General features: G+C 44.4%; 1 protein-coding gene across 2 annotated transcripts; it reads right to left on the bottom strand.

Moving 5' to 3' along the window:
• Positions 1 to 39681: 39681 nt before the first annotated feature.
• epha7 (eph receptor A7) lies at positions 39682 to 124805 on the bottom strand. Of its 2 annotated transcripts, none has more exons than XM_079291222.1 (17): positions 124645 to 124805; positions 122808 to 122872; positions 121659 to 122328; positions 103282 to 103437; positions 92999 to 93334; positions 60169 to 60293; positions 59207 to 59375; positions 56017 to 56125; positions 54232 to 54287; positions 51484 to 51609; positions 50846 to 51031; positions 49875 to 49936; positions 49415 to 49624; positions 48213 to 48428; positions 43065 to 43258; positions 42277 to 42432; positions 39682 to 40359 (listed from the first exon to the last, which is right to left on the bottom strand). In XM_079291222.1, exons 1-17 carry the CDS (start codon positions 124739 to 124741, stop codon positions 40245 to 40247), a joined length of 3048 nt encoding a protein of 1015 aa, XP_079147348.1. In that variant the 5' UTR covers positions 124742 to 124805; the 3' UTR covers positions 39682 to 40244. The 2 variants fall into 2 exon arrangements, with proteins under 2 accessions (XP_079147348.1, XP_079147349.1); XM_079291223.1 differs by having other exon boundaries at positions 48213 to 48362.
• Positions 124806 to 144179: the final 19374 nt, after the last annotated feature.

The following is a 144179-nucleotide window of genomic DNA, read 5'->3' as shown; positions in this document are numbered from 1 at the left end:
AAGGTCAGGATATAAAAAGCATATAATCAGAAATCAATAGTTAAAGTGTAATCTAAAGATAAAGTGTATGATCGTTACATAACAAATGTTTAATACATAGAGTGATTTAACAAATGTAGACCTGATAATAATAATATGTGTATCTGAGTATAGTGCAGTCTGAGTGTAGAAAGTACGGAGAAAGAGGAAGTAAGCAGGGTGTTGGCTTCAAGGGATGGGGAAATAATGATGGTTGAGAAGAAAAGACACAAAGCACAATAATGATGAAGGATGAGATCAATAATCATTTTATAAGCAAATGTGTACTAACCAAACCGATTTAACAAATGTAAAAACTGATTAACAAATGTTCTGTGTGACCGGAGCTGCGATGTAAGAAAAGTGCTTGTCAGGATGACTTGCAGAAATTAGGAGAAGACTGTTGCAAGAGATGAGTCAGAGGCAGGAAGCCTGGACTTATATGGACATGTTCGAGTCAGAGGCAGGAAGCCTGGACTTATATGGACATGTTCGAACCCAACATCCTTTCCAGAGGGTGGGGGGGATGAGAGCATGTATTGAGCAGGAGGGGGGCTAACAGCCCAAATGATGAATAAAAGAAGTGGTTTGCTTGCTGCAAGCTGGGATTTCAACACGCGTGCTGTCCAAATGCACCAGATGAGAAGATACGGACGATTGCAACTGATGTATTGAGGACTTCGTCTCTGTTCACGGAAAGAAGACCGCTGTTCGTGGACAAGAAGATTTAAAGACTGAGGTTTTCCTCTCCCCACTGCTCGACTCTTAACATCTGGACAACAGAGAAGATGCAGCAGCCCGAGAAAGACGTTGTACTGAGTTTTGTGGACTGTTGGCCGAACTCCGTTGCAGAGCAGGAGGACCGAGGGTCTGGCCGGACCTTCGCTCCTAACAACTCCAAAAGAACCTTTTCATCGCACCATTGAACATCCAGCTCCAACCGAGCCGTCTCGGCATCTAAAACTAATGAGTATAATCGAAGAAGAAATTTAAAGTAACGAATCAAGTGTAGTAACATTTTATGTGAGCTGTAGCTTTAACCCTTGCAAACTAACTAAATATAACCTGCAATAAATATCTAATCTGCATTTAAAGTAAATTTCTCAAGTGCATTCATTTGCTCAAGTAGTAAAAAGTTCCTCGTGGTAGTAAAAAGTTAAAGCCATTGTATGTCTAACAACTGAGTTCTGAAAGGTTATCCTAATGACAGAATCCACTTAACAATCCCTTACGGTTTTAGCAAGAATTAATCCTAGCCGTTAAAACCTAACCTGGCATTTACCAAGAGCACGGATCCATAAGAGGGAAGCTGCCATAACCGACGCGACTGGTAGGAGCGCCCGGGGTCAGGGTGGCCCCTCGACCGAGTGCACTCAGACCGGAGGAAGCAGGGTAGACGTCGGGAGTAACGGCAGTTAGAAGAGCCAGGCGAGTTCCCTCGCAAGAACACCAGCTCGACAATCTTTTAATAGAGAGCTGAGTCAGTAAGTAGCCCCGTATCGGGCCAGAAGTATACCCAGGATCTAACAGGAGCAAGCTTAGATACCCATCTCTGCTCGCAGGCATCAAGCTTTGGCTGAGTGAGAATGTAGGTCAGTGGGTTGTTGTCAGTCCATGCAGTGAATGTGTGACCTTTCAACCAGTGACTGAACTTATCACAAACAGCCCATTTGAGCGCTAGAAACTCTAGCCTGTGAGCTGGATAGCGTGACTGGGCGTAGTTGAGAGATTTGCTGGTGAATGCCACTGGTCGTGCAACGTCATCGCCCTCAGCCAGTTGAGACAACACAGCGCCAAGGCCATTGGATGAGGCATCAACAGACAGCAGGAAAGGCATACTGAAGTCATGACGAGCTAAGGTAGCATTATCCAGCAGAGCCTGTTTCAGCTTATTGAAAGCGTCACTGCATTCGGGGGTCCAGTCATCCAAAGCTAGCTTCCTAGCCACAGGTGATTTCTTTTTACCCTTGGAATATCGTGGCTTCTTCACACCAGATGTCAAGGCAAAGAGAGGCTTGCTGATACTCGAGTATCCTTCGAAGAACTTCTGGTAAAAACCAACCATACCAAGGAACGATCTTATTTTGGATGGAGAGTGAATGTTGGTGCTCTCATCCATCAACTCCTTCTCACTCAGATCCACGATGGCCTTGACCTTCTCTGGGTCAGTGGAGATCCCATCCTTACTCACAATATGCCCCAGGAACTTCACAGATGGTCGCATGAAGTGACACTTCTTTGGAGCCAGCTTCAGGTTGTGTGCCTTCAGTTTCTCAAACACCATTTCCAGCCTCTGCAAAGCTAATTGTTCGTTGGGAGCAAAGACAAGGATGTCATCAAGGTAACACAACAGGCTCAAGAAGTTTTGATCACCGAAGATGGCCATCATCATCCTCATGAACGTGGCTGGGCTGTTGCATAGTCCCTGCGGAAGCCTGTTGTACTTGTAGTCCAAAAGGAGACGTGAATGCGGTGAACTTCTTATCATCCTCATGGACTTCCACATTATAGTAGCCAGAGGTCAAGTCCATGGTTGAGAAGAAAGCGTTCCCCCCCCCCCCCCCCCCCAAGCGCAGCCAAAGCATCTGCCTGGTGTGGAAAGGGATGCGCATCCTACACAGTGCGTGCGTTCAGCCAGCGAAAGTCTGTGCAAAGCTGCAGATCTCCGTTCTTTTTCCAAACAAGAACAAGCGGTGATGCGTACTCACTTGCAGACTTCCTTATGATCTCTTGTTCCTCCATTTCATTCAAAGCCATTCTCAATTTCTCATAGTGTGAAGGAGACAGACGACGATAAGGCAGTCTGAAGGGTTTGCTATCACTCAGTCGAATCCGATGGACAAAGTATTTGGCCTTTCCACAGTCCAAGCTGTAGCGGGAAAAGATGGATTCATACTTTGCCAACAGATCAACCAGCTTCACCTTCCAGAATGGGGACAGGTCACTTGAGTCAACGTCAATGTCCTGCAGTCCTAAGTCGTGGAGCACAGAGCTGCCAGGTCTGTGTGTAGAATGCTCTGAGTCAACAGTCAGACTCTTCTCACTGCCGGTGTCAGCTTGGTCAACAGTCTTCGTCACATTGTATTTCACATTGTCAGTTTGGTCTTTTTCATACAGGTAGTCAGTGTCAAAGTCCTCAAGCGCCACACAGGGGAACACGTCAGCAATCTTGCAGTTGCGTCTCAAAGTCACTGGCTTATTGGAAGGGTTAATGACTCTCACTGGAATCCATCCATCTCCCCACAATGGCGTCACAATGCATCCCACCATAACTGTCTTTGGCACTGTACGTGAATCACTTGGCTCCACAATGACTGTGCTGCCAGCCGAGAAGCACTTATGGCTAGGCAGACGACCCCACACCAAATGTTCTTTAAAGGGCTCCAGGGTCACAGCATGTTTAAGTTTAACTGTGCCCACCTTGTCTGGAATCTCATCGCCCCTCCATTTCTCCACAGTGGCCAACATCTGCATCAGGGTCTCCTCATCACTTGACGCTTGATCTGAAAGTGAAACTTTCTCCCAGAAATCTCCAGAAGTCTGCAGCGCCCGAATGAGATGTTTTATGATGTTGCTTCCAAGAATCAAGTCATCGCTTTGACCATCCACAATGAGTGTAGGAACCGAGATGAGACAGTCAAACACTTTCATCTGAAGCTCACACACTCCGACGGGGGACGTCCTCAACCCTCCAGTTCCAATCAGAACAACCGATGTGGGAGCGATAGAATCAGGAGAAACAATGTGGCCAATGTGGCCAACAATGGCCTTTTCCAGTAAAGGAAGCACACGTGAACTCAGAACAGGCCATCGAGCCGCTGTCTAGCATGGCACGCAGCTCCAGAGCATCTTGGATGGTCACACCAGTGTAGAAAAGGTCATCTGTTGCAGCCAGTCTCTGTGTGTTTTGAAATACCATTGTGGATTTGCAATCTGTTGAGGCACAGAACAGAGAGTAAACAGATTCACGGTCAACATCATCAATTGGGGACTTTTTGTCTGGCCCTCCAAGTCCCCTCCTTGCATGGGCCAGCTAGCTTTCCTGCTGTGTAGGGGCGCCAGATCGAACAGCAGGTGAGTCAGGACCAGGGGTAACAGAACAAGTCACTGCTTGATGTCCAGGAGCATGACAGCGAAAGCACAGACGTTCAGTCCGACAGTGGGACACAGTGTCATGGTCGTTGCTGCCACAAATGACACACGGACCCCTAAACCTGGTGCGATTGTCATTTCTGGGTCTCGGCGGCCTGGAACGCTGAGAGGACTCTTGCTTTAACAAGCGCTCCAGGAGAGTGATAACATGCTCAAGAGACTGACCATCACTTGGAAAGGGCCTACCAGCTGCAGTTGGTTGAGGAGCAGGACGGCTCTCTGCTGTTTGAACATGGCTGTGCAGAACATCCACTGCCTGGACGGATTGTAAGCCACTGACTGGGCGTGATGACTGACGCTGCTGGAGACGCTTCTTACGGTGATGTTCATCCAGCCGGACTTGAACATCAGTGGTTGTCCAGGTCCTCAAGCGGCTTGCAGCTGAAGACTAGCAACAGTTCAGGATCAGGACAGTGAGTGATGAACATGACCGTTACTTCACGGGAGGGGTTGCCAAGTGTCTTGTCTTGTCTTCTCAGTCACTCAACAGCAGTGTCAATGGCTATGTTAAGCCGAATCCAGTAGTCGACAGCAGTCTCAGTGGGGAATGGCTTGGTGTCATAAAAGTCAGCAAGGGGCATAAAAGAAGTCACACTATCACTAAAGTGTTGTTTAAGTCTGTCAAAAATGGGTCGAGGGCCTGACCTTTAAGTTTAAAGATGGTTTGCTACGTAGCCCAACTTTCACAACATCACTTGCCCTCCCTCGCAGCTTGTTCAATACTTCCTCTGCCTGTTCAGATACCTCAATGCCCCGCCTAACCAGATACACTTTGACGGATTCCTCCCACTCAGAAAATGAAATTTTGTCAGTACCGTCCCCCCTGAAAGGATGTGGTTCATAACTGTGGCTGCTCACTGTTAGGTTAACCTTGGAGAGATCAGCAATGGTGGAACGAGCCACACTGACATCATTAGCTGAAATTGACTTTAGACATGATACAATATTCTCTCCAATGCTGGTCCCTATCTGCTTCACTAAGTCACTGAGAACATCCACTAGGACATGCTCCACATCTTGACCCACAGACAGTGCAGACTGCTCACTCGATCCGACATCAGCAGCCACATATGTGTCATCACATGTACTCTGAATCACCATCGGATGATGAGGGGTAGATGTTACAGGCTTTCTCTCCCTAAGCCCACCCACGGTCGGTAATGGTGAGTCAAACCACAAACCACAAACCCCGACCCCTACCAATGCCAAACAAATCAGGCCTGTCCATTGGTAGTGAAAAGCATAAAACTCAAAATCAAAGAATGTGTAAATTGAGAAAGAGGAGAAAAAAATATATACACTCTTGGCTCACAAACACAAATAAATATCTCTTTAAGATTTTAAAACTTCTAAACATGTCCAGGAAAAAAAAACGAGTGGAAAAATCAAAAGCCACATCAAAAGCCACATCCATTTTACACCTCGTTTTGGAAAAAAAAAGTTTTTTACACACAACCCACTTGTCTCCATGGGGAACTAATGATATGTTGTAAATGGTATTTAAACAAGGAAATAATTTGAAAATGATAAGGATTAGCAATAACTTAAATAATATAGTCATACTAGCAACCAATGGCCAGTGATGGCAAGTGGAATCATTGACTCTGTTACACATGAATCAACATTAGTTTTCGTCATCGAGTGACACTACGAATGGCGTGCTTTGAGTGGGTCCACTTGCCCTCTTCCTTCACTGCGTACTTGGATGTCAAGGCACTGCAGTGGTACATTTCCCTGGGTGGCTTCTGACAGCACCCACAGGCGCTCTCTTTGATCCAGCGGAGACAAAAGCATCGTAAGTTTTACCGGTTCAACAAAGTCAGAGAGGAGACAATAATGCCTGGAAGTTTTGTTCAAAAAAAAAAGAAAAAATACATCAAGCGGGGTTAGCTGTTTGTAAGAACAGCACAATGTTCGGGGCTGGGATTTCCCTTTCACTGCAGCAGTGTGCAGGTGCCTGTGTAAAATAGAAGTTGGATGTCAGATTAGCGTTAATTCCATTTCAGCCCCCGCCAAACAGGCGCTGCATGACGAATCACTCAACAGTTGCATGACAGGGTTACTTTGACACGGCACAAGAGCAATGTGAGTTTTCAGCGGAAAAAGTTTCTCTTGCCCAGATGATAATCAGTTTGGAATTTATTTAATCCCCAGTTCATAGGGCGAATAGTAACATGTCTTTTTCTTAATCATTGTGTCTCCCGCAGAGTTCAATAGCAGCTACATTCCTCCTCCCGACGACTCGGCCTGTGTGCACAGAAAAGCCTTTCATTCCCCGTCACATCACTCTGACAACAGTATAAAATGCATGGAACATCTAAGCGCAGCCCGGCAATCCCACACAGTGTTTGTTCAGCCCCAACAATAATCCACCTCAGATCCTCCTAATTCTGTTAAAACAACAGATCAGGGCAGCCACGTCTGACGGGAAGATATCAGCAGCTTATCTTCCACCTTTCCAGTGATAGATGGAATATATTCTTCCCTTTTCTGGATTATTTGATTATGTATGTCTGTATGTGGCCGTGCATGCTCATGTATAGATTCTGTAAATCCCGCATACGTTCTGTTCAAGTCAGAGTGGTGATCCGTCATGTTCTTGTTTTTATTTTGGTAATGTCTTTTAGGCAGTCACTGCATGACTTTCTGCACAACGGTGTGCCAGTTGACCATTCGCTAAACCCCGCCCCTCGCTGCCAGAGCTACCACGGAGCCCACACTGTCACTAATGGCATGAAGTTACTAAAAATTATTGGAATTAAACAAAATATCACAGAAAGCGGGTTGAGTGACAAGTAATCGTATCTTTTTCAGAAGCTTTAAAATCCAACCCTTTGACTGCTGTTTCTTTTTGGAGACTGTAAAATAAATGACCTCATGTTCAAAACTGTTATTGTTGTCAGCTCTCCATGCAATTCTTGATGCTTTGGGTCAAGTCTGTTAGCCAATCAGAGACTGTGTTCCTGGCGTGGAGGGCTGGCGGATGGGTCACAACACTGGGTTTTCACCCAGGAGACAGATGTTCGTGTCCCGTGTGAAACCAACAATTCGGTGTTTGTCTGTGTTCACAATGTTAAGTTTCACTGTCACTTTACAAATGTATTAGTTTTAACTCGAACACAGTCGTTTTTGCTAAACCTAACTAAGTGCTTTTTTATTTTATTTATTTTTGCCTCAATCTAAGCACGTTTTTTTTGAATTGGCAATGTATGAATGCTTCCATAGGACCTTAACAAGTAAACAAAACCATTAGTGAGATTATTGGCTAATTCTATAAAGTTATTGTTTGAGTGGGATCTGCAGCTTTCTCTGACACTCTGAAATTGTAGCGGACCACGTCAACTTCTGTGAAACTCCACTAAACACATGTACACACACACACACACACACATTTACGCGTGCCTGTGTTGCAGTTATGAAATCAGCTCGGCTTAACCTGCATGTGCCCTGTTGGTTTAACAGATTGCATTCATATTTTGAGTCAAAGCTGCTGGCATCCAGGCCCGTCTCCCCCCTGGTGGAAGCATTACCATTGTCTGCATTCATTCACGGAGGATCCTGGATCCTGTCCATGCTGTTTCCATCAGGCTCTGGCTTCGTAAGCTGGGCCTCGACACCCCAGTGAAAACAACTGTGGTCAGACAGGAAAGCTGGCCATTTATCTGTTTGCCCTGAAATCCAGCACTGCTCAGAACACTCTGAAAGTGGGATTATTTCTCCTAAGGGGCATCTAAGTCTCTAAACCCCAATTACTTTGCTACCATTTGATTCATGGGTTTATATTTAATGACATTAAAATGCAATTAGCATCTGTATCCAGAACAAACTGTGTGCAGCCAATGCAGGACTTTCAGGGAACAAAAACGACATGGATTCCCTTTCGCATCTACAACAGACTCTTTGGCACACTAGCCTGGCAGTATTTTAGCACTTACTTCAGATAAAACAGCTCTAACTTTAATGGCAGTCTATTAAAGCCACATATATTTACTTCTTTAGCAGAATAGAGAAAGTTCTTCAGGACTGCAACCTTAAAAAAAAGAGAAATCAAGTCTGGCCAACTTGGCCAACATTCCTCAGTTTCTTTATTTGTCTCTTGCTTTACTTTCCTCATTAAAACACCCACATCCAAAACCTCTGGATAGGAAATTAACCCTGTGCACACTTTGTAGACAAGTTAAAGTAGTGGAACTGTTCTGGCAAATAAATAGATTTGTTTTCAAAAACATGCTGTGATCTAGTCCAACATGGACACAGCGACTTCTCCAAACCCCCCTGACCTCAGGAACTGTCACTGGATTTAATATGCCTGAAAACACTCTGTCAATACCGCGACTGACCCACACAGCACAGCAGAAGATAGTGTGCTCTCGAAAGTCAGCTTTAGACACGGCGGAAGGCAGAAATAGCAGCGAGATCAGCAGCTTGCATTCCTGCATGCTGTGCTGTATGCTGATTGAGCTGCCAGTATTGTATTCTCATAAAAAATGGAATGGCTTTACACCGGCCAGCAGACAGTATCTTTGATAATCTCCCTCCTCTCTGGTTGAAGAGCAGTTGTTATGGGCCTGTCGGTAGCGCTTTGATATCCGGGCTAGTTAAAGGAATACTTCACCCAAAAAAAAAGACTATTTGTGTCTCCCTCAATCAATGACTGCCTTGCATTTCTAAGGTCCAAATTATAATTGCGAAGTCTCTCTTTATAGATGTCACAGTGAACCTGGAGATTAGTTTTTCGCCACCTGCGCTCAGCTTTCCGACACTCTCGTTTCTCCATTTTGACCAGCGTAGCATTTCTCCAAGGAGATCTTTGCTTACCCGAGACAACCTTCACTTTAGTGGGTGCAATGGCATATAATAATAATATTTTTTACTTAAAAATTGAAGCCATCTACAAGCTCATTGACAGAGAGGCAAGAGAGGGCTGGTGTGGAGGAGAACTTCTGAATAAATAGTTCACTGGTGTTTTCAGAGATGTAACGCTTTGTCACAACCTTGGTTTGGACATTTGTGTGCAAGGAGATTGCACTCTCAAAGAAAACACAGAAATGATCAGAGAGTGCAACATCAGTCACAGTAACCTTGGAAATGTTTTCACCTTTGGTGATGATTAGGTCCAGAGTGTACCCCCTGTTGTGGGTGGGTCCTGTCACATGCTGAGTCAGATCATAGTTATCAAGGACACCACATAGTTATATAGACTCTCTGTCCTGGAGATTATCAACATGGATATTAAAATCACCAACAATAACAACACAGTCAAAATCAATACAGATTACAGACAGCAGTTCAGTAAACTCATCAAAGAAGGTTTCACAGTATTTAGGCGGTCTGTAAATGTTTAGGAATAAAGCTTAAGTGGAATTTAGAGCCACATATTCAAAATAACTAAAATGACCAAAGGACATCTGCTTGCATTGAAGAGAATCATTAAATAAAATAGCAACTCCACCTCCTTTCTTATGCGCTCTTGTTTCGCTCATGAAACTGAAGTTGTGAGGTGTTGATTCAATAAGAACAGCTGCACTGTTATCTTGATTTAACCAAGTTTCAGTTAAAAACAAAATGTCCAGTTTGTGCCCAACAATAAAATCATTGATTAAAAATGTTTTTCCTGACAGAGACCTGACATTTAATAAAGCTAAGTTTAATGTGGTTAAAACTTTCTTTGCCCAATTTATTTGGACAGGCTGACGAGGAATGTATGCTAAGTTTGATAAGTTTGCATGTTTACTATTGTTTCTTCGCAGCCTCACCTTTCTTTTTCTATGAACTTGCAGGACAGGAATTGAAACGGCTAACTGCATACAGGGCCCCGAATTTTCCTGGAGAGAGTCATTGGTGTCATTAGCCTTGTAGCCTGGACCCAGAAGATATCAATTATTTCCGTTATCATGTAGGGGAGACAGAGGATGGTTGTGGAACCGTCGAGGTGTGTTTGGTGTGTTTGGTTCCAGCAATGACCAGCTCTTTCATGCGGTCAGTGAACTCCAGGTGGGGGGAGGATGGGGAGAGTGTGAGAGAGGAAAGGGACCTGGATGGAATTTGGGGGGTGGAAGTAGGTGCTGGGGAGGGAGGTAAAGACTCCTCGTCTAGGAAGGGTGGGGAAAGTGGGAGATCGGAGGCGGTCTCTGATGATGAGGTTGGAGACTCCTCCTTTTGGCTGTCGTTAGGCGGGGGCATCCTTCCCCTAAGGTCTCCATGGCGATGCTGTGTGGTTATCTCTTGTTTAGACTCCTCTTGTGTCTTGTCCTTGGCAGTAGGGACAGATGGGTGATGCAGGGAGAAAAATAGGTTCGATAGGTAAACAGTTTTACCCCTGACTTATTCAAGCAAACTCCATGCGCTGTAAAAAGATGTCTACGTTCCCAGAAAAGGTAGAAATTGTTGATAAAATGTACTGAATGGTCAGTACATTGACATTGACGTTGACAGCCATTTGTTCAGTGCAAACAGCCTGCTGAATCCTTCATCTCCTCCTCTGACTGGTGGAAGAGGGCCACTGATGAACACCTCAGCCTTGACAGAGCTGACTGTGTTTAACAGATCAATAAAGTCTCGCTTCAGAACTTCAGACTGTTGTTTCACAATATCACAGCTTCCTGTATGCACGATGATGTTTTTCGCTGTGGGATAGTCAGCCCCGATGTCCAGGATTTTGTCTCTCATGTCAGAGACCATATCTTTCGGAAAGCAGAGTATTTTGGTATTCTTGCTGCACAGTTTTCTGACCTCTTTTACAGCATAGTCACCAACAATCAGTCTCAGGCCCAGTCATTAGCTTTGCCTGCGGCCTTTTACTCTCACATTGACTCTCAGTTCTTACCCTGCTTTGAGGAGATAGCTGCTTATCCAGGTCATCAGATGGAGATTTAGGATCCTGCGACAATGGAGCAAATCTGTTTTGAAGTTGTAGGCTTGGTTGTTGTGGAGGTATTTTGCAGGTTTTACTTTCCTCAGCTGTCCTTGGCTTTGTCCATCTGGGTGCAGGGGTTGAGGAGGAGTTCTGCCTGTGTGCTAGTGCAGGCCAGCCAGTCGCATCACAAATCTCAGGGCACTGGGCTCTGCCTGTTTGTCGTCCTCCCACACATTCTCTCTTCGGCTTTGCACCGAGAGAGTTCCAGGGAGGACTACCATCCGAAGATTCATTATCTGCTCTCTCCTCCTGTTTCTTGGTAGGCCTGGTTGTGCTAGTTAGCTGTGTCTTGGCTAGCGTTTGTCCAGTGTTTTGAGTCCATGGTAGAGTGGTATCATTCCCACACAGTCCATTTACCTCCACGTTTACTTCTAGTCGGTGGATTTTTGTTTCCAGGACTGCAATCTTCTGTAGGACTTTGTAGTAGTCATCCGTGGAGAAGGGAGGCATCTTGCTGCTACTTAGCTTTAACTTAGCTGCTAATTAGCATTAGCTAACAATCCAAATAGCTCGACGACTTTCTGGATTTGTCTTCACTCAAACATTGAAGAGTGATATGTGTGATATATCTGGCAAGATATATGTGATATATCTGGAAAATTGAAGCAAGAAAATGCAAGCAGAGGTAAGCGCAAGCAGCAAAGCGACTGCACTCTCTCATCAAGGTCAACACTTTACGTTAACACCAGGTGGCAGTAATTCCCACAAATAAAATACAAGTCATTACAACGCTCGTGTCATTCCCACTGTTGATCATGTAAAATTGCTGCTTGATTCTAAGGTGCAGTTCGTTCTTTGTCTCCCCAATGTATAGCTTGTGGCAGGCCCCACACCTGACATCGTAAACTACATTGGAAGCTGTGGGTGGCGGGGCCTGCCCCAAGTTAAAACAGAGTCTACTCTGGGGGTTAATAATGTGGGGAGATGACCCAGGAGGGTGCAGATCATGTGGAACCGGATCAGCTGAGACTTGAGACCTCTGTAGGTGTGCTTGGGGTGGTAACTGGATTTGTGGAGGAGGCCGTGGCGGTCGGTTTCTTTAAAATGGACTTTCATGGCCAGGGTTTTGTTCTGGTCGCCGGCTTCTTGGAAGACGACTCTGGTGTCCAGGAACTCGACCGAAAGATGTTGGAGGTTATGTTTGAGTTTTATTTTAGGGTGATGTGTATTTAAGGTGTCCAAAAATGTGTGAAGCCGAAGATGTCACCTGTCATCCAGGTACCGGAAGTAGAGCAGGGGTTTGTGCTGCAGATTATGGAGTGCCGTTCTCTCCCAATGGGCCAGGTAGATGTTAGCATACACCGGAGAGTATTTCTGGCCCATTGCACACCTGGAGATAGTGTTTATTGTTGAATGTGAAGTCGTTCCGAGTCAAAGTGATGTTGGAAGTTGGATTATTTCCTTGTCTGGTCTGTCGGGGTATTTATTAAAGATATCTTGAATGGCAATGAGGCCGAGTGGGGTTTCAACATTGGTGTACAGTGATTCTATGGTGAAAGGTATGACCGGGTACCTGGAGGTTTTTCATTTTATTGACGAAATGATAAGTGTCCTGAAGATAACCGGGGTGAAGTTGGGAAAGCGGATTAATAAAATGGTCAATGTATTCTGTGATGTTATAGGACTCTGAGGCACAATCGCTGACTTTCGGGCGGCCGACCGGAACAGCAGAAGGGACCGTCCATGTCTCAGGGGGCTTGTGTATTTTGGGGAGCAGGTAGAAGAGGCAAGGCCTGGGCTCATCTGGGCCGTCCAGGTTTTGTTTTGAGTTGATGTATTGATTGTCATGTAGGCTGTGTAATGTCTCGAATGAGTTGTTGGGTTTCTAACTGTAATGATTGCGTGAGTGGTGCATAATGTGTTATTTAACTGTCTGTCAGCTTCTAATATGTAGTTATGTCTGTCCTGTAAAACAATCTGGCCCCCTTTGTCGGCTGGTTTAATGACTATGTTTGCTGTTACCCAATGTTTTAAGAATATGTTTGTGTTGCTGGCTGATGTTGGGCTGCGTGTGTGCAAGGGGGCGCCATCGTGTCGGTGCTTCTAGATTTTTCTGCATGAGTTGAGTAATCTGAGGTGAAAGGGTGTTTGGGTGTGGTTCCCAAGAGGACGGTCCAGTGAACGGGACAGGCTCTCGCCTCGGTGCTCCCCAGAAGTGGTGTAACAACTTCAGCCTCCTGTGAAAGGTGTGGAGATCCCCCTCTGAGCTCCGGTCAGGTGGGGGGTTTCGGTGTGGGGATGAAGGTGAAACCTTTTTCCAGTATCTCCAGCTGTGTAGGCGTGAGGGAGAAGATGGAACAGAGGTTGGTGATGTTGGAGGTATGGGGAGATGTATGGTTACATTCCTCCCCAATTACATGTTTAAATGCTGTTTCCAGTACCTGAGCAACATCCTGGCCGTCTCTGCTATCCAGTGAATGCCGTCTTTGGGGTTAACGTGAAATAGAAGTGGATTGATTTCTGGAATGAAGTTGTACTTGTCAGCAATGAAGGTGTTAAATTGGGTGAGAAATGCTTGTTTTCTGGGTGCCAGTGTGTCAGAAAAGTTGATGATGTGGATGGTGGCGTTGGGGAAAGTGAGTTGGCTGGTCCGCCACAGTTGTCAGTTGTTTATGAATGGTGGTGATGTGGTTTTCTGCCAACAGTTGTTGAGGCCTATTGAAAGAATGATGTATGCTGGGTCTAACTGAGGAGGGAGTTTCTTAAGTATTGCTGTGATATGGTAAAGGGTGGCTCCGGGGTAACTGTCTACCTGTATGTGTGGATGTCTGAATGTTGGGATGCGTGCGAGGTTAGAGTCCCCAACAATCAGGGTCATCTTCCGTACGTCCAGCGACAAGTCTTGTATCTTTCTGTAGGTGCGGGGGTGTTTGTGTGGTTCTGGCCGTCCTGGGGAGCCAGGTGGCACCGTCGAGCCCCTGCTGGGGTTTGAGGTTGACAACTCAGATGTTGGGGATGAAGTCAGCTTTTCGCTTTCGCTGCTGAATTAATGTTGTCAGGGTATATTGTGGCCCAGGGCCTAGTCTGGTGATGGTATATTCTGTTTTCAAGTTAAAAACACTTGAAAGGGAGGTGTGAGATCCAAAAAGGTAGTTTGTTGCCTGAGGGCAACAATATGCCATCAAGGGTTTTAAGGTGATTCTGGATATATTCTGCAGCCTGTTATTTAGGTGCCTGTTTTTCAGGCCTGGTCTTTGAAATGCTCGCACGTAATCAAGAATTGTATGGTGGCGTTGTAGTCGTAACACAAATCGATCTCTCTCTGGCTCACTCACTGAGTAGTTGCATGGGTTTGGGAACCAAAATGTAAGGTACTGTAGCCTATAAGCGGGCCGGCGGTTCTTGTGCGTACTATGGAATAGAATCCTGCCGGGGCCAGTTACCACCAACAGTTACCACCAACTCTCTGAAGACGTTAATAATTTCAGTGTACCTGCGTGTGGCTATTAGTGCTGATGTTTGTGAATTGGACTGTTCTTGCAAATGATGATCATTCGCAAAGAAAAAGGTACATTTAGCATATTTTCTGCATCCAACCTTTATTCAATCCGTGCAAATAGCGCAGAGACCCGATTTTGCTTGGTTGCAAAGTTAGAGGTACGTTTTCTTTTATTTTCTTTTACGTTTTGTTTTATTTGCACATTTTGGTGCATTCACACCTGAGTTTTACCAAAGGACACCAAGGAGACAGCTTGAACCCATGACTTTTAAGTTGCAATCTCACTTTTTTGGGATTAGGTCAGAACAAAAGAAGCTGCAATGTCATGAAGAGATTTCTTTCACAATTACTTCAAATGTGTGGTTTCAGTGGAGGCTTGTTATACAATGAAGCTCAGAAGCTGCTGTCAAAAGAGACTTATCGTGATTTGTTTCTGTGTAAACAGGAAAATTACACCAATGTTAAACAAATGAGGCGCAACAAGGAGAAAGGACCTGGTCGAAAGTGCAGGAGATCAAGAGGATCCTCCGCCCGGCTGTGTGTGGCGACCGCTCGAGTGAGTTGACTGGCCCGCTACAAGGCAGCAGCGTCAGCGGAAATGACATGAATACAATTGATCTTGGCTCTTCCGTTGGAGCGACCTTGTATAAAAAGTCTGATAAAGGGTCAACAGCTTTCGTCGGCGCCTCTGCTCTCAGCTGCAGACGTTAAGGAGAAAGAAAATGCCACGTGAGATTGGAGACGACACCGCTATCGACGTACACATTTCCTCTACAAAGAAAGGAAGTCCCAAATCCCCCCCCCCCGTGCTGCCATTAAGCAATTAACGCAGGTGGAATATATGGGTGCTGCAGACTAACATAATCACTTATGCAAATGTACAAAATACAATTAATTGCGGAGCGAACACGTGCTGTGAGAGATGTCACAATTATCTCATGTTCATCTAGCGTGCTTGTCTCACAGTTTACATGGCAGATGTGCCTTTTAAATAACTTGCTGGCTTTACCTATGAGATCACTGATCAGATGACTAGAACCAAGATTAATCTAGTCATAAAAAAATGTATTCTCTCTTTTCAAAATAATGTTACAGAACAGAAGGTAATGAAACATTTAGGTAAAACTAATACCAGTAATACCAGTATGCAAATCACTTATATTTTTATATATATTTATATATATATATGTCACGATAGATATATATAGATATATATAGATAGATATATAGATATATAGATATATATATAGATATACCCCCCGCACAGAAAAATACCATCGCCTTTGAGGCTAATAGCTCTATAGTTACAGCACCCACTACCCCCTGGTGTGTTCTCCTGGGCTGTGGATTTTTGTTATAGACTGCGGGTGGTAGAATGGTGGTATGATTCCCGAAGTGTCCTTGAGTGAGACACTAAATCCTAAGTGGACCCTGATGGGTAGGCTGGCGCCTTGCATAGAAGCTCTGCCGCCATTCATTCATGAATGCATCTGTCAATGAGGCAAATTGTCATTGCACCCAAAAAAAGACATACAAAAGTACCAGCTTGGGAGCAGAGCAATGTACTGCAGACCTGGAACTAGAGATCGAGACCATAAAATCATGCTACGGTCCCAACGGCTGGTTTCAAGTCTTCATTCCAGCATGATTTTCATTGAGTAAATTATGGTCCCATTTAGAGTGAAGTGGACAACAAAGCAAGGTATGTTTTAGGGCGTGGCTACCTTGTGATTTACAGATCGCTACCCTACCAGAGCTGTATACAGGGTCTCCACTACGGCATCACTCCTCCGCAGTCCAAATATTGTCACTTCCGTTCCCAATTTGCATAAAACATGGCTACGGCCGAACTCGAGGTTTTTAAAACCGCAGTCCACAAACCAATGGGTGGCGTAACAGTGACACTGTCCACTCTATGATACAACTCCACGTCAAAAAATCTAAACTATCCTTCTATAACCGTATTTTTCTTCATACATGACCCCCCAGATTGAATTAGTAAGAGTCTAGTTTGAGTGCATTCTTTCAAAGTGTGTATTCAGATTGAGTATTTTCAAACCATTGTAAATATGTTGAACTCCTACGAGCCTGTTATCAGGATGGTCCTTTCGGAGGAAAGGTGAATAAATTAATGTTATGTGGGAGTTCACAGGTAGGACCCAAACGCAAGACCACAGGAGACAGAGGTTACTATGAACAGGTTTTATTTCGAATGTGTGGAGCCCGTGGTCCGACACCAGAGTGGCAGAGCGACGGTGTGAGGCCCGTGTGAGGCCCGACCCCAGAGGGTCAAAAACTCTCATCAGAGCCGCCACAAAGTCCACATAACCCACAGTATTAGGCCGATCAAAACATAATGTTCTCGCAGCCCAGTCCAAAGCCCTTCCCCGCAGTAATCCAACCATGTAGGCGACCTTGGACCCGTCCGAGGCAAACGTCTGAGGCCGACGGTCAAACACTCGTCGGCAAAGCAACAGGAAGCCCTGGCACTTCCCCAGTGTTCCATCATAGGGAATTGGAGCCGGCACAGGGGATTCCCAGACCGGCGGAGCAAGGACTGGAGGGAATAGTGCAGGTGCTGGAACTGGTGGAGACCTGACTGTCCGGGTAGTTCCTGCACGAAACAGCCAATCCGAGAAATCTCAGCAGTAACACTTCTCACCTCCTCCAGCAGACTGTTAGGGCCGTACAGTGTAGCTGCTCCTGTGGTTGCTGGGTCCATTATGGTCAGGTCGTTCTGTTATGTGGGAGTTCACAGGTAGGACCCAAACGCAAGACCACAGGAGACAGAGGTTACTATGAACAGGTTTTATTTCGAATGTGTGAAGGTGTGGAGCCCGTGGTCCGACACCAGAGTGGCAGAGCGACGGTGTGAGGCCCGTGGCTCGACACCGGAGGGCTGGCAGCTTGACGGCGAGAGTAGTCCGTGTCACACAAGGAGGGCAGAGCGGCGGAGTGTAATCCGTACACACAAGGAGGGCAGAGGACGCCACGGGGTTGACGCGGGTGAAAGACGGTACGACCTGACAACCCCAGACTGCAGGGCCAGAGCTTATGTAGTGCCAGCAGTCTCATTAGTGGGCCCTGAGTCTGGTGTGTCAGGCAGCAGGAGGTGATCAGCTGGAGTGTCCTCAGCTGTGCACACTCAAGGGTGTGGCCATGGGAGGCGTCAGGTCAGACAGGGATCCTGGATCCTGACAGTACCCCCCCCTTAAGGTACGGATTCCAGACGTACCACCAGACACAAAAAAGGGCGGCCGGAGGGGGTCCGGAGGAGGGATGGCCCCACAGCTAGAAGGCCGGCCAGGGTGGGCGGAGGGGGTCCGGAGGAGGGGTGACTGGTCCTGACCGGCCACGGGGCTGCAGAAGAGCCTCGGCCACAGGTGCTCCGGCGGACGGCCGGGCGGGCGAAGGGCTCCGGACACGGGTGCTCCGGCGGACGGCCGGGTGGGCGGAAGGGCTCCGGACACGGGTGCTCCGGCGGACGGCCGGGCGGGCGGAAGGGCTCTGGAGAATAGGATGCTGGTGCAGCAGTGGCAGGTACTGGAGGTCTCTGCTGCCCCGCGACGGCAGCGGGCACGGGAGGTCTCTGCTGCTCAGAGACGGCAGCGGGCACTGCGGCGGCAGGTACTGGAGCTGGCGCTGCGGCGGCAGGAACTGGAGCTGGCGCTGCGGCGGCAGGAACTGGAGCGGGCTGCGGCGCTGCGGCGGCAGGAACTGGAGCGGGCTGCGGCGGCAGGAACTGAAGCGGGCTGCGGCGCTGCGGCGGCAGAAACTGGAGCGGGCTGCGGCGTAGAGGCGGCAGCGGCAGGAACTGGACCGGGCTGCGGCGTAGAGGCGGCAGCGGCAGGAACTGGAGCTGGCGTAGAGGCGGCAGCGGCCGGGACTGGGAGCGGCGCTGGCTCTGAGACCGCGAGGTCCGGGGATAGCTGCTGCTCCGGGACGGCAGCGGCGGGAACTGGAGGTCGCTGCTGCTCTGGGACGGCAGCGGCCGGACCTGGAGGTCGCTGCTGCTCCGGGACGGCAGCGGCGGGACCTGGAGGTCACTGCTGCTCCGGGACGGCAGCGGCGGGACCTGGAGGTCGCTGCTGCTCCGGGACGGCAGCGGCGGGACCTGGAGGTTGCTGCTGCTCCGGGACGGCAGCGGCGGGAACTGGAGGTCGCCGCGGTACGGAGACGGCGGCGGCCGGGACTGGAGGTCGCCGCGGTACGGAGACGGCGGCGGCCGGGACTGGAGGTCGCTGCTGCACTGCGACTGCGGCGGCCGGGACTGGAGGTCGCCGCGGTACGGAGATGGCGGCGGCTGGGACTGGGGAAAGCTGTGCCGCAGAGGCGGTAGGAACCGGAGCTGGCTGCGGCGAAGAGGCGGCAGGAACAGGAGCTGGCTGCAATGCCGTCCGAATACGGGGAGCCGGAGTCGGCCGGGCCACAGCGTGTTCCGCTACACTTGCTTGGCTCCCTCTCCGGCTGAGAAGGTGCTTGGCCATATAATCCGAGTCCCCCAGAGGGTCAAAAACTCTCATCAGAGCCGCCACAAAGTCCACATAACCCACAGTATTAGGCCGATCAAAACATAATGTTCTCGCAGCCCAGTCCAAAGCCCTTCCCCGCAGTAATCCAACCACGTAGGCGACCTTGGACCCGTCCGAGGCAAACCTCTGAGGCCGACGGTCAAACACTCGTCGGCAAAGCAACAGGAAGCCCTGGCACTTCCCCAGTGTTCCATCATAGGGAATTGGAGCCGGCACAGGGGATTCCCAGACCGGCGGAGCAAGGACTGGAGGGAATAGTGCAGGTGCTGGAACTGGTGGAGACCTGACTGTCCGGGCTAGTTCCTGCACGAAACAGCCAATCCGAGAAATCTCAGCAGTGACACTTCTCACCTCCTCCAGCAGACTGTTAGGGCCGTACAGTGTAGCTGCTCCTGTGGTTGCTGGGTCCATTATGGTCAGGTCGTTCTGTTATGTGGGAGTTCACAGGTAGGACCCAAACGCAAGACCACAGGAGACAGAGGTTACTATGAACAGGTTTTATTTCGAATGTGTGAAGGTGTGGAGCCCGTGGTCCGACACCAGAGTGGCAGAGCGACGGTGTGAGGCCCGTGGCTCGACACCGGAGGGCTGGCAGCTTGACGGCGAGAGTAGTCCGTGTCACACAAGGAGGGCAGAGCGGCGGAGTGTAATCCGTACACACAAGGAGGGCAGAGGACGCCACGGGGTTGACGCGGGTGAAAGACGGTACGACCTGACAACCCCAGACTGCAGGGCCAGAGCTTATGTAGTGCCAGCAGTCTCATTAGTGGGCCCTGAGTCTGGTGTGTCAGGCAGCAGGAGGTGATCAGCTGGAGTGTCCTCAGCTGTGCACACTCAAGGGTGTGGCCATGGGAGGCGTCAGGTCAGACAGGGATCCTGGATCCTGACAATTAATTATTACAATAGATTTCCAAGTCAACATATGAGAGACAATTCTTGAGATATTTTCTACCTAATTAGTTTTTGTTTGTCTCCCATTAGCCCTCAACTGCAAAGCCTTGTGGGAAGTAATATTTGGAGTCTGTGGTCAGAGACTCCGATCAATCACACAAATTACCCCTCACCTTGCAGTATTCATGATAATGCAACCAATGACACAGCGTTAATTGCATCCATTTCTCACCTCTTCTGATGCTCTGACACACAGATAAGGAAGAGGCCAGATTGTGCTGCTGCTGCTGCTCACGCTCAGTCCATCATACCTCATCCTTTGTGTGATAGATGCTACATTCATTGGGCATTATTTCAGCCATTTGTACCCCCCTCTGCCATTCCCAGTTCAGCTGTTCATTATGGATTTTGAATTTTGTTTTGCTAAACAGACGCGAACTGCACAAATACAATTCTTTTGCACCAGCCAAATCAGTTATTATTTATTTTTTGGTTGATGCATTGTCTTGCTGGATTCGCCGTGATTTCGCAAGACCGTACAAGATCACAAGGAAATCCAAGTTTAGGCGTTTGTTTGTGTGTGAGACGACAATGACGGCTCCTGAAGAGGTTAGCTGCAATGTAATCGCTCAGGGCAACTCCTCACCGCCAATGTACGTCCACGAAAAGTGCTTGTTTTGTTTGCCAAGGACAGGCTCAGCTTGCTGTTACAAGTGTCTTCATGAAAAGGACCTTACGGAGAAATAAAACCTTTCTTAACTTTCGCTTCATCCGGTCTGTTTGTCATTGTGTCATGTGACCTGTTGCCTGAGGACATAACAGAGGAAACCTTTGTGAGAGTTGGACAGAGCAGTGGAACTCCAGTCATGAAGACGAACACAGAAATAATACCCAACTTACCACACTGACGTCTTTAAACTGCACATGATGTCACTTCCTGCATTGGCACGGTGTTTGAGGAGAGATTTCATATTTCGGTAGGTTTATACAACAAGATTGAGAGACAAATGAAAGAGATCCTAGAACTTTTTTCAAATAGGTGTTATTAAAAATTAGAAAAATAAATTTTACTCATTAAAAAATATTCAATATTTCCCTGTAAAACAAACATCCCTTTTTCAAAAGTCGAGGAAGCCTTCCTCTCACAAAAACACTTTGCGAGAGATAGCAGGTGGAAAAGATCATTGGTCAAACTGGGGTGGGAGTTGCTGGAAGACGGCCACTAATTCAGTTATTTCATGCTTCAAAATCACTCCACATGGGTATAACAGTGAAATGAGTCATTGCCTGTCCTGCGGTAATGTCGACTGAGACTTTATGTCGGAAAGAATGCGGCAAAACGTCTGTTTCCCGAGTTCTGCTCACTAAAACAGCAGAACAGCACTTTAATCATTCGATCATGCGTTTGCGTTGACCTTTCCCCCGTAAATCACAGCGGAACGATCCGATGGAACTCTGCAGGATGTTTGGGAGGGGGAAAAAGTTCGCAGCACGAAGCGGAGTATCCCTTTATTTTTGTGTAGAGCTCTGTGAAGCGTCTCCGGGCCGGCTGCTGCGTGTTCTGCAGATGTGCACTGCAGCTGACAGCTGCACCAGTGGCTGGAAATAGAACGAGCGATTGCAGGCAAACATTTTCTCGTTAACAATTAGAGTTGAATGGTGATCCGAAGGTTAATTTGGTAATCAGTGCATCTGCAGTAGCTGCAATGAGAGATGCCGTTCGTCGTAAATCAAACGATAAGGATGTTGCCCAGCTGAAGAGTTGAAAAGGACACAAAAGTGAGTTCTTTGAACAGTAATTAAAGAAAAACTATCTAACTCTGCTTTCTTTGTGTTTTATCTGGATGTAGTACTGTTACACGTCTGCCAAGTTTTCCATTTAGTGTGGAGTGAGATTTGGGGACCTATCGGTGAAGTCGGTGCATTTGATGAGCCGTCCTTCTTCGACGCCACAGGAGTCAGGGTCATCGCTCCTCAACCCCAGGGCAAAACAGTTCAGCAGCCAAATTCACAACTTTAAAGCACTTATAGATGGTCAATGAAGATGGTTGTTGGTTTATCAGAACACTTGCCAACTTCCAGACATCATAGCCTAAATGATGCTTATTAATCACCTAATCACCTAACACACTTTTTTTTTTAAAGTGTGGAAAATTTAGCATCCTGCTAAATGGGCATCTGGGGAAAATTGTTAATCAGCAAAGTTCTCTTTTTTTTGTCAAACATGTCATCTATGCTAACTCACTGACTTGTGTTTGGTGGTTCATGATGCTTTCCCATCATTTCTTTTTGACAACTTCTACTTGATGAAATGGATTCCTGAGTGACACGCTGTATTAGCTGCATGGACAGAAATCAATTAGCAAACATGAATTCGTTTGGAAAGATCTATAATTTAGTTCATTTTTGTGACGGTCTTCTATAGCGCTATATGTAGCTCTGTATAGCGCTACAATGCAAGCCCGCCCACTCTTTAGCGGTCCAATTGAATGCAAAGGATTTGATTTAAATCCTTCTTGTAACTGTACACCTCAAGTACAAGAGATAAAGACTTTCGGGTCGGTAAAAGATTGTGGTTATGGTTTTAAAAACAAAAATGCTAAGTGGATCCAAGTGGTTGACCTTACGCTAATTCCTGCATTGACACGGCATGTTGGCACTGGATGTAAATTAGTCCACTGAATGTACAGAATGGTCCAACACGAGCATCATTTACAGAGCTACTGCACCACATATCGCCAGAGACGCTTTGCCACACAAGCGGCCTGATCCAAATCAAAGCAGAGGTCGTGGTTTATCTGGCCTCCGAGGCTGACGGTGGCCCTTTAGCACCGTGCGCAAACACACTATGCAACCTAGTGTACATTCAATGTACCCCATCAAGGTTGTTAGGGGACATGTAGGCTATACATCATAGCAGGTCTCTGTAAGCACTCAACGGGGCTTTTGTTTTCCCCCAGCACGAGCCTCCTCAGCTGCTCTTTTTACGATATCAGCTCACCTCGTAGCCGCTCGAACAAACACCCTTCCAGGCCAGTTTTGTCTGACAAAGTGAACACTTCTGCCCCAATGTGTGATCCAAATTCTGAAAGTGGAGAGCTTTTTTTTTTTTTTTTTTTTTCTGCAGCCTTTTCCATTAGACCCATGGGGTGAACACCATGCTAGGATCAATACAGGCCCCATTAGGGACCCCTATAGGGTCCTGGCTTTTGAGCATCGACCCGCCCACCCCCGGTCCGTAAAGAGACCCTGCAGGCCCCATCGGCTCCTAAAGGTCGCATCCCCGACCTCTCGCGCATTCTATCTGAGCGGCGTCATCATTAGTCATTACTGGGACACTGTGCGGGGCGCGTTTATCAGCTGTGTTTATTCGAAATCAAGCTTCCTGCAAAGGAGGGGACAGCCGAGCAGCTGTTCGCCGGTAGCACCGGACTATTATGCATTCAGTGTGAGAGTCGCAATGAATTGTGACTGATTTTCAGAGGCTTTCCAACGCGATCTGCAAATGTGCTTGTGCAGAAATAAAGCAGGGGAAAAGGGACAGCTGTTAACGATTGCTGTTCGTTTTTTTATGAAAATCTGCAGAATCTGCGCAGCCTAATCATTCCTAAAGGGATGGCATGTCACGCACGTTATATATCAGTTTGTAAGTAATCTCCTGGCAGCGCTTCCACTTCAGCAACTGCATAAATACTCATCTATTATTTTGTTGGCCCGTCTCCATTCACCCGGGCCTTTGGGATCCTCCATCTATTCATACCGCCATGAATAATGCGGCACATCTAATGTCAGATGGAAAGATAATAGTGTCACAATGCTGGCCCACACATCTCCCGCTCAGCACAATTCACAATAGGCCATTCTGTGATTTTCCCCGCCACTTCATGCCTCACATTGCTGCCCGGTGAGAAGGTGATTTGCAGCGAAGCACGTCCTGACGTTACACGGGCACACACCCACTCAAATCACTCTTGTTGACTTCGGACTGCTGGGATGCTACTGATCAGTCCTGATTGGACCGGTTTTGCTCGCTCACTGCAGCTCTGCTGGCAACACGCCGGCATTACCTTAAGGGAGAATGAACTTTGCTCGTGATGAACCAGTCGTTCAAATTGATATGCAGTGAAAGCTTTCAAGCGGAGGGGAAATACACAGGAAATTTGACCAATTCGAACAATTAACCCATCCTATGCATTTAGGTGGCGGAGGGCTGATGTGAAGCGCCAGGTTGAGCAACATGGGGTGTCACGCGGAGAGGAGGAGCCGGGGATCAAACCACATGTATGTATCATGTTGTAATATGTTAAATAGTACATGGTTCTAACACTGAAAGTTTCTATTTTATCGTGAAAATATGTTGTTATAACGTGAACATCTTGTTATAACAATGACTTATCATGCAACATACGCTATAAGAAGATACATAGCATATTGTTATAATGAGAAAAGTGTATTACCATGACATGTTTGTATGTAGTAAAAACGTGAAAGTATCTTTTTATAACGTGAAAACCATCTTGTTATAACAATAAGTTATAATTTGACATACGCTATACCAAGATTAATAGCATAGTGTTATAATAGGAAATGTTTCTGATCATAACGTGACATGTTTGTATGTCGTAATAACTATAGTAAAATACCTTGATATAACGTTACAATACCTCTTGGTATAACATGTTCAATAGTATATGGTTATAACAAGAAAAGTGTGTTATAACAGGGAAAATATATTGTTAGTGTGAAAACCATCTTTTTATGGCAATAACTTATGATATACACTCTTTATCAAGATAAATAGCATATTGTTGTAATAAGAGACGTTGTTATCATAACCTGAAATGTTTGTATGTTTGTATGTCTTTTTATAACAATAACGTACTGTGATTCATACTCTATAACAAGATTAATAGCATATTATGATAAGAAATGTTTCTGATCATGAAGTGAGAAGTGTGTATATCGTAATAAAAAATTACCTTGATATAACGTTACAATACCTTGTTATAGTTAGAAAATTTGTCAAAGTGTTTTCACAATCAACTTTTCACATTACAACGTCATATTGATCCGTTTTACTTTTCATGGCTTGGCAGCAATACGCTCACCTGGAAGTCACTTCTGCATGAATCATCCTGGACTTGGCATCCGTCCCTTATTGTTTGTTTTGGGTGAAGGAGGTTCTGCAGGCTTTTGTCTGATTTTGCACAGAATTATGTTAATGTGAGTTATTAGGAGTGTTTATCAATACCAATAACACAGCACTTACTTGACCAGGTTTGGAAACATTGAAGTTCCAACGGTATTATCCCCTGGCATGTAACACTGTGGGGACATCTACTAAACGTAAGTTTGAATCATTGAATTCTTCTTTTGGGGCCCAAACCTTATTTGATGTCTGAAATATTGTCCTTATTATCTCTGTTAAAACAATGCTTTTCTGCATGATGCATTATGCGTCTGAATAGTTTTACACATCTTTACATCGGTACTTTATGCCGTTACTCTTGTAATATTTGTTACAGGTTGGGCCAAAAAACTCGAGGCAGAGTCTACGTCTAAGATTCAGAAATATTGTCAAATAACACCGAATGATTCTCAGAGAACTGAGAATGGAAAGCCGACTGAAACCGTGAAGACAAACCGGCACAGGCAGAGGGAGGAAGGGTAATGAGGGACGGGTGAAATGAATCAGGTCAGGGTAAGTTATCACACAGGAGGGAAACGCACGAGGGCAGGAAGTGGTTTTAATAGATTGTGTTTCTTTAAAATAGTGGAACTAAGTAGAAAGGGTAGAATGCATGAGCAGCAGAGAGCTAAAACAACCAATGCATCAATATCACAGCCACCCACCATCAAAGCTGTTCAAACTCAGTGTGTGCAGTGCTGAAGATGATGAGGTGCTTTCTGATTCTCAGAACAGCAGAACTTTAATCTTGTGTGTAATCCTGAGTATGAAGCGACTCAGGCTCAATGTGTCAGATGTCAACAAAATAATCTGACAATCAAACATTGTCTCTCGGCTTAATCTTCTCTCTGGTTTCATCATTAGGAGGGTAAACATCATACTTTCGGTACAAAGCACTCGCGTTTCCTCTGAAGGCGCTCACAATCGACAAATCAGCATAAACAATTACTGCGGATGTAATTAAGAACCCTGAGTGACAAGGGCATCTGAACGGCAGCTCAAGAAAAACGCGAGTGAATAATGAGCAGTGGTGTTAAATCTTCTGAGAGGAGGTTGGTGATCACCACACTGGTCCGGCTCATATTCTGTATGAATTCCCATGGGCCAATTTGGCAACATTTTACGCTTAAAAAATCTTTCAAACTCGGCAATGTATGCATTTGCTATGTTTTACGAAAGGGTTTAACCTGAGCCAGTTCATACAACAATGATAGCAATCATATCGGACCCATACAGGGTGATACAGCTGTTAAAAGTAACGTACATATATTTGTTTTTAATGCACGCATGTGGTGTCGGGTTGGCACTTTACATCAAACGATACTCATGTTCAGGTATCTAAATGGGTATCGGGAAGGAAAATACGGAACATCTCTAGAAATGAGTGTTGGATAATAAATAAAACAGACAACTTTTCCAAGGGAGGATCTTGCCGACAGTAGATATTGCTGTTCAAAAAGAGTGGTATAGATAAGTACACCCCAAGTTGACTACAATCATTTGTTCCTGGCAAATCGGACCGCCCTACCTTGAAGACACATTTGCCGTTCTGCTTTTCTTCCCGGAACCAAATTTCATCCCGATGAAGTGTTGCAGCTACAGTCCGATTCAGCACATGTCTGTGTTCAGAGTGTCTCAGGATGCTGCGGGCTGAGTGAGAGCAGCCCTGGCTTGCCTTGGATTCATGGGGTCCTCTTCATGCCCGGGGGGGCCTGTGGTACCTTCCTGGGGTAAGTATTCAAAGGAGGCAGTAGCACATCGCTGCCCCACCCACACACACACGACAGCCGCTACGGTCCGCAATCCCCAAGGTGTATGATCAGTTTCACAGGCTGGCAAATGCCTGTGTAGGAAAGGTTGATGGATTTGGCAGATACGATGGTTTCTTCAAAGGCACAGTGGAGCAGAGTGAGTGATGGTGCTGCTGCCATTAGCTCGCTTCCTCGCTGAGAGCAGCTCAGCTCTGCTTCCAGCCCCGGCAGATCGCTCATTAAAATATAACCCATCGTATAAACTAATGCACTACATGGAAATCTTATTGCCGTATGTTGATGCCACGATAATCATGACCACAACCGCTATGTAAATGGTTCAGTGGTTGCATCCTGTCATGCTGTAATTACATGCGTAGCATCTTGTTTGTGTTATAGCCATTTTTTGGTCTCATTGTTCAGTGTATTTCAGACCAAAACCAATCATCACTGTGATACTTTTTCCAGACCAGAGATGGAATGTAGAATTGTCACGGTTTTGAATGTATGTTTTAATGTACTGGTAGTTTATATAGTATTCAGGCATGCTCTTAAATCTCTCACAATAATAGTGTAAAATTGATGATTTATGATTCAATGAGATAGGATTAATGTTATTGATCCAACGTGGGGGTGACTGAAGTGGAAAGGAGCGAGAGCAGATATTGTATTTAGTGTAATACTCTCACAGCTTCATTCTCGACTCAGGTAGACATTAGTCCACTACATTTTTACATAAATAATAGCTGTTTGCTGCTATATTAATGCTCTGAATGTTGTACATAGAACCTAATAATAATAATATAATTTGGTGGAGAATAATGTCAAGGCTGAATTACCAAAAGTGGGCAGCTGCCACAGAACCCTTAAAACCGAGGCCTATTTAGTAATTCTATTAAAAATGTGTTTCGGAATATGCAGCACCTAGAAGCATAACAACAAACCTGATTAGTGTCTTAAGATGGATTCTATTTCATTACCTCATCTTAGCGGCATGACCTTACGCAGTTCCCTGTGTCAAAATCTATTTTAAGAATATAATTCGTTCAGTTTTATGCAAAGAATGTCAACACGTTCTCACTCCCAAATTGTCAAATACCGACAGTTGGTCAGTGGCCTTGCGCTGTAAGCTATGTTTCTGTTGGATTTTGACGTCAAATTGCTTTCTCATTTCTAACTACAACTCAACGAAGATGATGTCAACCCAATGTTGGGTTTTGATGTCACCCAAAGCCCAAGTATCAGTATTGTGTTGGGACTGAAAAGTCTGGGACTGATTGGTGCATCCCTTATTAAAAAAAGGAGCCCCACAGTCCATTTTGACCAAGGGTCCTCAGATATTTGACCCTGCCCGTGCAGGTACCAATGTGAACAGGCTGAGACAGTTATTGCACTTGAAAGATTTGTTTTGTGTGATTCCTGTTTGAAATGGTGATGGTCCTGCTGTATTATCAGCAGGTACAAATAAACAGCAGTCTTCAGCAATTGCCGCCATCTTTACCGACCTCAACAGCTCGCAGAGGAGCCTTTGTTGATGATCGGACTGAATGGCTTTTGTAATACCACGGAGTGATTTTTGGAAAAGTTCAACTGCTTCACTTGGGTGGGAATAATGCAGTGACATTTGGAAAAAAACGAAATAGTTTGTGATGTATTCACTCTAATTACAAGTGCTGCGTGTTTGGTTTGATTGGAACTAAAAGTGGACTGAATGAGTTTTGTGAAAACCCGTCTTCATCCGCAACAGCACTGTTAGATCTCTATGTGCTACCGGCTACTGGAACAAACCTTTTTGCCACACAGGAGAAGTTCAGATGGTTTTTCCTCTAATTACCCTGCAGGTTATTAAAAGTGACCCTTGATTTAGGTGCAGAGACAGCAGTGTCATCCAGGACTGCACTTTTCTGACCTCGCAGTCAGTCACACTCAAGACACTGAATATCTGGGATCCCTCACACACACGCACCATGTGTTTTCTGTACTCGTAATGTTATTTGAGACTACAGTTTAATGTAGTACTTACTGAACTAGTACAAGTTAATAAACAATAAGAAATAATAATGAAAAAAAGAACACAGTAGCAGTCAAAACAGCACCGAAAACACCAGTCGTGGAATGTAATTAACGATGCAACAAACCAAACCTGCAATCCCGAGTAATCACACCACCTCATCTCTGGCACTGCCATGATATACTGTCATTGTTTTTACAAATCTGCTACTTTTGTGATGTATTTATATATTGTATTGTGCTGTATGACGTTTGCTCTCTAGCTAACTGGCACATTTACAATGAAGTGTAAATTGAAATGTTGATAAATGTTAACATTCCCTGCTGAGTAATAAATACAATGAATAAAAAGAATAATTCAGGTGGTTTGGGGCATGGCAGTTCGGAGCAGGCTGCTTGCTTGCATCGTTCTTGAGAACCAATCATCACACGTTTTACACACCGGGGTTGTAACGACACAAAACCTGGAAAATCTTCCACAACTTGCCTGCAAATATTATATTGTGAAAGGTAAGAATGGAAGGAGTGGATCCGGAGTAATGAGGTTTGTAGAGTTGTTTTTATTAGCCTCAAAACAACAGGGGCAACTCAACCAGTTCCGCTCACCATGATTGGTTGATGCCTTTTAATTGCGGCGCAAAAGCTCAGAAAAATCGACTTTGTTCCAAGAAAGAACACACTTCATCTGCGAAACATTCGCGTTCTGTGTGAAATTACTAATGGCAAAAACAACAGTTTGAAAAAATATGACATGCAAATGAATAGCACGACTCACAGGGTTGTAACGTTGGTGTTAAAGGCTCGCTGCGGACGACATGCTTGACTGTATGAACAGGGCGGCCTTGCATCCACCCTACGTTTAGCGTCAATGTCCTGCATGGCTGCAATGTCCAGGAACTCGGGGAAAGTATGTTTTCTCCAATTTTGCAAACATGCAAAAAGAACTGTATTTACAACTTGGTCTGATGAGCAAACACCACTTTGGGATCAGAAACTTTTAACAATAACCGCACCATAATGAGAACGGATCGATGCTCTCCCTCCTACAAGCAAGTCGATGGCTAAACTTTTGATGGAGCACCGAACCCTTTCCCCAGAAATCACCTCTATTTTTCTTCAAGACAAGAGCAGCAGATTAGGCGTGAAAAGTCTACTTTGTTGTATCTATAAATACATTATGTTTCTCCAAAGGACTCACCTGAACTGTGAAAAGCAAAGCCTTTGTTTTCTAAATGGCTCATGATCTGTTTTCCCTGTCGAGTCCAACAGGTAAACCATTAGTCAGGCCCGCACGTTCCTCCTAATCAATTTACACCGTTTAAAACCATTCATCTCCATATCCCTGGTTGACTTCTAAATTCGATGCAAAATGTCAGATGCTGTAATAATGCCGAAGCGGGGCTCAGGATTATTGCAGAATTGCCAGACACAAATGATTTCTTTCCCTGTTATCTTCCTCTGGCTGTCTGCCAGGTTCCACTGTTTTTCTGTGGCAGTGCATCCGTTTATGGTGGAGATGAAGACATTTTGATGTATAAAGATCCAATATGGGATCCATTACAGGGTGGCGATAAGCCAACGATGGTATCGTAAAGGACTGCAATGTTTATCTGGAATAAACGAAAGCTTTATTTATACTTTTCAATGAAGGGGTGATGCCATACCTGCAATGGTTGCGTAGGCACCTCGTGCCCGTTGTGCCTCACCGGCGAGATGGATGTTTACGACTCCTGCTTCGAGTGCCACCGGCCTGCCGATCGCTTCCCAAGATTCCATGGCAGCAGCGGTGTGGGGGGGGGGGGGGTCACTTCCTTCGCTTCAATGTGATGCCTCACTCCGAAGAGTGAGCCAGAAGCTGAAGTTGTTTTGTTTTAAATCACAAGCCTTCTTCGTCAGGTTTAGGAAAATATAGTTGTTTCGGTTAAGATAAGTATGTTAGTTACATAACTTCCGTAGGTTACGTACATAAGTTGGGTGACAAAAGTTTGGTAAATGAAGTGACTTTTGGTTTCGCACCGGATAGAATGTCCTGGGGGAAATTGCTGTGTTTTGATCAACCCACCCTCGGGTACATCCCAAGTCTCTTAATTGCATCCCCGTTTCCCTCACTTGCGTCCTTTCCTTGCGTCTTAGTCTCTCCCACCAGGGATGCACGGAGGAAACCATGCGAGGAGAGAGGACACGAGGAAATATATTTTAACAGACATGAGACGTCCTTTCTTCAGTTGCGTCACGTGAAGCGACGTCTGTTTCCGATGACTGACAGCTGATCCAGCTGTAATCAGCTGATCCTCAGTTGGCTTTAACCGCTGGAGAGACTTTTGATGAGTTTGTCTGTTCACATGATCACTGTACTTAATAATATTAACTAATAAATACACAATTATCTTCACTGCCAGAGCAGAGGTGTTTTCTCTCTGTAGCCTGTTACCTCTTGAACAAACTGTGTCCTGTTTATAAACGCAGGATCGATTTCTACCAGCGGAATGCGTTCGTCTTATTTATGAATTATGTGCGTCTGTACGTTTTGAAATTCAGATTGTCACATTATTATTAATGAACCCAGAATATGATTATTGTTTCTCTTGACTACTGGAATTCATTTATTAGGCTCCATGTTTCAGGTTCAACTTAAATGATATAACTCATCAAACCAGACACTCAGGAATGATCAGCCTCACGTGACTGGATGAAATGATGACACATGATGTAAAAAGCTCTCTGACTTGCATTGTATCCATCATGAAAACACAAATCTTTCTAATGAATAAATAAAGTTGTTTGTGGTCCTTTTGTTGTTCAGCCTACAATGAACATTTATTAAACCAGACGGTGAATCAGAAAACGAATCAAATATAAAGCTTCAGTTTAATCTGCGATCCGTCTTATCAGTCCTATCGGCTGCGGCGGCCAATCACATAACTGATGAACATTGAGGGGGCGTGTCGGCCGTTAAAACACTTCCTGGAAGGCTGTTGTTGTGTGTCCTCACTCATGGCTCCTCGGAGGTCTCCACTCGCTTCTCAGAGCAGAAATAAGAGCTTTGGGACGGCCGTCAATATGGCGGCGCAGAACATGGCCGGACTCTTCTAACCCATGTCTATGAGACTGGTAACACCCATTCAATCGGCCGGTAACATTCACAGCCAGACTCAAAGCATTAATTGTAATTGTCAATGGCAGGACTTGCACCAACCATATGTATGGACTCACACAAAAATGATCTCTCTCAATCAGAACTTCTGACCCACCAAAGGTGCGTGGTGTTGTCTCTATTTCCTCTTTTCTTTTCACTTTGCTGTGTTCCAGGGCCCTCTCCCCCGAGGCTCTGAATGTTGTGTTTCCGAAACCGCAAACGCACAAATCACACCCTTTATGCCTTTAATATCAGCCAACATGTCAGGCTGATTCATCAGTCAGGCTTCATCAAGTGCTCAAAAGTTATTGGTGAAAAAATTGGAAATCTCCAAATGAAGAGTGAAGCATTTTTAGGAATGGTGCATCTCTGGTAGCCAGGCCGTACCATACTATACTACCAAATATACTGTAGGATGACTGCCTAGAATGAAAGGATATGTTTTTGCACCTGTTGTAATATTTAAAAGTAAAACAAATTGGATTGGTAAATCAATAATAAGTCATTATTAATGATAATTAACAGATGGAAGATCATTTCATATGGGTTTTCTCACCAAATCCAAATGTAGTCACACTGACATTGAGGGAGCATGACTCTTTAGGTTGCATGTTCTGACACGCTCAATAAAGGGAAGGACCAACACTTTCAAGCAGTACAAGTCTAGAGAAGACACATTTCTGTCATTCATTCCCGACAGTGGAGAGATAAAAACAACACAGAACCCTCTTTGTTTTGTACTCGCTCTGCATATCGCTAACAAAAAAATCTATGATCAACATAGCTTTGTGTAGCTTTCTCACTCCAGCAGGCCAATACTTGCAGGTGTTCAGACGTCAGAGATAACATTGAACACACACGGCCTTGGATGAATAGTAGGCTTTTGTCTGTGATGATCGGCTCAGACAAGTTCTCTAAAAATGCCTTTAACACAATTAAGTCAACCATCTCATGGGAAATGCATTACAGAAAATAAATTGAGTGTTTCCATTCAGCTGTTTTTATGCGCTTGTTAAATTTGTCAAAAACGCAAACATGAAATAAACATGCCCATCACGCTATTAAGATGATTTTTCATCGTGTGAGGTTTTACTGGAGCGCTGCCTTCATCTGGAATGGTTCAACGGCACCGACTGGAGAATTAGCACCACCAACTGAAGTCGATGAAAACTTTTTCTTTTGTAGATTTTGGACAAAATGTGCAAAGAATTTGTCTTGAAACTTGACCGTACACACAGAGTTGAGTAAACAACGGCCATTATAGCTGCTCTGGAGGTTCTGAGAACATGACATGATCCTCAACAGAAGGAGTCATTGTCATGAAATTGAATAAATGCCGTTGCTTACACTTTTACCAAAGACATAGTCCTTTTGAAAAGTGTTGACAGCGTTTGTTTCGGTGGATTTTCCAGATTGAGGGTTCCTGTTACACTGGATAGAGATGTTGCTGTCCACTATTTTCATAAAATGTCATTGGACATTTGGGTGAACCATCCCTTTAAGGTTTTGGCAACATTTACTAATTGTGGCACTTTCACTGTTTTAAATAAATGATTTGCTGTCCATGATTTTTTACAACAGAAGGGCATTAAAAAATGTAACACGGACCCCAGCACACGGTGAAAGTCCAACTTTGGCTTAAGGGATTGCTTTGACAGTAACAATAAAACAGAAGGAACAGCGTAAAGTGAGTCATTTTTGGTCACAGATTAAGACTAGGTTACCGTTTTACGATAAGGATCCAGTTTGGTGATTTGTCTTTAAAATCTAAGAGCGCTACTAGACTTTCAGACAGCAATACTTCTGCAGATGATCTATTACGCAGGATAAGACTGTGCAGTTTAAGCTAATGGAGAGCGAGTCATAGCCACAGAGAAATACATGGATGGAAGCCAGATTCATGTGTAATCCAAACTCACAGAGAGAGTGGAGCAGAATTGGAGACGGCATATGTTGAGCCACTCTTGGACTTACTAAAATAAATACTAAAACTGCTGAAAGACATGATCAGGAGAGATCCATTCAAGCTCCTTCAAAGAACTGGAATTTCTGGAAGATTAAAGAAGAAAACAGGACAGTTTGGGGGACTGTTTGGACAGCCTTATCGTGCATGCATGTGCAAACAAGCTCGCGAGCATGTCCAAACCTCCATGGCAGCTGCAGGGAGAAGATAAATAATCGAAAATATGTGTTGAATAGATTTCCTTCCTCATGCAACATTTGTAGAGCACATGTTTTGAAGACTTTAAATCCTGCATTGTTTACACATTTGATGGCGTGCAGTTCTTCTTCCCTGCCTTTGTTGGCGCAATGCTTGGCTTTTTTTTGTTTTTGCACGTTAGCCCTGCCAACTGTCAATCAGTGGAATAATGTGAAACCAGGCGGAGGAAGAGTCATCGCATGGCCAATGTGTGCGTGCCATCCTCTTGCACGCTCGCAATACAAACAAAATGGTCATCCATTGATGTAAACGTTTCTCCATATTCCTACCAGTGGTCAAAAACGACTAAAGGTAACTTTAACAAGATAAGGGTTTGGGATTACGTAGGGTCGCTCTTATTTTGAAAAGAAAATGATTTGCCCTTTTGTGAGGTAGGTTGTGTAGGGAACCCTTCCCAGCATGCACTGGGGCAACAGACTCATGGACATATGCCCTATTTTATTTCTTGGGTTTCACATTGTGCTCCACAATGTTTTGATGTTGTGTCTAGAATAAATCAAGTTTTTCCTGATCGTCATTCATTGAGTTGATTTGAAGTTAAGTGTTACAAATACATCTGACCTCTGCCAGGGTTCTTCATAATTTGAAGCTTTTGCGATACAAATATGTCAATTAAACAGGATACCTTTTCTTATAGTACATTTAACTGTGTGGACAACTCCCAGTGAAGTTATCATTGTATATGCGGTCTAGCAAGAACATTTCATGAATAGGCTTTTCCCACTGCATATTTTAAGCTATCCTTAACCGAGAGTAGACCCTGGGCTAACTTAGCCCCTTAACCCACACACATTGCTAACCCAGGGCTATACCATTCAAACTGCACTTCTAATAGTCGTGGGTTATGTAAATGTCCGTGAACACGTGACTTTTTACCTTTTGAGCATATCAAACAATTCCTTTGCTACTTTAGCCCTGTTCCACACCGTCACTTTTTAGCCTTGTGTTTATTTTCAAGGGATCAGTCCACAAACTCAGTGCTTACCCACTTCAGAATGTGTCAGGACTGTGCCACTGTGAAAGTTGTCTCAGCCCGGGGCCAACAGCTCCCTTTAGCCTGGGGCTAAGCGCAGTGTGAGAAGCCTACAATGGAAGCATTCAAACGAATAATGTCAATTGCCATGTGTTCTGTTTCCATTGACAACAACACATATTGTTGAGTTGGGTTAAAGGAGTTCCTGTCTTGTGCAGTTCACTCGAAAAAGCCTTGGTCCATGACTCAACAAATTAAGACCGAGCTGAAGTTTTAAATATTTGGGTTAAGGGACAAAAACAGAAGAGAGATTTTGAGCTGGCTTTAAAAAACTGAAAAGTCCAGAAATCCTCAACAATGAAATCAGTCTTACTCTATGTACAGCATGTTTTCTTAATAATAGCTTAGAACAGATGTATAAGTACGTCATTGGTAACATTGTGTCTTTAGACTATAAATAGAAAATGGTGGCATCAGACCAGACATCCTCACCAACTCCTCGTATTCAAAATGTATTACAAAAACAAAAGATGTACTCGCATGGATGTCTGATCTCAACAATATTAACCGAAACAAATAGCGGGAACATATCGGGTATGAAAATGAGTTAGAACACTGCAAAGGACACCCAAAACTTCTATAGAGATTGTATTATATTTCCAAAAATATATGTACAGTCTATTACAAAGGTTACAAAGCAAAAAGAATTGTCTATGTAACAGGAAATTGTCTAATTCAATGATCGTACAGTTCTGCTGTTGGGGAAAATACTTTTGACCAGTGGATATTCTCAATACTTTCGTCACAGAAAAATAAATAATAAATTGACAATTTGTATTACTGTACAACAAACTAAAAACGCAAAAAATCAGAAACAAAGTAAAGATGGAAATCCTATCAGCTGTCTTTGGTCCTAAATGAAAACAAAAAAAAAATATGTACAACTGAAATCTTGGTGGTTGACAATAATTCATCTGCGAGATAGAAAAATATAGTGCATTTTCAATGTATTCAGAGCTCTCTACTGAGTAATATGTGTAAAAAACAATATAAATAAAATGTACAAGTTTTACAATTAGTACATATACAAAGATCCCCTCAAATCTCGTCTCTCTCCGACACAATCAACAGCGCTGCACTCTTTGGAATTATCCACCGCCTCGACCCAAAGCGGTGAAACTAACTTCCAACTGCTGAACCACAAGATTTGAAAAATAACTTCATACTCTATCTGCTATTCCTGATTCCAACCAAACCCCCTCTACATCCTGTAGGTATTTATTTTTTGTCATTTCTTTTTACATTTTGTATTCTTTTTTTTGTGTTTTTTTTTTTGCTGAAATAGAGCCACAACAAAACTTTTCTCGTCCAGAGTTGAGCGACCTGAAGTTTAAAAATGCGGATGAAACGAGCTGAAACAGACAATAAAGTGACTTCTGGCGGTGAAGGTTACAGGTGAGTGGGACGTCGAATCTATTGCATCCCGGCCTTAATCTCAATTTGGCTCAAGTTTCCCCAGCACAGGAAAAAAAGAATTAGGACAGAGGCATTCTACCCTGGGGTGTAAAAGGGCCTCCAGAGGCCCGGTTTTAAAATCAGAGCGGAGTGTGTGTGTGTGTGGATGGGGGTGTGTGTGAGAGAGAGAGAGTGCCGCCTGCGAACCGGGGAGTTTTGTGCTGACTGAATGACTTCATGCCGGTATTCAATTCAAAGGTCTGGCCAAGGCCCAATTGCTGAGCTCTGCTGTATGGATAAAGGGAGGGTGTGTTTGACACAGAGGAGGGGGGGGGCTCAGAGCCGGTCAGGGCTAATTCCTGGTGTGGAAATTGTTCTAACTGTACAGCCACACACTAAGCTGGATCATTCTGAAAAAAAAAGTTTACATGCGAAGGAATCCACACTCGCTTTTTCAGGGGAAATTTACGTTCACTTCTTAAAGGCAGTGAAAGTGAAGGTGGTAAAAGGTTTTATAGTCATCAAAAATGCTTCAGAAGGAAGAAAAAGCAATTGGCAGACGCTGCATTTGGTGACTAAAAGAGATTAAGATGTCTGTCCTCACCCAGCAGCAGCACAACAGGAAAACAGGACATTTTGTCTCCTTTTGGGGTCAGTGAAAGTACAATCACAGCCAACATATCTGGTTCAACAGTGGCACAGGCAGAGCCCGGTTAAACCTCCTGGTTTCTGTCATCATTGAGTCTTTTCACACAGCCAAACTCAACAGCTTGTAGTCATCATTCACTGTTTTTTCTTTTCTCTGTTGTCGGACAATAGAAGAAGTACGGTTATTGAATTGCAGCTCATTCTGTAGTCCTTTACGCGAGCTAATTGGATATCTGTTTGGATTTCGGAAAGTTAGCTGGACAAAACACGGCATTTGAAGATAAGGGTCCGGGTTAAGGTATGGTCGACTGGGCGTTGAGAAAACGTGATGATCAGTTTTTCACTGTTTTATAGATCAATGGATTAACCGTGAAAATAATTGGCATCATGTCAGCATGTTTCTGTTGACGTTGGCTGTAAGGGGGTCTACACTTTAGCCATTGGCATCCAGCCCAAGAAGTACGAGAGTATGTGCTGACAAATGTACGTGAACATAGTCTTTGCCGTCGTGCATGTCTGGTGTCCATATGCGTTTTAAGATTTGAGTAACCTCTTTATAGGAGACAAACCTTACTCCGTGTCTATAGGCAGGCTTACATCAATCTTTCAAAGGTACCCGGCTTAATGTGTGGATGCAGTTTTAGAGAAGGCCGGGAGAATGAAGAAAGCTAGTAATGGTTTTACTCTTCCGTCAGTAAGGGATAATGCTTTTTCTATGCATTCGAGATGAAAGAAATGAGTGGATCCACAGATGTATCTCAGGTTACAGCAGCAGTAGAAGACATGGTCGTAATGGTTTTTCTCCATCAACACCACTCCTGTTTACGTGACAGCTGAATGAATGCATTTCCTCATGAAAGAATACTGCACTGAAAACACACTCAACATGGGAACGTTCTTTTTTTTCGCATTTGAAGTGGAGACAGATGGCACAGAATAGGTTGATTGGCTTTCAGCACATCTTCTACAAAGAACCCCCCGCCCCCGTATGGGAGAAAAGAGGAGCAATCTTAGACACTTTAATGCATGTTCCGTCACATCTACTTCGCCTGTGAGGGGTGAGCGGCAGAGACGCAGGAATAAATAAGGGAGCCACCATGGCGTGTCGGGGGGGGGGGGGGGGGGGGGGGTTTACCGGCTCTATCCGCGTCCGACTGGAGCTCCGTCGTTTGGTCCTGATTTCCAGACCCGGAACCTTGAAGGGGCTCTTTTGATTTATGGACAACGGCGTAGGTGTCGGAGGATGATGTCAGCATGGCTAAGTGGCACCTTTCTAGAGTTTCAAACGGGGGCCTCTTTCATCTCTCCAGCCAACCAATTGAACATTTCCATGCCTCCATGATTTCCACCAAACGTTTTAGCGTATCGTAGCGGCCAAATACGACATGATTATTTCTTTTGGTGAGTTGGCACGGCCGATTTCCCGAGCACTTCTTTTTCAAACCGTTTTCAGGTCGAAGACGTACATTCCTTTCGTTTCCGATGGCGACTGAATCTTTTCCAAAGGGTTTGTCTCAGCACAGCACACGCATGCGATAAAACCTAGCACCTTTAAAAAAAATAAAACATTTTAAAAGAAATTTTCAGGCGAGGACCATTTCTACCTGGTAATTATTGCTCTGTTTAGTCCGTCTCGTCACTGACCGTGTCGCTCGTGGCATTAAACCGTGTCCGTGCGCTCGATTTCACCAGTTCAAGTTCCAGATAAAGACATCAACACTACAAGAAAATAATACAAATAGGGAGCTTGTCCACCCTTTAAAATTAATGCAGAAAGCATTGCCAGTGAAGTGCCTAAAATAGCGGCAATACTTAATCTAACGCATTTTTTAAGGCAGTATTACGTCTACAACGTTCTTGGATCCACCCTTTTAAAAATTGTACTTGCAGCTCGACAATGCACCCAAAACGAACACTGTGTGCAACATGATGGCAAAACAATTTGTGGTGGCTTCAATTTCGATCAAATCTCTCAACAGTGCTGCAAGAGCCTATACTCAATAACCATGTAACCGTTCTGCGTTTCCCGTAGTGAACACTAAGACAAAGGATATTGCTACTCTGATATAAAAGTATTTTGATTTAGAAGAACAATTCGCCTCCTCAGTGTTGCACTCTTCAGGAAATTCCTTAATAAAAAAAAAAACTGGTTGAAACCATGTCGAAACCCCCCCCCACAAGCACGAGAGGTTACCGTTTTCACTTCAACAGCACATGAAGGGAAACACGAGTCACTGCAAACAGTTCAAACAGTCCAGCATGTGTCAGCAGCACAAAAAAGTACCTTTTGAATCTGCGCCTAAAAAGTTCCCTCTGCGTTTGGATAAAAGAGAGTTTACCCTGTTGTCAAGTCCAAATAGAAGAGAGAGAGAAAAAAAGAAGAAAAAAAACTGCTGAGTGGGCGACATGTCACTGTGGCAGACAGATGCAAAATAAACAAATTAGAAAGAGAAATAAGTAAAAGCACCGCAAGTAGACATTGTTTTTTTTGTTCTTTTTAAAGGTAATCCATAGCCATGGTGTGCACTTAAGTCATTTATTAAATTAAAGAAACGGAAGCGTCAAACTCCTTTCCAATGCGCCATTTGATATATGGTTGAGTTCATAAACGCTTCTATAAAAAAAATAATAAAAGTGAATGGAAAGGTCCAGGTAGTTTTTTTTTGTTGCAGTTTTTCCCCCCACCGCCCTTTTCCTCTCTTTAGCGCCCTTTTTGAAGAGGCGGACCGCAATCCTTCACTGAGGAACAAAGGAATGATTTCACTCCAGACACAAGCCGGAAGAGTCAGACGTAACAGATGTCCGTTTACTTTGACGATTATCCCGCTTTACGTCCCAGGCACTGCTCCAGATAATAAGTTCTGTTTTTTTAGTTGTTGTTTTTTCTTTTGTTTCTTGCCCCGTCCGTGGTTCGTCACACCTGGACACCCGTGCCGTGGAGGTGGAGCATCTGGGCTCTCATAGTCTGTATGCTGCTCATGATCTTTTTCTGATGGCCCACCAGCGTGATCCCCAAGCTCATCACGTCCCTGGGAAGACAAGACAACACATCAATCAATGCACTGGAGCACAGTCAGGGGCCAAACAAGTGCTATTTACAGCCTCAGCTTTGTCATTATTGTGAGTAAAAGGTACATGAAGGCAGCTAAAACGCAGCAGGCTTGTTTATGTAACTCAATGCTACATTTTTGACATTGATATCAAGGCTGATGTTGAAAAAGAACAAAAGAATGATGTGAACTTTTGTTTTATCTTGGGAAGTATGTGCGGAAGTTCATTAGAACCCTTGAGCATTTTATGGGAATGTGGAGATGAATGTTGACATCTGATGGTCAATGGGAGTTCTGAGTAACAACTCAAGAGCAAGCCACAGTCTGGGCTGGCGCTCACATTCAGCCGCTGTCAACTAGTAAGAATGCAATAAAAAAAAGCAAAGAGTTCACACGAGTTCATGAGGATGAGGACACACAACATGTGAATGCTTGACGAGGAACTGTGAAACACCATAAATAAGGCATTGTTTCACTTGTAAAGTTCTTAAATCCCACACAGGACATGAACATTGGTGTTCCAGATGACCACAGAGCATCAAACTTGCTTTACACTGAGATGTTGGATCATTCATAAAGCTAAACTTACATGCACGGGTGCACAGAGGCTCTCAACTAACTGTAGTTACGTACTGGCGTTATGGCTGAAAAATATATCTCTGTTTTTAGGCTAAGCTGTGATTTATGATTTACATCTTTTTTTTTTTTACATTTTCTCCAACAAAACATAACTTTCTGATTGAACCCTTTGACGCGTATGATCATACCAGCCTGATCATTCTGGAAAACTCAATTGAATTCAGAGGGAACACAGCTCGCATATGGCATTTTTGATGGCCATAAGAATGTCCTGATGTTGTCTGAGGAGGTGGTCTGCTCTTATTTTGAAGTGAAATTGGTCTGTGGAAACCGGAAGCTTCTCAATGACACTCAATGTATTCTTGACTAATTATTCTCACAATTGAAATTTAATTTTTCTCTGAAATAGTTGTCAGGCAGTAGTTATTTTTCAATTTTCAATACTTATTATGTTTAATTCCTTTGTGTACTTTTCATTTATTTACTACTGACTTGATTTATTGAATGAATTTGAAGTTGCATGTAAAATCACGTTCACCGAATTGTCGCTGTTATTTTGAAGTCAACGTTGCGTAAAGATTTATAGTACACTGTGTTACGGCAATCTTTAAGAGAAACACTGTTCTCACTAATCAATTCCAATAACTTCTAATTAGCTGTTTTCCATCCGTTTTAAATTAAGCCACAATAAACACAACTCAATTGTTTGTGTGGATTTTTGCCTTAAAAGCCAACCAGCATAGGGAGGAACTACGCTCTTTGAGCCCCTAGAAGGCTGTTAATGTGAAGCATCTGTGCACGTGTTTCATCGAGGGAAACAATGGAAAAAAAACCGCAAACTAGAAAAGATTGAAAGTACTCTCTCTGATATAAAGACAAACTCTGAACAATAGAGCAGTGTGTATAAGATGCCTCTGTTGTTGAAGTGTACATTACATTGAATTTGTCAAGACAGATGAACATGGAGGTGTTGAGTTTGCATTGTTCATTTATTGGCTGTCAGAGAGGCGCCTTCCTAAAGAGTGTACAGTGTTAAATCATGGAAGAAATAAAGGCCTGGTTATCTCTCAAGTTTGGGTGAATAAAGGCCCAGGCCAGTAATTGAAGATGTATGATAACGTGCAGAAACTCATGAACCTCATGGGATGGCAATATGACAAAACTCTGCTTGGAGGCAAAATGCCACAAAGTAAATTAGTTTCCTCATGTTGGGATAGAAGGAAGTGAAGTGTAGGTGAGATCACAATCTCGAGTGCGGCTGGTATTAATGTTCTCTGCTGATGCTTAAAGCGCGTGAGGGGCTTCACATCTACTTACTCGATTGACATCCTGGCCACAGATTCCAGGGAACTGTAGCCAGCCGCTGTGAAGTTGTCTCGGTATCGCTCCATCTTGATGGCTTCCAGCCACTCTCCCACTGAGCGGAAAGCGGTGAAGTCTGGCGTGCTCTGATCCAACAGTGGACTAATTGGTCTGCGGGATGAGCACAGAATGATGTTTATGTCTCGCGTGAAAAAGGAAACGTTCCGCTGAAAACACAATCAAGCAGGAGACGAGACAAAGTGACGACCAAAAGGCATCCAGCGGTGCAGCAAATTGCGAGAGGGGGGAGGGAAAACTGATTGGAGGCTTCAATCAATCAGGAATTCACAAAGACATGCCACGTGTCAGCTCGCTTCAGAAACATATTTCTGTCAATATCTTTTCAATCTGATTACATTCCCGACATATGGTCTCCATATAATGAAGCGCTTTTTAACCAGCTGTAACCTCTCGATCTCACCTCAGGGAAAGTATGTTCTGACTGCAAATAGAATTCATCTGACAAACGTCAGTGTGAGGTCTGGAGTTCCCGCTGCACTTTAAAAGTACCAAGAACTCATTACAGAGATTGATTTAAAAGCCCTGCTATTGACCATAAAGCCATGGAAGCTGCTTTGTGGTATCGATCCCCCGGGATTTATCTTTCATCTGTGAACTACAGAGGCTAAATCATCTGTTGGACACTTTCGATCATCCACTAACGTAAAAGTTCAAATTTCTTATTGTATGAAGCCACATTTAAAAATGATTCATTTAGAAGGGGGGGGGGGGGGGTTCCTTACCTTATACATGTTCCCACTGGGGTTTTCAATGTGTTAGGGTTGCGAATCATCTTGTCAAGGATGCCAACTATCTGATCGAATTTGGGACGTTCGGCTCTGTCTTTCTGCCAGCAGTCCAGCATTAGCTGATGCAGGCCTGGTGGACAGTCCATTGGGGCTGGAAGACGGTAGCCTTCCTCTATTGCCTTTATGACCTGGGAAAAGCAAAACGGAGGGAGTCAGTACCAGCACTTAGTATCATTCTAAACCTAACCCCAAACCCTTTGATATCAGCTTATACTATCACCCTAACCCCTTTTGGTATCAGCCTTTAGTAGCTCCCTAACCCCAACCCCTTTGGTATCAGCCTTTAGTAGCTCCCTAACCCCAACCCCTTTGGTATCAGCCTTTAGTAGCTCCCTAACCCCAAACCATTTGGTATCAGCCTTTAGTAGCACCCTGACCCCAAACCATTTGGTATCAGCCTTTAGTAGCTCCCTAACCCCAAACCATTTGGTATCAGCCTTTAGTAGCTCCCTAACCCCAAACCCTTTGGTATCAGCCTTTAGTAGCTCCCTAACCCCAAACCATTTGGTATCAGCCTTTAGTAGCTCCCTAACCCCAAACCCTTTGGTATCAGCCTTTAGTAGCACCCTGACCCCAAACCCTTTGGTATCAGCCTTTAGTAGCTCCCTAACCCCAAACCCTTTGGTATCAGCCTTTAGTAGCTCCCTAACCCCAAACCCTTTGGTATCAGCCTTTAGTAGCTCCCTAACCCTAAACCCCTTTGGTATCAGCCTTTAGTAGCTCCCTAACCCTAAACCCCTTTGGTATCAGCCTTTAGTAGCTCCCTAACCCTAAACCCCTTTGGTATCAGCCTTTAGTAGCTCCCTAACCCTAAACCCCTTTGGTATCAGCCTTTAGTAGCTCCCTAACCCTAAACCCCTTTGGTATCAGCCTTTAGTAGCTCCCTAACCCTAAACCCCCTTGGTATCAGCCTTTAGTAGCTCCCTAACCCTAAACCCCTTTGGTATCAGCCTTTAGTAGCTCCCTAACCCCAAACACTTAAGAAAGAGCCTTTAGTACCACCTTCATTAAACCCTTTATAATTAGCCTTTAGCAGTGGTGTATAAAGTAATCAAAAGCCATACTTGAGTAAAAGTAAAGATACCTTACTGGAAAACTACTCAAGTAAAAGTAAAAAATCACCTATTAGAATACTACTTGAGTAAAAGTCTTAAAGTATCTGATATTTATTGTACTTAAGTATCAAAAGTAATTTTCTGATATTAAATGTACATCATAACCTGTTCATTGAAAGCAAAAGTACAAGTAAATGCTGTTAATAAAAAAGCAAAGGGTCAGAATTGTGAGAATTATGAAGTTTATTCTTTTAAGTGCTGTGGCACCATGACCAAGGACATGAGCTGTGTTGAACATAATTGGGTTGGCTGTAATCCATCCAGGAGCAACAATGTTCAACATAATATATTGTACATAACTATACTTTTGCATCTACTATGAACTTATCGTCATAATTATCCGAAAAGCAATATGACACTATGAAGGAGTTGTAACAGTGCGTTTATAAGTCTGCTCATTAGACTAGAGGATGTAGAGGGCAAATGCATAATATTATGTTCAGCAAAAAATATCCACTTGATGCATCAGGTCAGTGTTGTGAGAAAGGACACCTGCCTTGTAAACTCCTATGGGCCTGATTTGAACACAATAGACAAAGGTTTTGCTCAAGCTGAATCTGCAATTGGGCGACTGCTGCCATCATAACTCCATCTGATCATCCACAACATGACTCAAATATCAAAACATGATCAATACTAAAGCAACAACCCAGCAACCCAGTCATTACTTGAAACTGAAAAATGTCCTGTTCATCTTCAAAAGAAGTTGGTTTTCAAAATTGTGAGAATTCAGTCTCGCTCTTCTTGGGCTGAAGACGAGTCCTGCGATGCTAACTAGTCTTTCACAGGCCGCTGAGGCAGGTAGAGGTGTGTTCAGCGTGATTAACCAATGATTTAACTTGCTGCTAGGACCACTGATTCACCAAACCTGCTTGCTTGCAGTCTGTGTTCCACCGCAGTCCCTGACGCTGCTCTCATGATTCATTTTGTTTCTAAAGATAGATTTGATTTTGTAGCGAGTAACGAAGGTTTCAGGGGAAATGTATCGGAGTAAAAGTATCAGTTTTCTTTGCAAAATGTAGTGAAGTAAAAGTAAAAGTAAACAGAAATATAAGTAGTAAAGTAAAGTACACATACCCAAAAAAACTACTTAAGTACAGTAACGAAGTATTTCTACTTCGTTACTATACACCACTGGCCTTTAGTAGTACCAGAAGCATATAATTCAGATATTCAGTTTTAAACAATAAAGGTGTGGTGGGCGAGGGTTAGCAAAGCCATATGATACTGACAGGCCCCTCTGATGGAGTATATTGTCAGTTTAGCTTAATTTTTGTATTCATCTTTATGTTCATGTAAATGGTTAACTTGGCTGTTGGCTTGTGTTTTTGTCGATTGCGCTCTGTTGTAAACCTTTGTTGAAGTACTCGCCATGCCCCTACATCTCATTGGAGAAGTTGATGAGATGAATGTTATCATAAGTCATATCTCATAATAGCCAAAACAAAGGATGTGACATCCAGCATGATATAAATAAACAGACTTTCATTTGATGGTCATGTTAAAAAAAGGTTGTGAGATCTATTCAGACCGTGCACTTTCCCAAAATCAGCCTTTTTTTCTCACTACCCTAACCCTAACCCTTTCTAACCCTAACCCTAACCCTTTACTGATCCTGAAAAGACGATGTATGCTTTTAGTTTGCCTTTGCTTGAGTATTGAAGCTCTCCTCTTGCTGGGCCCAGTTAAAAAACAATTCAGTTAGTGCAAAACCCTGCAGTGAAGCTTTTACGCAACTCTTTAGGAGATATGATTCTATTACACCCATCTTTATTGGCTGATATTTTACTTATAACCGTTAAGGTTCCACAATGTCAAAGTTACATTTTAAGTATTAAATTCCTTATATGCCTTGTGAGTAAACAGGAGACTATATTTGTACAGCTCTGTGAATAATAGAAACAATCTTTTCACAGTGCCTTTTAAACCTAATCTATTGTCACTCTGCATCATGCCTGCAGTTTAGCTCTGAGTTCATTAAAAGTCAATGACTGGAGAGCAGTAGGTGCAGCGGGCACTTTGATTTGATTGGCTCCCCTTTATTTATTGTGTGGATAAGCAGCGGTGTACATTTTTGCATATTTTCATCAGCCATTTCAGTCAGGACCACTCAGACGAGAATGACTCACGGTGGGAAAAAGGTGTCAAAACACCGAAACTGTTGGGGGGAAATGCAAATAACGTTCTTCCCGCAGCACCCGGAGGATGTTTGCTGACATCTTGACGAAGTGCGAAAAATTTCTGATATTGATGTCTGGCAAGCAGCACCACATACGGCTCGTTAATGCCCCGGCCATCTTGTTTAGCATTTCTAACATCTGATTGTTCAAATCAGCAAGCCTCTGCTTTGGAGCGCCGCAGAATCTTAATAATGTTTGGGCCTGACGCTGTGGGTGCTAAACACCATGCACCGTATAGAAATCTTGAGGCCCGCACAAACTCGCCATCTGCCATCGATCAAAATGTGCCAAATGTCCGACGATAAGGGACAGCTTCGAGTGGTCCGCCGCAGTTGGACTCCCTTAGTGGGAGTTGGCAGGAAGGCTGGCGACAGCACTCAGGGAACTGCGGGTGAGTTAATCATTAAAGCAATTTGTGACATTTGTAAAAAAAAAAGAATTGTGGGACTGTGTTCTCTGAGGAAGAATAGTCTGGGCAATGTCAGGAGTCAGCTCTTCCTATTTACTTGATGCGAAGGCACTTTAAAGATACAGTTTCTGATTCAATTAAAGCACATAAAAGAACCCCTGACATCAGATGTTTCACCACATCAGCAGTCAGGTGGGAGAAGATTCTGGGACTTTGAAACTGTGTATTAATAGTGTTTAAGAGCTGTAATATCTTAATTTGATTGAGTTGTGCTTGACTGAGGTTTGACATCATTAAAATACTTACTGCTTTTGTAAATATCCAACATAAATCTAGTTATGCTTTATGTACAAGAGGGCTGTGAATTAATTCCTTCTCTTGCAGTAAGTGACTGTACTGAGGTCTTTACACGTTTCATTCATCTTGTCAAAACACCTATAAAAGGGATAATTAAAGAAGTACTCTATAAACTTGTGTACTGCACTCCATAAAGTTTGGGGGGTGGTTGCGAAAGACGGATTGAAAAAAAAAAGAAAAGTCAAAGCAGCAGATTTCCTGACATTTACAAACGAGCGTGGGTCCAGCTCGGAAAACACTGGATCCTACACTTCCGGCAATGCAACACAGAACGTATTGTGATCAAACCCTCCCTGACTGGTAAAGGACCAAGGGCACCTGTGACATATGAAAGAGGTGTGACAATGGCCAGCTGATGCAGCTGCTTGGAAAGTTTTTTCACACGTCGACGTGTAAAATCAGTGAAGTGCCGCTTTAAATTCAGAGCGTATCCATGTCTTTGCATCCTCGTATCCAATACCTGCAACAAAGCAACAAATAAAATGCAAACTGCAAAATATGCTCGAGTTGCCGCCTGTTTAATTGGTTCACCACTGCTACTCACACTGGTTTAACATTAGCATAAGTAATTATAAACTTTTAAGGGCATTTGAATCAAAAGCCTTCTGCATGACAAGTTCGGCTTGTTTTTCGTGAGGGTCCCGCAAGAAAACGTCTCTAAGCAGAACTGCAAAGTGTGAGTTTTGTTCGGGATGTTTATGTTTTAGTGGAATGACTTCGTGAGGATTAATTATGGGCTGAATCTCGGGGAAAATCCCTGCCCCGTTTCAGATGGAGTTCTTTTCCCAGACCGTACTGACGCTCTCTTTTTATGAGCTTGTTATTTGTGAGCAACACATGATTTATGCTTTAGAAACTCAAAAGAAATGATAGAAAATAGCAAAAAAAGCTCATATTTTCTTCAAATCACTCTTTAAAATCAGCACATATCCGTCTCTTTTTTTATGGTCTTTGGTTATGAGGTAGTCCATCAGCAGAATGTCAAAGTAACTCAATGGCTTCACACCAGGTAGTAACTTACATCTTGATTGGACATATCCCAGTAGGGCCGTTCCCCATAGGACATGACCTCCCACATGACAATGCCATAACTCCACACGTCACTGGCAGAGGTGAATTTACGATACTGTATGGCTTCTGGCGCGGTCCATCGGATGGGTATTTTGCCACCCTGTTCAGTAAAATGCAGGTCAGTGGCTGGAGTAAAGATCAAATGCATTATATCCTGCATCTTCCCCTAAAAACATCAATTAGAGAGAGTTTCACAGTTACACACAGGGTCAAAACACAAAGAAATAACAACTTTCCCACAAACTTGAGCAAAAAATACTGCCACCACTTTCTAATAAGGCATGCATTTGTATGACGGGCTCTGTGGCTTTAGTACTGGTTAGTAAATCATTTATTAATGTGTAATAGATGAATCATTAACAAGAACAACAAGGTTGCGTAGCATCCCATTGGTGGTTGTTGCTGCAGGGCATCTACACTCATGTCTACAGTGTTAATAACTAAACTTGACTTATGAATGCAGACTTAATGGATCATTGTAAAGTGAGAATCTCATGACCCGTTTTATGTATTGCTGTTTCACATTCATCTTCATTAGAAGTGCATTGACATGTTGACCTGACATATACATTTGAGTGAAAAATGCCTTCCCTGCCTCAGGAGACAGTTCTGCTTCTTTCTTTTTTTGCCAGCAGTATAAAAAACACAACATGACTTGATTTACAAGCCCGGAAAAATGGCTTACAATGAATCGATTGTGAAAGTGTTGACTCAACCCCTCCCATATTTCATGTTCTTGGGGTGTTTTGCTTGCGATTGGTTGTTGCAGCATGGCTCTCGTACAAGTATGCTGTAGTTCTATATTGTGAATTTGATGCATGACCCATAATGTTGCATTTATAATGAACTCAGTTTACACATAAACTAGCAAAGACATTTCCCAACCCTAAAGTTGTTCTTATGAATGGCTTAGGACGGATTTATAAAGCATTAGTAAATGATTAACTAACCCTAAATAAGACATTTGTTACAACCTGTGAATAGTCAGAAAGTTGCACTGAGACATATTTTGTTTTGCAAATAAAAAATGGTGCAGACCACTTGGGCGTGCACCAGCGCCTCTGCTCTATTTTCATGCACCGGCTGTGACTCGATTAGAGGATTCAGACAGGGCTCTGGCTAGAGAGGGAGCAAGCACTTTAATTGACTCACAGTTGTTGTGTAGACAGCCTCGGGATCGTCGTCGATCACCCTTGACAGGCCGAAGTCAGACACTTTACATACGAGATTGCTGTTGACAAGGATGTTTCGCGCAGCCAGATCTCGGTGGACGTATCCCATGTCGGCGAGGTATCTCATTCCCGCCGCTATGCCCCGCAGCATCCCCACCAACTGGATGACTGTGAACTGACCATCGTGTTTCTGCGCGGGGCAGAGAGAGAGAGACAGAGAGGGAGGGAGAGAAAAGAAAACAGGCGGGTCAGCCGTCTCCGCTGACCATGTGGGAAATGTAGGTCACAGCACTGCAGCAGCTCCAGCACAAGATTTATGATATTTATGCGACGCACAGATCCGACTGCAGACCGCCTGCTCTCTGGGACACTCTCTGGCAGATGCAAAAAAAAAGGAAAGTTACAGAAGATGCTCCGGCACTTTCCAAGGTGACACTCACCCTGAGGAAACCGTCTAATGAGCCGTTCTCCATGTACTCGAGGACGATCATCACGGGCTTCCCTAGTGACCAGAAGAGACGGACAATGGAGAGGGTGATCAATTCGGAGCAGAATTTGTTTTACTCACAAAATGCTTCACAATAAACAACCATGCCGGATCTGCTTTGGAGTTATTTTTAGCCGTGTGTATTGGCTTTTAATTAAAAGTTGCCATCTGCTCCTTTTATTACAGTGTCTAAATGAGAAAATGTTAAACAAGGACGGTGGCAAATTTAATCAGATATCATATCACTCGAACTACGACGCTTTTACCTCCCAAAGCTAAATGTGCTTTGATGAAAGTTATCTTGCAGGATGTTTAAGGGGTGACACCCCAAGTGAATAGGGAAATGATTATAATTAATATATACCACCATGAAACTTCCCCAGTTCATCACTAACATTAGACCAATTCTGTTTTGCCAAAGCTTTTTACAGAAGGGATTTTGGATATCTCTTATGACTCCACAAATCAGAAAATACAGCAAAACTATTTTTTGTAGGTATACAATGTTCTATAAATCAGGCTACGAATGAAAAATAACCTCAGTAAAAACCTTCAGATTACAGATAGGAATGAAAATGTAAGGGCAACTGAAATAGAGATTGCTGTTGAATTGGATAAATAAATTGAAAATATAATTAAGTTTTCTGAAATGTGTTTAAATATGCAAATGAGGCATGATCTAACAGTGAGATTTGGTGAATTTAGGAGAAACTAACAAACGCAAAAAGACAAAGTAGTAAAATAAACACCTGAATGTGTACTTTGGATGTTTTCTTTCCACTGCTCTGAAATTGGACATGTTATGGAGGCAAAAAAGCACCAGTGCATGAAAACAATGTTTTTTGCCCCGTGGTGTCTCGCCTTCAAAACCGACTCATCTGAGCTCACGCTTCACATATTCATTTCCCCTTCGAGTGCGATTACCTCTCGTTACGACTCCCTCCAGGTGAACCACGTTGGGATGGTCGAACTGGCCCATGATGCTGGCTTCGCACAGGAATTCCCGCCTCTGCTTCTCCGTGTAGCCCACTTTCAGCGTCTTGATGGCGACCGACACCTCCCGCTTCCCGGGCAGCTTGAGCCGGCCGCTGCACACCTCCCCGAACTCTCCTGTGTTGGGACGAAGCCGTTCGTGAGCGAGTTGAGAAAAAAAGCACTTCGTAATGACAAATTTATTGGTGTACTTTGAGACAAAGCAGCTGTGCAGCGGTGGGTTACAAATTGGGAGTGCGACATCTTGTTATACTCGGGGGGGAGTGTAACCAAGACCTATAATAAGACACGCTAGTGTAGCATAGACACTGTCATTGACCGCCTCTGTAAAAATCCATGTGGCAGCAATTTCTCAGCTGTGGAAAAGATCTCGGTGACTGCCTCCACCAGATGCAGCCCACACGCTAATTGCAATGAACCCCCCCCCCCCTGCCTCTCTTTGCAATGGCACTATCAATATACAATGCACAAAGCTGTGCCACGGTGTAAATATCTGGCTGTCAGTGTGATATATGAGAGCACGGAGTGACTAAACAGCAAGGGCTGAGAGAAATTGGGATGGTGCTCACCTGCGCCGATAACCCGCTCAATTTTAATGCAGGACGCGTCCAGCTCCTTGGCAAACTGATGGACGGCCCTGTTGGGGTCCTCGTAGGTCTCGGGGTCAATGTAGGTCTTGGTGCCTGGAAATTTAACTGTAGAAAGGTAAGAGGATTACTGTTGTGAATAAATATGCACGCTACGCACCGGCGGGCACTTGACAGGCAAAACGGTTGCTAAGACCAGTGATTCAGAGGGAATTGCTGAGCAGTCAGCGAGCGGTGTGAAAAAAAAGAAAAGGGTTTTCCTCAAGAAAAAAATCGATCACAAATATGGGAAGCAAAGATTTAAGTAACCCGTAAACCTGAAAGTTCCTCACTGAAGAATAATCTGTCTCACCGGCTATGTCGGTTCATCATGCTTGGTCGTTTATTGACACATGATGTCGTATGGATGAGTCGGGTTGTTTCCCAAGTAGACATTTTCCTCTGGAACCAAAGAGAGGCTCTGCTAATTCGAATTTTACAAACAGCTGAAAACTCTATTGCTTAACCAAATATGAAATGTTGAAGGGGACATATCATAAACAACTGTTTTTTTTCAGTGCTCATTAGAATACACCACCCACGACTTGAGAACCATCTTTTCAGAGGTGCACCTTATTTTTCAACGCAAGCCAAACGGGGAGAGAGGCTTAAAGAGACAGGCGCTAAAACTCAGCCTTTCTGACATGGATGAAGACTGGCTTACTCAGATGGACAGCGTGAGAGTTATTTTTATTATTATTAAAGCATACAAAGTATGCATCTAATAATAAGCAAGACATGTCTCCTTTAATGTTAAAATCTTCCATTTTACAGCTTTCACTTTGAAAACCATCAATTTGTATTTGTGTGACTTTATTTTGAAGGAAAAAAGTATGTGAATCTCCAGCTCCAAATGAATGTGAGCAGCTGAGTTCAATCTAGAAAACAATGTTGACAAAAGTCGAAATGACAAGAAAGCTTTAGCCACGGCCATTCATATGGTAGAAGATTGCATCGCTGCAGTATTCTGCTGTCCAGTAACACCGGCATGAGAAGAGTTCATGAAGTGATAGTGGAAGCAGTTTGTAACCAATAAGGAAAACAAACAAGGTTAGAGTGAGGTTAGAGATGGGGGTAGGGGGGGGGGGGAGTTCCTGTTTTCACAAATTAACTGCAAATTACAGTATTATGCACTATTAAGCAAAACACATCCACTCACGGGGGGCGATTCCGCTGTGCATTTTAAATTCCGCTGATAACAATACGACCTGTCAACTTTAAAATTGAATGAGCTCCGGCCGTAATGCACTGGATAAACGCTGGAGCAAAACAACAGAGCACAACTGCAAGCTCACCCGGATGGAGGGACCCATAACTCTCTTTACGGAGGGAGAGGCGGTGCGGCCGATCCCAACGCCCCGCAAACACAACAAACGCATTGTTTCTCCGGCGAGGGGGAACTCCGGCGGCTCAGATTTCCCTCCACTTGCTCCCGTAATTGCTTCGTCCATCCGAGATGTCAGCGGATCTGATAGGAGATGTCTTATCGTGGCCGTCCGCCCCGTTACACCGCAGACAAATTGGGTCCACATGTTGGATTGGCAGTATCTGGCTTCTGTCGCCCTGGCAGCCTCTCGCCGTCTGATATTGCGTGGCGGATCACTCCATTAGGGCCAGACGCCGGCGCTTGAGTTGTCTCCCAGTTTGTTTTTCTTTCTCTTCCTCTACTGCTGCTGAGGATGGATCCGTCAGATACTTAGCGTCGGCCAACCCGGACTCGCCGGCGCTGCCTCCGCTTTATCCGTACCCATTGTGACACCCCCCTGACCCTTTTTGTTTCCAAATCAGCAGTTTGCCTACAGCGTGGATCATTACGGCTCCACTTTGGGGAAGCAGTCTGCAGCTGCATCTCCAGGGGCATCATTAGGGGTGGTGTTAAAATAAAAGAAAAACTAAAAAAACACTCTTACTGATCGAAGGGGCCTAGAAGGAGGCCCTTCGACAGAACTAACTGTGTGTGCACCAGAAGCTCCGGTAGCTCGCCAGGGGTGAAAGTAGATGGAAGTTCCTGACCGACCTTTATCACTTCATATTGTGATGATCCCATCCCCAGCTTCATGCATCCTTTAACACACACATCATACTTTTTGACGCCTGCATGGTGAAGAAAAAATGACTTGACATCATTGAAAGCAAACTAACAATTTAAATGCCAAAAGTGCCACGGAAAACTTTCAACAATTCGTTCCGTTTTTAATTACAGCTAAGTTTATCCGCAACCCGACAACGCCATGAGAAAGATGCGTTGTGTTCTATTGCTTTAACAACATGTTTTTGCTGTTCACGTCATGTCATTTTTCCAAATATCCCGACACCACTTTCCCGGTACTGCCGGACCACCGGCCTCCTCTCACCCTTGTCGCTCACTAAAACCACCTGAGTTATGCCTCCTTTGTTTTTGAAGAGAATACAACCTCAACCTCTCCTCCCTCCCTGACAGCTGTTCCCATTCGCGCGTTTGTAGTTCCCCAACACCTTCATCTCCACAGACTGCGTCCAGCCCATCAGCAGCAGATGTTCGCCTGATTGTTCCCCGGCTTTGACTCGAATCAAATGAACTGGGATCAAACGCTCATGCCTGTGGGTGCTAATGTGTTTTTTCCATTTTTTTATAGCACCCCTTCCTGTTCAGCATGCAGTGATTGAGATGTCCCTGTCTACATGTATGTGTGTGTGAACTTGGACACTCACACTGGAAGTAGAGCTCCTCGTCTCCTTCCTGATCTGCTTTGCTGTACCCGCAGTGCCTGCACGGGGGGAGGGAGGGAGAGGGGGGGAGGAAGAGGGCGGCAGAATCAACTGATTGTGCAGAGGAAACGAACGCCCTAAATTACAAGTATTATAATGCGGCAGCGAACGCCACGCATGACAAATCCTCCGAGGAAAGCCAGCTGAGGAAGCGGGAGCTGTGAACCCCCCCGACAGCCTACATAGCCTGGCTCCAAACATCTTATCACGTCACATATCACACAATGCATGCGCTGTAGAGGACGCTTCAACACATCTCGGAATATTCTTCTTTTTTTTTTTTTGCAATATTAACGTGTTGAAGGTTCCCTCGAGCGAGCGTTTTGCTGCACAAAGTTGGTCTTTGAGCACAAACTGAGAAAAAAAAGAGCAAATGATGGGTGACGTGTGACAGGTGGAATAAGCCACGAGTGATGGACATGCACTTACTGTTGTTGAAGTGACTCGTGCGCAGCCTTGTCTCCACCGTTCATTCTGTTCAACCACAACTCTGACGTCTCACTACATTTGCAGCTCTTTTGAACTATTTTGGGATCAACGGAGAGCCAGTAAGCGGACCTTGAGTGAAGATGTTCGTGGCAAATCACTGTTTTGAGGATCAAGAATAAAATCTCTATCATCGTAATTATTTTCAGAATAAATTAAGCTGAGCTATCAATTGACACATGGATAGAACACTGTAGATTTATCAAAGAATAAAGAAAAGTTTACATTTTGGGGATTTTTTTGCCTGTGTGACCACAGTTTTCTTTTTTTACCAGATCGTGATTCTTTGTATATAACTAGATAGAGTGTGCCAGTGTTTCAGAAACATAAGAACAGTGCTGACCATGTGGCCTTCTATGTCTCATCGTTTTTCAAACAAAACAAGCCAATTTTCACAGATGTTGTGATATTCCGTCACTCATATGTTTTTCTTCTTCTCGCGGAGTATATTATATTAGATGTATACATTTTTTTTTATATACAAAATAAAAAAACAAAATGAAAACCGAATTGATTGGCATTGTGTTTTGCATGGTCTGCATCAGCTGATTTTGGCAATTGTGCATCATTTCTTTGATACGCTTTCAAGTCAGACGTATGGATCTTTATCTTCAACTGAGGTCGGAGATCCTGCCATCACTGGAGAGTGAAGATCACCCCAAACAGGGAGGGGGGGGGGGCACAGGGAAGGCTAATTCTGACGAAGCCCAGCATTAAAAAGCAAGTTCCGACGAAATGTCATCCGTGCAGTTGAAAACACTGATGAAGTGTGTGATGGAATGATGCTAATGACAATGGGCCGGGGGCTTTGTGAGAAAAACAAACAAATGCAAACACAGAAAAATCTGTGCCATCCTGGATCTCACACTCTCTCTCTCTCTCACACACACACACACACAGGAATGCAGAGCCAAAGCTTTCTCTTGCTCTGGAGTACTTGTCTCATAATGGCTCTGCAAAGAAATTGCTTAAAAATGTCGTCAGGGCTGGAAAGAGAGGGGGAGGGGGGTGCTGAGGATGAAAAAAAATTAATAAAAGATGCATCACAACCCATTAGCACAGCATGCCACGAGATGATGGGTGTGTGCGGGCGTGCCTGCGTGCTGGTGTGTGTGTGTGTGTGTGCGCGTGTGAGAAGACAGCCGTGGGAGGGCGCGGAGGCCCGTGAGTGACAAGAGAGGGCTAATTTGACAAGCGCAGACTCACAGGAGCGGAGAGTCAATGGGGCCCGCGAGAGCGTACCTTCTCCCGATGATGAAGCCGAACACCATGAACACCAGGATGATGGTCCCCGCCACGGCCACCACCGCTATGATGATGACGGGGTTCTGCTCGCTGGAGACGATCGCCGCTGACGAGACGGACACACGAAACACACACACACACGGACATGCAAAGAAAAAGACTCAGTCAGAACTTTGGCACATCAAAGAACTACAATCGGCGGGACGTAACTGAGCCCGACGGGAGGCGTGGGGATTGATGACCCCTCCCCTCCCCTCTGTGGGAGCCGAGGAGGAGGAGGAGGAGGAGGGGTGGGGGGGCTGCTTCTATATTTGAGCCGTCCTCATACACTCGGCTCCACTGTTTCAGAAAGTGGGCTTAATAGTCCCAGACGGCGGCGGCGATGCCCTTCATCTCAAACAAAGACACATTCAGGTTGGATTGTTTCCACGTTGGGAGCTCCCACAGTCCTCGAGCGACAAAACCGCAGATCGCAAACGAAGAGAGGCAATGCATGAAGTCAACGCCAGTTGTGTTTGTGTGAGGGATGGGGGGGGGGGGGGGATTCATGCATTTTATATCAAGTGGCTGTGCACTGTATGAACATTTTTATTTTTTGTTGATGTGGCCTGTCTGAGGAGGAAGGGCGGGGGCAACGTTCGATCAGTTGTTCCGAGCATTGATGGCGCACCAATTGTCTGTTGTGGTGGGGGGGATTAGGAACATACAGCTGTTATATTGCAAGCAGGTTTCCCCTATAGAGTGGTCTCACCTACGTGACGATCTCCTTAGTTACGAGGTCTGTCCGCCATGTTGGAGTACATACAGATCCTACATGGCGGCGAGTAAACAAGGAAGTGCGGCGAAAATACCATACTTTGAATCACTGGATAGTGCATCAAAGGTTCGCTACCTGGCCAAATTGAAGGTTATTGGTAACTTGGATCCCTATATGATGAGTGCAGATGGTTTCAGTGCCGATCCTACTTATCTTCCATCGGTAAACTACGCCAACATCTACGCGTATCTCGTGAACACCCCCAGTCCTTACACAAAAGACGAGCTGGAGTGCTACAAAGGGCTCGACGCTTATAATCAGTTTGTCAGTGGATGGGTCCGAGACATCAAAGCAACGGTCGTCGAGAATTCTCATCTCGTCATTGGAAGAGTAAATATATACAGATCTGGTCCGATATTTAGCAATATTCAATGTTTACTCAGCGCAAACAGACACGTGTGTTTGTTTACATTGTACGTGCATGTCATTGTGTGCGTGTGTGTAGGAATTAACTTTCAACTAACCCCTAACTTCATTCCCCCCCACACACACACACACATATATATATATATATATATATCTGATCTGATCTGACGTTAAACTCATATCAAGCAATGCTGAGGCTGCATCTATGTGTTTCGCCTGTTGTACACGCTCGACACGTCTCTGGTACGACTGCTGTCACGGGCCGATGAAGCTTCGGTAACCTTCTCATGTCCAAGTTTAATTTATATTTCCTTTATTAAATACTGTTCACAAACGAATTTGTAAATAAAATCACTGACCACTTATAAAGTGATCCGCACATACTCTAGTGTACGCCAAATTCCATTCCTTTATATCTCGAGAGATGCGTGACAGCCATTTCTCGCGACGTCGCTTGGATAGCTCCTTCGTGTCATTTCCTTGATGTGTAATGACCGCTGGCAAACGAAAGAATGATTTCTTGTCTATCAGCTCTGCTGCCACAACCAAAGACAGCACAAAAGTTCACCACCGATAGGTTATGCGACTCAGCCGTGCATGCCAGTGGCTTTGTGTGTACTCCAACATGGCCGACAGCTAAAACTGTGACGTCACACGAGACCACTCTATTGAGGCTACACTGCGCTGGTCAAGGACACTGTGACCGGACTGGAAAACTTCTAACCGTGTCACGGGGGGGGGCGCTCAGAACGAATGGGAAATTAATGAAACGGCGACTCTAGGAGGTTTTTCGTCTCACTCTGGCAAACAAAAGCTAACAAGTGCGTTTTTCCCCAAAATGTCGATATTCCTTTTGTGCCATTGCACATACACCGGTTCTTTTTCCTGTTTCCGCTTCATTTACCGAGATTTGAATCATCGTTGCCTCGTACCTCATGTGAATCCACGCCTCAACGATCTATTACAATGCCAGTCATTATGATCCCGAACACCTCGGAGCAGCGTCTCTCACCTAAACTCCCCGGTAACACGCTGCGGCACTCGGGGCAGAGCTAATGCAGCTGATTAGATTTAAATGACTTCATCCTCATGACGCTACAGGAGCTTGTCCTCGCGCTCGGTGATTTCTCCCACGACGTGTTGTCAGCACAAAGTCAAACGCAATTTGTGTTTGCTTTGCTTGGAAGCAAATTATTTCCCCGGGCTATTACTACAGGGTCTACGGTCTACTACAGATCTTACAAACAGCTCAGCGACTCCGCACCCAAGGATTTACGGCAGCCCGCGTACGGACACAACACTTCTCTTTATCCTCTTAAAACATGTCGCCTGTCAGCGACGAGCCTATTTGGCCAAACCGAAAAGGAAAATAGGGTGACAACTCAACAGAGAAAGATGAGGACACTTTTATATTTCTAGCCAGCAAGGTAACAAAAACAAGCACACCCAGCAACACGGCGCAGGAAGAAGAGGAAATGTGACATCAAGCAATGGTCTTGAAATTACAATATTCATAACTTGGATTAGTTAATTAAAATTAATTAATTAAAAATTAATTTCTGTTAAAAAAAAAGATTTTTCTTTATCGGTGGACCGTTATTGACTGTATATAATCGAGGAATGGGCGCATATTCAAACTTTCACCGCTTCAAAGTCACCTTTTTTTTTATCTGAATGAATACTTATACTCTGGTGCTCATGGTTTCTGGGAATGATTTTCTAAATTTCTGAATTCTTAAACTATTGACAAAAATTTGAATCTCTCTCATCATTTTACGTGGACTTTTGAGACTGCCCCTTGCAACTTCAGCTCGTCATTTTCCTGTCTACAGTCGAGTCTTTGTCTGATATTCCACAACAAATCTTGTGAAAACTGATTTTCTTTTGGGTTCATTTCTGAGAATACATTTGTCTGTATCCCTACTATACAAGAAGCATAATTAATGCACAAGTAAAGCAGTAGTATTTGAAAAAGGTGCGTGGTGGTGGTGCATTAAATCCTACCTGTTTCCTCCTCCTTGGTGGTTATCTCCAGTCTGGGGCCGAAGGTACCGTACCCTGCCTCCGTGAAGGCTCTGATCTGGAACACGTAGGCTGTGCTGGGCCTCAGGTTGTTCACTGTGGCTGATGTGGACTTGGACCTCACCGTGGAGTAGACCCGGTCCTTCTGATCCTGCGCAAGGAAAAAAAAACATGTTTTTTTCAAAAGTGAGATTGTCACCACGTGGCGAATGGCATCTCTGATCATCATCCTACCATTAGTGGCCGCCTGCCACCTAGACCACATAAACACACATGACGTAATGTTCTTCATCAAAGGAAATCCATTTGGATGCACAGGCTGCACGCGTTGTGCACGTGCCTGTCGACGTTTTTTTTGTGTAGTTGTTTCCAATTTCCCACTTTTACAGCTGGGCAGACCACAGCCACAGTACGTGACATAGGAGACTGATTCGCCAGTGTTTTTTTTGCGAGAGGCTGCGGCCCGGCACAGGACTGGCGTCGGATGCTCTGCTACACCCTTTGCCTTTGATTGTCGCTGGGCTAAACTCGCTCCATTAAATCTGTGCTGTAAAGAGCTGATGTGTTCAGACTTGAAACGCGGGGACGTTGGCGGTGTAGTCTACGAGGAAGGGGAAAGGAGATAACGGTGGCAGATTACTAATTCTGGCAGTGCGGCAGCCGCGGCCTGTGTGTGTGCTAACATGTGTATGGGGGGGGGGGGGGGGGCAGCGGCAGCAGCGGCAGCAGCGGCCTGATTAAAATCTTATGAGCATCTTCATTCATTATTGCAATTATAAGACAAAGGATGCACTGGCAGGATTCTTGTGAATTCCACTCACAGCGGCATCGCAGATAGAATACAAAATGAAGAGTCGCCGGAAGTGGCCGAGAGATGGAAGTGTGTGTGTGTGTGGGGGGGGGGGCTGTGGGAGGACGCAAACGAATCTACTGAGGAAACTCACCTTTTCGTAGTATTTGATTTCATATTCCGTGATGACGCCGTTGGGCTGCTGGGGCTCCTGCCAGGACAGCTGGATGCTGCGCTGCTGTACTTTCTCCTTGATGACCTCGCTGACCTGGGATGGGGCTGTTTGGACAAGAACAGTTCAATAAGCGGAGGGCTTTAAAAAAAAAACACTCTACACCCACATGCCTTTCCAGCTGACTAATATTGACGATGGTGCTTTTTATGCCTTGCGATCAAAATTTAAAAAAAAATCACAGCAGAGGAGAGTTGTTAACGCAGCCAGCGGGGAAAAAGGTGGAAAATGTGGATTGTGAATGATAATTCACTTCAAGTCATTTTAACATTTCAAGCAGACGCTTACTCTCCCTGATGACAGATCTATTGAGAAATCCTCTCAGTGGGAGCCGGGTGCACCTGTAACCTTCCGACATCAGTCTTATGCACACCGATTGTCTCTGGCTCATTTGAAGTGTCTGGCTGCCTGGAACTGCTGCCACATTTACATTTGCTAAACAGTGGACACACACACACATGATTACATGATTTGATGTTAAAAAAGTCAATTTATTTTTCTCATACCGTCTGCCTGAATTCACCCTGTGGTCTGAAATGCTCTGTTTTGGAGCCTGTCTCTTTAAGACCCCCTCCCGAAAACGCCAAGTCTGCTCTGATTGGCTTCCGGGAAAAAATGTTCCGGTACTTCTGAGCAAAAATAAACAGTGAAACTGATCCTTTGCTCGTATATTGATATCATACCAGCAAGAATACTACAGTTTTAATGTGTGCATCTGTAGAATATGTCACAGACAAAATAATAATTCTTAACTCAATTCTTCCTGTTTTTGTTTCAAAATAAAAGTCCTCGAACCTCTTCCGGTGGACAGAATCCCTTCAAAATAAAGTGACTTGCACGGCAGTATACATTATTCGGCTTTTTAAATGTGGATTGTTATTTACAAATGAGCACACGCCTCTAAACCTTTTTTTGTCTGAAATAAATAGAAATGATAACATTTGAGTAATTTACAACAGGAAAACTCTTATGTGGAAGGAAGTCATACTAGAAGCAGTGATACTTCTCTTACTCACTGCTCATAGTTCTGCAGCTGTGTCTTTCGGCTGCTGGTTCAACTTCCATTACCTTTACATCGTCACCATCATTTATACAGCACTTTTCTTAAAGACCCCAGTGAGAAAAAAATGAAAAGAGGGAAAGCTTTTTGGCTTCCTAAATCTCACCCCAAGGAGATGATGCTTTCAAAAAAAAATGTAAGCTGCACTTTTAACAGCCTCAAAATCCATTCTGTAAACACACTGAACTCGTGATGAGTCATGCTGCTCTCGGGGCAAAAACATATTAATTAACGCGTCTTAGCGAGTTTGAAGAGGCGTCCTGGGGACGACGTGGACTCCGAAGTGGAAGCCACTCGTCAGAAGCTGTACTTTGATTTCCGTTTCCCCGGGTCTCTCACGGATCAGAGACGTGCAACCTCGTGAAATGACGGATTCACACCATAGGAGATGTGAATTCTTGTACATTGATCGATTTTTTAAAGCAATTTACAAATGATGAAACAGAACAAGCTTAGGTTTCCCCAGTGGCATACCATATGGCTGTGAAGTATGATTCAAAATCTGCAACTTATAGTCTCAACCGTGACTCTGAACAACATCCAACGGGAGACAAAACCTCTGGTGCCCATGCCCAGTGACCCGGACCTCTAATGCAGCTTGACCTTAGATTGTTTTAAGATGACCCTGCCACTAATGACTCCGGCTGGATTAAAACCTCATTAGGCCTCATCGACATTCCTGGCGGCAACTCGGATGACAGCGGAGACCGTAGACCTTGTCCAAAAAAAAAAAAAAACTGCTGTTGTGACATGTTCCCTCATAATCCACCCTAAACACAGGAACAATGCTTCCTTTCTTAGCGCAGAGCGAACGGTCAAAGGGGACGATTGAGTTTTCCCTCCCCGAGTCACAACAAGCAGTTAGTGCAGCTTAACCTCGTCCAATTTGGCTGCTTTCCTCTGCCTCCATCCAGACGGTGTCCTTGACATATGGACCTTTCCTGAAATCGGGTTTTCGAGGTTTATGGGCACTAAATGATGCTTCTTGTCTGTTTACTGCTTTAGTCTGACATTTCCTTTCATCCCCTGCAGACGTCCTTTTTTAATGTTTGCTGCAAAGAGAATCTTCTTCTTCAGTCGGGATATATATTTACACTGTTAGATACTCTTGGACTTGAGCAGTCGTTGAACAAATGGATACATTTATTCGAGTACTGGTGCAGTGTGCTGTGGGAGTGCTTTGAACTTTTATAATTCTTCGTTTGGGACTGAAATCATCGCAACGTTCATATCAAGTTACTGACTGAATGGCGATTCAGGCTAGAGGCTACACAACATTCGGGACTATAAAGTGTATATCTTCTTAGACCTTTTTTTTCTACGTCTCTTCTGATAATCAATTGGTAAGAAAGAGAAAAATGGAGCATTGATGCTGTTTTCAGGAGGTAAGTACAAAAACAAACGCATTGATTCACCCCAAAGCTGCTGATGATAGTATCCAAACCCAACTCTGTGCTTTTATCTGTGCTGCTTCCCACCATAGACAAAACATAGTGTCCACATGTTCCTGTGGCCAAGTCGCACACTTGTCTTTGGTGTTGTTTGCCGCCAGCTTTGGCCTTTAAAGTTAATTTACAACAATGCAAAACTATGAAGTTAAAGGCTCACTCACAAGAGACTTTAAGTCCGTAGTATGAAGTAAGCTTAAAAAGCACTGGATTCGGCACTTCCCATGACACAATTTAGACCATGGATGCACAAATAGAACGTGGGCTCCCGTTCATTCCTATGAAAGTTGCTCAGTGGCGTATGAATGGGAAAAATAATTTTTTTAGGGCCCAATGGCATCAAGTGAAGTTATAATTTTACCGTTTGACCACTATGTCAAAGTTGCCTCTTCCTTCCTGGGGGTTTGGTTTCGATCAGGGGGGATCAGGTCTACCGATCAAACACCATTTATTTTATATGTCCCTGAATGACACCTAGTATATATGCGTAATGCACCATTTGAGGTTGTCGCAACAGCGATATTGTTGTGCTTGCAAAATGACAAAGTTCTAGATTGATCAATAAATGAAGACTTGGACTTCGTATTGATCTTTTCTGCCTCCAACTTTGGCCTTTTACTTCCTCAAATCAATAATTGAAATGTCGCACATGTGCATATGAGAAATGTGTACCCTTGTGCGAATTAAAAAAAATATATATATAATGAGCATAGATGCATTGTTTTCAAGCAGCAGCAGGTTTATTGCCAGCATGCTGCATGATGAGCCACTTTCCCCACACAGCTTCATCTCCCTCCAGAGTGTGACTCAGGCTCAGGCAGCAGATCTGCCCCCATTTACCCCCCTTTGGCCCGCGGCTGTATAGCGACGATGACTCAGCTCAGCCCCGTCCTAGGGCTGGGCGATATGGCCTAAAAAAAAAATCTCCGATTTTTTTACAAAAAATCCGATTCACGATTTAAATCGATTTTTTTCCCCCAAAATTTTTTGCAGATGACAGAAGCTGTTGAAAACAATTTTTTCTTTTATTTTGTGATGATTTTCCCAAGTAGGTTGATAAAAATAAAGTGCAAACAAAACCTGAACATTGTAGAAAGGTGCCTGTAGTATACAAAAAGTATTTGGTCACTCTTTTGTTTGCCTGAATCATTTAAATATAAAATTAAATTAAACATAACATTAAATGGCATTAAATAGTAGCCTTCCATTGTAAACAACTGTGCAAATGTAACTTTTTACAGTAAGCTTTTCTAACTGAATACACTGATACAAACACAGCATGAAATAAAATGTATATGACCCTTTAACATTCACATTTTCAAAAGTGCAACATCTGATCTAACATCAACATAACATATTTTGCACAGTAAATAAGTGCATGTAAACAAAATCAAGTGCATTCACAACATAACCAACAGTATTAAACAGTAGTGCATGTTTTTTCTAAATATTTTTTGCCAGGAAGACAAGCCTGTCTACTACCTCTGGCTTCAGGCATGCACGGTGGCATGTAACAATGCCCCCCCACACACTGAAAAGCCTCTCAGAGGGGGCACTTGTAGCTGGCACAGAGAGGTATTTCTTTGCTAAAGTACTTAGCCTTGGAAAGTTAAGTTGGTGACGCTTCCACCAGTCAAGTGGATCGGTGTCTGGGTCAACCTGCTGGACCACAGGTCAGTTGTTGCGGAGTAGAATGACATCCCCTCCAGCTCCGCAGAGATCCTTTGGCGTGTACTATTGTACAGCCGAGGCAAGGCAACGTCAGAAAAATGTTTACGGCTTGGTAGCACGTACCTGGGGTCCAAAGCTTTGAGACGGTGAATAAACCCCGGCTTTTCCACGGTGTATATGGGCACCATATCTTTTGCGATATACATCGCGACTGCATCCGTGATGGCTTTCCACCGGGCACTCTTCTTCTCATGCAGTGAAGCTGCTGGCCGCCATTGTTTTAGTTTGTAAACAATGCGCGCGCACTCTACTACGGGAAAAAGGGGTGGGGGCGATTTTCTCGATTTTCAATAAAACACATCGCCTTAAAGCACACATTCGAATTAATCGATTAAATCGATTTATCGCCCAGCCCTACCCCGTCCCAACCTTCACTCCCTTTACCCACCTCCGCCACGGGGCCCCGCGTCTTTCCAGAGATCATGAGATCAGTGAGCGGTATTAGCGGACGCGGCGTACCACGCGGGGCTTAAGAGGGCGATCATGACTTCTTTTTTTTTTGTCAGAAGTTAACACCAGATATGAGCATTAACTTAAAAGTAAAACCTGCTCCTCCCGTCCCCTGTCCCCCCACCTTTACTCACTCAGGTGGTCCATTAATGAATAACTGGATATCAAGGAGACCGGAACCAGTCAGCCACTCGCCGACGCTCGACATACCTGTGGGGCTTAGGGCGGCGGAACATTCTATAATTGTCATGCTGGTCTCAAAGAGACTGTTTGGGGAATGGCATTTGTGCCTTCATTTTGCAATATTATAAAATGTGTCAGTGACCCCGAACACCTCCTCCTGTAAAGCCAACTGATCCCGAAGCTCACTCGCCACCGTGCTCTGCATCTGAGCGTCTTATGAATACATTAGACGGCGCGTCGTTTTAATATCCTACTCTTTCATTCAGCACGTCTTGATTTTTGGACTCCAAGGCGAGGAGCGGAAGGTAGTTCATTACATGAGCGTCTTTCTCCGCCTGCGCGCCAGCCTCACGGACCGCACCCACGCTATGAACTCATATGAATTACTGCTGTTGTCGTGACGCATCTTAACGCGCGGAAGATTGTTGGCGTTTGATGGTGTTTAAGGTTTTTTTTAACAGGTTTTTAATTTGAAAACAGGAGATTATGTCTCCTAGAGAAAATAATTATGATAGAAAAAGAATCCTTTGGGCCCAATATGGGCACATAATTGGGACTACAGATGAAAAATAGCCTTTTGGCTAACTCTGGCACCTTTGCAGAAATGTTTTTTATTAATGTGCACTGTCCCGTTCAAATAAACCAATAAATAAAACGGCATCCTTTCAATTCAAACAATTGCAATGGGACGTGTTTGGCAAAGGAAACCGACTGCACTGTTCTGTGCAACGGCTAACGCTAAGTGCTGCATAAAAACAAGTTTGACACATAATAACAATAAAAGTCCTTTCAATCATTCAAAGGCTGTATAGTTCAGGAAATTATGTCAATACACTTAAAAAGTCCTGCTTTGCCAGCTGACTCTGCTCTCCATCACATCAAGTATTTCACACATTGACAGCCATTGATTCCTTTAGCATGCTGCATAGGTACCATTCAGTTTCCTCCGTCACCACTGGAGAGCTGAATATTTACAGTGCAGCGGAGTATGCTTGTTAGACTGAAGCCTTTTTTTTCTTTTTTTCCCAGCACATCATCTCCAGCAGCCCGTGAAACAAAAAGCCCGGCGACAGTTTGGTTTGGCTAGCTTGACACTAACGAGGTATGACATCATCAAGATGACTTCTACTCTGTGTTGTGACTCCCATAACTGCAGCACGAGACTGCTCTTAAATGTTGGCATCTTTGGGGGGGAAGAAATTGACATTCAGGAAGGTGTCGCAGCATGATTGTTACGGATACAAATAGTTCTCTTTGATGGTGGAACAAACTACATGAAGTTAAAGGTGCACTCAAGCAATTTAATGTTAGACTTCCGTCAGGTTGGCAGACTCACGAGAGAAAGGTTAAAAGACGAATGGTCAAAATTGAAGCAGCAGGAGCTGAGATATGTCGACTTTTAGGCCCCAGCACGATGTAAGCACCGAAAGTACTGGATCCTACATTTCCCATGATGCAAATTGGTCGCGTCTCAAATTACAATCAAGGGGCGTAATACCTTTTAGGTATCCAGATATATTTTAGATGTCCTGCTTTTAAGTCCCTAGCATGGGGCCGGCTCCTCCATTTCCCATAATGCCACCAATAGCATTGTTTTGGGCATGGTAAAACGCAGTGCTTGTAACCCAGGCTTTCTGTAGACTGTGAGGCGAGATAACCCTTGATGTCATCATAAGGGGTACTTTCCTCACACATGAAAAGACCCGAAAAAAAAGCTCCTCCAGAGCCACAGAAGACTGGTAACCTGACTTTCATGTGTAAAATTGGTGGGATTGCCCTTTAAGGTTAATGCCAGGCAGTTTGGCTCACGGTTAAATGAAAACCACTTCAGCTGAAAATAAAGACTTCGCTCAGGCTGAGATGAAAAAAAAAATATACTTGCATGAGTTGAGAATTGTACGTGGGTCGCTGGATTTGAAAGCAAATGCATCTGAGCAGTCACAGACCCGAACTCCACATTTTCTCACTATCAACCACTGTCTCAGAGTCAAACTGCTGTCTGCTCCTCTCAGTGTAATGCTCTCCTGGTGGGGGTCGTTTGTCTGAGGATGCAATTTGCATTTTAAGACAGCAAGATCATTTCACCAAATTTCATGCGACCCCCAGCTGGTTTTTACAGCTGGAATGCCTGCAGATGTTGGTGCGTGGGTGTGCGGCGGTTTACTTATCGATGTGAACCCCCATAGAAAGTGTGTGTGTGTGTCTGTGTGTGGGGGTGGATGTTTATCTGCATCCAGCTACTCTCCACCTGTCTTTGGAACTGGCCAGACTGAAAGTAGCTTGCAGCTAAGCTCTGAAGGCCATTCATCCAGCGACTGGATAAAAAACAAATCCGCCGGTGAGTCAGAGAGTGAAGGATGAAGGACAATAATAGACCGGGGCTCTGGTGAATGTGAGGGGAACTGTCAGAATTGGTTTGACAAGCTTCTTGCTCTTGGGCTACCGAGCCGGTGTCTGGCCGGTGGCATTGGGACTCGACACAGCGTTGCGTTTCAGCCAGCCGCTGCCGGCCTGTAACATGTCACCTCCGCTTGGTCAGCAGCGCTGTCCGGTTTGTCATGGTCATTGCTTAACAGTGGAGTTTCTCAAAGAATGTCGAGGCCTTTTCAGGAACTTTCCTCGCAGTTCTCAGGGGATTGTTCTTATTTCAGAGTAGGTGCTCTGCCAGCACGACAGGAACCGTTGCTGACGTAAGTGCACAAAGAAGAACACATGAGCCAATGCAGCACCGCCAGCCACCATTTTTAAATGGTTAGCCGTGTAAAGAACAGACGCTTCTAAGTAAAAAGAAAGGAAGGAAATATTGACAAATGAACCGACAGTCAAGTCTAGAAGTCAACCCACTGAGACAACCAGTGAGAGCGGAAGCTCAGCAGACTTACCCTGTAGCACAAAGGCTAAGAGTTATCTACGGCAACTATTTATGTAAGTTATGACGAGCAACCAGAAAAGTATTTGGCTGAAAGTCACCAGTTAACACCGTCACTCATTAAACCAAAACACCTGTTGCTGATGATACTCTCTGAATTCTGTAGAACTCCACTGTTGGAATATCGATTCTGACTACGGAATTTGCAACAACCAGACATTTTGATGCCGCTAACAGTTCTAATTAAATATTTAAAGCTCACTAACTCGTCTACATGGCTGGGGCAAAACGCCACTTCCATTGCCAACATGCAAACGCACACTCTTGATGACGTCGGCTGTAAAAGGGTCTACTATTTCGGTTTAACGGCCCACTAACTCTGCTCTCATCGAGCTCTTTCCACTACCGGCAGGCAGCTGTTTTCAGAGAGAGAGGTCATTGTGTCCCCCTCACTTCTAAAACCAAACCTACACCCTTGTATATTGCCCGATACGATCAATCTAATTCCTTTACAAGCTCACCATTACAAAGATCATGTGGATTGAGGCCAAACAACAGGTAAAGCGGCGGCATGTCCTCCCATCAGAAGCTAATGGTACCATCTCTGGAACATTTTGATGGCCTGACAATTCCTATTCACCGCCAACACTTCTGGTGGAGGCGCACGAAATACCCTTGAACCAAGTGTGTTTGAAAATAGAGTTTTTAAAGAGCCCGGCAGAGGACGGAGTGCTCGCTGCATAACAATGTCGGTCGAGGCGGGGACACCTTTGGTGACCATGTGGGAGGGTCAAAGGCGGCTCCGTTTGAAAGCAATTAGCCGGGCCTGATGTGAAGGAGGCCTAGGCTGGGTCTTTCATGTTCCATAGGGCTGTCAGCTCCAGAGGTGATGGGATGATTATTAATACATTTCTGACACTTTCACCACTGACAGCTCAACACAGCCATCAAGTTCCCCCTCATTATTTCCCAGTTGAAGGACCCCACTATCGTATATTCCCATCAATTCTCTCTATCAACAACAGAGAAGTATCAAATCCAATTGTCTTTGCCGCATATTTGTTTCCTTAAGCGCGATAGCCATGAAATGATGGCTGGATGTGTTTGGCCATGAAGTAAACGCATTAGATGTCAATGAGAATTCCTTCTCCGGGCTAATAGAATCTCTCCTTGAATTCTCCCTGCGCTCAAGCAAGTAACTGTTTCTCGGTGTGTGATTTGCTGAGTGCATCGCCCACACCTAACAGCTTAAGTATAGCCCCGTGTGCCGCCGCGAAGCCATGAATCAGAATCACAGTGGAAGGTCAGTGGGGGGAATTGCATTCATGCTAAACAGACATGCGCACTGTGCATGATTGCCCCTCCAATGCCTCCTGACAGGGAGTTCATTTTAACCCACGGTGGTAGCTCCGCGTGCCCCTCATACAATATCAAAATGCCATACGCCGGTGTAACAGATGCAGACATCACGGGTCAGCTTTGTTACATAATTGTCAAGCCAGCATGGACTCCACTTACTGACGAAGCACTCAGCTTTCTTGTGTCAGTGTCCAAATTAGGGAGCAGGGCTGGCAGCCTATCATCAGCCACTCTTAGCACACTCCCTGATTTCTGCAGCTAGAATGTGGGGGACTGCAATCGGCATATCTTTTTTTCCCTCACGTAGGGCAAGAATAGAGTCGTCTCGACTCCATTGTAGCATGGCCGGCATTTACATAATCATACCCCAGTAATGGTGAAATGATGGCCCTGTTCACACAGGGCACTGAAATGCATCTCGGGGGGAACCTTTCATAAAATAGACAGGTTAACACGGTGGTGCGAGTGCACCAAAAATACACTGTAATAAGTCTCGCAGCTTTTGCAATTTTCTTCCAGGTTTTCAAAGGCAAGGTTTAAGTAATTTTCACCAGGTTGCTATTTATCAGATTTTATAACAAAATAAGAGCTATATTAAATTTTTAGCGCAATATTAGCCAACATCGGGCAATGTATCAGGACAGACGGTTTAGCGATCAGGCTCTAATCATGGTCAATTTTGACAATTTTCAAGAAAATATTGATCAGTGTGTATGTATATATATATATATATATATATATATATATATATATATATATATATATATATATATAGATTTATTTATAATAATGCCCAATTGAACATATGAAAATCCAATGTTGACATTGCATACCACATCTATTCACAAAGGTAATGACATATACATTAGGAATGTACATACTTTTACATTCACATGGTGACATTGGATGAAATACTAAAACTAACATGTTTTTTCTCCTTCGGACAGAATGCTTAATAATTCAATCATGTGGCTGCTGTAGACTTTACAAATGTTATCAAACCGAAGTCATCAAATGCCGATAGTGAAACGAGTCATTTTGTGGGATTTGCGATGCCCCCCAAAAATATATGCATCGTCTAAGAGTCGCAACATCAGCCATGGCGATGACTAAGGCGCTGCCGAGAAATATATGAGCTGTTCATCGTGTTTTGTAGGTAGAGGAAAAAGGGATTCAAAAAGATCTTAATCAAAAATAAATCTCATGCCTTTATCATTGTAATCGTGGGTGATTTTATCGATAACGTTAATGCAAAAAATGGTCATCGCCCAGCCCTACAATATAGCCGAATTTTCAGCTAGATATATATCAAATGGATAGCTACCTAGCTATCGACACTACAGCTGATTGTCTGACGATTGCCACATTTTTATTGTCAAATGGTAAAAGAATTATTCACATTTGAAGGCGAGAGTCAAATTCTGGAGGTGGACACACGTAGAAAAGCCTTGGCAAAACTCCTCTCCGGCTTTATTGCCAATTGCAACTGTAGGTTTCCTCTTTTCAATGGCTCTCGCACATCACCTAAAACAAGCGCATTGAAGCAAACACGATCACCGGCGATCAGCTGAGACGTTTTTCAATGAATGCCAGGTGTGAGCTGTAATTTCCTCCTCCGTCTCACAGGAACCAGGTCATGTTTCAGAAAGTCATAATGTTCAGCTGGACAGATGGGAAACAGCAATATGACTCAAAGGACAACGACATGGAACATAAATTCAATGTTGCACTGCAGCATGATTGTGCCGTAAAAAAAAACGTGTGTTTACCACGCACATAAAACGAAGCCCCTACATTTAGAACCTTTAACCGCTCGTATAAGAAGCGCGGGGCCCCAGTTGTTTGTAATAAGCGTCCCCCTAAGGCTGCCAAAGAAGAACATTTGTTGACTTATTCTGGCAACCATAATTACAGTGACAATACACAGCAGGCCGGCATGTGTGTGCCGGATGCAACGTGATGTGAGGTTGGCGGCAAGGCGAGACGGAGCTTGTACGCTTTGAGGTGCGGGGCTCGTTTCAGGGAGGTCGCCGGTAATAAACGGCAGGGTCAGAAACAGAGGAAAAGAGCTCGGCGAGCTTGTAAATACACCTCGGTTGTGTTCGCGGACAAAACGTTTTCCATCTGAACCCACTTAATCAGAGTAAATCCCCGGGAACAGCCCGGCTGCACGACGCACAGCCTGATATCCTCATTTTCAAATTGCCCGAGTTTACCCAGGGATCGGCGGGAATTCATTGCCCAGACGCACCTGATGAAGTCGTTAAAAGAAAAACCACGCTGTGTTGTCCATTTCCCCCTTTTTGACGGTGAGCTGTGTTATGATGGTGCTACCTAACTCCCGGCCCGGCGCGTGCACCGTCAGGAGAGGATACGCTGGTAAAACAAACACGCAGGCACAGGCCAGATGAGAAATGAAAGCGCTGGTACTTGTTATAATGTACACGCTTGGCGTTGCTTACCCGCCGCCTCGCTGACCTTTCTGCTACGAGCAGCTGCGAGGCATGTCTTTCCAAATACATGACCGGGCTAAGCAGAGATATGCGTTTGCATACGCAGTGGCTTTATCGTTTATCTTAATAAAACAAAGACTGCGGAGTAAAAAAAGAGAGGAAAAAAGGCACAGAACCGATTACGGCGAGACCCAGGCCGCGGTGGATAGTTACAGGAGCGTGTAAGCAGCCAGTCGGCCTTCCCCACCTCTTAAATGTCAAAGCACAGCCTGAAGGGCCCCTGGCGCTCCAATCTGAAGCCCTGATTGGACATCTGAGCTCCACCCGGATAGATCAGCGAGATAATTCACGGAATGCTCTGTGCTGCGGACCGATGGCGCACGCCGGGTCAGGATCCTGAGGCACGCCTATTATTTCCAAGTTCCAACCCGCATAGTCGCACTTATCTGCGGCTTCACACAGACGCAGCTGCTCCCATTCCCTTATTATCGCCGAATAAATCTAATGTCTGGCATCCGGCATGGGAAATATTCAAATTTCTAATTAAAGCCACCGCCACCGATTTGCGGAACGCGGGGGGGGACATATGATCGCTGAGGGCTGGTATCGTAAACATCCGTTTATTATAGAAATACCTCTGTCATCAGGATGGCGATCGTATTAATCAGTGCTCGTATGCTCTTTAATCACAGTCTTGGACCGGCTCCGTGCCAGGGAAATCATATCCACGGCCTCTCCAGCCGCCTCTGTAATTTTGCACAGAGCGGGCCAGTCCAACACGCTGCTGATTGCCAACAGATCTAGGCCAGGCCAGCAGCCCTCCGAGACGCCATGCGGCTAACTCAGATCAGAGCCCGAGACAGGTCCGACAAGCACTGGGAATGACCCCGCTCGTCGCTGCTGCGGACAGCTGTGCAAGGTGCAGAATGTAGCTCCCCCAGGTGCTACGGTCGGGTTGCAGAGTACCTTGAGTCTGTCAGCACTTAACACACACACACACACTCATTCAAATGTTTGGTTATTCTAGCGACTCGGGCTGGCATTTTATGAGATGGCATCTCATTGTGGTGGGATCGCCCTCATCTCAAAAGTGAGAATGAAGCAGTTTGAGATAACAATCAAAAAAATGAAATAAAAGCTGTTAAACCAAACTGGCCCCTTCGGTACAGACTCGCACTGTGCGGTCAAGCTTTGGTCAGACCTACAAACCCTGATTGGAAAATGTGTAGTCTCCATTAGAATATCAATTCTCGAGCTAAAGTGAAGCCAAATGCACAAGTGCCTTCCATTTGCATTCTGACCAGCAGGAGGCGACTCCTCTGGTTGCAAAAAGAAGTCTGGTTGTATAGAAGTCTATGAAAAAATGACTCTACTTCTCTCTTGATTTATTACCTCTGTAAACATTGTAAACATGGGTTTATGGTCGCAATCAATCAATTCAATACAGCATGATGTTCATGCAGTAAATTATGATCCCATTTAGAGTCACATAGACAATGAAGCAGGGCCTGCTTTAGGGCAGGGCTACCATGTGATTGACAGGTTGCTACCACGGCATTGTTTGGTCTGGGAGTCTGTCAGTGTGTTTCCAGTTCATAAAAGTTAATTGTCACATTTTGGTCGCCTACATGTGTATAATTCCGCATTTTGTTGTACAGCATTAGTTCCACCCCTCTCGTAGTCCACTGACCAATGGGACTATGTTCACTGCTTAATTAGTGTATAATAAGGACTTTCTTGTAAAAATGCCAACATATACATGTAAAAAATCTGATTTTTAAGATCCTAATATTTAGGTGATAGTGTGTTGCAACAATACATGATGTTACATTAATTTGAAAATACACAACAGCCGACAGGGCAAGTAGTATTCCAGGATTAGAATGCAAGTTGGTCTCTAGGCCTTTTAGCTCCCAACACCTAATTCTGCCCGAGAAAAAGAGAAAGTGGTGGGCGATGATGACCGGGGTTAGTGTGGAACTCATTTGACTGCACTCTCAGTTCGAGTCGACCGAGTGCGTCTGCAGGAAACCGAGCGGTGCATAGCCAGAGCAAATGCACCTGGTGATAAGGGATAAGACTGGCACGCCCATGCCAACTCAGCAGCAGCCCTGTAATCAAGGGGACGACCTGATGCTGGCAGCCACGCTCATGATGAGTAACCCCCCCCCCCCCGACCAGACACTCCAGACAGGCGTCCAGCCAGACAGCATGTGGGAGAGGAAGAAGAAGGGAAAAAAAAAAAGAGAGAGATTGCACAAAAGCCTACTTAGTGGCCGACTGTAGTTCTGGGGATGGGCTTTTTCTGTGTCTGTCATCAGCGCTGAGCTTTTCTATCACTCATCTGTCTGCAATGAGCTCACTTGATGTCTTGTTTATGCGCAGACAAAGAGCAAATGACAGGATGTGAAGGGAACCAGACGTTCGCGACTGGGTGTGTTCGCCCTCGAACAAAAAAAACACGGCAAGCGTTTTTGTCCCGGAGGAACACTTTTACGGTGACGGCAGCTGGTGCGTATCGCCGCGTGGAAAGTGTTGATCCGTTCAGTGATTGACCTGCTGAGCCGCGTCTTTTCTTCTTTATGTTCTGTTAACTTATGGAAGCAGCTAACAGATTTTGATTAATGGCCGCCACGCACAGGCAGAGACAAGCAGTGACTTCACCTCTGTGGGACTTATGTGGGATTTCAAAAAAAAGAGAGTGTTGCTTTGCCACAACTCGCTTGCTTGTAACAATCGGTGTAGATCAAATTCATAACGATGATTTATTATCAAGAGTCACGGAAAAGCTGTTCTTGCGGTGCTAAAAACAAGCAGCGGAGTCTAACGAGACCTGATCATTGCCAGACTCGGGGACAACGCAGCCTGCCCTCCAAAGCCTCGCAACGGTTTTCTTTTTGTTTCCAACCGAAACTGTGCTGAGTGATCGGCGGCTCGCGGAGACAAAGCCAGCTCTCAGGTTGCCCGGTTGAACTCGGCACGGATCGGGCCCCCCCCCGGCTCCCTGTGCCCTACAAAAGGCACGTCCGCTGTCCTTTGTCTGTCTCTCCCCCCCTACCTCCAGTCAGCACTGGCTTCCAGGGTAAGTGACTGGCCGTAATCGCCGGGCACAGAGTCAGATTCTCTGCATGGAGAGATGCCCAGCAATGCTGTAACACCTGCTCGACAGACAAAAGACGGCACCCACAGAAAGCCTCTTTCCCATTCTTTCCTCTGTGTGGGGGGGGGGTGATAACGATGCCAGGCTTCAGGAATGACCGAATGTGACCTTTGACCGGGGACAGAGCGAGAGAAGGGCTGGATGAGGTGGGAGATGCTGCTGCGCGTGTTCTGAGCTAAAGCTTATGCTTCATTAACAAATGCTCAACGGGCCCCAAAAAGCCCACGTTCAATGGCTCTGGTGTTTTGAATAACTGCAAACAATAAGCAATACATAAATGTCAGTAAAAGCAGGTCTTTTATTATTGGCTCATCTGTGACAAAAGTCAAGTTTTAGTCAACATTGTGCCGATTAGACGTGGCTAATGAGGATAAAATCTTCTCTCACATTATATATTATACATGTAACTAATTATTCCTTTCATCATCTTAATCTTTTGATTTTCTTTTCAACTAATCGATTCCTTCGTTACAGCACAAAGTGCCAATGATTGCCCATCACAAAAGCCATTGGGCCAAAAGGCTGCGTCTTCACATTGCTTGCTTTGTTCAAACAAACAGACATCCAATCACAGCGCAGGCGGAGGTACCAGATTGTCCAGCCGCAGAAGAAGACTAGATTCCCTCGCAGTCACAACACTATTCCATTCAGGGCTGTGACTTTCACTTTTTCCTCCCACTCTTGCTCTCTCCACCTGTGCATTAAAACCCACAGCTGACAGCAACAACTTCACACCCCCTCTCAGTCGGCCTGTCAAAAGTCTGGGGAATGTAGGAAACCACTTACTCACTGCACGGTGGAGATGCAACTGTGAATATCCACCAAACAAAAAAAAAAAGAGTTACAATGTTATATATTCAGCTGGACGCGTTGGACATCACAGCTTGGCAGAGAATCTGCAGCACGGCATTTTCCTTTAAAGCTTATGTTTATAGTCATAATTCTTACCAGAGATGTAAATTCAGAAAAAAACACCTGCAGCTTCTTTGAACGGTTTAGTTATTTTCTATGAAATCATTTTGCTGAAAAAAAAGAAAAAACCTCACGATTTCACGGCGGCGTGTGTGTCTGTGTGTCGTGTGAACAAAGCCTCATTCTTCACCAGTCTGAGAGCTGGCTCACTATCATTATAATGATGTCATTATTGCGAGATAATTAGCCTTGAAAATGTATCTCGGGAAACAATCTCATAGCTTCTACTTTCCCCATCCAGCAAAGTGTCTCTGTTTCACTACCAACCATATATTGGACTCGATAATGACTCGTCTCTCACTTTTGGCTGGTTGCAGGAATTTACCTCACAAAATCCACCGTGATCACTTCGCCTTGATGCGGGCGGGTAATACGAATAACAGGCACTCTAATGAGATGTCAGAGATCATCAGCAAAGGGAGAGGGGGGGGGATATCGAGGAGGACTTCAAAAACACGACTGAGCTGAGCAACATAATACACCCGGTGCGCTCAAGGTGGCACCTCGTGACATTCAGCAATCGACAAAGGTTTTTTTTTGTTCTTTTTTTTTGCTGTAACAGCTCTATTAGCTGTAGAATGGCTTCTCATTTGGGCTGTTTCGTGGGCTTTGTGGTGAGCTTATGGAGGGCGGCTGTAAACGACAGAAGCAGGGAACAGTCGGCAGTAAAAAAAAAAAGGGAAGAAAAAAGAAATTAAAGAAAAACCGCGGGCTGAGCAGATGACTCGCTCTCCCAAAGAAGTCTGTGGAAAGTACGGTACCTCCTTGAAGTCTGATTAAAGTTTGCAGATTGGCCAGACAAAAAAAATCAAAAAAGACTCAATCTGTACTTCACTGTGTTTTTAATACAGCATTGTATTCTCTCCTCGAGGGGGAAGAAAAGCAGGTGCCAGGCTGTCAAAGTGGTTATTCAAGGAGAAGAAAAAATACAAAAAAAGAAATGCTATTTCTTCATCTTTCCCCGCTGCAAATGCCGTGCTCTGGTCAAATAAATTCTCAGCCTCCACATGGAAATAATCAGCAGTCGATGCCTTGAACACATTGAGTTGTCTCTGTAAAACGGCCAGCCTGACGCGACTCCCATCAGTCACACAGGGACAATAAAAACATTTATTTTTAAAAGCTGAAGTCTGAATTGCCTTAGTCCTTCATGATTAAACTCAAGAAGAGTTTGCTGGAACCATTCATATCTATATAGATATGTGTGGATTCAGGCTCAGAAAGCATGCTCCTCAAAGTACATAACCGCCAGGCGTCGCGATAATTGATACATTGTCGCAGGAATAATTAAGATTAAACAAAGTAATTTTGTTCATTTTTAGACCATTTCTTGCCACGGAGAAAACCCTGCTGTTTATTCTGGCATCATACTGTTGAGATGTAAACGCAACGTGTAATACGTCAATAAATCACAACCTGAAGGGTTTTAATTGACCTGGAAAGGACTGACTACTGGCCAAAACATATACGCTATCAGCAGCATTAACCAAAAATCATGTTTATTGGCAGGAGCCTATAAAAGCCCACAATCATAACGCTGCCATGGAGCCTAGATTGTGTATGCTGAGAGGAAGGTGCACATTCCTCTCGCTCATCTGTTCATCATTTATGTCAGCTGTGAAGCTGCAATGTTTGAGAAATGCTTGTTCACACAGGTCTTTAATTCCCTTTAAAATGTCTTTGCGGGTCACTTTTCCCTGCTGTAATGTTAGTCAGCTCCAAAGAAGGGAATGTTTACTTGTTTCTCTACTACACTAACACACTGACTTGAGTGGATACACCAGTTTACTAAGTGCATTCATCAAAGGGCTGAAAACAAGGGGTAGATTGATGGCACCTGGTTAAAGGGGAACTGATTCCAGAGCTCCTCCCTGATTGGCTGCAGACAGCAGCTGAAGCGTCATGGAGGACAGAAAACTGGTTGGTCTGTCTGTATTTTTTCCTTTTCTAGGAAAAATGGGGGAAGGTAGTTGTTTTGCGTACCAGAACGGTTTTTTTTCTTCTCATTATTTGTCTGAGGAGAATCCGAAGTGATGAAATGGTTAATGTTTCTCCTTTTTTGTGGCCCCGGCTCTCTCTGGTCCGTTCTTTCTACTCGCACGACAACAAGCATCAAACACAGACTTGTTTGCACATACAGAATGTAGATTCTTCTTCAGCCTCACAACCCAAACCTAACTTTCATCTTAACATTCAGCCAAGAAATACTTTGACAGCTATTTTCGTTGCAATTTGTGAAAAGTAAAAGTTTGAGGAAAAAAAAAGTCAAAGTTTTCACACGACTTAATGGCTGCGAGTATACATGGATGGTTCCTCTCCTAATAAAGTCCAAATAGGGGAGCAGTGCCATGTGAAATTGGGCCAAAGCAGCTTAAAGTTGCGGGCTCGCAAATTGAGAGACAAAGCCCGACATCCTGATCAAGGCCGGCGGCAAGGTGTCTCATCATTGTGTGCCTTTGTGTATTGGTTGCGGGATTTGCCGCTACTGTAATTGGTGATCTCTGGCCGATAGGCAGAGAGAGACGAGGCTTAAGACTTAGTGGGAGGGCCCAGGCAACAGTTTGCTTTACGGGGGGGGGGCTGCGCTTCTCCAAAACCTCATCCCAATTACCCTCATAGGGAACAATGACAGACGGTGGCTTTTTGCCTCTTTGTGTCAGACGTTCGGCATGTTTGCTTAGCGTAGCGCCAATCCACTTTGTCACCAGTTAATTGAAGAGCGGTGAGTTATTCTCATGCAAATGCCAGAAGACATGTTCACACAATTTGAAGCAAGCTCTACCTTCGGTTATTATGAGGTGAGAAAATAACAAAAAAGAAGGGTGATGGCAGTCCGGGGGTGAAGAAGTCTTCCCCTCCTGCAGCACACCATGCATATATTCAGTGTGAGTGTGTATGGGGGGGGGGGGGGGGGGCACTGACTTTACAGTGTGCATGCACTCGTCTCCATGTTCTCCTGTCAGATGTTGCACACTGAATACATCCCTGCGTTATCAACTGCGATTTAATTTCATCCAGACAGCCGAAGATGTTAGCTGTAATATGTCAGATTAACAAGCCCGTGCAGCTGAAATGCATCCAGGCGGTGCATTAAGTCGCCGAATCTCGCAAGCTGGATGTAATTTAATTTAGCATAATAGACCAAATCAAATAACGTCATGACATTAATAAGTGATTATCTCTCTTCCTGAGCACTACAGGAGTGTTTTTACAAAAAAAAAAAAAAAACCCTGCTTGAAAGCACAGGGGGTCTCCCGCAGGCCTTTTTAAAATTCAGTCTCTCATCAAGCCGTCTACTGCCAAAGTACACCGGTCTTAACACATTGTGACATACTTTCTGGCGGCACTCGACGGTGAGATGATTTGGGAGGAATTTACAAATTGAATTAGCTCGGTCTCTAAGGACACAGGCTCTTCCAACTTTCATTTCGACGTAATCTTTCTTCGGAGAATACATTTGGGCACACGGTTCTGATGGAAGAGTAGCCCCGCTCAGTCTCAATGCTACACGACATACAGTAGATACTGGCTGCTTAGTTCCAGGAAGTGGCAGAAAATCTGTAAAAAAAACAACCACACACTGGGATTGAAATACAGCAAAAATAAAAATCAAGTTTTGGGGAAATTGGACCCTTTTCTAAGTCCCGCCTCAGCAAAGCAGTCTGGCCAATCATAGTGTAGCATCGTCCAGCTCCGACTACAGTCGACGACAATACGGCTCTGCTCTATAGGCTCTCGTGCAAATCGTATCAAATTTTCTTTTTTTTTGTGGATTTCAAACTAGTCATGGTTAAATATTGTGTAATAGTCGTAGTTACCAGGGGAGGCTAGCACATCTATGCTATGCTAGCTACTGAAGGGCCGACTGTAACAGTGAATAAAGACGTACCCGGCTTTACAGGGACAGTGTTGTTCCTTAATTTCAGTGTCCTCTGTCACTCTGATCTGTAGGTTTTAGCTTCTATCGTTATCTTTTCAACCATTTTTTTTAGTGTTGAATCAGTTTGACATCCTGGATATATCCTTAAAACGCATGTTGGAGACCTGTCTGTTTCTCTCTGAAATAGCGTTTTTGTTTGACCAAAATACATAATATCGCTTCAGGGAGTGCAGTTAGTGACAGTGTGTGCTCCATGGTCGCTCTGACAGCTAGACTGAGTAGCAGCGGGGAGCGGGGCTTAATGAAGGGTAAATTCTGGGGTCATAATTTGGGGCTATTTTGGAAGACATTTTATTTTCTCCATCCATTGTTGAAGGGAGCCCCTGCAGCTTGTTTTTAACAGAATAACACGGCGTGGGCTAAATCCCTCGTAGATGCAATTGGATGATGCCGTGTGCCATGTTGGTATATTTTTCTTTTGCTCAAAGACAACTTGCCACTGTGCCAATAACAAAATCCTCTGGAAATTAGAAAACTATATGCGAAGAAGTGTTTCAACGATCCAAAGTAAAACCAGTAAAGTAATACTCTCAGTATACTGCACTGGCATTCAATTGTACAGACTATAAACTCATCGCAATAGCCTTAATAGATCACAATGCAATACAATAGCATTGTGTGATTCAGGGAACGGTAGAAAGCCATTAAGTAAGGTAAAAGTAGACAAAGGCAGGTTGAGCAAAAGAGAGGAGTGCACCAAATAACTCTCAAAGAAGCTCGTAACATCACAAACTGCAGAGATGTAAAATTGGAAAAGTATCCAAGGATGCACCTTTTTTCTCCGAAATAAATATTCTGTTTCCGAAAAAAACATGCTTTCTTTTCCCAAGATCACTTGCATGTAAGCGGTTTCTCTTCAGGTAACGGATCTATTCCCAGCTAAAACACGTGTGCTCTCTTTCATTTTGGCCGCAATCTCTTACATCACAAGGTTAAATGGGCAATCGCTTTCACCCCAGCGGGACTTCGCAAGTGCTTCGGTCAGACCAAAACACTTTCCACGATCTCTTTGTCCCGGCTTTCCAAGGATGCAGCGGAATGAGCAGAGAGGGGCCGGCCGGTTGAAGGAGATCATCGGATACAAAAGGGACTCTTGGTCGTGTTGCCCTGTCACAGCATCCCTCACGCCCTCACTAACTTCCCCAAGCCCAGATGTGAAGCCCATCTGCTCTGCGGCCAATACCAACGTCCCTTTTCGGACGTAATTATTTTACCGTTGTTTTATACCAAATGATTAAAAGCAGCCCGCCAGATGGCTGTCATTCGCCCGCTCCGCTTTGATAACAAAAAAGGGTTTTCTGCGGGGAGCGCTGGTTTTAAAGCAGAAGCGGTACAGCTGAGGAAGCTAGCAGGTGTGCAGGACTGAACCAAGTCTTGGTAAGGCCCTGAAAGAATTTGAGGCGACAGCTTTTGAGGGTCAAAAGGTTGTCCGTAATTGCCAGCGGGCCGATTGAGTGGAGGCAAATGGACTTTCGGAATTTTTTTTCCCCCCTCCTTCCTTCCTTTCTCCAAAGCCAAAGTGGTCTGCCACAAACTCATTATGATTTCCAAGTGTGATGATCTGAATAAAAGGGGAGGGAGGGGGTGAAGCAGGGGGTTGAAGACATAATTAGTTTTCCTCACTGCAGGAGACAGTATGCTGATGAGACAATGAAAGACTGGGGGGAAAAAAGTCGAACTGTCAATCTCCCTCGATTCTTTTCATCTCACAAAGCACCAGTGAGCAATGCTCACAGACAACTCCCCCCCCCCCCAAAAAAAAGAATCCACACACCCTGCAGCCGCAACGCACCACTGTGTGTTACGCAGGGCAAACCTCTGCCAGTTCCACCACCAGTAACCATTCCGCAGACCTCGGGAAGGGAAGACAAACACTTGCAACCTACATTTGCCTTATCGCTCATTCTTACGTTTTCTCTGTGATATATTATTCTTTTAAAAGCCATTATAATATACATTATTGAAGGGGACATAGCATTGTCATTTTCAGGTTCATTTTGAGTTCCTGCAAGAACATGTTTTCTTCAAAAGCGAATCAAACCCCATAGACCGCCATAGTCAAAATGATTTTTCAGGTTATGCTATATGGTATTCACTGCGCCTGTCACTTTAAGTCCCCCCCCCCCCCATATGGAAGGTAGTTCTCAAGCCATGGGCAGTGTATTCCAAAGAGCCTCCATGTGACATAGGAAGGGGAAGGGGACATAGGAATATGAGTGTCTTGTTGGATCACATGTTTTGTGATCCAGGCAGCCCAATGATATGTGCACAAGCACGATATGTCCCCTTTAAGTTCATCTTATATGTGTGGAATTTTTAGCAGCAAATAATACATAAGTTGAATACATTTAGGAATATGCACCACTAAAGCACAGTATGAACTGATACAGTCCTTTTTAAAAGTGGGTGCTATATTATTAGCGGTGTCAAAATGGGGGGGGGGGGGGCTGATTTCTGTACCGCAGCTATCTACGAACCTTAGCTGGCTATTGGCTCAGACAGATGTTGCCATTTCCCTGTGTGTGCGATCGATGAAATGTTCCCTCTCGAGCTAACATGCTAACACTCTCTAGGCTACGAACAATCCCTCTGCACCACCGGACAAAATACCATCGCCTACGGGAAACAGCAATCAAAGTTTAGCTATTGACTAGGGATTGCTTTTGTGTGTGTTTGTGTACTTTTTTCCTGTAGCGGGAATTCACTGCTATTGGGCACCTACGGCGTGCAACCCTGCTTGGCTTTTATTACCCTTGGAAGTCCTTTTAACTCCTTCGGCAGGAAATGAAACACTCGAATGGCTCTCTTGCAAAGTGCTGGAGCCATTTCCAGCCAGGGGCGTGACATTCCCGAGCATGTGCTCCATATAAAAAGAGGCTCTGGGAGTCACAGGTGCATGCTGACAGGGTGTGTGTGTGGTGAGGTATCTATGTGTGTGTTTGTTTGATTGAATGTATATGAGGGCAGAGAGGGAGTGTAAGCGAGTGAGTAGATAAAGAGAGAGAAGGCAAAAAAGTATTTTGGTGTTTACCGAGGCCTTACAGTCACCCGTGGGCACTAAGCGTAGAGCTGCTGCATTCCAGAGCCAAAGCCAGCTGCCTTCACTGACCGGCCGACGCATGGAAACACACAGGGAAACTTTAAATATGGATGCTGAAGTGCACTTTTCAGGGAGAGAAGCAAGGGTGCTGATTTTGAATTATGGCGTCACCACGAGCTGCTGTTGCTTTAAATGTCAATAAACGACAAATATAGTCCATCCATAGAACTTTTTGGGCGTTAACCTTTTGCAACTGATGCATTTTTCTGACTTTATTCTTGAAAGGGACTTTATTTTCCAAAAATTTTAAAAATCTTATGCCTTGAACTAATACTGAAAGTTTGACTTTATTCTTAACATTATGACGCTATTATCGTCATTTTGACTTTATTCTTGAAATGCAAAATTAATGCATTTTTCCGCCATATGCCTGGCCATAATGCTCTTCCATAAATTTACAATGTCAAAACCGAAAAAAATTAAAGATAAATGATAAAGATAAACCTTGACAGCTTCACCTTCTGGCTTCCAACCTCCTTTATTATCATCATGATTTTGCTGAAAATAATCACCGTTTCAAGAAAGAAGACAAATAATGGGGTGCGTTTCTCTGCTACGAGGACTTCGCTGCTCAACTACCGTGTGCTGCGAGTGCTTCATCACGCTGCTAAATATGTACACGCTCATTGCGGCTCTTTTGTTCTCAGGTCACACTGTTATTTGTCCCACGCTTCATCTGCCGCACCATGCTGACTGCCTTAATTAGTGGCACTCACCTAGAGACATCAATGTGTGTCCAACAAACCTGAGATGGAATATATTAGAGTTCTATTTTTGTCGACAGTGACATTTCTCATCAACTACCCCTCAGGTCTGTAATTTCACTGAGCGAATACTCTGTGCTCGTGATCTGTCACCGTGCGATGGTGGCACGGAGACTGCTGCGGCGCTCACACCCGGGAAACACAATCCGATTCAGTTAAGACACGTGCATGTGTGTGTTGTTCAAAAACATACTTTGTCCTTTTTGTCCAGTTTCTGTGATATGTCAGATTGCATTTCTGCCTCCGCCCTATACTACACATGTGAATGGAATTCACTTTGTGCTGCTCGCAGCTATTAAAAATAGCATTTTTAAAATTCAAAAGCAGCCAAAAAAACCTCCATTATACTATTGGGACAGAAATCACATATCGGGTCATCGGATATATACCTCCGAAAACGGAAAACCAAAACTATATTCATGGATTATTTTGAATTTTGGGTGAACTGACCCTTTTTAAGGTGAGACACACCAGGTGAATAGTTAAAACAAATAATGATAATATCACCATGAAACTTCCCAGGTTACTACATACATTCAAGCAATTCATTTATCAAAGTTTTCTTTTTTTTAATTGGAATCTCTCTGAATGTCTGGATATGCAAATGAACCATAACTTATTAAATATGTGCCAATTAGCAAACATTTCCAGAGCAGAAATCTGAACATCGAATAAAGCCAGATTCAAATTGTTATTTTTTGTTGACATGTAAGGATCAAAGCTTTTTACAGCACAAATCTCTCTATCAATCCATTAATAAGAAAATACAAAAATATCTATTTTCAACATTTTTTTTTTTTTTAGGAATAAAATGTTCTGCCAATCAGGTTATGAATGATACATGAACAAACCTCTCGGTAAGAACCTGGAAAGTTTTGTGTATGTAAGAGTGCTACTGAAGTTTTTTGAAAACTAAAACTAATATTTTCCTCCCTTTTTACAAAGGAGCAATAGAAAGCATCCTGACTGGAGACATCACAATGATGTGCATGGCCAAGGACAGCAAAGGTCTACAGCGGTGATTTAAAGTTTGGAAGTACCAGCATGCCGTATTTCCAGCTTCCTTGTAGACAGATACGGTGATAGAGGGATCATAATAATACGAGCCTTGCTGACACTTTGACTCTTGACATTGCACATTCAAGGCATTTGGATGATGATTTCGCTCGGAGTGACAGAGCAGATTATCAGTTGTGTGTCTTGCGTAAAGACACTTCAACAGGCCGCCCTGTGTGGTGAACCTCTACATCAGTGGACTGTCACTCTAACCACTGGGCCAGACTGCCGCCAACATGTAAACATGTGCGAGTCCAGTCAAACATTTCAATTCCGGAGCTTCCTGCTTCTTGCTTGCACAGAGATCCTTGTTTGTTTACAAATGGGTAAAGGATATCGGAAAATACACACGCAAATTTAATATCCCCCAAAACGTTGATAAAGCGCAACAATGCTGGGGGAAACTTGTTTAGTGGCCAACTTCTGCCCAAAAAAATATAAAAGAGTTGTCAAATGTCTCTGCTGATAAATGCGAGCGGCTGACGTCTGAGGGGGAAAAAAGAGGTGAGGGTCTGACTGAAAAGCTGAGTTTTTGTGGGGAAGGTAAACAGCAGATAGACTGCCAAAGAAAAAAAAAACATTGCCTCAATCTCTTTCTGCTGCCTCGGAGAGGTCTGAATAATTAAAGCCGTGTCTTGTGTCTGCTCCGGGGGAACCCGGCCCATAGGACGAAGCTGAATGTGAATCGGCGCTCCCTTTTTAAACTTCCACATATTCCCAACTGGGGCCAACACATCAGAATGTTGCAACTTTTCAGACAGCTTTCAGAATGAAATAATATCGCTCCCTGCAAATGTTCCAAATTAATAACATAGCATCCAAATCCAGAGAAACAGGGGTTGGAGACAGTTTCTGTGGGTATAGACCAAAATAATCAACAGAAAATGAGGAATAGAGAAATATCCTTTAACATGATATTTGAGGGAATATGGTGGTTGCCCGGCCAGTAGAACCACCTGTTAATCAGCTGCTGGTACAAAGGAACAAAGAAATAAAGATATTTCTGTGTGTCCGAACTGCACGTCTTCAATCTTAAGACACTTTTTGCCGATGTCTTGGTTTTCCTTTGTTCCACAACTGCATGCTGACTCGCCCTTTCTTTCTGATTCTTTGTAATATGAACTTGCCTTTTGCAGGCTGCATCTACATCTCTGTGATCCCTGAAAAGCTCAAAGACTATTTATTATATCGCTGAGATTGGAAAAGAGGTTTCAACAGCTGAATATTTTTGCTTTATCGTACTCCAAAAAAAAAAAAGAGTAACTGAGGCAAAAACAGCAGATGTGCGTGCGGTTCTGTTTTTTCTGCATCGTAAATATCCTCAGATGTATAGAAATTGTGGTCATAATTTTGGTCACACAGACACTCAGACCTCATGACTTCGGGGACGCCGAAAAGGTAATTTTGAGGTTCCGTTGTATCTTTATGTAAAAGGTTCGAGATGAAACCCTTGAAATATGAAATCGTTCATGGTGGGACCCCCTGAGTGGGTTTAGATGAAACCTTTGGAATATGGAAGGGTTCTTTGTAGAGCCTTCTTGGTTGGTTCTAGAAGAAACCCTTGGAATATGAAAGGGTTCTTGGTGGGACCCCTTGGGTGGGTTTAGATGAAACCCTTGGATAATAAAAAGGTTCTTGCAAACACTCTCAGACGATGGAGAAGGGTTCTAGGTGGTACCTTTTCACAGACTGTTGTAGGTATATACCTTGATGATCCAAGTAGAACCTTTTATTTAATGTTCTGCCAATAACCAAAAGGTTCTCCTATGGGGACAAGCTGGGGAACCTTATCTGGTTCTAGTTAGTACCTCTTATTTCAAAGAGTGCGTTAATCATTTTCAGTGTCTGATTAATCCACACTTGGTGTATGTGGGATTGAGTCAAAATAAACTACACTGTATGTGTGTTTACCACATTTCACTCAGTGCAATTGATGTTTTCAATCGTTTTTTTAACAATGGAGCTCTGAGGCACAGATGAATAAGATATATCAAGCTGTGATACACCCACAATACTTGTTCGTCATTGAGACACACTCATTGTTGGTTTGAATCTTGACATACAATTTGTTGGCAAGAAGAAAAACCTGTGTCGAATAACAACACAAGATATCTGCAGCCATCAGCCCTCTAAACCGGCACTAGTAGGCGAGGCCTATTCTGGACTACAGCACCGCACGCATGTGTCCTCTCCAAGGCGGCGAAACAGCCCGTTGCCTGGACAGAGAGAAAGGACTGTCCAATGAATGCGATAGGGACCAAGTGAAGGGGAAAGAGGCAACGCCAGCTTCTATGAGGGAGGGCCCGATCAAGCATGGCAGGTTCTGGGGGGGGGGGGGGATTTAGGGAGCTTGTCTGCCAGCAATAAAAGGCTGAAACGGGATACTTGGTGAGATTAATTACCTAGATAGGCCACGATAATGCCATTTAAATGGGAAAGTAATTAAAGTGCACCTTCCATGAAAATTATTCATTGCTGACGGATTGGGTGACAGACAAATCAGGAGGCATTTACAGAAAAGCTACAGGTTAAGTGCTCCGAGCTGCTGCTCTGAGACCAGCACAGTTTTATTGCAGCTGTTGAATCCCGCCGCTTTGCCCAGCTCTCATCAAATTACTGCGAGCATGTGGAGCATGGGTTGGGTTGGGGGGGAAGAGAGAGAGAGAGAGAGAATGTGCTCCCAGGTAACGTAAAACCGGGGACAAATGCTACAAAGGAGGATCCGCTTAACTAGAAAATTACACTGGCTGGCACTGGTCAGAGGGGACCGCTCAGAATCAATCAATCCTTCTGTTTAAGGCCACCATGGCAGATAAGAACACAAAAAGGGATAAATCAATGGCCTTGTTGTTCCCCAAAGTGTTACTGTCACAAATGCACCGAACAATGTCCATTTAGTGATGATTAAGTGTCAATAACGTGGCCATATAGATTACCACTGGGGAGCCGGGGTGTCAGTTTGCACCCACCAAACATTTATTATTTAAATGATCGTTGCTCCTCTCTTGTAGCGGTAAGTATTTATCAAATCATGCAAGAAAGTCTTATCGCCATCTTCTTTTCTGAACTCCAGACACTCGACTGCGGGAGGACGGTGGCACCACTTCTCACGCAAAGCAAGGGCACAGAGGATTTTCGGATCAAAGTAAAAATGCTTAGCTCACATTCTTGTGTGCCTCAATACCCCCCCCCCCCCTTTTGCATTGAGAGATGGTACTAAAGGGAATAGCCTGCTCTCTCTGAATGTTTAATTAGGTTTGAACTTGAGGGAGGACTGCAGTGTAACATCATCTCGCATTCGCAGTGTTGCAAAACAAATGTAGCGACGGATGGCTGGAAAGAAATAGAAAAGATAAGTGTTTGCTGATTTTGAGATTCCTCTATAGTCCCGTTCTCCCTTGCCAAAAAACAACAGCCACTTAACACACACTGACATTGGCTTTTTGTATTTTCGGGGGAAAGGTTACACTCAGCATTCATTCCTGGGGACGAATGGCTCTGCAGTAGTCACAGGTATTTATCGGCTCCAGCTCCGATTCAGAGTGATGGAAATATGAGACCCGAGTGGAAGCGCTAATTTTAGCCACTTTTCAGGCGCGAGGGTGCGTGATGCAAGTTGGAGTGAATGTGTGATAAATGAAATCAACCGGGATTAGGACAGTTAGAATTACTTATTAAAGTACAAAACGTACTATTCATATGCTCTCCTAAAAGCCACCAGAAAGAAAAACAAGCGAATACAATCCAACTCATTAAAACCCTCTTTACAAGTCAACAATCAACACCTCTGGTTTGAGAATTTAAGAGAGACACTCGTTAATTAATATATGTATAAAAGAGGTAACCACCGTAACATTTTCACTGTTTACTCGCACTTTTTATCCAAACATGACACACCAGAACAAAAACAGAGACTCCTTTCCCATTGCCAGTAGGGACGGGGAAGCCTATCACCGAGTTTTAGCACGTTTTCTCACGTTTAAATAAATATACATACTCATGTTGGTGGGAAAGAAAGTGAGGAACTATCTGACACAGCCTGATTTTAAAGGGCACATTTACAGGTTCATACTTTGGGTTTCCAGTAGACCATGCTTACAGGGAACTTTGCGTTCCAATACCAATATTACCATACTATGTAGTATGCCAGTAAAGGGTTTAGTACGTCCAAATACAAAGCTTGTCAAATGCAGTATGCCAAAAACTACCAGGATGTCCTCCTGCATCCAGGTCGCATTTTGCAGTATTGCAAGTCAGCATGTTTTTTCTGGCTATTCCGACCCACAATCGTCTGTGGAGCAAATCCACACTTTACACTTCATGACGTCACACACTTGAGTTTTATCACTCCAGTTTTCAGAGGTGGGGAGAGAGTTACTAATATTCTTGGACTGTCTTACACCAGAGGAATAACATGGATGGCGTTTTGAAAATGGGCACAGTTCCCCTTTTAATTCGCTCTTTTAAGGCTTCAGTGGAAAACACATTTTTTAAATCCAACAGTGAGAGATCACACTCCGTTGTGTGGTATAGGTGCAAAACATTGTGCAAGCATCGCCAGGGGCTTCGCACCAAGACGGGTCAGAATTTGGAAATGATGTCGTTATCTCATCAAGTGTTTTGGAATGACAACCCAGGCACTCTGAGGCACTTCTGGTCGAAATTCGCCATAGTCTAAATAATCCATTCGCTGTGTCACACCCACTGTTTTCTGCTCTGACTCGCCTGTGGAGACATCAGAGCACAGCTCAACTGTTGTACAAGTTGCTATCTGAGTGTAACAGGCTTTGGGCTGCTGGCTAACACAAGCAGTCAACATTAAAATCAATTTCCACAGGCTCTTCCTTTCACCCATTATATTGTTTATACCTCTTGCTGATCGCACCTAAACCCCATTTCATTGGTCGTGAACACACACACACACACACACGGGTCCTGTAGCCTTTCCCATAACCAATTTAAAATCCTATTGCTGTGCCCTTCTCCACAGCGATTTGTCCTGGCTCTGAGATGTGAACATCCGCTTGAATAAATATTTACGCTCGCTCTATGAGCAGTGCCCGCTCGCAAGTGTGCCGGATGAACAAAAGGCCCCGTTTACGAGTGCGCGGCCTCCGAGGGGGCGGCTCTGCGGCGCCGTCGACTCACAATGAAGTGCTGATTGAAAAGCGCTCTCAACTTCCAGCGTAAGGCGGCGGAGACGACGGCGAAAATCCTCAACATGACGGTGGGAAAAAACAACAAAAAGAAAAACCCTATTGAACCGCCGCAAGGACGGAGCTGGAGAAATCAAGCTTATGAACTCGCAGCCTCCACTTAAACTCATTTAAGACGGAGCTGAGAGGTAATTAGGTTTCTGGGAACAATAAGCACTCAGCACCTCGTGTTGCAGCTCCAGCCTCGCCTTTGGTGTAATTAGGGGAGGTGTGAATTCCTCATCAGATGGATCGCCATCTGCATTCACACACTACGCGTTCATCCCCTCCAGTCCCGAGCTACTGCGCCCATAAACGCGATTACCATGCAGGAGGCGGAGGTGGGGAGCTTCTCTTTTTTTTATTCTTTTTTAAGGTTCTGTCGGTGCTATGAGGCCGCGGCGCCTCGCCACGCGAAAGGTTAATCAATTCTGAATGATGAGCCATAAAAGCTTTAATAATGCAGTCATTCTCTTATCGAGTGGTCCTGCACGCTCGCTCAGGAAGGGGCCGATTGTTTTAGGAAGCTGCGGCGTTCCAATTACAAAGCGCTCGAGCGTTCCCGAACAGGCCAGAGAGCGCTGGACGCGGTGAGGGTTCGGCGAGCAGGACAATGAGCCAGGCAGTGTGGAGCTAATGTCTGCCCAAGACGGGAAACCGAGAGAGAGACATCACACGGCCGTCAATACCGACCGACTATTGACTTGCACTTCAGCCGGAGTTTTGCTGAGCTCCGCCACCTTTCTTAGAACTTAGACCCCCAGGGGTCCTTGATGGAGAAAGGGGGAATAGGGAATAGTTTATTGTCACCAATAAATTAACCATAGAGGTGATCCCAATGTGATTAAAACTCGTAAGAGTGACTATTCTGATCATAGGTTTCACTTCCTCCAACTGTAGTTGTAGTTCTGGTCTTAATCATATCCAACAACTGAATATCTTTTCAGCTGAAGGTCCCTGAAGCAAAATCAAATGGGGGTCCGTGACCTTTTGTGCCTCAATTTCGGGGTCCTTGACACACAAATGGTTGAGAGCCACTGCTTTAAAAGGTATCACTCTGTCAATTGAATCGATGTAGTGGGCCGACTTGCCTTCAAGAGCCGCTAACCCAGAAGGAATATGATTATTCCGAGTTTAAAAGAGGTGTTTTAGTATCATGGCAGAAATAGTGTTTCAGAGACTTGTCCGTCCAAATACCAAAAAAATACTTTGGGAAAAAAAATCAAGGCACGTTTTCATTAAAAGAAAATTATCACATTGGATGTCAATGGAATTTGCCAAGAAAATCATCAGCTGCCTCATCCATGCTGACCAATTACACTGATTACAGTGTTAAAGCTCTTTAAATGGTGCCACTTACTCAAAATAATAAACATGACACCATCTTGGCCAAGCCCACCGCTCGCCTTCACAATGGCTAATGGCTAAATATTCCGCCGGGTTAGCTGAGTAATAGTCTGTTGTCAACGTGCCACGTATAATCATGAGTGACTCTCAAAGAGCGTCTGTTAATTGTTGTTTTTTGCTCTCCATTTTTTCCTGCAGGTTGCCCTCTTCCCCGCCACCCTCGTGCCCTTGGCCAGGCAAACACTCGGGCACATTCCAGCGCGTGTCTATGTCACGAATCGAGCGCGGCGAAATGCATCATCCCCGACACCGCATCCAAAACACATCCATTCATTTAAATGCTTCTCTTTCTGTCCCTATCTCTCCCGGATGCGAACATCTAGTCGACTGAGATATATCAGTAAACTGTTTGTGGTTGCAAACCACAGCTTCTGCAGATGTATGACAGGTGAGCAGCTTAACTTCACATTGAAACGATGACGTGAATGTGAATGGACAGAGTTTGCACATCCAGCTAGAGCTTCAGTTCTCTCTATTTTAATCACCATCATCACAGCACTCTTTTAGGCCAACTGTGTTTCATGGATGCTCAAGCATGAAAAGGGAATATTGTTGGGTGGATCCATAGAAATAATGAATAAAAAAAGAAGGGCTTTGGAGTTTGTCACCATAAAATACAGCATTTTAATTACAGCATTCCCTCGAGACTGCACTGCAAATACGTTGCTAAAAAATTGTTGCTAAGATAATAATGTTGGCTACCGTAGTGCTGATACACACATTCAATTACTCTGGGTAATATGCATAGTGGATATATTACTGGATAATATCAGAGTATGGTCATTAATGCTAATGGGGAATCATTATCGTAGTTTGCATATGAGATGTTTCCAAAATGAAATTGTCAATCGCCTAATGCTCGCTCAGCTGGAGCAGAGGGTGAACTGTGCACAGACTGGTGTGAGCCAAACATTTCCAACTCTAGCTTCTGGAGTAACATTATGGGATATGTGGTTATTCACTCAGTTACATTTTAAGGGAAACATATTTTCACGTTAACGTTTCTTTTTGACGTATCCCAGATTAGTTTCTGATTGTAGTCAGTGGAAATCCGCCTTGGGAAAGAGGTTGGGGTTGATGGATGAGTCAAACAAACACAGGACTTTGACCCAGGAGGCCACTGTCCATGTCCTTTGTGAAACCAAAAGTCTTATTTTTTGACTCATCTTAAATCCTTTAAGCCAAACTGATATGTTTACGAAACAGAACCACGTAGATTTGTTACGTTTTGTGTTTTGTTTCAATTTACAACATTTAAAACTGACTGTAATCCGGGAGAAAGTACGTTTCCCTCTAAACAGAGTACGCAGTTGAGTTGCATGGGAACGTAATTTTGTAGGAGACAGGGTTGCTGTGTTAAAAGAAATGACAAGGTTAGCCTAGCTTAGCAGCTAGCACTTCTAAAGACTCCAAATGAACACATTGTATCTTGTACGTTTGATCCATTATCAAAAAGAAATGTGTGAAAACAAATATGCACTTTAAGGGCGGGTTAAGTGCTGTAACAATTCTGGTTCCCAGACATTGTTGATGAACTCTTACATTTCTGTTTGTTTACGGATCAAACAAACAAGTTGCTCTTTAGTTTGACGTAAGAGCCCTTACCTGCTTGACCGGTAGCGATGCTGACCGCCGCGAACAGCCTCTGCGTGCGGCTCAGGTCCGATACGCCGTTGACGGCCTCCACCTCAAAGGTGTAGTTGGCGTGGGCGAACAGATCCACGATGCTCAGGTAAGTGTCCACTAATCCCGACTGCGCCGGAGAGTATCCCACATTGGGCCCACACGGCACACACTCCTCGGGTTCCCAGCTGCAACGCCGGCATATGACCCTGTAAGTGACGTCGTTGCGGCCGCCCGTATCAGCCGGCGGGCTCCACTCAAGGCCGACGGTGGTCTGGTTGATGTTGTAGACCAGGTTCTGTGGTGCGGAGGGAGGTCCTGTCAAAGGTGGACACAGAGGAAGCCAGAATGAAACAACTGAGTGCCAAGGAAAGTGACAGCCAAGAGTGTGCAATGACTGGATCTGTGCTTTCACTGTGCTCTGAGAAAGAAGAGGAAAAAAAAAAAAACACACACTACAGTGTATGCCAGCTCCAGCCCGAGAGCCTAACACTGACACTCAATTATAATAAGACCAGTACAGGTAGCCTACACTGAAAATAAGTCAGCTCTGGCAGGCACAAGGTCAGTGTTGGAGGGCTGGTGAAATGAAGGAGTGGAGCCCAGAGTTTCAAAGGGGGAATCATTTCATTGGAGAGTTGTGACGCTCTCATTGTTGACAGAATCTATCCACAGACAGACATATAAAGTACTCAAAACCTCTGTGGTCATTCCTGCAACAGTCGGTGTCTCCAGGACCACATTCTGTCATGATGACTCACACACACACACACACACACACAGTACCAGCCACATGCTGTCGTAATCGTGCACTAGCACAGCAAAAGCTGCAATAATTAGGCAGCGTGACATAAGTAATCCTACTTGAAGCTGCTTTAGCCGGAACTTACCAGCAACTCTTGTAACTGTAACTTGACAGTTATTAGCTGACCTCAATTCCTTATCTTACATTCTTAAATCCAGTTACATTTTGATGAAATCGAATCAAGCAAATCAGCAAGCACTGTTTCAGTTGACACAAAATGTCAAAGCTTGCAATCTGTTCTTTGGACCACTTTGGGGTCCAAAAGTATACATTCAGTAGACACAGTGCAGATATGGCAATAAAGTAGCTTTGACTTGAGTTATGTTCTGTTAATGCAGGTCTGTCTGCTGTTTGGTGCTACGCAGATAGCCAATGGGTTCCAGATATGTACATGTTATGTAAAAACAATGCTTAAGAGCTCCATTGAGCTGAAGGGTGCACCCTCATGATTGCATTTTGAAACAACCTGACAATTTTCTTCTTTTTTTTTTTACAGTGCACTCATGCATGCAAACATAGCCGCTGATTCATCCAGACTGACTAAGTGCTTTGTTTACATAGCGATTCTTAACGGCATCAAATCTGCAGCTGCTATGAAAATGATTGAGACAGGGTTACACGGAGGGGAAGCAACCGTCACTCCCTAAGTCTTCCAGTTCTCCAAAAATATACAGCTCACCCAGCAGGAGATGATGGCTGTACAGGGTTGCTTGGGATAGCTATATCATACAGACAGCAGGACACTTAAAGTTAACGTCCTCCAAAAAAAGAACTCAAAGCCCGACTCGCCCACATGATTTATGAACAAGATTTAAACCTGGATTATCACCGCCCTGTAACTGCCGTACAGAGTTTCACTTGAAACACAATAAGGAATAAAAAGGAACAAAAGTGCACCGGACCACAAAGCGCTTGCCTGTAAATGTTCACGTAACAGCGGAGAGATTAGCTCATCTCGTAAAACAATGAATAACAAATTGCTGCTTTCAAATTCCAGGCTGTTGGCTTTTATGGCCCCAGATGTTGATATGGATTAACCCCCCCGCCTCAACGCAGTAAAGATTATATGACTTGTATTCTTTGTTTATGAATGCGCTAAGAACATCTTCAGTCTGTTCTCTGGGAGGTTCAAAAACCACTCTGCTTTTCTCAGGAAACACTCTTTGAGCGAAACGTCGGGGAGGGACCTCTCCACTCGCTCAATTTGTCACATTAACTTAAGAAAATGGGTTATGCATATGCACCGAGCCAAAAAACTGCTACCACAATATCCAGGCTCATTAATGCAGCACTTAGATTGTTTTTCCCTGTTCCACCCTTTAGAACCGAGGGCTCAACGGGAGACATCCATATTCATGATTATCGGGCGAGATAACAGACTGTGGACTGGGAAGATGAAGGAGCCACCTGTGGCAGGTAAAGCAGAGAGGAGCGACTGCTGATAGCACCGCTCTACTTCAGCCTCGGCACTGACAAATCAAACCGCGCTCTCAATCTTCCTCGCAGAACAAAAAGGGGGAAGGTGTGCCTCGACACATCCGCACTCGGGACGCCCACGCACCTTCCCGGTCTGAATATTTACCCCCGCCTTTCCATTGCCACCGGTGAGCGGTTACGGCACCTCATTTCGTTCCGTGCCACTCTCGTTTGGGTCTCAGGTGCCACAGAGCGACGACATCTCGGCAACCAGAGGCGAAAGGAAATGAGATTGGACTGACCTTGGATCTGTGTGACCTCTTGTTTCGGTTTTTTATTTTCAGATGCACACTACCTTGCAGGCTTTCTCCCTCGTAAAGAATACTTTAAAACGGAATGCTTGTCAGATCACCTCACATCCTCTTTTCCCACTGAACACCTCGCATAGAAATGCGTTTTAGGTGATCGGGTTGCAATCGGAGAGTACTTAATCACAAGAAAGTACAGATGTAAATGCACCTTTCAGATGTGATCCGATCAATCCACATGGCCTACAACAGCTAGGCCTCCGTGGGCGGTATCGGGTCGGACGGGATCGGGTGCTTAGCAAGGCCTACAAGGAGATAATCAAGGCTTCCGGCGGGCGGCTGGCTCAAAAAGTGACAAACCAGCAAGGTCATTTGTGCTACTACATACAATTTGGTGGTTTGCAGGGCAGGTGCGGGTGGTTGGTTAACGCATATTTTTGCGGGCAATGCGGATTGGCTCTCATACCAGCAGAACGATCAGAGCTCAATGTGGACATTGGAGACGCATATGTTTGGCCTACCAGGTGTAGCTGTAAAAAGGTTAAATCATATCTGTCTGTATAAAATCCAGATACAAAACGGTGTAAAGGAGGTCTCCGTTTTTGGGGTGCAAGCATCGAGGCTGGGTCCTACAACTTTTGTAACTTTACGTAAAAGACAATCCGAATACATGTAGAGGAGAGTAAAGACTAGGCAGGGTTTGAACTGTTCTCTCAAGCTCTCACCGCAAAATCATTCACGCCGCACATGATAAATGACAAAGACACTGAAAGTATAAAGTGCCCACTGGACAAAAAAAACCCATAAACATCCGCTAAAAATCTGTCTTTTGTTTTCAGTATGAAAGATCACAATCTGCATTCATTCTTAGGAAAAATGACTCTGCAGTTTGTCACCGCGATCGACAGCGTGGACACTTATTTTAACGCTAACCCTGTTTTCCCATCACGTAGGTGACACGGAACATCACACACCTGGGGGGAAAACAAAGTACAAACACGGTGACGTGGTGAGATGACACAATCGTACTACCCACTTTTCAGAAGCATTCCGAACCCCTATCTTCAATATCTTCTTCCTCTGCCTTGGCGTCAAAATTGTGTCTCAGAATATGCTCTCTAGACTTGCCCACTCTGCCCCCACTTCACCGACAGCACGGATTACCGCTGCAGCCTGAGCCCCTCCGCTGTCTGTCTGCTCTTCCTTACAGCTCAAGGGCTCGTCGCTCTTCCTCTTCCTCACTCTTTTTTTTCTCCTCTCTGTCTCTCACTGCCCCCACTCTTTCTTATCTTTTCGTGTTCTCTCCTCTCTCACCCCTCCTCCCAGTCAAGTTTCATTTCACGGATTAGCCTGCCGGAGCCCCCACACCCTGAAACGTCTCAATCACTAGCTGGCTTCCCCTCGCGAACGCTGCCGCTGTGTGTTTTTGTCGCTTTGTCGTAATAAATATGGAATACGTGCATGCACGGTCTGCTCCTCCTGCACTTTGCATGCTAACGTGGTGCAGGTTTCTTAAAGCAGAACCTGTGATTTTGTGGAGTAAACAAAGTACTCCGGTGCGTGAAGTTGGTGAGAAAACAGACCTCGGCTGCACCGAAGTATCCTCTACATCTAATAATCTACCATATCGGAAATATAGTATGGTATTAGATCGTATTTTTAAGGTCACGATTCAAAGCCCCACCTCCACAGAGTTGTGAGACCTGAGTAAATCCAAGCTTAGGAGAGAAGAATCCGGCGCTTATCCGCCTTGAGAGGTGCTCGGGGGCTGCCTTAACCCTCCACAGCCTATTAGCCAGCTCTGCTCTAATTGGGGAGCGGTGGGTACGGGGGCGGCGAGCAGCATTCAAATCGCCCATGAGGTAATCCCGGCTCTACAAATGTGTGTTGCGAACCCCCCCCCCCAGCCTCTAATGATGAGGCTTGCAGCAGGACCCGCGTGAGGGGAACCCACGCAGGGGAGGAGAAGAAGCCCGAAGACAATTTGTTTGTGCCGAAGGCCCTCCGGATGTCATCGTAATAAACAAAAAATTCAACACCACTTCAGTGCCATGCTGAATTCAGTAATGGCTTTGCTGCTTGCGCAAGCTAAAATTCCATTTCAGCCTCTGGAATCAGCAGGATGGCACATGGACTGGAATGAAAAAAAGTAAAAGGAAAGCATCACCAAGACTGTGTTTCAACAATCCACGTTTGTTTTCAGTCTTGGTCTGCGATTGGTCAAACTGTGAGCAGGATATATTTACATCAACTCTTAAATGTCATACAATATTAGGACATCTGAGAATCGTGTGAGTGAAGTGGCTGCAAAACCATATTTGCATGGCCTCTCGTAGATATGATGAGGATATTTTACACGTCATTAGGTCGAAGTTAATGATACGTTGTGTGTTTTCCCCAGCACTGATCTTAAAGGATCACTTTGGTTGATTACACCCTGGGTCTTATTTTCTTTCAGTTTTAGCTTTTATTTATATTAAGTCAACTTTGTGCTCGCTAAAGAAAATGATGTAATGAAGTGTATATAGATAATGGGTGGAAGGATTAATGTCCTACTGGGCATAGTGAGTACCTGCCCTGAGGCCCGGTCCCATGAGGTCCTGTCTTATCGAAGGGTCCAATGTCAAAAGTTAGATTCAGCATCGTATTTGGCAAAATGCTTTCATAGAACATATTCTTAACCTCTATAGCCCGAGCGTTCTGGTACCGGTTCCGAGGTTCCGAATGGACTTTTCATCAAGAAAATCATTTTACGCAATTATACACAAAGTAATTCAATACACTAGAAGATTTATCACAATATCAGGATTTTTGGCCAAAAAATCCGCCAGCTATGCACCCGAAATTCATCTTTCATCACAAATCCGGCTTCGACGCAACAAAAACGAGGCGTTGTGGATTAAACTCGAGTTCCCGTTGATGTGAATCCAGGCCTTCTGACATCTGGTAGCAACACTAGCCCACAGTCCCCTAGCAACTCCGGGCAGGACGGACCCTCTAAAGGACGTCAAGTTGTCGAGGCGGCACATTTGTATGGGCCGCTGCAGTAGGGGAGGGAGGGAGGGGAGGGGGAGGCGGGAGGAGACGACTTCTCACAACTGCCCTTCTCAGCCCTGAGCTTGCACCAGCGCCGCTCACAGCTGCTGCGTGATTGATGCCCACTCCCCGAGCTGTCAACAACTCCTGCCTGCGTGTAGCCCCTGGAGAAAACGCCTCCCCATGGCCGACCCCCCCCATGTACATCTCTCCTCTTCTCCCAACTTTGCATATGAATGGCGTAGACAGGCGTTCCAAAAAAAACCAACACATTTTAATCCTTCCGCCCCCTCTCTCTCTCTACAAACGAACCGCATGGGAAACAATGTATCTGGAACTATATGTTTTTGGAACTTCTTCCCTCATCTTTATTCAGCGCCGATTCGGCTTTCCATGTCCCCACATTACATCTTCGTCTCATTTCCTGTCAAATCCGCGTAGACGCTTTCTGTTTGTGCCAGAGATCCATCTCACTGTTTTGCTAAGGCCTACGATACGGAGGCTTTACAAACTCCTATTTTAAAAAATGAAGAAAAAAAAACCTGTCAATCATGCTATTTGTTCAGGCACAAATTCATTTTCAATTACAATGCACTCCAGGTCTGGATAACGCTTGAAAAAGATATATATAAAAATAGTCACTAGACCAATAGTCACTGTGACTTAATCCAGCGATGAATGAGCAAATGCACGTACATAAAAAAATATTTGAGAGTGAATGAGGAGGAGAGCGAAGCTATTCATACAAGTTAAAAATTCATATTTACATATAAATGTATGGGGGTCATCAAGTGTAGACCCAGAGTTTATGGAAAGTGTGCATTAGGCAACTTCAGCAATTACTACGCTACTTGGCCAAGGTGATTACCCAGAGGGGAACAGCCAGAGGACACTGCAAAGAAGTGGGAACTTTCTACTGCATGCGAGTCCTGCCCTTGTTCAGCGGGAGATGTTGGAGTGAAGCGTTAACGTCTGATGAGGATGGTTGGAGAAGTGAGTAATGGACCTGTCTTTTTAGAACGGGATGTGTATGGTTGCCTCCCCTCTACACAGAGGGACTGCTGGTTTGTGGTCATTGGCCGGCCTCAAATTAGCTGAGCCTGAGTTATGTCCTTGTTTGTGTCAGACGGCGATGGGCATGGAGTTCAAGAGACAAATCTGGACCCTTTTTGTCAGAACTTTGTGTTCAAATTGAGGTCACGGATTTCATTCACCGGACTCATTTTCAATTTCGACAAACTCCCATCAGACATTTTTTTTTACTTGTCTGAAAACCATGAGACTACACTCGCTCCGTTGCCTCTTCATAACTATTTCTCAACAGCAGATGCTGCAGGCACAAGTGACGGTTACGGGATAATGCCACTTCAGCTGCTTCAAAGACACCATCATTAGGAGGTCTGACTCAGAGCAAAAGGAATCTCACCACAAGCAGACAACAAACATCTCTCCTGCTGAGCTACACAGCGGTTCCTTCTTTGTTTACATTTGAGATAAAACCATTGAAATGTTAATCTGTGACATGCTCAGAAAGGAGAGGTGGGACCGAGCCATTGTTTTGCAAGTCCCAAATCAAGTCCGAACATAAGAGAGGCAAGTCCCGAGTCAATTGCCGAGTCAAGACAGACAAGACCCGAGTCAAGACTGGCAAGTCCCGAGTCAAGACAGACAAGACCCAAGTCAAGACTGGCAAGACCCTAGTCGAACAGGCAAGTCCCGAGTCAAGACAGGCAAGTCCCGAGTCAAGACTGACAAGTCCCGAGTCAAGACTGACAAGTCCCTAGTCCAACAGGCAAGTCCCGAGTCAAGACTGACAAGTCCCTAGTCCAACAGGCAAGTCTCGAGTCAAGACTGACAAGTCCCCAGTCCAACAGGCAAGTCCCGAGTCAAGACTGACAAGTCCCCAGTCCAACAGGCAAGTCCCTAGTCCAGACAGACAAATCCCGAGTCAAGACACACAAGTCCCTAGTCCAGACTGACAAGTCCCTAGTCCAGCAGGCAAGTCCCGAGTCAAGACAGACAAGACCCGAGTCAAGACTGGCAAGTCCCGAGTCAAGACAGACAAGACCCAAGTCAAGACTGGCAAGACCCTAGTCTAACAGGCAAGTCCCGAGTCAAGACTGGCAAGTCCCTAGTCCAACAGGCAAGTCCCGAGTCAAGACTGGCAAGTCCCTAGTCCAACAGGCAAGTCCTGAGTCAAGACTGACAAGTCCCTAGTCCAACAGGCAAGTCCCGAGTCAAGACTGACAAGTCCCTAGTCCAACAGGCAAGTCCCTAGTCCAGACAGACAAATCCCGAGTCAAGACACACAAGTCCCTAGTCCAGACTGACAAGTCCCTAGTCCAGCAGGCAAGTCCCGAGTCAAGACTGACAAGTCCCTAGTCCAACAGGCGAGTCCCTAGTCCAGACAGACAAATCCCGAGTCAAGACACACAAGTCCCTAGTCCAGACTGACAAGTCCCGAGTCAAGACTGACAAGTCCCTAGTCCAACAGACAAGTCCCTAGTCCAGACTGACAAGTCCCTAGTCCAGCAGGCAAGTCCCTAGTCCAGACAGACAAATCCCGAGTCAAGACACACAAGTCCCTAGTCCAGACAGACAACTCTCAAGTCAAGATCGGCAACTCCCATGTCCCGAGTCAACTCCCAAGTAAAGACTTAAAACTACCAAGTCAAGTCTCAAGTCCCAGTATTTGTTGTTAAAATGTCTTTAACCTTGTTTAGGGCACAGAACTCAAAGTAATAATATATTAAATGATACTAATATCTTCAACTCTTTTTGAAATTTGTATTTATGTCTATATTTACACCGACTGAATGGCGTGAACATTGATTGAATGAATGAATGGGCACACTTTTTATTCTTTGCGCTCCTCAAGGCCTCACAATTGTAGTCCACAAACCAAATGGGTGACGTCAAGGTGACTATGTCCACTTCTCTATGGCATGACGGGACCAAAATGGGATTTCAGTCTGAACAGCATGCATTTAAAGAATCTGTTTTCCAGAGGAACACTCTATATGCTGAAAACATAACTACAACAGTGTAGTGTGGGATGGCACTCTATTTTTGCTACTTTTGTGGTAAATCCAGCCCACAGTCGCTAAATTCAAAAAGAAAATGGCTGACTCTCTGGACAGTCCACTTGCTCATGTGCTGAGGGAGGCAGTTTGAGACGGGCCTGAGCACTGAGCACATTTCTTCCAACTTTTCCAAGCATGGAGACGAAAACAGCCAGCTAAAATGCTAAATAGAAGCTTGATGACAGATAATGCTTGTGGGAAACCATAGCTCATTAACAACGAGAGAGAGAACTTTCTTATCCAAGTAATGATCTATTCTTCCTTGCCCGCTGTATTAATGTCTTTTTCTCAATAATACACTTTCACTTTAATGAACCCACACCCGGCAGAAACATTACTTTCCCAAATAATAGCGGAATTCAAAGAAATCTGAGGAAAAAGCGCAAACTTCCGAGACGCGTGCCAAATGATTCATGACCAAAGAACACACCTGTGCGCTGACAGTGAGTTGTAAATAACTGGAAAGAGTTTGGCAGCAACGAGGCGCTTCACAGACGCCCGTGAATGACAAGGAATCCTTTCATACGTGATATTTACAGTATCAAATCCAAACTCCAATTTGTGTAATCCTCTCTTTAATCTCCGAGTCAATGCATAGACAAGACAACGTGTCTCTCGTGACGTTCCACTGTTTGCATAATGTCTCTCTCCGTCACACACACACACACACACACACACACAATAGAGATTCTGACTTGGCCTACTTTGGGCTTTCTGGGGGGGAAAAAGCGGCACTGCTCGGGGATGAGAACAAGGCATGCTAATTTACCCTGCGTACGGCATATCTGTTTTTGTTGTTTCTCATCCACACAAAGATGCTGCAAAATAAATGGCCGCAGTCTTAAAATGTTAGTTTAACCCCGCGCTGCTTCTCAGTACATATGTCAAGAAGGGTGCGTATTTAGCAGCCAGAAGCCTGCGGGCCTCTCCAGGAGTCCTGCGATACATTATCAGTGGAATGAAGCCGGCACACAGATAAGGTGCAGAGATTATGTTTCGGGGGTGCTGTTTACCTCCAGCGATAAAGCAGAGTGCTAACATTGCCCTGCTGGGGTGTGACACTCCCTGTTGCTCAGTAGCTGAAGGCAACAGGAGGAGGGGGGTGGGGGGGGGGGTGCTCCAGGAGCACCTTGAAATAAACTTGTTTGAGAATGGATTTGGAGCAAATCAGCCCCACCCCTTTCAGACAGAATCCCCCCCCCCCCCATTCCCCCACAGTCTGTGTAAATAAGCCATCAATGGCTGTCACATAAGCGTAACACTGGCCAGGACAAATGAAGACGCAGGGCACTGCCTGGGCTGCCGCTGCCGACTGTAATTGCAATCTTTCGGACGGGAAATGGCAAATTGCTCCTCTCATCATTAGCAACCAGCTAAGACAGAAAACAGACACGCAAAGCCTGCAAACATAATTATAATGACACACTGGGAGGCAGAGGAACCGCCACGGAACACATCTGGGCCTTTCATGAGGCCAATGCGGACGAACGGAACAGGTCTGCCGCAGGCTCTGGAGTGTGTGTGTGTGTGTGTCTGTTTTTGTTCCCCCCCCCCTCGCATGTGCGGCTGTTTAAATTCACATCCCATCAAGCGCTGAGTTTGGCACGGCGGACTCACTGGTGCAGGCCACAGACGGAGGGTCGGCGAGTGCCCGGTAGTAGCCGTCCTCGCAGTCGCAGCGCCAGGAGCCCTCGCGGTCGTTGAAGCTGTGCGCCGGACAGCGAGAGCACTGAAGGTCCTGGGAGGAAGACTTGTAGAAACCACGGCCGCACGCTGTAGAAGGGGGGGGGGAAACAAAAAGGATGAGGTCAACGGAGGGAGAAACATTCCCTCTTTGCACAGACGTTTGTATGTCTCATATAATTCATCAGTTCCTCCAAAATCCCAGCATAATGGAATAAGCAAAAATTAGAAACAGGTGCTCAATTTTACAATTTGTCATATTCAATCTTTAAAATAAAAATGACTGAATAGGGCAGTTTTTCCCATTTGTTTTTGTTTAAAGACCCCTTTAAAATAATTCATAAAACCAAAAGAAGCAACGGTTTGGAGAACAAACACATCTGTGTGACAGAATGTTTTTTTCTTCTCATTCATCATCTTGCAACCCCATAACATTTGTGAGAAATGTTCAGCTTACATAAGCCAGGGTCTTTAGGTGGCAAGGACAGCTGAATGTTTACTTTTGAAGAACTTTTGAACTGATCGCAGCATCCTAGGTACGTTTTCCCCCGAGTCCGATGCGAAGGTCCGGACAGAGGATGTCGTACGCTGTACAGATTGTAAAGCCTTCTGATTTGTGATTTTGGGCTGTACAAAATAAATTGTATTGAAATCCCTTAACAACATAACTGACCGCTTAGTTAGGTCATAATCCTACTTAAAAAATACCTGATCCCTATATTAAAGTTTGAACCAAATTTAGAATAAAAACTAATTTATTCCCACCCTTAACCAAAAACTCAATGGATATCTAGAATTCTCAGTTTCTATTCAGTAAGCTGGGCTCACACGGCTGTATATTCACAGCTGAACGTTGAATTCAGTCCTGTGCAAACACAGCCTGAAAGAGTCGTCACTTCACACCTGAACACCCATGATGAACAGAAGAGGGCAAGACAGAACAAACCACTTTGTTCACATCTCGAAGCAGCCAGTGTTTCCGTCTCAACCTGCACCCCCCCCCCCCCCCCCCCCCAACCGGGCCTTCATTAAGCAGACTGAGAAACGTGGAGAGAGAAAAAAAAAAAAAGGCATCGCAAATCTCTCGTTGAGGCATTCTCGAGGTAAATAACGAGGCTGATGAATCCTCAGGTCAGCGGAGGGGTCCGACTTGTTTATGACAAGTCCTATCTCTGAGAGGAAACATTCTCCTGAGGAGCGGAGAGATGAGCGTTAACACATCGAGCACGGTGGATCATTTCAACATTTTTTTTTACCTTCGACCGAGACGGTAAACAAACCTGACAGACTGACATGAGTAATCGAGGAGCACTCATCGCTGTGGTGAGACAGTCATTGCGCTGCAAACCCTTGTCTGCTACAAAATGACACTCCCATACGGCTAAACCGCAATTATGTTATCTTCCAGATTATGGTTGCAGTTTGAAAACACATACAAAACTACTATAATAAGCCTGTTCGTTAAGTTATTTAAGTTAGACGTAAACTAAAATGAGTCAACATTGACCTGTTGGTACTCGAACAGTGGCCTCCTGGGTGAAAGTCCTGTGTTTGTTTCTTTTTGACGTATCACAAAATCTGGATGGATAAATCAAAGAAAGGTAATCCGGGACAAAACATGTTTCCCTCAAAAGCATAATTGGCGATACAGTTTCATCGCCTGGGAAACGTAACTTTCAGGAGACCTTTTTCAGGCTGGTCACAATTACACACTTACACCCAAATTGTTCACCCACCCACAGTTTCTCTTGAGTTACAAATGATTCCCATGACAGCCAGCAACGACAAAGATAGAATTGAAACGGCAAGAAAATACTGACTCGTAGTAACTCGCTTGCATTTGTGAGAAGTAAAACGTCTATTCTGGGTCTGGCTATTTTAGCCCCGGAGTCGAACTAATCCTCAGTGACCGGCTGTGTGTGCAAAACGGAGCTCAGCCTGGTGAGAAAAAAAAAAGGCTGCAAACCAGGCCACATGATTTCTTCAACAATCTGGAAGAAATCTATACTTCTGTGAATAGCTCTGCATACAAACTATCAAATTATAACCAAAATGCATTTTTCATGAGCCACAGGAGGAAATGAGTAACGGTTGTCATATCCGGACAACCACCCCCCCCCCCCCCCCACACACACACACACACACACACACACATTACAGATCTGGGTTTTGCTATTTCTTTAATTCACTTTTTTTTTTCCCCCGAGGGAAATATATCGACCAACGCCTCCTGTGACAGGTTCCGGAAGAAGCGGGATAAAGGGATCTGGATTCTTTTCTTGTCGTACCACTTCCAGTGCGGCGTGAAGAGGAGGCCGGGGCTCAGGGTATCCCCGTTTCAGCTACATGAAAGCCCTGTCATTCTCCATTTATCGCACTGCCGCGGCCTCGTGGAACAAGACCTTTTTTCTTTTTCTTTTTTTCCTTTCAAGACATGATTTTATCTCTAATCTTTCTTTACCTTTTTTCCTGAGCCGGTAATTGAAAACAGAGCTGCGAAGGAGGCCCTGCGAGTGAGCGAGCGAGCGGGTCTCCAATGCTAACCGGGAGAAACGCGCACACAGAGTGCTTACTCGTCACATTGAGCCGCTTTTTGCCGCATGTTTCCCGTCTGATGAACGATGGCATCTTGACGGGCAGCGAGGGAAGCCGCGTATCTGATGCGCAGTGTAAACACCCCACCCACCCCCCCGTTGGATGTTGGTAATGACACTGGAGGGCTATTTCCCGCAGGTTAAAGAACGGCATGCTGGGGCTGTTTAAACATTCTGATAAGCCGGCGTGTCTGTTTGCCGTTGGGTTTCTGAGAGCTCATCTGCTGGGTGGCCGCTGTGCTATCTCTCAACGCGACCACCACCACTCCGGCGGACAACAGCATCCAAAGACTGAAGTTACCGTGCACTGATCAATACCAGTGCAGCTTTTCCCCAAATGTAACAGCTGTAAGCATCATACATCTGCATTAAAACGAATAAATCAATGAATCATTCATCAACTGTGGAACAGCAGAGTTTTTCCACACAGTGTTATTTGTTTTAACTCCAGCTGCTAAAGGCTTCTGTTCGTAGTATGTAGTTATCTTTAGCTCCTTTTTATCAAACATGTTTTTGTTACATGTTCAACAGTTTTTGACATTCACCATTTCAAAACAAAAGCTCCTGAGAGAATGTGTCGAAAATGTCAAAATCTTGTTCTAGAAACAAACTATGGCGTCAAGCTTGACGTTTTTTAATTAAAGGGTAACTTTGGTATTTTTCATCCTATTTCCCCATGTTTTGGTGTTCATAGGAGTCGCTAACGGGGACAAATTTTTGAAATTTGTCCAGCATTGAGGGTGAACTCTGGAGACAAAAGACGTTCTGCAATGTCATCGCTCGGGGGAACTCCTCACCGTCAATGTAAGTCCAATAAAAGTGCTTGGTTTTGCCACATGTCAAATAGACCGGATCAAGCCCAAAAAATGTTGAATTTCTCTGTCGGGTCCTTTCCATAATGTTGCTAGGCACTTCTAATAACGAGCCTCTGTCAAAATACCTAAATTTACCTTTTAAGTTTTAATCAAGGGCATGGACAGAAACATCACTCTCACACCAGGAGATGCTTTTTAACCACATTTAGCTAGAAGCCCAGCAGCTAAATGTGCAGTCCCTGGGCAGGTAGACACAAATGTTCGCTGAATATGAATGCGATTTTAACAGTAGAGGCCAAATACCACCTTCGTATCAAAATGAATTTTGAGTGGCAGTAGCTTTATACATTGTTAACTCTCCGCAGCACATTGACAGAAACGAACAGAAAACTATTTCATGTGACCAATACCGTTATCGGCACCCGAGCTAATGTAACTTTCGGCTTGTTTACAACCTCTATGATTGTGTTTTCTTGCCCCGTAAGACTTCACTGTTGCCATGTTCACCAATCCAAGTAATTACTTTGAGATAAGCGCCGCATAACTGACAAAAACGACGGCCCAAAACTACAAAAATAAGAACCCTGTTCTAATAAACCGGACTCGCCCTTTTAACTCCCGCAAAACACGGTTCATTGTCCATGCTTTTCTCTGAATGTTTCCCAGCACATGTGTTTATCAGCGTGTCCGACTGGGTTTTGGCACCCGGAAATGTTTACAGAAGCAGCAAGGCGGCAAATGAGGCCTCAAAAAAAATCGAATGCCTGTATGACAGGGGGGGGGGGGGCAACTAAGTGCTTCTGCAGCTCTACCCATCGCTGGCAGGGCATTGAGTGACAAGTACAAACACAGCCGTCCCCGGACCAGCATTCCAGTCCCAGCAGCTCACACTGACTGGCTGCCCGCGACTCTCTCCCGTTCCTGGTACCAGACGCTGAAGAGAACACCCTCGATCCGAGATGGGACGATAATAGCGAGTGAGAGGTTCTTTTTGTCGACCGTGCCCTCAGCGACACTCTCATTCTGAGCGGGGGAACATCCACCAAGCGATGACACACGGAGCAGCGTAAACCTGACCAAAATCACTGACGCCTTACTGGCAAACGCTGACGCACAAATATGTTGAAACGCTGCAGAAAAACAACTGCTCCCACTGACTTTGACGGGAGGGCTTAACAGTCCAACGTGTAATTACATTTGTAAGGATGAAGTGTACAAGAGTGACTCCTTGGGGGAGAAAAAGAAAAGGGGCCCATTTACGCAAGTCTGGTCGTCTTCTGGCAGAGATAAAGGCAGACTAATGGTTTGCGCTCGTTGACACTGGCCCTTTAACAAAAACAAAAAAAAAGCTCAGCGGCAGACACAACAGTCGGCTTATTTACGACGCTGAGAAATTAGTCAGTCCTCGGAGAAGCTGGGTTGAGGTTTTTGCAGAGAGGGGAAAAAAGAAGCCTTCCATTCTAGCCAGCTCATCGGCAGGCTACGGAGGCCAGCATCTGTAATTTCCCTTCCAGCGGTCAAGCACTTTGATTCAGTGAGGTGTCGGGGAGGGGGAGGTGGGGGGGGTACAAGCTGCAGTCAGCAATTTTATACGGCGGGAGGAAGACGAGTCGGGGAATGGGAAGAGGTCTTTTAGGGAGTAGCGGGACAAACATAATCAAACGCTCCTGTGACTTTGGTGTCTCAATCACGGCGCGCACACACACACATTCTCTCTCACTGGCCCAGAGAATAAAACAAAGTCTCCTTATCTTTTGCAGACACAAAAACACACACATACACAAAAAAAAGAAGACAAAATAAATTCAGTTTTTCTAAGATCTTGGTTTATTTCTCTCCCTCTCTCTGAGCTTCTTAACATTCTTGAATTGCATCCAGTTCCTCACACGCTTTGGCAGTGTCATGACACTCTGGGGTGAGGGACAGAGAGGGAGGAGGGGAGGGCAATGACTTACTGTGTATGCCACAGCCTGACATATCCCTTCCTGGCCAAAATAGAAAATAATTATTCCCCTTGTCTGGGAGGTGGTAGTTTCTTCTTCAGTTAATCTAGTGCCTTGGCTGGCAGACCGGATCCCAAAATTTGCCCCATTTGTTTCCTGAGTGGCTTTTCCAGCTTTCTATGTATTTGCCGGGGCTGGCTATGATCGAGAGTCAGAACCTCTAAAGTATCGAATCGGACCAAACCAGATCCAGAATGCCGCGTCACATTTGTACTCCCGACTCTTGAACAAGCTTTCTCACTTCGGTTTGTGCTACACTGGACGTGTTCACAGGGTTGCGTGTGATCCATGTGGTCGTGTATATACATATAGTTTTGGGGCTGTATGCGGACGTCTTCAGAAGACTTAACCTTGGGTTTAGCAAAAGTATCAAAAAAGTGTTGCATTAGTGTGGGCATCCAGAAACTGAGCTTCCTCGCTCGCTTCCGACCCACAAATCCAATCAAGGTCGCAACCCTTCCTACGACTGAGCGTGGAGAACTCTATCTGGTCCGAACAGGGCAGCTGGGATATTGAGTTTCTCTCCCCGCATCTGTCTCAATATTTCTGTGGGACGGCGGTGCTGCAGTGTGGGAAGCGTGGGAGATTCCCTTTTGATTTTTAACAGACTGCCAGAGCTGGAGTGCGAAGGACTGGTGTGGGCCCTTCCGTCTCCACGGTACTCGCATGATGAGTCCTGTCAGGGCCCCCGAACCTCCCCCTCCCGTCCGGCCTGATTATGTGTTAAATCCGCCTGTGTGTCGGGGATGGATGTGGAAAGAATGCACCACGGAAAGGGGGAGCCGAGCGGTGCCGCGGAGACCCGGGGAGGGCGGCCTGGAGATAGCGCCCCATTAGAGTGATAAAAGAGGCGGAGGGAGGAGAGCGGCCGACATGCAGTTCCCCCGCCACTGATGAATGCCAGGTGGAGCGGGTCAAGCGTGATAAAGGAAACTGTTTATTTTCTTATTTTTAAAAAAAGCGCTCATAGCTGCTAGGATAGGGAAACGTCTTTATAAATATCAACTCTAAACTCACGCCCGGTACGATCAGGAGCCCGTCGCCTGTGGTCGATAGAAGTATGTTTCCACCCGGTGTCTTTTCCTTTTGTCTGTGTGATTCAGACATCCAATGCTGAGCTGGCCCTTTTCGCATACCTCTGAACGAGTCTGTGTATTCTCTGAAACGTTCCCATATCTGAAAATCCAGCTGCATCGGAGTTATTTCTGACACTGGTATCGGGACATATATAGTTGATGGTGGGAAGGGAGCTCATGTTCTTGCTCCTTAGGAGGGCGACCTGCCAATGCTCAAATGTTAAATGTTGTCTAAACCAGGCGGCAACCTCCGGTTTGATTGACAGGTCAATACCGCTACCAGAGACGTATACGGCATCTGTATGTCACTCGCCCGCAGTCCGAATATGGTCGCATCCATCCACTGCTTACAAAAAGCCAAGATGGCGACCGTCGTAATCCAAGATGGCTACGGCCAAAAACGCCCAACTCGAGGCTTCAAAACAATGGGTGATGTCATGGTGACCACTTCCACTTCCTATATGCAGTCTATGGTCCAAACAGCCAGATGAGACGTCGAAGTCTTTTGAAATGACAAGTACTTCAATGGCGGGTTGTTGTTTTTTTTGCCGCCACAAAAGAAATGCTTGCAACATGTGGAAAAACAGGCGTTCTCTCCCTAAAACTCACTATTACGCTGCGACCTATTGTTAATGCTGTCATAAGCATTCTCTGTCAGCTATTTCAAAATACCCCGTGTCCCGTTGAATGTTCAGACAACCATGAAATGCTGTTTCAAAAAAAAAAAAAAAAACTCCTGCTTCATATTTTTTCCTGTTTCTTTTTACTTCCAGGGCATGCAATTAGAGACCATGACCGTGCGTTGCGACTATAGAGAGGGATGTCAATAGCTCAATGCAGAGCTTATTCCTTATGCATTAATGCAGCCCGGGGCCCGTGTGTGTGTGTGTGTGTGTGTGTTGCTCTGATTAGATGTGACTTATGTTCTTTGCCTCCCAATAAATGGTAGGCCTGGCTGTGGACATTCATCAGGCTTTGTTTACTGGCATTTTATGCATGCTGAACTATGGCTGCATCTCTTTTTTTATGGACTGAGGCCTGTGGTGTTTTCCCCTACAATGTAAGAGGCAGTACATCTTGTGAGTAATTTCAGGGCAACACAGGCAGGCAGACCTGGGAAAGAAAGAACCCCCCCAACGACTCCTAGCAGAGTGTATTTCTCCGACTTGAAAAAGCCAAAGGACAGCTCAATTGATCTCGTCTAGCGGGTGATGTGTGGACTTTTGCAGCTGCAAAGGTTTTGGAGAAATCAAGTGCACCTGGAAGGAAGACGTGCGCTATTAAGTGAGCTTGCCGCAGTGCTGGCTGACATTTTAGTTTGAATGCAGTTTAGACGATCCAAAGCTACAGAGTATTCTAATGTCACGCTTCAGACTTCTTGTGGGTTTTTGTCTTTAGAATGTGTCCGATTCAAACATTGCTTTTAAGTCTGATCACAGGAGCAGCAGGTGAATTTGTTTTTTTTTTCTGTGTCCTCCGAGCACCGTTGCAGCGCTCCAAATCTCAAATTTGTTTTGCCGGCAGACACGCTAATCTCCCACCTCAAACAAAGAAAAAGAAAGGAATAAAGGGTTTCAACAACCCCCGTCAAAAACAAGTTAATTACAAACAAGCAACGCATCCTAAGGGGGCATCGCAGGAAGAAGGAGAAACCTCGGACACGGCGACTAAAAAAGGGCCCAAAAAGTTCGTTGAAGCACTTCAGTAACCTGATGTCATAGTGTGCTGGATCCTCCCTCCGCCCCGCGCATACTTGGAATGACTGTCGGGCTGCCGCTACACTCCACACATACAGACAACCGGCCCATTCATCCGAGGTACCTGTGCTTAGCGGGAGATAAGTAGCTTTCCATGAGAAACAAAGGGAGAAGATTAGCATTCCGTTCAGACTGTGTTGGAGGGCATGCAGCTTTGCCCCTCCGAGCAGGGAACACTGAAGGAAGCGCCTGCTCGGGTTGTTCGCAGAGAAGATCAAAGCCAGACACTTGATTAAGTTGCGCTCCTGTTGTGGTGTAAGTACTGCTGCAGACTCAAAAACTGAATTAGATGGCAACACTTTATCAGGTACAAGTCACTTGTATTCATGTAGAATCCGTTTATATTTGTTTCCGAATACCCGCGCAGTGAGACGAGATACTACGAGGAGTGATACAGTATCTTTGACTCCATGTCAATGCAAGTGGAGGTAGAGTCCCTAAGAAAAGCTGCTTGGTGACATTTTGGTTGGATTGTCCAGAAAACCAAGAACAATGTTTGTGGAGAGAGGTGGTGATATTGATGTCATTCAAATATACACTTTTAACAATACAAATGTTCATTCATCTCAATTGTGTTGGTCTGGAGGCAGACACCTTACCTACCGAAAAGATAATGTGTTTTTTTGTTACTGGGGTGAAGCGACCCAATAAAGAATGAGGCTGGTGATGATCTAGATCAGGGCTCTCAAACTCATTTTCACTCCGGGCCACATCAGCATCATGGTCGCCCACAAAGGGCCGGTTGTAAATGTCACTACTCGTAACATATTGTTAAATAACTCTCTGCATTCACAGTTTAAAGTAGTCTTCAATGTACTCACAATACATTTCCATGTTGAATGTACAGTAACCAGCCAAAGAGCTGCTTCTATGACTGTTTAAGTATCTCATCATTTTGACTTTCAACCTCAGAATTCTGACTTTCAATCTAGATGTTTCTTCCATGGTATTTTATGTCTTCTATTTTGAGGCATTCCCTCATACACCTCGCTGCTGCTGTAAATACTCACGAGAGCAACAAATGTGTGTCAGTCCGCAGCTGGAAATAGTCCCGAACAAAACTTCCATGTGATTTGTTGCCATTTTCATTTTGAGGCTCAATATAAGACCATCAAGCAAAAGGCATCGATGAAGGTGGAAGTCACATGATCTCACACAACACAGCTGCTTCTGCTGCGTTAGAGCCTCTGCTGACAGCAATTCAAGTTGCAAACAACAAACTTCAACACCTGTTTCCTCTCTTTCGGCTCTCCCGCTGATTTACTGCATGGATTTGGAGGTGGACAACGAAGGGCATTTTAAGATTAAACCTGTTACATCAGTGAATTTACGGCCTCTTCCAAAGGTCTGACCGATCCAAAGCCCTGAGCAACTGAGCATTATCTCTGAATTGTGCCAGTGCCTACCAACCCACACTGACCCAGCCCCCGCCCATCACAACCCCCCCCCCCCCCCCCCCGCCCCGGTGACAGAAAGGAATGGAACAATGTTGAACTAGCTGCTCGTCACTGCTGTGGTCAGGCCGGCCTCAGATGCCCACGAGTGCTTGTGCAGATCTGGACTATTGTCATCCAAATTAATATATATATATATATATATATATATTAATATATATATATATATATATATTAATATATATATATATATATATATATATATATATTTATATATATATATATATATATATATTTATATATATATATATATATATATATATTTATATATATATATATATATATATATTAATATATATATATATATATATATATTTATATATATATATATATATATATATATATATATATATATATATAAATATATATATATATATATATATATATATATTAATATATATATATATATATATATATATATATATATATTTATATATATATATATATATATATATATATATTTATATATATATATATATATATATTTATATATATATATATATATATATATATATTATATATTTATATATATATATATATATTTATATATATATATATATATATATATTTATATATATATATATATATATATATATATATTAATATATATATATATATATATATATATATATATTAATATATATATATATATATATATATATATATATATATTAATATATATATATATATATATATATATATATAATATATATATATATATATAATAAAAATTTGTCATTGTGCTTTGGGAACTTTGTTGCTTTATTCTGACATTTTGTAGACCAAACAATGAATCGAATGTTCTAGAAAATCAATGGCCGTTGATTACATGATTAGAATAATAATTGTATGAGCTCTGAAGTTGTATTATTATCCCACTGTGGTTATGCTAACCTTGGATGCCACCTGTCTGAGTCATTTGAGTCCCTGCAAACAGAGCCATCCCCGCAGTACATTTGAAGCCCTGCTTCCTCTGCTCTTGATGTAGGTGGGGGGAAAAAAGTGCGAAGTTACGTAATAAGTTATCGATTCTCCTCTTAATAGGAAGATTGAGGTACAGCGCCAGGGGCTCTGAAGCCTCCCGGAGGAGCCGCTCCGCCGACAACCGGGGGCCCTTCCCCGCTGCCTCTCCGAGGTGGCCGGACCCCAGGCCACATATCGCTTTCACCCTCATGCCGCAGGGACGCAACACGGAACGCCGACGACATTGTCTTCTGACATGGAGTTTGCCTGTCTGATCGCATCCCCCTCGAGCAGTCAGCGGGCAGGTAATTACAAAAAACAGACATCTGTGCCACAGTTTGGGTAGCTTAAAAAATAAAAAAGGGCAAAAGCTTAGAATTGCAAGGAGTATTGAGGCGCGGATCGATGGAGATGTCTGAACCTGTTAGTGCAAGTGGAGATGAGGGCCGGTGCACCGCGGGGAGGGCTCTTTTGTCATGCAGGGAGAGAGGGAAGGAAGGGGGCGGGGGGGCGACTCCTCTGGCGATCAGGGGTCAACTGCTGCGATCATCCATCTTCCGTCTTGACAGTGTCCTGTCAGCCGAGGCGCTCATGTTACTAAACACAACGGGCAGGCCTCCATTGTGGCGCTGCGCTAGTCTGCAGCCATGTGTAAATGAAGTTAATATCCACTGACCTCATGCATTGGCCACATGCGGACCCCCGCGTCACCTTGGAAATAACACTATCTGACGAAAAAGTCACCGGGGTCTCGAACAAAGTCTCTCACCAGCAGCATAGCTGACCATGTGCCTTTTGTTTGCGTGAGAATGAGGACTGTTTGCTTGGATTCTGTCTATTCACGGGATGCAGCATAGGGCCTCAAATTTGGACTGGCAGGTCAGATTCCAAGACCTGGATCCTGATTAGTCATCACTCCTCTGTTTTTTTTTTCGCATGCTGACTTAAAATTGCAGATGGCGCAATTTGCCCCTAAAAAAGAGACGCGGCCTTTCCTTTCAGAGAAATAACGACGTCACACCAGAACGGCACATCATGCACATACTCCAGCTCGAGATGATAGCGTCTCTGCTTTGCATTGAGGGCAACCGTCAATAAATCAGCTTCGGAGTCTCAGTGGAAATGCGCTCTTTCTTGTGTTAGATCTTGCAACAAAATCAATGAATTTAGACTTTTCCCTCGCTGTCCAAAGCAGTCCCATTGATTGTCACTTTTTTGACGAGACTAAGGCATAGCGAGTCCTATCTACGTAGACCTACATTCATATACAGATGTTTGCATTATGTTGAAACCATGTACCAAACTATTTCCAATTGCGTAAACTTTGATTTGAGGAGATCATGTTCCAATTCACCAGGTCAAGTAAAGCACCACTGACATGCCAACTGTTGCTGTTTCTACGTAGACTACAGTAGTCTGACAATAACAATATATGGCATGCCTGGCTACATAGTAACTATGAAATGAGTAGGCCAGTCAGGATAATTACATCATCGACTTATCGTACAATATATATGGAAATGACTTTGATTATTTTAAAGTTATCTACTTATAGTGCGATATATCGTAATGACATGATAGTTTTACGGTATCGACTTATCCTACGATACATAGACATGACCTCGAACGTTTTCACGATACATGTACATGGCCGTGATTATTTCTACGATATGCGGGCATGACCGTAATCATTTTTGCAGACCTCGATATTGCGCGTTGTGTTTACATAAGACGCTAACATGTCAGAATTTAATTATATAATTATATACATTTTTGGGGTTGTGTGGTGTTATTTTATCAGTTTTATTTATTTAGAATATTTTAAAATGTCAGATTTCCAATTTAAGTGTCTCAATATTCTTTAAAATAAAAAGTTCATTGCTCTTTGAAATGATGTACTTGCATTATTATGCTAATATATTATCACTGAAAATGGTCTTAGAATGATAATATGGGTTATCGTGACAGGCTCAGTATTGACCCTTTAAAAAAAATCGACCACAAACAGCACAAGAGTTAAGAGCAACAAACCAAAATGTTTGTTGTATCTGGAAAATATGCCCAGTGAGGCTTGTTTTTAATGCTCCTAATAGGATTTTCCAGTGGTTCTAGTGGAAACCAGTTGGAGCAAATAATTAGTCATGACAAGCCTTTTGTTTTCCTGCCATTGTTTGAGCATACGACTTGGTGCAGTTCATACGAATGTAACTTTGAGATAAATATTTACCCAGCCAAACGACGTTGTGAATGAGCCCTCGCGGTCAAAGTTTCTTCTTTTTCCGCTTCTAAAATGAGCCATTTGTATTTAATTTGACATGTTGACAGGGAGGCCGGATCCCACAGAAAGCACTGCTGGCACCAGCTCAAGCGAGTGTATCCGGGAAACAACTTCTTCTTGCCTTTACCTCTCATTTGGACGTGCATTTTCAAAAAAAAAAAAGAAAAAAGGGGGACACTGGATGTGGAAGTAAAATACATACTGGTTTATTACAGCTCGCCAAATCAGGTTTTTCAAACATTCTGGTTTCTCTCCATGAGGGAGTAGCTGTGGTTTAGTTTCTACTAATGAGAAGGCATTAGAGTAGTGCGCAGGGATACAGAAGTATCTTCTGGTCATGAAGACAAGTCCACATTCTGTTCGGCCTTTTTCTTTTTTGGGGTAATTTGAACAACCCTTGCTGCAGAAACTTGCTTTGAAATCACTATTTCTTTGTCCTGTCCTCTGCGTACAGCATATAGAGCACTGAGACCTTTTTTTCTGGGGCAATGTAGGAAATCAGTACCATGATAAAGACAACTTTTAGGACAGTGGGTGCAGCAAGAAAGTGACTGCTCAGGAGTGATCACAGAATACAAACAAACAATCTGATAGCGCTGTCACAATTATACGATTTTCACTACGTGATGATCGAGGCCAAACGAATTACGGATAACGATGTCGTCACGGTGTCTGTAGAAAAAATCTTTCAAGTCTATCTTGAAATTTTGTTCTGAGTTGTGTCTCTTTTTTTGGAAAACGAATTACATGTGTAAGTGATTTGAGTTCCTGAGTTATTTACATGATATTATCACCTGTATTACTAACATGTTACTAATATTTCATGCTTAAATGTCCCGATCATCATACGCTATGCTTGTATGTAATCCATAAGGAAATTAATTGACCCAAATAATCCTGGAAAGCCAACTTAAACTCATGTATAGATGTATTTAGAGCATAACATTTTTTTTGAACAATTTGATATTTTCGAAGCAAAAAACGGCATTAAAAAAAATCCCCTTGTTCCAACTTTTTTAAATGCGAAAACTTTTTGTAGTTCTTGCAAAGATTTTGCGGGGGATTATGGGAATTTGTAATCTGCCTTTTTTTTTGCTATTTGTTAAACCAAACAAGAATTTATGAATTCACCAAGACAATGGCTGATATACTAATTGACAATGAAAATAATGCTTAAAGAAAAAGTTAATGGTGTTCTTATGATAATTAAGTCTGTGAAATGTCAGAAAATAAGATTCAAATGTCTTTTTCTGTCTGACCAACTGTCCAAAAAACACACTTATTTACATTTACGATGTTATAAAACATCCTCACAATACTTAGAATTATGTTATTTTACATATTACGTGACGAATGATTAAATCTGAACAATCCTCTGAATCTCACGTCTCAAGTCCTCCCCAAAGTGATCCATTTTCGGACACCGCCAACTGTATTGGTGGGAACATCTCGAGCAGAGAATAGCACATCTGTATGCCTGACTGCTACCTGCCAGGCCAAAGACAACAAGGAGGTAAAAGCCCTGGGCTGTGGAAGAATGCTACCATTCACAGGAAGCAGACACTGGCAGTTACAGGATGAGTTTCCATCCATCACCGGTTCATTTCAATCTTGAGTGATTTAGGTCCATTTGGGTCTCTTGTGGATTCGACGCACACCTGTCGTTTGCATAATTAAGCTCTGGAGCGGTTGTCAAAGACAGCCATTTGGTGTATTAAATTCACACCTTATCAATCAGGGGAGCGCCAAGATGCATGAGGACCTCCTGTCTCTTGGCTTCCTGGCTTCATTTGAAATGCTAAATGCAGCTTTTTTCCTCCAGGCCAGGAGCTGGGACTTGTCGCCTGGTGGCTTCCGTACACGTTAGCTGCCGTGGTCAGACCCTTGACGGCTCAGTCCCCCCCCCCCACCGTGTTGTCCCTCGGGGGCTCAAATCATCAATCAGTCTCCAACTAACTTCTGTCCAACTCCCTGGCAGTCAAGATGGATGGTGCCGGCGTCTACAGGATGCTGTATCCTCTCATTAATTCTCTTGTTAGCATGCGCCGATAGCAGAACGATAGAGCCTTGTTTTATCTGGTTTTTCCACCAGATAGAGGCCTCTCTCCATTCTGCGGTCGAGGGTCAACAGTTAATCATTTCCCAAGCCACTGGTTACTTAGTGCCACAATGATGTGATGTGTCAAAATCGGACAACATACATTCCCGGGATTGAGCGGGAACAAAGACGGCAATGTCCCCCCACAAGGGCCCTCTCTCTGTCCCGAACGACTCCGTGGCTCCACGGCCGCCAGTGGCCAGCGCTGAACAAGACCATCGGATGAATGGGGGCTATTTTCCACAACACGCACTGCTTCGCAAAATGAAGAACCCGCGGCAGGCTGCGGGGACACTTCAACTGGCCGTTTTCAACACCCATTACACTGAGACCAGTGAACGCAGCAGGCGGGGGGAAAGAAGAGTGACATTTACTGCCAAAGACTTGCCACACAAAGAGTTAAAGAGAGGCGGAGGGGAGGGGGGGGCACAGGGGCGACAGACAAGGGGTCCCTCATCGCTGACGGTGATGAATGAGTGGATCACAACACGTTTTCGGAGGAGGCCTTTCGCATCCAGGAGGAGGGGGGGGGCTCCTCAAATGACATGACTCACAGCTCAACTTGCCTCGCTCCACGGCATTTTTTTTTTACTGCAGCGGCCATGTTGTAATCACAGCACACGGCCGATACCAGAGTAAGGGGACCGTCTTAAGGCGTCAGCACGCCTCGAAGGAAGTGCCAGTCATGTCATTCTGAGGCTAGGCCCGTCACGTAACTGCTTAGTCGGCCGATATGTCGTCCCAGAATGAATTGCGATACACATTATTGTCGTTATAAGACTATTTTCTGCCACTGTTCTAATCGTGATATAACATGACAATGCACGTAAACCCTTTCAGAGAGCAACGGACCTTTCGTTCTTAAGAATAGTCAGACATAGGAAGTGGAATGTGAAATATTAAATATCCTTAATAAGTAGAACAAATCAAATGAAACCGCACAATCGGCCCAATCGTTAAAAGAGTCTTTGCACTTTGGCACAGGGCTCTAGAACATGCTTTACTTAACAGACAATATCCTGCCCATCCGGTTCTCAATTGTAAGGATAATTGTTAACACAAGGTGCAAAACATCAACATATTAGATATAGATAACGACAACACTCTCACATTTGGATTCAACCAAAACACGACGATTGTGTCAAAAAGTGTGACGCTCGTGTCCACATATTGAACGATAAGTCCGTGCAGTCTTCATTGTGACAGGACTATCAACGGAATCTCAAACCCTCACAACTTTCTAAAGTTATGATTTGGGAGTCCGATAATATCAACGGGATTCCATTAGGGCATGTAGATCAAATCTAGAAAGAGAAAAACATGTTTTAACAGTTAAATGAAAATGCGCTCCAGCACTGAGCCCTAAAGACTCAGTGCCCCCCCCCCCCCCCCCCATATGACAGAATCGGGGGTTTTGGCAATAACGTTCGAAAGCTCCCTTATCTAGTCACGCTCTCTGTACAAACAAGTGTGCACAGTTACACCCCCCCCCTTTTTTTGGACGAGTCATCTTCGTTTGCTCGAAGCATACTGAAAACCTTTTCATACTAAAAGGTGCGGCATCACCCTGAGGCACCGTGATAAAAAGATGTGCTTTTGCGCCGCTAAGACAAGTTGGGTCCGAGGGTCCAAATGTCAGGCTTTCACATTTTTTAACGGTCACGGCCACTTGGACCTCTAGCTCTGCCGCTTCGCCCGACAGCAACGCATTGAATGGCTTTTTTAGACTGTGCTCGGGGAAACGACTGAACGGACGATTTAACGTCAGCGGAGCCGCTGGAAGAAGTGCTGATGGGGCACCGTGATTCTCATTTGATATAGATTAACTACCCCTTAATACAAAAAGGCCTCTCATGCCTCGGCAGACATGAAGCTCATAAAAGGTGCAGTGTCAAGACTGGAATATGATCCACATGCAGACTTTAAACAACCCGGGGGCCGGTCCACCGCATGGCTGTCTCTGTATCTTTGTTTTAGTTGACACGCGAGCAGATTGATGAACAGGGAAATGCAACAGTCCACGCTTCGCGGGGCTTTGCATCAATACACGATAAGGAACGGCGGCTACAATTGCTTTGTAGCCGGAGCTGCTGGTTGTTGTGCTCTCGCTCTCTCCCTGTGGAAATAAACAGTGTGCTTTTCATCGCTTTTCATCACGCAGAGGTCCACGACTGGATCTTCCGTCCGTGCATATTAAAACGACAAGAACAACAGAGGGAGCTCCTCGCGGGTTGAACCAGCGACGGTCCCGCTAACATCAGAGAGGACTCGAGGCGGGCTGCGTTGCTCTAAATGACATGGCCTAATACATTTCATTAACACGCCTCCCTCACTCGGGTCCCTAATGGACGCCAGCGTGGCATAAAAGCTCGTCTGCTAGGGACACTAATTTGTTCTTAGACACATTCCATTCAATTATTGCTGGCTGCTGCTCCTCATAAGCTGCTTAGATTTTGGTTGCCCAGGAAAAAAAAAAAGAAGCTTGGCCGACAGGGCAGGCCACTTAAGTTGTGTTACCTAACTTCCCCCCTCCCCCCCTTTTTTTTAATCCACAGTGATTTTTATCTTTCAAGTCAGGTGCCCGCTGGAAATAATCCTCCCGAGTGACAGAGAGCATGTTATTGTTAATTGTAGCGGCACGATCCGGCACCACAACCAGGCAGGAGGAGCGGGCCGCGGCGAAAGGCTGCGTTTTTTTGCCCTTCCTGTTCGGCGCCTTCATAAATATCCCCGAGGCCCTGAATGCCACGGCGCGGCCGGCTATTTGTTTTGCCTCTCTGTCGTTTGGTTCCAGGGGTGAAACGATACGGAAAAGAAACCGGTCGGACTTCCTCTATAACCTGTGCGATTGTCTTGGTTCCGTGCCAGTGAGGACGACACCGAGGCGTTGGGTCCGATTGGCTAAACTCGAGCTGTTGCTTAAACCCAGTGTCAACACAATCACGGCCATGAGGAGCCTTGTGACCAATTAGCACTTCCGTTATTACACTGTTTGGCCTCAATATTTTATTAATTTTCACTGCTGTCAAATCGGCTGCTTTAATCCCATTTGCCTACACAACTATTCAGCCAGCAATGGCCAAATTGCCATTCACCTGCTTTGCATAATCAAATCACAAATATTCCCCAGTTTATTGTTTTTTTCCTCTCTTGGCACGCTTGTTGTTGTGTGAAATCCAAGGACACCCCTGACTTCATTTCTAAAAGCTAATTCAAGAACAAACAATAATAATGAGCAAATTAAATTACACATGAAAAGAAAGGGGTACTCACGTTCACACGCGTCTCCTTTCTGGTGGAATCCAGCCTTGCATATACATTTCCCGATGGGCACGAGCCACTCCCCTTCGGCGCTGCAGTGCATCTTGGGGGAGTTGTCGGCCTCCTCCTCGGCGTCGCTCACGCACGTGCCCTCCACCTCCACCAGCGAGGAGAACTCCGACCCCGTCACGGTGTCCGCGAACGTGGCCAGGTTCTCGATGATGGACCAGCACTTCTTGTAGTAGACCTTGACCGAGACCAGGGCGATGCACGCCCCCACGTCCTGGAAGGCCAGGTAGAAGCCTCGCCTGGACAGCGGCCCGATGATGCGCACCTCCGTGTTCAGCTTCATCTTCCGCTCGCCCAGGTCGCCCTGGGTGAAGCTCTCGTCGGCGGCGATCGTGTCGATCTTCACGTACTGGTTCTCCCGCAGGCTGCGGCCCACCTCCGAATCCGTCTCCTGGTAATACAGGTTGAACGTCTCCTTGCAAGTGCCCACCACGCCGGGCAGGCTGTTACAATCCCTCAATGTGAACTTCAGTTCCACAAAAATTCTCTGGGCAGTGCCCTTATCTATCCAGTTAGTCCGAAGCCAGTTATTCTGATTGGGCTCCATGACTTGGCACACCTGGTACGTGCGAATGGGCGTGTAGTTCTCGTCCAAGCCGCTGATCTCTTCCCACTGGAAAGCAAGAAGACAAACGTGAATGAGCGCGTCCGTTTGAGGAGATCGCCACGTAGACGAGAAAGACCCGAATGATTGGCAATCGAACTGGAGACGGCTACTCTGTAATGAATGTGACGAAGGTGGAAGAAATACAGTCATTTCAGACTTTACTGTACACAATAAACTGCCGTATATGAAGGGAGATTAGCCGTTTTTTTTTTTTAAATCGCACAAACATCTCTGACGAATGCTCGTGCTGACGTTTATCTGCTCATGCTCGCATTACATATTTAAAAAAAAGTTTCCCTCAGCCTGCTTTTAATCAGACTAGCAGGTTGGACGTGGGTTGCCCGAGGCCCTTTTGTGCTCTGAATGTCAAAGGCCGGGAGAGCATTCTTTATCTTTTTTTGACGTCTCAGATGTAGGACATCAGAGAGGAATAAATGGATAGATACGGAGAGCACCAGTGTGTTGCAGACATTCTGCGGACTTACCCCATTGGGAGGATAGGAGATCCACTCCAGTTCTGTCTGCTGTGCCTTGGAGTCCAGCAGAATCACTAGTGACAGGAAACCGAGAGGCAGGTGGTTAAATCTCACCGGGGACACCGGGACTGCGTATTACTGATTGGCCACACATCGATACCTACAGCGCATATACCCGTGACCTAATTCCTACCAACAGCAGCTAAAGCTATAACATTTATTAATATATATATATATATATATATATGCGCGCGCGCACGCACGCACGCACGCACGCACAGAGAGAGAGAGAGAGAGATATGCACTGCAGCAGACAGGTCATCGTGTCTGCGGGGGGGGGGGGGGGGGAACTTCCTGAGAGACAAATGAAGACACTGACGCGTGCGCATGGAGAGGAAATAAAGAGCCGTAAAAAAACAGACGCGCATTAGAACGTGTCGGGAATCATTAGGCGTAATATTTATGCGCATTTACGCATTTTCTTTTGTTTTTACGCATCCATTTATTACAACACACTGCCGGGAGTGGAAGTTGTTGCGTTAAGGTCAAAGCTGCTGCCGCCTTTCATCCCGACGCACACACGAAAAATGCGCTTCAACTCAAGAACATGTTCAGCTAAAAAGACAAACCACAAAAAAGGAGAGATTTGTCCAATCTGCCTGCTTTATGTTCCGGAAGCGTTTGGGAGAGCGCACAACAGGAGCCACTGCAGCTTTCATTTTTTCCCCCAAAACATGAAGTTGTTTTATTTAATATCAGCAGGCAGCTCCATTGTGAGAGAGGGCAGCAGCCAGGACGCATCACCGTAAAAAAATATATATATCTACATATATATATACATATATGTATATATATATATATATATATATATATATATATATATATATATATATATATATATATATATATATATATATATATATATATATATATATATATGTAATCATGCTCTGATTGTATTTTACAGGAGACTGATATGGAGTTCTGCTAAAATCCCGCATTTTAAACTCCGGGGATCTACAATTCATATCAGCTGTAACGTCCACAATGCGCGCGGTTATAAACGCCGTAGTTCTGCTGGTGACAGAAACCCATACCTGCCCTTGTGATTTTCTGTTTTTACGCACGACATAATTTCACTTAATTCTACAAGAATCCGAGCGACTAAAAGTGCCAATTTTTCAGCCATGTGGAGATATTTTAAACAGCCCCTCTTAGTTGGGTGTTTTATAGCGCTCGACTCTGATGAGTTTGGAGAGTCTTGCTGCAGATTACGGCTCCGCATCAATCCGACTTCCCCCCCCCCCCCCCAACCCACAGACAGTTAAGAGCCGAGGCCACTTTGTGAAGGAAATAAACCTCCAGAAAACTGCGTCCAGACTACAGACAGCTCACTCACTTCCCGGGAAGGCGAGTCTCACTGGGACGATCGATCCGCCGATATTAGCCTCCCTAGTTTTGTCGTGATGGATTGATAATCTATAACGAGTTGCACCGATAACGCTGGAGTAAATCAATAAAAAGCCCCCGCGTCTATAATCCGTGTTCTACGGCGTTTCGTTGCCGTGCGTAAAAACACCGAGAGGTCGCTCGGGCAAAACAGAAGCCCCGGGAGCAGACGGTGCTGTCATCCCCGCACACCGGCCTCGTCTGACGGCGCAGGGTTTACACAAAAAAGCCACATCCAGCGATGTGTTAAAGCATCGCGTGGGTATTCAAAGAGGAGATATAACAACAACATAAACAAAGAAGCCCACTGCTGAATAGTGGACACCTCTCCGCGCATCCCGGAGGTCTTTTCCCAGCGCGATGGGATGAGAAGCGAATCCAAACTTTCGGAACTCACCTTCCTTCGCGTTTTGTGCTTCTCCGCTGTCTACATGACAGCATAAATGAAGGCAAAAAAATGTAATCCACAGACACGGGGTAGACCTGGAGAGCATGGTGCAGCCGCGGATTTCTTTTCCTTTTTCTCTGCTTTTTTTAATGTAGACCGTAACTCTCTGTGCCACCGCCTCGCGTGCTTCCCATTGACGACACTGAAACCGGCTGTATGTACAACAATCCGCTGGTCCCCACTCAAATAGCGTCTGCCGCCGCTGGGAGGAGACTGTGGCTCCGGCGGTGTCTGTCAGGGAGACGGGCGGCGCGGTTCTCCAATCGGCGCGCGGAGACGGAAGCGGTCAGGGGAACTGGGGGCCAATGGGCGCCCGGAGGTAGACGGGGTTTTTTTCTCTCTTTTTTGAGGGGGGTTGCGTTCACAGCGGAAGAAATGTCACAAGTTGGTTCAGATATTTCTGGTTTTGTTCAGGAAATGGGCACGCTCTGGTACGGTTGTTCTCGACACACACACCAGAAGAGGATTCTGGGTAGCTTGAAGTAGCTCATCTGATGCACAATGAGCCCTGCCGGTGTTTAAAGTGTGTTGCATTTTCCTGTTTTCACCTTTGATCGGTCTGTTTTTAAGACAAAAAAACACTTTTACACACTTTTTTAGCATTAAAGGCATTTTCTCTTCTTTTTTCCCCATTGTCTTGTTTCTACGGACATACGACAAACTAGAAGTTCACCGCTTCTTGGCTTATTTGAGTTTTGCATTATTATAATATATTTAGAGATATTTTAGACTTATTTCTTCCTGGCAAGTGAACTATGTAGACTGGCCAGGAGGAGGAGGTAAGGTGCCAACCCGTCACAGGAGCAAACTAGAAGGGCACATCGGAGACCGCAGACCTCCGCCGAGGCCTTATAGCCCATTCTTCCAGAAAAGAACGTGTATATCCACCACGCGATTTTTAACAGTTAACATGCAATAGCTAAACAACCAAAACCCAATATCTGACACAACTCCAAAAGCAACACATGGACTTTCAGGTGAATATTAAAAGTCAGCCAAAACATATTGAAGTTCCGAAAAAAGAAAAAAAGATTTACTTGGTTAGGATTTCTGCATCTGTTAACCCACAGAAGTCAGCCCACAAATGGTACCACTGGATGGGTGCAGGTTCTTCTCAATCAGCACAGAACAAGTGGATATTTTACAAACATGGAGCGGGTGGAAATAGACTGAGACAAAATGACGATATTCAGAAAATAAAGCACAAATATCATTTATTCGGAGACAATCGCTTACATCACTTTCTTTTAGGGAATGCAGCGGGCTCAGTTTTAAAGCTATGAATGAGCTTTGAATGGTTCTAAACTAAACAGTCTTGGAATTGCATACATTGTGTATAAAGCTGAGACTGTTCTGGATCCAATGCGCCCAGTTGTATTTAATGTGTGATTATGTTAGTCCCCATATTAGCCATTTCACAGTCAAACCACTTTTTGAAACTTGACATCACTGTATAAAATGACCTCTTGTGACCTCTAGGGTAATCACAGCCTCATGAAACTTTACAACCACATCACACAGACAGAGGGCAACCGGAGGATGTATGTCTTTCCTCGGTATACAGACAATAAGGGGGTTTCTGTGCAGTTTCCAGAACAGAAGTGCTCGCCATCCAATCACCCAATCATCCATTTTCGCTGTTCACCCCTTCCCAAGGTTGTAGAGGCTTGCGGATGGTACCGTTGGATCGGGCGGCCCCGAATTACGACTGATGGAGCCAACTTCCAAGTCTCTACGACCTTCAGAAAGACAATTATTCAACAATTACCTGTTCGTTACATTTTACGTGCACTGTAAAAAAGGATTTGAACAATAAGTCAAGGTAACTTCTTTCTGTCATTTACTTCAACTTATCATGATGATTTATACAATTTTAACTCAATTGTATGCGTTTTCTGTACTCTAACTCAGGTATTTAAGCCAGTTCAATGGAATGTAAATTTCAAGAAGTCAAATGAATGATTACTGTGAGTTATAAGTATGGCTATGTCTAACAGTCTAAATCAACTGCCAATAACTGCAGTTCCTCAAACGGCCACGTGAGGCTTTAAAAGCGATTCAATTTCCAGAGGACAACCTATGTATTATCTATTGTTGAACCGCTATCTCCCCCTAAACATCCCCTGATCCCCCAAAAGAAAATGAGTCTATTTTGGCCTCTTAGGATGAAGCCGTGTAAAAGTCTTTCCATTCAGCTCCTGGATTCTAATTTGCGACAGCGTCTTTAACGTTTGAGCCAAGTGGCGAGACACTAAATGGTGTTTTTAATCTGTGGAAGGTCACCTTAAGTGAGGGAGAGTCCCACTGAGACGACAGCACCTGATTCATTATTGCGCTGCTGCTTGAGAAGCTTTCACAGAGAAGATGGAGGAACCGCCGGGGGTCTTAAATGACAAATAAAGGTAAACAACAAATAAACACAATTATAAAGTCCAAAGTTAATTTCCAACTTTCGTGGATGACTTGAAATAGCACTTAAAAATGAAAGCATAAAGCGGAGCTCATTATCCCTTTACCCATACAGCATTTGTTGCAGGTCACTAATTAATCTCCATTACCTCCCAACACGAAAAACAGCTGTAATTATGGCCACAAATATTGATTAACAAACTGTGTACATAAAAAATGGACAGAAGCAGACAAGGACTCCCTTCAAGGTTTATTTACCTCTGCTTTTCTGTATTTGTGTGTTTGTTTATTATGCAAATTGCCACTAATCCCTTTTGCCCTTGATACACAGCCGAGTCCTGCATTAAAGTGTATAACAAAAGATTGTTGGATTAATCTGGATTAATGTTACCTTCATCATAAAACGGTCTGTGTGACACCATCACGAAACCAGCATCTGTCAAGTTATTACAACTTGGGTCTTATCTTTGGCGTTTGTCCGTAGCTCCTTTGGTCTCCAATGTCCTCTGTAATGTTTCTGAGAATTTGGGGATTTTAAGGAGCCGGGTACATGTTACACAATTACAAACCAAGTGCACATGGTGATTCTTTGTCAGCCTTGAGGCCATGACACACCGGGGATGTGACGAATAACCATTACAAAAATACTTGCCTTTGAATTTTTGCCACAGTTGCAACACCTGTTTATTCAAAGATTCCCATCGATTTTTGCAAATAGTGCACCAACTGCAGGGTTCCTATTGACCCCAAGTAGCATCTGTCTGAGCTAAGTTGGTGTATAACTTAAGCTGCTGGTCGCAATTTATTGACATGGTCTGAGGGAATTTTAGTCCCCTCTGGTAAACAGTTACGCAGTGTATATAACTAGGTATTTTATTGTGAAAGGTTAAAAAACGGAAGTAGTGGATCTGGTATGCGCAAGCCCCCAGGAAGAGCAGCGTGCTTTGAAGCAAATTTTAAACAGTCGCCAAAACATGGTATTACAGCGTCCGGGTCACGCGATGCCATTGGTCCCAAAAATACTTTTTCCCATGCGTGGACTTAAATTGTCTGTAAATCAACAGACCTGTTGCGAACAGTTGAATAGCACTTAATCAAATCATTAGGGTCAAAAAGTGGTCAAATGTACATTTTGAATATGTCCGTCCCAAGCAACGTGATAAGCTAATGCCTTTTTTCGTGGTGCAAAAGCTCAGAAAAATCAATCTCAATTCGAAAAAAAAATGATGCTGCTTCTCTCAGCTGCATAATATTTGCTTTCCAAGTGAAAGTACTCATGACAAAAACAGTCGTTAAAAAAATTGTATTGACGTGCAAATTATTCACACGAGAAAAAAGGCCGGCCCCGTGGTGTAAAGGTCTTTATTCTGGTTTTCTCGAGTGTCAGTACCTTTTTAATGAGTTTTTTCTCTAACTCGAGTTATCAAAAACACCTTATCATGTAAGAAGTTTTTTTGTTTTAAATGCTCAACTTGTCGGGATTGTGGCCAGTCTTCTTAGTGACGTCTAAAATGGGAAAAACGATGGACGCTTTAAAACAACGACAACATGGTAAATAGAAACCGTGTGCTCTGTGCTGGCATTGGTGGCCAGGAGATTTAAAGGAGAATACAATTGTATTTAGTAGCATTGCTGTAACACACACACATCCTGGGTCCACCAATGGCAGCACTGCTGTTGACCATCTGACGAGTCCATGTTTCCAACAAATTGCATGAGCCTTTTCAGTTACTGACATATCCAAGTTACACAATCAATGGCTAATGCCCCTTCTGAATTAGTTTGCAACGCTGTCACGTTCCTACATTTCATCAGTTTCCTCGTTGATAGCTCTAACTCCTCGACGACATTGGAAGCTGCCTGTTTCACATCATTGTACCTGACCTGAACATGCTCCGTGTTGCCGTCTAATTAAAGCCTTCCTGCTATCCTCGTATGGAAGTGACACTAAGCATTTAGAGCCGTTGTGCTCAGCACCGAGGGTAATGAAGCCGTCGTCGCCTTGCCTTGTTGCTGCCAAATTGATCGGCGAACAGTGGGGAGAGCGTAATTGTGCGACATGTCAAAGGTCGCTGCCGGAGCTGGGATACTTTTCGTGTCAGAGCCGGGGGGCTGTTCAAGCTAATTTAGGTCCAACGGGAGCTCTGTCACACCGGGCAACAACGGGCGAGGGAGTGGCTGTAAGAAGACGCAGCTGTTGTTACTGCACACTGTGGACTGACACTCACCTAATGGACCCAGTGATTTTAGGACTCACTGCTGTGTAGACATCACTGACGATGGACATGACGGCAATGCAAATGTATCGCCTTTTTTTTTTTCGGGGGCTTTTTTTATAATGAAGAGTACTTTTACAATAGACAAATGTGGCTCTTCGCCACCACCATGTTTCTTTATTTTGTGTATGATTAACCAGAGCTGGTTAATTCAGCTCTGTTTAGCAACACAAAGGAAAAACAAAATCTTCTAACATTGAGGACCGACCCTTTCCTTTTATTTTGTTCTGGAGTAAATGGTTCTCATGATTTTTTTGGCCAGTGGAGAATGTCGAAAATATCCCCAGCACTGGTGTCAAGTGGAACGTTTAACTGCCCCACGATGGTCCAAATGTTTTAAAGGCCTTTTAAATCCCAAAAGAAAGTGTGTACTGTATATTCAAAAAAGGCCACACAGACAACCGTTCATAATTTGTTTTCCCTTTCCAGAGAAATCTGTTAAACATTCACCCGGTGTCCTCATCAGCAGGCAGCACTTAACTCCTCGACCAGTGTTTCCTCCCCTCTAGGCTCGAATTACCCGTCTCAGACTGCTGCTGAGATGTGTGAAGAAGTTGGAGCTACTTATGTACACAGTTGTATCTTGTTCCCGTGCACCCTTCTCGGGCTGTGTCAGTAAGTGTCGTCCACAGCCGGTGGGGCTGATCCAGGCGTCCAGGAGGCGGGGGGGGGGCGCAGTCTGAAGTCTGCCTGTCAGCCCCCCCACCCCACCCCCCGGAGGAAAACACCACCCAAAGCATTAATAGCGGCCATGAGAAGCAGCCCAGAGGCCCCTCGTCAAATGGCGGTTTCGGTTGTTGCAGGCAGGCAATTTGCTTCTTTTTATAGATCGGTAATATGGAAAGGCCGTCCCGGAGGAAATCTCAAGTGTTGAAAACTCAACTGGTATTGTTGTGGGGCAGCTCAAAGCCATTTGCACCTGACACCGTTTTTTGTTGATATAATCACATTCCTGCCCGGAGTCGGTCCGCGGACTCCCGGTGAAGTTTTTAGAACGCGAAGCACCGGAGAAAGACTAATCACGCCACACAAAATTTCCCATGTGTTTAAAACTCACATGTGCCTTGAGTCACAATTAGTAAAATGGGTTCCTCGGGAGACGAGGATGTACATCAGAAAGACACGTTTCTCTGTGATCCAATTAGGAGATTCAAAGAGAGAAGTGTGTTGTATTTGTTCAGCACATTTCTGTCTGGAATGTTGCTCCATTTTTTTTTTTTAAGTTATACGGGCGGAGGTTTTTTAGTGTGTTGCGTCTCTGTTAATGGGTCACAGGATGTGTGATATTGCAACTTCAGAGTGAAGAAGATTTCACAGCGAACTCATTTTTGAGCACCGAATTAAAATATGTATTTTTGCTGTAATTACGGGAAGAACTGCGAGCCAGAATGAAAAATGAGACAAACAGAACGAATGGAGCCTCAAATGACTCGACATTCTCGTCATTAATAAAACACAGCGGTACTAATTGTAGCCACAATGTATCCAAATTAAAGACACGACCACATGCAAAGACAAATCCTCTTAATGCCTGTTTGATATTGCCGTGCAAATGGGAGTCAACTGAAGTGCTAATTAATTGGCCTTGCTCTCATCAGACACTGCGGTTACAGTCCAATGTCACGGCTCTCCGTTGGGCTCGTCAGCGGCCTACAATGGCGGGATTGTTGAAATCGTTGTTGACAAATGAAGATAGCCAGACGTCCACACTTATGTGGAACATGTGGTCGGCTTCACTCCACATCACTCGCGTGTGGCGACGCGACTGGCCCTTCCGCCGGGCGCTGTGTCGTTTGTTTATTTAGGACTGATTGAAATGGCTTCCCTTCGGTCGAGACGTCTGAAAGCGAACTCGTGAAACGTGAGGAGGTCGGGAGCTCCTGTTTTAATGCATGTGTGCCAGCCAAATCAAATTGTTTACAGGATAGTCAACCTTTGTTTCTTTATAATGTATTTAATGCTCGAGATATGAGGTTACAGTTCATTACAATCCCTCCATGGCATTGTGGACGTTGGTTTATGGCGTTTTGTCGGTTACCCTCGATATCTTCTTGCCTCCTGTGACGGTTCCCTATCTGGGTTACTTGTATGTTCCTTTAAGCCAGCAGGTAATCACCCTAAGTGGAGGCACCTGGGCCCGGTGCACTCCCACTGTAAGGCTCCGCCTTCCTGGCAACCAGGGGCACTCTCCTATCACCCCATGGAGGAACGAGGACGGCTCGTTCCAACCACCATTTGTAGTTAAACGTCTTGTTTATGTCAAATAAACTCTTTGCTTTTGGTCAACTGTCTGCGTCTCCCTGATTAGGTCATGGCTGTCAGAGCCAGGTCGTGACACCTCACAGTACATACTGTTGGTACGCCTTCAGGCGTTTCGGCGAATAATGCAACAAACAGCCCATTTTAGCATGAAAGCCTTTGCTCTATTAACAAAGCTTAAGTTTCGTGCTCCGCTCATTCCCAGTCCCTGCTGAGCTCCGAGATCAGTCAGTCTATTTTTCCCCGGACCCGCCCATTTCCTGTTTGCGAGTCTCTCTATTGGTGGAGTCATCAGACGCCTGGGGATAAAGTAGAAAAAACAGGCAACTTGTACGTGTATTTCGCAATTCATGGCGCGTTCGCTTGTGCCTGGCATCAGCTACGTTAGCTGCAGCCCATGTGACATTATGCTTCCATGAAGACGGAAAAATGCCATTGTGACATAAACAGGACATTTGAATCAGGTCGCTTTAAAATAACCTAAAATGTATTAAATATAAAATTAAGAATAATGAATGTCCACAATTTTCTGGTTAGTTCATATATGTCGAGGCACAACTGCAAACACAGTGCAGTGACGGGGTTGTACAGCTGCCCATTCAGCTGTAAATCTGGTTTTATGAAGTGCTATAGGATTAACGAGGCTCCACGGGGCTCGTATGGCCCTGCTCAGGTACGAAGCACATCGGACTGTTGCTCTATATCACCCCGGTCCAAATGCAGCAACAGTGTCGACTTACTTGACCGTCTCCTAGAAATGAACTTCCACGGCGCGGAGGGTTCCAGCGGCCTGAAAAAGACGACGGTATAGCCCCCCTCGAATTTGAAGGAGGATCGGCAGAAAAGGTGTTTTATTTCACTGTTTCTCCAGCTGCCCCCGCGCTGCAAATGCTGACAGCATTCAGTTTAGGGCGATGTTCGGTCTGATGTCTCCCACCGGGCAACGGCTGTCCAACGGCTGTCCGCCACCCAGACACAGCCTTCAGCCACGCTGCCTGTCTGGCACTCAAGACCCCTGAGAAAAAGATGTTCTCTTGTTTTTCCCGATTTCTCTTTAATCAGCTGCTTTCACAATGGGCTGACCGTTTTAACACACAGAGGAAGCTGTTGTAGGCCTGGGTATGGGAAAATTAAATTCTGTGTTTGCCGCATTTTGCAACTGGAGAAAAAAAAAAGTTCTCATCTCCGTTTAATCCAACGGGCAAAGGCCCTTTTTTGACTCAATGACTTCGTTGTGGTGAAGCACACACATAATGGCAAGTATACTGATGTCCCTGGAAAAACCCCAAAACATGCAGTAAAGTTCATGCTGTGTGTTCTCTTGACTCTGACACATGAGTATATATTGCTGAGAGGCACACAGAAGTCAGAATATAATCAAAAAGAGTTCGCCCCGCATATCATCTGGACATTCTGCCGAGCAGGACGGTCTTTCCTTTAGTGGCAGTGTTATGGAGGTTTACTTTAAACTGTGCGTTTGCGATCATTTGCACACCGTTTGCAATGTATGTGGAAATTGCTTCCTAAAGAGAGTCTCTGGACTGTGGTGAAGACAACCTAAATCAACTCCAGGCCAAGATCAACCAAGTCCAGTGAATAAGCAGCACAAATATGAGCCATTTCGCACAACAAAGCTGGAACTAAGATTTCTGTTATTAGCATATTACTTCCTACAGATTCACTCAGGAGAATCGGAGGTACGGAGGTGACGATATAACAAAGTCAAATTTCTGATCTTCCTCCCAGTCCATTAAGCAGTGCATGGCTGCTACACGGCAAATTGTAGCAACCTCATTTATTTAACGCGTCAGTTTGCTCCTGGTATCACCTCTGTCAGAACAGATGTCTAAGTAAATGAGTATGTTGAGCAAATATTGATTGTTTTCACTACATTTGGTTAAGTGAGGATGAGTGCAATGCCCCATTGCCTTCAGAAATTCAGCAAAATTAGTCTCTTTTTTTGTGAATTTCCTTTTGTTGATGGGATGTTATGGTGAAAATATTCATTTCTTTAATTTAACCGATTTACTGTCAAATTTGGTGAATCCGACTTCCGAGAGATTAAGGACAAAAATAAATAAATGTTCTTGCATGATGCCCAATGACTTCATCACACCCCTACATTTTTAATTATATGTGGCTGTCAGGATCAGGCTTTGCCTTGTGTGGTCTGTGTGTTCTGTGTGTCTTTGTGTAGCTTCACCCTCCTCACTCTACCTGTCAGTCACTCCCTCCTCATCAGCTCAACTCCCCTCACCTGTTCAAGTCACTTTATAAACCACTGATTCTCAGTCGCTCACTGCCAGATCATTGTTCATGTCTACCCGGCCGTTTGTGCTCGTCCTGTTCCTGGTTTCCCCGGCTGCCTGCCCCGCCCCGTTCCTACTGGATTGTCCCCCTCTTGTCTTGTGCTTGGACTCCCTGTTGTGCGATGGGAAATATTCCTATTTGTGTTCAATAAATACCGGTTTCACGCTATTCTGCCTGGTCTGCGTTTTGAGTCCTCCATCATGCCCCGTGACAGTGGCCATCAACTGTAAAAATAAAAAAAAGAACGAATATAATTATAATAGTTAAGAATCCTTTCAACTTCTTTGATAAAACCAACCAGTTCTCTCTCCCCCAACCCTTCAAATACGATGCTTGGTCAGTACCCCTTGGCGTCTGATACCGATGCACCGTAGCAACCTTTAGCAACTGATGTAGTTTAAAGTCCAACAAACAGATCTTTCAGCCAAGAGACTGTATGCATGTAATGAGCAGGAATTAACAAGTGTTGCTGGCTTTCATTGGAAAACCTACGAAAAACAAACGTTTTGTAAGATATCATACGAACCGATGTGTGAAGATACTTTGGTTGAAAAAAACAAGAATAAAACACTGATGGTTGTGCGCATGAGACCAGGCTTAAGCACTACAGCCCTGCAATCTTATCTCATACATTGAGCCTAAAAGTAAAATATATCTTCATCCTCCTGACGACTCGAAGAAAACATGTAGTAACCCTCAGCAGGTCTCAGTTAGGCCCACAGCTCTGCAGCAGCCTTGGGTGAGACTCTCTATCATTATAACATCAATCGCCACTCGCCTTCCCTGAAACTCCTTCCTCATCACCACTCGCTTCGGCTGCAGTACATCAGCACTGACTGAGGTGGAATACGGGAGCAGGTAGTCATCCTTTAACACCGGCCCCAGCCCGCTCGTGTGTGTGTGTGTGTGTGTATATATTAATGAGACGCCACTGGCTAGCTCCAAACTTTCCGACTCGTCCCTGTCATTAAAACACCCCGCGTGCACTTTTGACTCCAGATGCCGTTCTCTTTGCCCTTTAGGGGAAACAAAGGGATTATGTAAGATTTATAGGGATCGGCCCCACATCTGGCCCTTTTGATCTTCTGATTCAGATCATTATTGGGAGGAGGAGGGAGCTGGGAGGAAACGTTAAGTGGATCATGTCTTTGAAGCATAAACTGGACAGCATTCATACACGGCTCTGACTGTACAGGGAATGGCGATTATGCGTCACTTTCTAAATTCTGCCTCTTCTACATTCATATTCATACTATTCTTCATACTAAACATTACACGTAGGCACTTTAACTGCTTATGAAACAGTCAATTGAATAAATAGTGATGCCTCTCTATGACCAAGCCAAAAAGACTAAACCTGACAACTTCACTCATTTACAACGCAGTAACCGGTGTCAAATCTCGTCTTTTTACTCGACTTCATTTCATATTTTACCACCAAGACATTTATGACCACTATAATCGCTGGTTATTTTGCAGATATACACAAGATATTGTTGGCATAAATCTGGTGCATGTTTTAATTAAACTGCCAAACAGTATATGAAATACCGTACTTTTCGGACTATAAGCCGCTACTTTTTACCCCACGCTTTGAGGCGTTGGCTTATAGTCCGGTGCACTTTAATCTCATAGTATCCCAGCATTTCAGAACCCGTTGGTGATGATGGATTCTTTCACACTGTTCCGCGCTGTTAGGATCCACTGGCAGACTTGAGAAAAATGCTCTTCTCATGCAGCGTGTCTACGTTGCTCATAGCTCTGAATAGCATTTACGGCTAACTGGCTTGGCCAGTTGCTGCTAGCACAACAGCTATTCAGAGCTATGAGCAACAACAGTTATTGCCTCATTGCTTTTCGTTTGGTAGCCGTGAGATACCTTAGTCTGTAATGCAAGTATGTCTGCATGAAAAGATACAAAGATATATTATATATTCGCAAATGCTAATTGGCCGTAATGTTAAAATTAGCTTAGAAGCTAGCAACATGTTATGATGATCATAGAAGAAGACAACTTTAGTACTGTTAAAAGCATCTTGCTGTTCAACGGGGACACCTGCGGCTTATAGACCAGTGCGGCTTATCTATGTACAAATTATTATTTTTCCCTTTTAAAAATTGGCTGGTGCGGCCTATATACCTGTGCGCTCTATAGTCCGGAAAGTACGGTATTTAAATGTTAGTTTTTAGATCTAACTTTTTATGGTGTTTTATTATTATACTTGACAATACACGTAATGTACCAACAGTTACAGTACCTTGTTATTTCGTTTTCTAGCTGTGCTCATGTCTCCCATGAAAATGAGATCTCACTCTTAATGGGATTTGCCTAATTAAAGCTACTACAAGTAATTCTAATTCAGTGTTTTTGCCGGTCCCTGTGGACAAAAGCGGTAGTGTTTCTGAGCAACACATTCCCTTTTAGAAAAGTTCTCATTTTAGTGCAGCAGAGACTGCGTCATACCCAGTTTTAAGTTCCTCAAAGTAACTTTAAATAAATGTTAGATAAGTGAGGAAAACTATTATTTGCAGACTTTGAGCAGTGGCGATCACGTTCTGATACAGCGACCGCTCTGCATGAATTCCTTTCGACAGATATGTAAGATGTGCCCTTAAGCCTCTTTCACAGTTACAGCTTGGATTGACCACGCTGACCTTTGAGACGCTCCACTGCAGACAAACATCCGGCGCCACCAGTACCGTTTTCATTAAAATGTAGAGGATGCCTTTGTAATTTAGCCCTCGACTATGTTTACATCGGCATTAATATGCCGGCGGCATACTTTGACGCAGCGAGAGGTCACTGTTGCGTGCCCACTTCCCAGAGCGGCTGAATTAGCATGCGGAAAATATGCCACTTGTTAACTTGGGTGACTTTGGGATCTGTGTGGCTGTCAGAACCACAGAGGCACGACTTTTGTTTGTTGTTCTGCGATGTAGGGACGAGGAGGGGGGGCAGCGGCACACTGAAAGATACTATGAAGAGTGTGTTTGAGATAAAGTTTGACTGTTTGGTTTCAAAAACAGTATGAGATGCTGTTAAAAAATGGAAAAGGCGTTGATAAAGATAATGGACTGGCACATAAGTCATGTCTGGGGCAACCTAACAATGCTTTAAGATTATTTAGATTTTATTGATATTGTGCAAAGAACTTTTCTATTCATTTTTTTTTTCCGATCACAACTATATCGTCTCATTATGCCGGAGCCACGTTGGAATAAACACCTTCACAAATTTGGACATACAACTGGTAGCGACAGATTCCCACAGTGAAATGAGCAAGGAGTGGGTGAGAGACAGGAACCCCAATGCTCTTTTGAAAAAACTAAATTCAACCAGAGAACAAGAAAGAGCCAAGAAAAGGATCCAAAAAAAAGTTTAATACACAATCGAGCACAATTGAAGGATTACAAGGGGATTAAACAGAGATGCAGACAATTAGGGAAGCGGAAGTGGATGTTATATGCAGTCAATAAAATCATATGGAAGTAATACCATATACAAATATTTAAACAATTCGTTTTCAAATCATAAACAAACTGTGAAAAGATACATTTTTAGATAAATAAGTGAGAAGCGTATACTTGCAGCCCCTCTTTTTAATGTGTTTGATAGAAGGTGAGGCTTGAAATGACACATTTGTGATTATGTGAAATCTTTCTGCGTTCCCGCTAAACCGAGAACGACTGTTCATCTTCCAGGGTCTGCAGCTGGGTCAACCACTCCCCCTGAAAAACAAAAAGCCAGCCAACATGTTTTATTACTTCCCTATAGTAAATCCATAAGGATTTGCACCTTTCAATCCATTACAGCTCGCTGTCAAACATATCCAGTGTGAAATAGTGTGAAGCCCATCATCTTCCATGTTTCCTGCATAAATCCCATCACTATGTATATAAGCGTTTTCCAAGAGGAACCAGTAATGGGTTGTCTGGTAGGGAGAGACTAAGTCGTCACCGCAACAAGATTTATTTATTTATTTATTTCACAATGAGGAATATGCTTCCTTGAAATCTGTTTCCTGAACAGCATGGATAAGTGAAGTTAAACTAGAATGAATCCACCAGCTTCATGTGTTATCGATCGGTTGTCGGTCGTTAGCATCTATTCACGTTGTTGATCGCCGATACGAAAACAAGAAGACGACGCCAACCTCTAGTGGCCGGAGTAGTTATGACGGGAGCTAAGGAGGAAGTCAGGTAATGTGTAAAGAGCGGCGGTAGAGGGCAAACAACCACATGAGACTGCTGTCGTGTGCCATGTCAAACAAAAACTCAACGTTGACTTATTTTTCACAACTTTTACTCAATAACTTCCATAACTCACCGACGCTAAGTTAGTTAGTCCTCAGAGGTGAGCTTGAGGGTTCAGACTTTGTTTTAGTGTCCCAAGTTAGAATTCTTCACCACTTTTTTTTCCCCCCAGTTTGTGTAATCGGGATGAAATTGATTGAAATTGTATGCGTTGGAAGATCCAATCATCACTAAAGCGTACAGACAGACAGCCAAGAAAACAAATGAAATTGTCAAATTTGTCAAAGTGACATTTGGGTGTGTTTGATTCACAATGTCGGGCCTAGTTTTGAGGAACATTTAAGAAAACATTCCACCTTAAAAGTTGCCGGCAGCTGCCGCCAGTCTTTCAACGGCGCCATTGATTTTCTAGTCAATAGCTCGCTAACTGCTTCATTTGCGCAGCACAAGTATGTAAATGAAATCATTGAAAACACAAACTGGTTGAACACGATTACATATTCAGTCTATGCCAATGGGAATGACGCCAGGTGTGAACTGACGCACTTAGAGCTGTCCACTTGTAATCATGAATGCATTAAATACAGCGGCTTGGTCATTGCTCATCGGCGTCTGACGCCGACATCCAGCGAGAAATTACTGGCAGTGTAACTGAGCAGGATAGTCCACACATTCTGAGGGAAGACTGCTTTAATGACTGTATTTTGGCACGCCATCCCTGACGGATCCAAAACTGACTGTAGAGGGGTATGTAGAGCGACATAGTTTGAAGCCACTGACCAGACTGCGTTATTTGACACGTTGTGAGAATGTGTCGGTGTTAAACACAGATATGGTCCGAAGTGGTTTTGTTGCCAAAACCCTAACTTCCTGTGAAGACGGATATTTATTTTGAAAAGACACTGCACACGTGACGAGCGTATATTGACACGCCAGACCTGACGCTAGAGAGGAATGTCGATTGTCATAGTTTGAAGTGTCGGGACACTGACCAAGCTGCCGTATTTGATGCATTGGTGTGAGAATGTGTTGTAAAGTGTTTGTCGCCGGTAGGCCTGTTTTTGACTGAGATCAGACAGTTTTGTCCTATTTCAAAGAAGGACCTGAGGGGAGTCGACAACGTGGAATCAAAAGATAGAAGCAATAAAAAAGTGACAGTATGATTTGTGGCTGAGAGGATGAATAAGAGGAGATAAAGACAACGATACGGTTTGTGATCCAGGAGATGCTCGGAAAAGGCAGAGAAAGCTTGAACACGGTCGGGATCGACAAGACCGGTCGCATCACGAGAATTTCCAGTAATTGGAAAAGCCATACTTCATACAATGCCATCAGATAATTAAATCTCGAAACAATTGTGCCGGACATCGTCTTACATGTCGGATTCAACATTTGAAATCGAAAACTGCCGCTTTATTTCCATTACCGTATCGCAACATCGGAGGACAATAAAGAACAAGAGAAAGCACTTATTCCTCATTTCAAGCTCTTTGCTTAATAATAGCCTCCATATAACAAAGGGAGTGTGAAAAACGCACTTTATGGGGCTGGAGCCGTTGTAAAGTTATATTTGCCGTTAAATTGAAACCCTGTTCCCTTGACATAATAGATAAGGCATCAGAAAACCATAATAAGTCATTTTAACAGCTCATCAACTTTGCGGTCGCCGCCGGGGCGCTGCTCGACACTTTCGTGGCTCGGGGGTTAATGTTGGACCTGTCAAAGCTGCCGAAATTGGAGTGACGCCCTGTGACAGCTATCAAAACACATTGTCTCAGAAGCATCTCTCTCTTCATGCAGGTTTATGAAAATGAGGGGAGGTAGAAAGAAAAAAAGCTTTTTTTTTTAAATGCGCCTTCTTTTCCCTGTGGTGGTTTTGCACAATAATTGTTTTTCCACACCCTTGGGCTAGTCATCAGCATAGCTGCCACATCACCACATGATATTCATGATAATCCCATTAGTCCCTCCGCTGCCGAGACCCAAAACTTTAGTGCAGAACGCGATGCAGTGGATACAGCGGTTTTTAAATGTGTTGATTGCCTCTTCGCTTTCTTGTCAGGCCTTGGTGATCGTTCTAGATTTACAGCTTGTTTTTCCTGCATCGGCTGACTTCAGGCAACAGTGGAGCAAGCTTGAATCCAAGCGCTGTACAGGCACGCCAATTTTCAGGTTCATACTTGTATTCTGAGTTTCTGCTAGAACATGTTAACATGCTTTAATGTTCAAAAAACACATGTATCTGTCTCTTTAAGACCCCCTGCCGAAGAAACCCAGTCTGATCTGAGTGGCATTAGAAAACGATGGTGAACCTTTGCAAAGGTAGCTCTCAAGATGTGGTATATTCTAATGAGCCTGCATGTGACATAAGAAGAGCAGCATATTCTAAACGGCTTTTTGAATCGCATGTTTTCTGATCTAGGCAGCCCGCAAAAAACTGATATGTCTCCTTTTAATTCCAAAGCAAGATGGCAGTGGGAGATTTGAGTTGTAAGGCATGTGAATGGAAGATTAACCAGTATGGTGTGTGTGTGTGATCAACGCAAAGAGCCTCTCTATGAAACTTTCCTCAATACATCAAAATCAAAGTGGTCCTTATGCAAATAAGCCATGTTCAGCATTTTATCCTGTACAATGCTTCAAATGTATGTGTTAGATTTTACCAACAGTATTTTCTTCTTCACCACAATCCGTTTTATTTCATGTAATCCTGGCGTCGTGAATGCTTTCATCAGAATTTCCCCTCAAACCAAACCTGTTGTTTCCGTCTTCTTGTCTCTCTGTCCTGGTTGTTGTCTTCGTTTCTCGTCTTTCACACCCTGACAGATATCTCTCTCGGCATTCTTTTCTTTCATGACCTGTCGCCAACACTCCGGCATGAAAAGTGCGAGCTGTGAGAGTGGGCACGTCAACTTTGTGCGTCCCACCCACAGAATTTCCACACATGGATGAGTCTCCATCCTCTCTTGTCTTTCATTGCAACTCATAATCACTTGTTTAGAATACCACATATCCCATGCTGACATCTGTCACATGCAATCGCTCATCCTTTTGATGTCTCGCAGTACTAAGCAGTTCAGACATCCCATCAGGTTCCTGTCAACTTTATTTTTACCTGCAGTTTGTCATCACAAGAATGCTCGGTAGATGCTGTAACTTCCCTACTTTCCCATTGGATTTGATTGGATCCTGGCAAATACCAAGAATCAAGTCCTCAGCAGATAGGGGCATTTTACAGGCAGGTCATGGGCTTTCATATCCCTTTTCCACCAAAATTAGCACGTACATGGACGCCTTTGCACCAATTGTTTTTGATTGTTGGAACAGTGGAAAGACCAACAAGGTCCATTTACTGTTTCTGGCAATGGAGTCATGTGACCTCGAGGAGAGCGTAGTAACGGTGTATTTTGGTACTTTAATGAATTTGAATAATTTTCCACATGTTTATTTTAATTATATATTCACTTCAACGTACTGTACGTCACATAGCGTCGTGCCAGAAAAGGGCTAAAATTAGCTCGTCCACCTGCACGTCATGTTTCTATCACTGACAATCGGCGCCGGAGCCGATAAATAACCATGAATATTGGAGAGGCATTTGTCCCGGGAATAAATGCTGATTGTAATCTTTCCCACTGAAGGCAAAAGATATATGGTAGTGTTTTTTGTCCAGTGGGAAAGAGACAGGCAGTCAAGAAGGGCAGGGACTAAAATCTCCATAAACGGGCACTACTGAAATGCCCTGGCTCACTCTCTGGCCTGTAAGTACAAATTCAGTGTCAGACATTTGTGGCTCTTTTTCCCCATTTCCCTTTATGTCTCTATGCACTGTGAACTTTCTAATAAAGCACAAATCATCTTTCAAAGGGCTTTGCTCCAGAGGTCACGGAGATTTAATTCCTTCCAAGGGAAGCATCATGACGACTTTTACATGAAACGAGGATGGTGATGGTGGTTGTTCAATAGGTCTGTCCTTCCAAGACTTTGTCCATCAGCAACAATCTCAACAACTACAGGCCAGATTGCTCTGGAATCTGATATGTTTTTTTGAATGGTCCCCAGAGGACGATCCTTGCTGATGTGGGTGACCCTCCATGACCTTTTCTACAGCATCACTATCGGGCTAAAATCTTAAAGTCTAATAGGCAGATTGAAATGACATTACTGTCCACATTAATGCTCCCCAGAAAATGAGCCCAGCAGGATAAGCCCTTTGACTTCAATGACCCCATGGCATTTCCATCATAAATCTCCATGAACATTTTAATCATCAGGATGCTCATTCTTTCCACTTGACAAGATATCTTAATATCTGAACAACAAATACAATTTGTCGCGAGTCAGTGTCTTCCACATTGATCAATTTGACGCAAGTAATTAGACGCCTCGTTTAACACGCGTCAGTAGACAACGCCACAGAACAAGCAGTATTATCGGGAAAGGTTGCTAATGAGACAACATTTTTGTATATTACAGACACCGGTCTGAAGTTCAGACCAGGTGTGAACAGAGGCATTTTCTGCTGTTTCAGTCCGAAAACAGCCGCACACAACACGCGCACATACTCTACAATCCACACTGGATTCATATGTTGCATGACATTTGGAAGGCACAGCTCTGACTTTGGCAACAAAATCAAGCCAGATTGGTTTTCTTGGATGTTTTCCACTTCCTGTTATACCATTTTTTTTTTAATGAAGTGTTCTGTGCTTATTATAGCTCAGGATAAAGGATCTTATGCAGGATGAAGGACATCAATATGCTCAATATTTGGTGAACTATTAAGTATATGGCAGCAGCCAAGCGTTGAATGACAAGATATGACTGGGAAGCCATCATGCAAATGCCACTCATCACTTGTCTCTCTTTAGAAATAATGAAAAAAAAACAACATTCCATGATTACATGTTAATACATTGCTTGTATGCTATGAGTGTACAGCATGCTGAATGTCACATTAAAAAAATAGCGTATAGTTACTGCTTGATATAAGGCAGTACAAAGATAATTCTAAATCAGTGGCAAAATCACATTTCTTTTATTGCTCACTGCTGGAACAAATCATAATTGTACCCATAGTTGGATCCTTTTGCAGATGGTTTTGGAATTAATAAGTGCTCCGGAATATGTAAATTCACATCGTTCAATCAGGAATTCCCTGCTCTTCATACACTTGTGAATGAATTACTTCTACTTATCATTACACCCCACTTTGTTAGAAATGATGGAATCTGGTTGTAGTTATTAAAGCTTGCACACTGTGTTCATGTCAATGTCTGTGAGAATAAGCCTTCTTCCCAAAGCTCTTTGTTTGTTTTGGGCTGATGCAGGTCCACCAATTTTGATCGGATGTTGCGTTTTAGCCCCATGCCTTCCAGACGAGTAAGCAAGCTTTAAACATTGAATTTAAACTGTTGCATGTTAAAATGTCAGAATCAATATCGCAACAGCGAACTCAAGTTCTACAGCATTCGGGCAGCATCCCGACCGTTTCAGAACAAGTGACCGAGTAATTTGGTGACTTTCAGCCAAATGCATAAGAGGTTGCTCGTAGTAACTTAAACCTAACCCGTAAAATGGTTGGAATAGATCACAAACAGAGGAGTGTGTATTTAAAATAATTTGAAGGCTTTTACGAGGACACCGTCGCGTTCTGTTGGTGTTTCCGTAATTATGAGCAACCATGGTGAATTTGGCTGAACACCACCAGTTAACACGGTCACTCGTTAAGCCGAAACAGCTCTATGGCTGCAAGCTATTAAATGTGTTGACTACCGCTGGACTGATCGGAAAATGCTTTTGTTTGTAGCACACATTTTAAAACTGAGTTGACTCTAATTCAAGGTGTTTGAAGTTCTGTTCATTAGCAAATAGAATGTAGTTGTAAGGATCTAGGACGTATGTCATGATTGTTTCCAAACTGGACGGTCCATGGAACTTGGCTGCCCGAAGGACCAGAGCTGTTTATGGACCATT

The sequence above is a fragment of the Melanostigma gelatinosum genome, assembly GCF_949748355.1.
Source record: "Melanostigma gelatinosum genome assembly, chromosome: 19".
In the NCBI taxonomy this organism is placed as follows: domain Eukaryota; kingdom Metazoa; phylum Chordata; class Actinopteri; order Perciformes; family Zoarcidae; genus Melanostigma; species Melanostigma gelatinosum.
Note: the sequence above shows the minus strand (reverse complement) of the source record. Positions and strands in the feature narration are given on the sequence as shown.

Excerpts from the sequence above, each read along its gene's own strand:
- epha7 (XM_079291222.1), bottom strand. The coding sequence starts at position 124,741 with ATGCTCTCCAGGTCTACCCCGTGTCTGTGGATTACATTTTTTTGCCTT. Across the intron at positions 122,329-122,807 it reads TCTCCTATCCTCCCAATGGG|TGGGAAGAGATCAGCGGCTT; the intron begins GTAAGTCCGCAG and ends CTTGCTTTCCAG. Across the intron at positions 49,625-49,874 it reads CATTAGACGGTTTCCTCAGG|AAACACGATGGTCAGTTCAC; the intron begins GTGAGTGTCACC and ends TGCCCCGCGCAG.